The 144,179-nt window shown below is 37.4% G+C and overlaps 1 protein-coding gene across 1 annotated transcript; it reads left to right on the plus strand.

Moving 5' to 3' along the window:
* Positions 1 to 2,696: 2,696 nt before the first annotated feature.
* Positions 2,697 to 93,937, plus strand: khdrbs2 (KH domain containing, RNA binding, signal transduction associated 2). Its single transcript, XM_060871441.1, has 9 exons — positions 2,697 to 3,015; positions 26,796 to 26,923; positions 46,316 to 46,432; positions 52,031 to 52,177; positions 61,464 to 61,591; positions 69,100 to 69,298; positions 89,716 to 89,798; positions 90,940 to 90,998; positions 92,957 to 93,937. Exons 1-9 carry the CDS (start codon positions 2,925 to 2,927, stop codon positions 93,052 to 93,054), a joined length of 1,050 nt encoding a protein of 349 aa, XP_060727424.1. The 5' UTR covers positions 2,697 to 2,924; the 3' UTR covers positions 93,055 to 93,937.
* The last annotated feature ends 50,242 nt before the right edge of the window (positions 93,938 to 144,179 follow it).

Here is a 144,179-nt window from a genome sequence, read left to right on the forward strand (position 1 = left end):
GCATTTTTATTTATTTTTCCTATTTTCTATTTGAATCCTTTTTTTATTACATCTTGGATTTTAGATCACATCAAGTACAGTATGATGTAAATGTGATATTCTACACAGCTTCTTATTTCTCACCTCACATTTTTTCTTTTATTGATTCATTCATAAATTCTAATCTTGTTTGTAAATCTGTTTTTCCCCTAAGATGCTCTTTTCAACTGGAATTGTAAAGAACATAACCTTATTAAGTTACATAGACTTCCTAGTTGCTATTTTACTCATGAAAGAGATGAAAATTCTGTGGTTTAGCTTTTGAATTAAAGCGCATGGCAAATGGATTAATATGATTCATGGGAGGTTAAAACCAAAACGTCTATGGTTTTCAGAGCTGTTAAGGGAAGTATGTATAATGAAGTAAATTAATCTAAGCTGGACGGAGTGGAATCAATAGTGGATGACTAACCACTATAGTATAAGGATCATACATTTAAAAGAGCTTTCAGGGCAAAAAAACAAAGCTGTTTTTTGTGGCTTTTTTTGCACAAAAGCTAGATTTTATTAGGAGAGTTTACTTTTGGTTTAGTACATGTTCTTGATATTTATTATTTGTGCTGACAAAAAACTGGAAAAAGTTTTACAAGCAACCTGGTAGAGGATGAGCCAGCAAAGTTAGGATAGAGTGAGTCGATACAATCATCAGGGACTCCAGAATTACAGGATTGTGCTCATATTTTCTTACATTTTTAATATCATATATATATATATATATATATATATATATATATATATATATATATATATATATATATATATATATATATATATAAATGAAATGAAGGGACATAAATGAAGGGAAAATGCTAAGAAATCTCAAAGGGTAATGCTAGTTAAAAAAAGCAACAATAATATACCATGTCACCATATACTTTAGAGTGGTGTTAAAGTACAGCTGTGTTTTGGTGTGATGGTGCATTATAAAGTGTGACCCTGGGTGTACAGATGTTTGCCATCAACACTGTAATCAATTCAGTCATTAATTAGGTAAGCTTGCTTTTTCTATCTCGCTTGTATCTCTCTTTACCCCCTCCTCATATTTGAGTGTATGCGTGTTAGTGCATGTTTTCCCTCTATAGACCGACTGTCACACATGCCTAATCAATCTTGGGAAACGGAGGCAACACAACAAAGCAACTGATTAGTATTCATGGACGCAACAAATCGAGCTGACCTTGTACCCTGCTATGAATATGGAACACTTGTCTTCCTTAAGACAGATCACTTGTTCAATTGCTTACCTTTGTTTTTTTTCGCTCCACACAATTTCACTGCTCTAACAGTTAAATCATTCTAAGTGTCGTTTAGCTATTATTTTAAGCACGCTGTTTAATAGATGTTGTGCCTTCCTCAATTAAGCAATGCAACCATAATCAGGAACAACTGATAGTCATCTCAGGTCCACTCATTAATTAACTTTACAATCAATCATCTTCATTTACCACTCCATTCAAACACAATGAATGATCTTGAGCTTATCTTGGGATCACTGAACTCATAACGTATGGGACACCCTGGATAGGACCATGCATACACACCTTTACACAAGCATTCACAATTAAGGGCAGTGTAGCATGGTGTTAAGAGATAGGAGGAAATCTGGACAAAATGCAGGTGGATCCAGAGAGAACACAAAACTCCATATAGAGAGTATGCTGAGCTCTGGGTCAAACGGTAGACCCTGGAGCTGTGCGGTGGTTACAGTACCTGTGCAGTCCAGAAATCATGTAGCCTACAGTACACTATTAGGAAAAAAAAAGAGGAGTAAACTGTATATATTTCTGACAATTCTAAAGGTGGTACTATATTTTACCTTACAATGTTGATGCAGTGTAAAATCTACAGTGTAAAATTTTGGTTGTGAGATGGTTTAGTCTTGAAAAAATATGGTCTTGGTCTTGAATGAGAGTTTGTAAATATAATGCTGTCTTTTCTTTTCATTAACAAGAAATATTTCTTTTGTACAATGCACAAATGAATTCAAATGGATGGTTTTAGTCTTAATATTGACCCTGTCTCATTCTTTCATTTGACCTCTTTAAGACTTGTCTTGGCTAGTCCTGGTTTTGGACCTGACAATAGCGGCCATGATTACAGCCCTACTTTTTAGAGTAAAGCTTTAAATGTCCACTACAATGACTTGATACGCAATAAAGATACACACTAAGGGTACAAAAGGTGTAATAAGAGATAAGAGACGGTACAGTTTAGTACCCTTTTTTTCTGAGAACATAGTTACTGACTACAAGGATGCGATGCAAGAGTAACTTATAGACATGATGGCGTGAACATTAACATTTTTACATCCAGCAGTTACACATGTTGGGTTAAACTTTCTGACACATTTAGGCACTGTGTTCATCCCTAGACAATTTTCAGGTCTTTTTGTTTCCTAGGGTCCTTTTTTAGGGCCCATGTCTAACTCCAAATATCTTGAAGAGGTTATTGAATGAACTACAAGCTCATGTAGAGAAGATGAGAGACACCCAAATAGCTCCTTATGTGTTATTAAGTGCACTACGTAGGGATGGAGGCAGGGATGGATTTCAGACCATACGTGGTGCACTTGTATAAAGCAAGGACTGTTGCCAGGAGTCACTTGTGTCCTCCGAGGCAGCCAATCAGGCGCGGCGTGGGCGTGGTTACAGCGCAGATTCTCCGGCGGAGGAGGGAGGATCATCCGTGGCGTCTCGCGTTTAAACCGAGCGCGAGGACATGGGTGCGCAGCCGTGATTTATCCCACAACGCGTTTACCGAGCGCGGGCGCACACCGACTGTCACTTGCTGTCACTAATCAGACAGTGATTTTTTAAAGCAAGCTTAAAATAATACATAAAACATTGTCATTTCTCACTTTGCCGTGTTCGGGACCGAGGTGAATCATGGACCAGGACAAGTACCTGCCCGAGCTTCTGGCTGAGAAAGAAAGCTTGGATCCGTCGTTCGTGCACGCGATGCGCCTTCTGGCTGAAGGTAACGGATTTTACTTATCCTCCGTTCACTGTGCATTAGGAGAGCAGGCATGCACCACTTGGAACTGATCATGCGTTTTATCCCCAAATTGTTATTGATTATATCATCATGTCATAAGTCATCCTCCGGTGCGTCGTGAGCTCGTGCCCGGGTGCAGGTGCCATCCCCGCCATTTGAAGTCAGGGATCCTTGTCCTCAGGTGTGTAAGCACTAAAAGCTCTCGAGTAGAATTAGATGATTTTATATCTGACCAGGGGTTGTGTCCCAGCTTGACCTTTTTTCCCCATCTCACTGTTCAACCTGTCATTAAAATAGATGCCAGTGTTCTCCAGAGTGTCTCCCTGACTGTCCGAGAGACTCATCTGATGCCTTTCAGATCCAATTCAAGGGCTCATCAGATGCCAATTTCATCCCTCAGCAGATAAGGCGAGATCACAGAGTCAACAAATTTAGAGGAAATTGAATTTTTTTTTTTTTTTACATTTTCCTTTTCACAGCTCAGCTGATGCCTTTGTTTATTGTACGCACCTGACATCCCCAGGTAGTATTAACTCTTTTAGGCTCCTCCTGTACTTCTGTGTAGCTGCGTAGGTGGAGGTGCGAATGCAAGTCTGGGGATTTCTTCTGAAAGGGAGAGACGTTACAGTATTACCCAGCATTACACATATAATCATTTCATTTGAATGTGAATTGTGTAACAGGAGAAAATAGATCTGTTTTGTACCCTGTATATTAATCATTTAGGCTGAATCATATCTAACTGAGATGCAGTCAGGAAAACGTGCACAGTGTATTACTTTATTATTCTTTGTGCAAGAAACACTGATATAACTACCGCTTTGTTCAGAGGCTTTTCTCATTATTGATATTTTTCTGGAACTCTCAATTAAGCATTGTTATTCAATTAACTTCGGGTCTGTGGCTTTGGTAATTAGTGATGATAAATGATATTTTTGTTTTCCATTAACACAAAGATTCATTCCTATTGCAGATTATGTCTGGCTATAAAAGGCTGCTAATGCAATATTTGCACTGAAAATAAAGAGAACGGCTTGAAACAGATAATAATATGATTACTGTGTTGGTTTAAATAAGGTTGTGATAGGATTTAAACATTTAAACGTCACATCACAACATGCTGATCACAAAATTCTGACCTATACGTTATACTATATTGTTTGTAAAGATAACACATTATTACACACAACTGACACATATAACTTTTTTTGTGTTTTTTGTGCATACAGTTTTATATAGGATTATTGATGGCGTTTAATTTTTCGCTGAATCGCAGTTTCGTATTACATTGCATCTGATAATACATCCATAAATAAAAGACCACATTACTGTTACAGCCACAAAGTTGATTATTTTCCAGTAAAAGCACCTCAGAGTGTTTTATTCCTTTGTGTCATGATGCATTGTGCAAATGATTATTGCTAATTAATTATTCATTAAACGTTTCAAAAGATTTTATCCATCTCTAGCTCAGGTTAATTTAATTCAGTTTTATCTGTATAGCACTTTTAACAATGGACATTGTCTCAAAGCAGCTTTACAGAACATAAGAACTATAGTACAAAAAGTTCAAGATTAATATTAGACTAATATTTAAATGTTTTTGAATTTGTCTCTAATGAGCAAGACTGAGGCGATTATGTCAAGGAAAATCTCCCTTAGATGGAAGAGGAAGAAACCTTGAGATGAACCAGACTCGAAAGAGAACCTCATCCTCATTAGGGTGACACTGTAGGGTGTGAATATGAATTGTTATAAACACCGGAGCGTGTTATTATGAATAATGTCCTTTCTTCAGTCATATACATTTGCCGATGAATGCTTATTTTGTGAAACATCCACAAAATAAGTTTGTTTCCGTTATCCCTTATGTTATACTGTAGAAGCTGTAAACAGTTCGTCCCTCAATCCGTCGACTCATTTTCCTGCTCTCTATCAAAGCCTATAAGACATGTATGTAGCTTGTCATATAACTGAGAAACCACAAAGAAACACTTTTCTGTGTTGAAAATGTAAAGGAGCTAGATTACCTTTTTATTTATCACAAATTGAGCGCTTACAAAAGATGCCGGCATGAGATCCTGATATGATATACCAAATAAAAGCATCTGCCATTACATTACAAGTCCCATAACAAATCACAAAAAGCGAATAAATAAAGTACAAACTGATCATCAGAGCAACTGCTATGCACGATTTAACACCACCTTCTGAACGAATAATCAGAATGGAGCATTAAACAGAGTTGTAGTAGTATAAATCGTATTACATGCAATATGAAAGTCTTTTCCGACAGCTGTTTAGTGCTGTTTACTGTTAGTGCTTCTGTTCTAAACTTTGATAAAGGTAATGCTTGAAAAACTTTATCCCGATTTAGAACCTGTTCCTTATGAATAATTTTGATTTCCAGGTTGAGGATATGTGTGTGTTAGGGAGCACTTCATTCACTTCACAAGGCTAAAAGGGGAATCTCAGAAAGCCTGTCTCACCCGGAGGGAGGTACAGCCTCCGTGTCATGACACACATGACAGCAGGGGATTTTTGCTTCTCTCCGGCAGGCAAGGATGATAAATGTGTTTGCTAGTGCGGTGCGGCTGAAGTTAAGAGATGTTAATGTGCTGAAAGACATGCAACATTGGCCTTGTTTCACACAGCTATTTGATCTCTGTGACACTGAATATGGAAGATCCTTGATCCATTTTTTAAATTCTCAACGTATTTATAATCAGTGATGAAATTAGATGCCCTAATTTTATTCTGTAAATACTGCTATGCTACAGGCAAGTGCCAAAAGAACTGATTTATCTCTCCATGTGTAACCTCCTGTATACCACGGGGCTGTTGAATTCCTGAATTTTTTTATCAGAAGGTGTTGCTTAATTTTTTATAACTGTAGCTGCAAGGCAAATCACACTTTTATATTAATGCACTTGTGCTAATGTTTTATTGTTTCTACTGTAACAGCTAAATCACAGAGATACCTATGTTGGATGATAATAATAATAATAATAATAATAATAATAATAATAATAATAATAATAATAAGTAAAAAAGTAAAAATTAATTAAAACTAGATAGTAAATTAAAAATATATATATTGTTTATGTACTAAAAAGATGGATCATTGTTAACATTGTGAAAAGAGATGATTGTTGGACATGTTTAGAAGGAGTCATTGCTAGGACAGTGGCTGGTCAACCTTTTGACCATTTGAAGATCTTCATGACTTTAGAATTCAGGTCCTTTCTCTCAAAGGTTGATGTGGTAAAATGTGTTATTCTCTAATGAGGCCAATTTTAAAAGCTTTCAGAATTCCAAAATTTGGTGTAAAAACTAAAAATTGAAAAGCAATACACCATGCCCCCTGTGCCGCATGGTGGTGGCAGCATCATGATTTAGAGCTGCATTTCTTCAGCCATGACTGGGGTTTTTATGAAGGTGAATCCTGAAGATCTATAAATACCAGTCAACTTTAGTGCACAACCTTTAGATGATTGCTAGTAAGCTGAAGATTAAAAAGGAATTTCACCTTTCAGCATAACAACGACCGAAAAGCATACATCTGATTCAACAAAGGAATGCCTTGACAGTTTGATAGCTCTAGAATGTGTTTGCAAGAAAGAGTGGGAAAATATCGACAGGTCAAGATGTGCCATGCTGATAGACACTTTTAAGATTAGCTGGTGTAATAAAATCAAAAGGAGCTTTAACAAAGATTTAGTTAAGGTTTTTTGTTCTTCCTTATTTTTTATACATTGTAATTTCACATTGAGGGTGGAAAATGTTCTGACATGATTTATCTTGGTTTCATTATTTTTACATCACAAAAAGCTTCTGTATTAACAGGGGTGTGTAGAGCACCATGCCACTGAATTGTTTTATTCCATACTTAATTTGCAAGTCATTGTATTTAAGGATTAATTGAGCATCTTTTCCAGCAAATAGCTAGCAATTAATTTGCATGCTATTAACTGTAATTGGTGGCAAACATGGAAATCAAGAGTCCTTGAGCAGAAATAGTGCAGAACGCATATTGACTATTTCTTCATTTCAATCCGTGAGGCTGTAACAAACATAATATTAAGAACTTGTGTGTATTACTGTATAAAAGTCAGCCAAGGATGGTTTCTTTGCATGTTTATTTATAAGGTAAGGGGGATAGCTGAACTGTAGGTATTCAGGGTGCTGTGTGGGTTAACCCTCATTTAAAGTCCAGAATAATAAAGCAGCACTATGCACCGCTGTCCTTATTTTGCAAAATCATTTTGCCTGAATAGTGGAATTGAAACACAGACAGGACTGTTGTTTGTATTCACATCAGATTTGATTCTCTGAGGTACATTTGTGTGAGAAATATCTATCAGCTATGTTTTTTTTCCCCTTGAGAAGCAGCTTGTCTATAAAGTACTGCATTAAGAGTGAGTTTCCATCTGTGGAAGAGTCTGAAGATTGATCTCCACAACTGTTCATTTTCAGCTCAGAGATGAAAGGAAATGCACAGGAAGATGAGGTGTCACCTCAAGGATGAGCCTGGACTAGTATTCATGCATAATATTATTATCCTGAGCATGTCAGCACTAGTGGGGATTTTGTATATTGATACTGCTTATTTGTTTCTTGCATTTAGTTAAGTGGAAATATTTGTACCCACAGGGGAGAATGAATAGGAAATATGTATATTATGTTAAATGTTATCTATCACTGGTACAAATCACTGTCAGAACACACACACACACACACACACACACACACACACACACACACACACACAAACACAATCCACTTTATGTGGAACACCTGTACATTTACACAGTTATCTAATCATTCAGTCATGTGGCAGAAGCACAAAGCATACAATCATGCAGATACAGGTCAAGAGCTTCAGATCATGTTCATCAAACATCAGGATGGAAAAGTATGATCTCTGTGACTTTAACTGTGGCATGGTTGTTGGGGCCAGATGGGCTAGTTTGAGTATTTTATAAACTGCTGATCGTGTGAGATTTTCACACACAACAGTCTCTAGAGTTTACAAAATATGGTGCAAAATCTTCAATGAAAATCCTGTGAACAGAGGATCTGCAGACTGAAACAAGTTTAGATATCAGAGGAGAATGACCAGTCTGGTTTTCTGCCAGGAAGTCTACAGGGTGTCCCAAATGTCTCCTTACCCATTGGGGAAATTAACACTTTTTTAGCAAAATGTCCTCCAAAGTATTTCCAACCCATATTGCCTTTGCCAAAAGAAGCCCATCATGTAACAGGAAAAGAAAAAGCACAAAGATCACTTAAAGGAATGCATTCAAAGTGAAATTACATGAAGAACATGAAGATGTGTTCATAAACACAAGCTCATCATCAGTGGGCGAGATGATGCTCTATGTATTTACAATGAATTGGCAATCATGTAGAGGGTGATTTTTAAATAAAATTAGATTTTGTAAAGAAAATTAGGTTTAAATTTTAAACTGGTAATTTCCCTTGTGTATTGAGACTTTTTGGACATCCTGTAAGGTAAATCATATAATTACTCTTTACAACCAATGGAAATTCATCAAACATTTCAGCAGATTCTAAAACACTCAAACCAGCCCATCTGGTACCAGTAACCATGCCACGTTTAAAGTCACAGCAATCACACTTTTTTTTCATTCTGACATTAACTGAAGCATTGAAGAGAACATTTTGGACAAAATCCTTTATCAGCTTTATAAGTAGAGTGCCTGAAGAAATGTCTGATGATTTAATAGCTGTAATCAAACCATTTATTATTTAGAGTCGTGAAGTTCCAAGAGAAGAGTTTAGATGATCTCCTCTTTTTTACACTTCCTCATTTTCACTTGTTAGTAATGTTATGTCTATCGCTGTTGAAATGTCTTGTACTGGACAGAAGATTTACTTCTCCTTGATGGTATGAAGTTGCTTGACTAAGTGAACGGCCAGTCTCTTCTCACTAGAGGAACCTAGTGTACAGCTGATTACATCGTTTACATGAATCATAAACAGATTATGCTGTGATGCCCAAGGAGTTATGAGTAACACATATGATTAGTTAGATCCTGTGATGTTAGTATTTGCAAGTGGAACAACTTGAATGGTTGCATGCAAACATTCCACAGATTCTGTTAGCGTGATCTTTTACTCCCAACAAGCAGTATAATATCAATTTCTGATTTATTTTAGGGATGCAAACATTAGTGAGAAGACAGTACTGGGCACAGATACCTTTAATTTTAGTTTGTTCTTTCTGTATGTGTATTGTTTTGTCATTTTACATACAGTACATTTTAATTTTTTTCTATTAAAAAATCGTAGGGGTTCAAACCTTTGCACTCAACTTTACAGTTGTGTTTTTTACACTGATATTAAAATTAAAATAGTGAGATTAGTATTTCTGCTTCATTTATAAAGAGTTCTTAGTTCATATTTTCTTCAATTACTTCTTACCATCTTACATGCAAAAGATTAGAACATTTAGGCCTTTTTTTCTTAAAATGCAATGTCATTAATATCTGTAAAATGTTTCAATTATCATGATATAAACAGTTAGACATGGCAAATGATTTGCTTTCTCGTCCCTTCGTGAAATAAGACGCCAGATTAATTCTCTCAAATCTGCCAGTTTATGTATAAAATCTTGTCAGCTGAAGCTGCTAGAATCTGTCAGGAAGCCCCTGAAGTGACAATCTGGACAGATACATATTGATTAACACAGACACCATTTGGACATGGTTGAAAGTGGTGCTAAAATGGAACATTCTTTACCTTCGTTGTTAAAAGATGCCCTCGAGTAAACAGCTGTTCAGCTGGAGCTAACGTTTATGCAGTGCCTTGTGCCTTACTGGTTTATTTGAATGTCATCTTGAGACACTGGCTCTTAGCCAGCCAACTTTTATTTATCCAAGCATATTACTCAGCCATGTTTTATTTAATACCTCAGAAATTCCCTCTGAGATTGGCAGCTCTGTTAGCAGGGCATGTACCGTGACCAGAACCTTAACCCTCACTGAAGTGACTCCAGCCCGTTCTCACAGCTCACCTAGATCTGTCTTCTTGTTTTAGGCTTAAAAGCTGAATGCTTTTGTTCCTGATACAGCTGTGCTCAGAGAGTCAGCACTAGATTTCTTTAGAAACCTCAAGTGCTGTGAGTGGATCCTACCTGACGGTTAGAAAGTCTGAACAGGACAAAACAATAGCTAATGACCTAATGAACAGCAGTAATGACTAATAACCCCACCCTTGTTCTTACAGTGTTGTAAGTTAAATAACTAGTAGATAAGCAGCTTTACATGTCCCATGATTGATTTTCTGTGTAAAGCAGGTTATTATTAAAGCTAAAGATCAATTTATCAGAACCTAATTATATCTGTATGAAATCCAAGGCAACGGGCTTTGCTCATTTAAAACATATGTAATTGCTTTAGTGATCAACTTATGAGTTTAGCTGATTGAGACAGGAGAAGATCTGTTAATTATTGAACCTCTAATTTGGGGCAAAAATATACTATGTATGTTACAGTCTATTTATTCCTTGATCTTCATAAGGAAATGGTGGCCACAACCTCACCTTATCTTTATATTGGATTGGTTTTTGAATTCACAGGTCAATGTTTACCTAGATAAATTCAGGAAAAAAGCAAAAGCAACTGCTTCCAGAAACAAATATACATCTTTGTACACCTTCAGTGAATTGACTTTTTGATTTGATAAAAAAAAAAAAAAAAAAAAAAATTATTTAGCTTTCAGGTGTCTCCTGCAGCACTGTAGATGATTACTCCTCTGACGAAGATGAATCAAGGTCAAACAGCACAGTTTTAATTCATTTCAATCATTAACACTATAATAAACACAAAATGAAGTTTTTGTTAAAGTAAGAGCATGCCCATGTGTTTAGGATGCTTAAAATTAATGCTTACTTTCCTTTAAATCCCCAAGAAGTAAAGCAATATAATGTGGCACTTTTATAAAATCTTGCAGTATATTTCAACCAAGTATATGTTTTGGTTCAAAAAATTGAAAAGTCACATTGCCCACACCAGACAACCAAGTCTGTGTCAATTTATCTGCGTAGTGGAACAAGGCAGGGTTTTTCATGCTGCTTGCATTCACCCCAGATTTGATTCTCTAAGGTACATTTACTGTGAAAAAATTGTGCTGCTATGTTGTTCCATTGAAAAGCATCTTGTCTGTCAAGAAGAAACTGCTTCGTTATGAGATCAGGTTGTCTGACCAGCAATTTGAGGATACACAAGATCACATCACGATTATTGTGTAATACAATAAAATAAGAGTGGATTAATAATAATTACCATCATTCATTGACCTTCACAAGGAAAATAATTTTTGACAGTTGCACTCATTTAAGACTGTTGTGTATTAGCCGTTTGGTGTATTTTTGTGTGCTGTTATGTGAGAATATTGCATTAAGTTCCAGTGTATACAAGCTATATATAGGGGAATGACAATTTAAACCCACTTCATTTGACTTTGTAAATTGTTTGACATTATCCATATTTTGCTTGTAGCCTCATTATGATTATATTTGTAAGATTCCTGCTGATGATATGATGAACATCTATGCATACACTCGTGTCAGATCTTTTCAAACTGTTCATGTGATAGAACAACCAAGAAAAATGTGTGTTTAGGAACATGCTGTTTTAAAGAGATAAAAAAACTGTTGCATAAGTGTGCACTCACATAAACACTTTATTAAAATACTTTTTGCTTACAATAATGATGATTTGTGGTACGAACAATGTTTTGGAAATTCTTTTGTACCACTTGTACCAATTGGAAGTGGTTAAGATGTTGCTGCCACTGTTGGACCCTTGAGCAAGGCCCTTAACCCTCAGTTGTATAAATGTGAATTGCTCTGGAAAAGGGTGTCTGGAAAATGGCACAAATGTAAATGTACATGCTTTGTATATGGACCAGGCTTCAGATGCTGGATAAATGTAAGAAGATCAAGAAAATCTTCAGAAACGGCTGATCTTTCAGAATCAGAATCACTTAATTGTTGACAGCTGTATAATAATAATTCTTGATCAAGAGTTGATTAATTGATTCCCAGCATATGGACTATAATAAAAGGTTACTGTAAAGCCCACCCCTTCCCCCTGTTGAATTTTGTTGGATTTTGTTGGATGCTGTAATCCCATTAAAACTGGAAAATAAGTTGACATTGAGCTTGAACAGTAAAACCTACAATATTATAACAGGGCTGTATAGACTTTTGATATCTACTGGATGTGGTAGCCTAGTTAAGGCGTTGGACTACTAATCAGAAGGTCATGAGTTTGACTCCCAGGTCCACCAAGCTGCCACTGCTGGGCCCCTGGACAAAGCCCTTAATATTCAATTGCGTAGTTGTATAAATTGAAATAAAAAAAATGTAAGTCACGGTGGATAAGGGTGTCTGCTAAATGCTAGAAATGTAGATGTACTGTATTGGTGCTGAAGACCAGCAAGACTCTTCTTGCTTGAGATTGGGTGTGGGTGTTTCTTTTTTCACCCTAATTCTGGCTACAGAATATTTTTTTAAATAAGTTCAAGTAAGACTACCTGCAGGTTGCCATATACGCTTCTGCATTAAAATTTGTCCCATATGCAGTGACCTCAGGTGTGTTTTTTTATACATGCTGTTCATTGCCGCAAGCAAATCTAACTCCAATTAAGCATTTTCTTTAGACTTACACCACATCTAGGTTCTGTTGTAAATCCCAGCACACCTGCACCAGGTAATCATTTCTTGATTATGTGACTCTGGAATGATGGAAGTTGGAGTAGTTTTATTCTGGCTAGATTAGCTGAGGACTGGAGGGCACATATAAATTGCTCACCTCTATTTGTTAGCTAGCTGTCACATTATAATGGCACTATTATGGTACAGTAATATGCTTGGGGGTATAGAATGAGTGAGGGAAAGCTGTGTGATTGAAATAGCACGCATTTACCATGAGGGAGAAACCTTTCTATATTAACTGGGAGAGAAAAGCTGATTACCATCACCGGCGTTTTTATCACCATAGCCATGATGCTTTATTCACATTGATGAATACAAACCCAGAATACAAACTAACCACATCACTGTTTACTCTGTAAAGCTGGTTTTAGGCTATGTGATTTCAGCTGTCTTTCCCCCCCTTGTTTTTCTCCTCAAATTGGTCGACTGCCAATTCCCATCCACCAGTCCACCCTCCCCTAACATATGACAGCTACCAACTGAGGAGGGTGAAGGCTTTCACCAAGACACATGAATCACAACTGCATCAACAACTACATCATTCCAACTGTTGCTATTACTGCATCAGTGTATAGCACATTAGGAGGAGTGAGCTACCTGCCCTCGTCCACTGACATGAGCTCATAGATGGTCATAATTGACTAGTGTCACTGTGATTGACATTTTCCTCCATTCTTTCTACCCAAAAAGAAAGCCCAATTTTGCTTCCCTATTTATAAGCAAGTATAGCACTTGTTAAATAAATTGAGAATTTTTTTTTTCTGATTCGGTGGCTTAAACCCTAAAAAGCCCCCACAAACCCACACATTTCTATAACAAAGGTGTAACAATGTGTAATTTGTACAATATGAGAATCTATTTTTACACACAATTTTCAAAATAGATTAAAAAGATGTTATGATTTGTAAACAATATGGCCATTTCATTCCATAGTCAATTAATTTTATACACTTACACAGCTGTATTATAATCAATAATAATTAATAATGGATTCACACGAAACCTTAAAGGCTGTGTGCAGAGTTTGAGGTGTGATCAGTCATGGGTTTGGGGTGTTGGGCTCTACCATCAGCCAATCAGATTTCAGCAGGTGTTTTAGAGGGTTTGGAACAGTTTGTTTATCTCTTGTGTCTTTATTGTTCTATGTAACCTGGCAAGGACTGGCCACTAGGGGGCACTACTTATGAAAGGCCCTTGGACCTTACAGATTGCTAATCGTGGCTATATTTGTCTTTGTCTTTGTATTTATCCCTGCTTTCTGTGTGTTGAGATTTTCAAACAGTGCTGAAATTATTTTAAGTCAATTTTCTTAAATTTCAGTCTTCTTTTAAGTTTGCATTGTTTTGCAGAAGGCCAGTGTTAGCAGGAGATTTTTTTAGGTAAATTTGAGAATATAACAAACTGTGTACAGTAATACCTCGAGATATGAGTTTAATTTGTTCCGTGACTTTGCTCGTATCTCAAATTGCTCGTATCTCAAAGCAATTTTCCCCATTTAAATTAATTGAAATCCCATTAATCCGTTCCAGCTCGCAAAACTTCCACTCCAGTTGTTTTGTTTATGTGTTTTGAATATGAAAAATGTACAGTACCTGTATTTATAAATGACAAATATTGTACAAAAACATACAGTAATAAAAGAGAATGTTAAAAAAATAAACTGGTTTTACTTTACGGAAGATGCGCACGGAGGTTGAGGGAGGAGTAAACAGGCGGAGGAGTTAGGAGGAATTACACTTTCACTTTCGTTCACTTACTCGCTACTTTACACTCTTAATGCTACTTTACACTTAAATGGAACTTAACTAAACTTCACTAAAATTAAGGAACTTAACTGAAATTCTCTTAACTGAACATAATTGCTACAATTTCTGTTTTCTTTACATTAATTTTGCTTAATTTTCTTCATCGCTTTTCTCTTCACTTGTTTTTGCCTTTTTTTTGTCACTCTTTCCTCACTAACATCTGCCGGTCGTTTTAATAAAAACCTGTCCGGTTGGAATATCAGATGCGGTGTAGTCGCACAAGTTCAAATTATTTAACGGATCCAACGCTCAAAACGGATCCGAAAATTACGGATCCGCAGATGGTCGGCACCTCACGCAGCGACTTTGCGACTCTCCATAGAAATGAATGACTTCCGGTTTGTCGTGTGCAGTGGAAAGGAGGCGGGAAACTGAGGCGGGGGAAACAGAGCACACGTGGTTTTTGGGGATCTTTGTTTCGGCGGGGGCGGCTCGGATCAAAAATTTGCTCAAAGCAAAGCACTCATATCTCGAGGTATCACTGTATTTGCATAATTATCTACTGTATAAACAGCAGGATTTCAAGACTGTGAAGCATAAAGGTGACAAGATATATCATTAGAAAATATGACAAATGGAAATCAAGTATGAAATAATAGACTAAAGTCAACATTTGGATATATCCTGACATTTCCCTGTCACAGACTTCAGCAGGCTTCACCAAACATTTATTTTGTAATGACAAGAACCAACCAAGAACAGTATCTACAAATTTAGGATTCTTGTGAGATCCTGAAGGGCTGGAATCCAAGTTTATTATTCAATTTATTTTAAATGTATTTTTATTATTAACTGACAGTAATAATGTACAGATATTGAAATTATAATGGGATGTTTCCGAGATTTTGCAGAAATGGGTTAGAACTGTCATTTTATACTTCTTCACATTAGAATTGGCTCTTTAGAGGCTCTATATTTGAATCTGAAAATCAGTGATAATGAGACAACTACAATTTTTCATACTTTTCCCTATTTTATTTAAGTTCATCTCAATTGAAGCTAAACCGAGCTTGTCCCAAAGATTCCAGCCATCTGTGAATTGCAGCATCTTTTAGTATGGTCTCAGTGCCGGGTTGAAATGCTGGCACAGATATCAATATGTTCAGTTAAACTAATCTGTTCCACAAGAGCGCATTATGATGAGGTGAGCAGGAGGCTCAGATGGCATCTCCCATTTTGTTTAAATCACTAAAGTAATTCCTCTTTATCACTAAACCTTAAAAGGACTTGATACATTGAATAAAGAAATGTTATTACTTAAATAAAATATAGAACTTCTTAGCCTTAAACAAGTGACTTTTACCCTGAATTCATAGAATAGGTTTCAGTACGGAAGCATGCCTTTTAGCGCTTCTATACTATCCCCTTGTGGTAAAAAAAGATTAAATCTGAGGTTCAGTCCCTGGCCTTCTGATTCTGTTTGATGAAAAACGCCTCTGATACAGAGACAAGCATCTGCCTAAAGCTTTTTTCTTTTAAGGACATATTGATTTTTATGTATTATGAAAGCGAAGCGTGTTCTGTAGCATTCTCCTAGCTGCTCGGTGGAGCTGGGCCAGATTACCTGATTTCATTTGTGAGTACACTCCGAGACGAGCCATATGGTCCAGTTTGCCATGTCACAAATGAGAACTAATAAATGATTGAGAGACGATGTGTCATCAGATGCTCTGAGTCTTAGTGCATGTACAACAACAAAGTCAAGAATATTTCAAGTAATAAAACACAATGGTTGAGCAGTTATAAGAAATGAATCAGTGACTGAGAGGTGTGGCCACCATATCCTACACAGGGTCAGAGGGAACCTAGAGTCTATCCCAGGGGACTCAGGGCACAAGGCAGGGTTAGGGTGCTAAACCATCACAACCCTTCAGACAGTACAGAAAATGTAGAGTTGGCAATTAGGCTACCACACATCTTTGGACTTGTTGAGGAAACCAAAGTGTCTGGAGGAAACTCCTGAAGTATGTGGAGAACATGCAAATTCATGAACACACGGCAGAAGACACAAAGTGGGAATCGAACTCCAAACCTAGGAAGAAAAACACATTCCTTTCATCTGTTCATAGTTACGGAAAATGTTGTGCAATGTCCAGGAAATGAGTTCACGTTTCAGCAACCCATCTATCTCCCCTTCTCTCCCTCTCTCTCTCTCTCCCTCTCTCTCTCTCTCTCTCTCTCTCTCACTTTCTCCCTCTTTCTTTCTCTATCTCACTCTGACATTATAACAGCTCCACACAGTTGTTTCCTCCCCAGCCCATCTCTCTCTCTCTCTCTCTCTCTCTCTCTCTCTCTCTCTCTCTCTCTCTCTCTCTCTCTCTCTCTCTTTCTCTCTTTCTTTATTCCTCTTTCTCTAACTCTCTCACTGACATTATAACAGCTCTACAGAGTTGTTTCCTCCCCAGCCCATCTCTCTCTCTCTCTCTCTCTCTCTCTCTCTCTCTCTCTGTCTCTCTCTCTCTCTCTTTCTCTCTTTCTTTATTCCTCTTTCTCTAACTCTCTCACTGACATTATAACAGCTCTACAGAGTTGTTTCCTCCCCAGCCCATCTCTCTCTCTCTGTCTCTCTCTCTCTCTCTCTCTCTCTCTCTCTCTCTCTCTCTCTCTCTCTCTCTCTCTCTCTCTCTCTCTCTCTCTCTCTCTCTCTCTCTCTCTCTCTCACTTGAAGTTAACAAGGCAAAATTATTACAATTTGTAATGTTTACTGATAAACTTCCCCTCTGACTGTTACAAAGTGCTTACACAGGAAACATCTTACAAAAAATGCTAAATAAACATCTCCGTACACAAGTTTGCGATTAGCCTTGCAGCCAGTTTTAATCTGTGCTGCTATATAAGATTCATCAATATATTATGACGATTATGAGATTAGAAATTTGACAGCGTCGTGGTGTAATGTGCTTTATCCTTGTCATTTATTGTCCAATATGCATTCTGATACTTTAATTTGCATCAATGGCTACACAAACATCTGTTTTGTATGTTGTATAATGAAACAGAAATTATACCATCTCTGTATCCAGCTCTCCAACAAGTGACAAACACTTATGGAAGGAGAGCTGAAATTTAGTGTGATTATAGGATCGATGCTTGCTGAAAGCTCTCTATTGCAAAACTCATCAAGCATTTTTTCCTGTTTGAAAACAATCATGCACAGGATGATAGGTTAATGACAGTTATTATGCCATTTTCAGGATTGTTCTGTTACTGAATAAATTGATAGTTTCACTGAAGCTCGGTCTCTAAACCACAAGGTAGGTCTCTTTTTCTCTTTTTTGTTTTCGGCATCCCATTTATCATCTGTGAGACAGAAATTTTGTCCATATTTGCTATATGGTATTTTTCTTTACTCAATTTTTTGGAAGAAATAAAGTCTCTACTATTGAGGTAAATTCATGACTTATAGATTTTTTGAGAAAATTCTTATAGGTTTTTATGCCATTTTGTTAAAAATTTCAGCTATCTTTAGAATTATTGGCACCCTTCAGTGCAATTACAGTTGTGTTTAATTATTGTTATGTGTGCTTTTGTTTCTTCTTTGTCAGTTCCCATTTTACTGGCAGAGGAACATAAAATCAGATAGGATTTTTATTTTTTATTTTCAAATGACCTAACATAGTTATTTTTATTAGTCCTTTACTCTTCCTCTCCTTATGTAGATGGATGTGGGTTCAGAGGCAAGAAAAGACAAGAGGAGGGTCACTTTAATGCAGCACACACACACACACACACACACACACACACACACACACACACACACACACACACACACACACACACACACACAGTCAGGACTCTGCCCCAACTTTGGCCATGTGCCTTTTTGTTTATGTTCTTTGTTCACGTGTCTGCCCCGCCCTTGTCTTTTCCCTCATGTGTCATGATTATTATTAGTATTTAGTTGAGCCACGTTGCCTTGTGCAGCGCGGAATCCTCTGTTGTAGTCATCTGGTTTGTCTTTGTCCTGTTTAGTGTTTTTTAGTTAATAAATCCTGTTTTTTGTTAAGCTGTCCTGCATTTGGGTCCGTTTTTATTCTCCGCGTCCGTGACACACACACACACACACACAGACACACACACAGTGTCATTTTTAATTTAAATAGATAATTATAAATACACTATGCCAACATCTAATCAGCATGCTAACCGTAACCATAGTGACCAAAAGGAAGCTATTAGGTACTTTTAGTAAAAAACAGAAATCATATTACATATTCCTATCATCAATAAGACTTTCCTTCCAACTAAAGGTATAAAGATCCCAAACATAAAATTATAAACATTAATTTATTAAAGCTAATTAATACAACACTAGATTTTTAATATTACTTTAATGTTATTATTAACCTAGTGAGGACCAGCCAAATGTGTGTTTGTAAAATTTGAGAATCTCCTTAATAGATAAATTGATATCACTGTTGTTTTAATAACAAACATATAAACAATAAACTTTTTGCCACATTTACAGCACAGCAGAAAGGGAAGTTAGGGTCAGAGCACAGGATCAGGCCATGATACAGTACCTCTGGAGCAGACGGCGAGGCAGGTGGGGGGAGGCAGGTGGGGAGAGCGACGTCCACAGTTGAGCAGAAGGGCCGAGCAATGTCCACAGCCTAGCGTCACTAAGCTTAGTGAGTCTGTGCTGAGTGTTGTAGCTGGGATCAAGGAGGGTGATGTCACCTCGGGGAAGCCCTGCCGGAACTCCAGTAATTCCTCCGTGACACTCTTGACCTTTTTGTCCAGCTCCTGGGTCACCTCATACTGATGGAGTCTGGTCTGCAGAACTTGTTGTAAGACCTGCCCCATCGTAGGTCCGGGAGCTTCCTCTGTGTCCAGTGCCTGCATTCTCCATACCTCCCTCTTGCCGCTGAGCCTGGCTCTCCATTGTGTTGCACAGCCAGAGGGTGAGTGCCACAGCGGCACTCCTGATTGGCTCTCTGCTTTTCGGTGGGAATTCTGCCTCCCCACTTTGGTGCTGAATCCTTTTTAGTGCTTTGTCAGCGGCGCTGTCCATGGTGCTGAAGCGCAGCCTTTTCCTTCTGGGTTTTGTAGCCTTTCAGGGGCGAGGAGCGGTATTTTGGCTGCGTTGGGTGGCTGTGCATTCACCGCCATCACAATATACAGTATATATATATATATATATATATATATATATATATATATATATATATATATATATGTATATATATAGACTTGAATGCCCATGCATCACAAACAGCCCTGTATTGGGAATAAAATTCCCCAGGCAAAGTTTCAATTAAGGAACTTTATTACGATAGAGAGAGCTATTACTTTTTAGGAGAACAAAGAGCTCTAATGAAAAATGAGAATGTGATCCCTGGCCATTTTTGAGTTATATAGAAAAATCCACACATTACCACTAGCTTCTGAATTCTAGTTACATTTGAACACTAGCATATTTTCCTAACCACAAGCAGAAATTCAGATCTCTTGACTTAATTAGCATCACTCTGTGCTGTAACTTCGTTATGGCCTGCCGAAAGCCACAGGAACCCGCTGAGCTGACATCTGTCCACCAACAGCCTGAAAGCTCCACTGCTTTTCCTCTGTGTCTCCAGAGAAGCCTGGAGGAGTTGTACTGGCTGTGGTGGCAGAGATTTTAATTGCAGCAAGAACACTGAGATGTCCTTCTTATTTGGAGGTCAAACTGTAACGTTCGTCGAGTTTTGTTTTTTTCCTAGAAAGGAAACCAGTAATAATCAGTTCTGTGCAGTTATTGTCTACAAAATTCCAGCATAGCATGAATACATACATCTAAACACTAAAAACCTGTCCTTCAAAAAACATATTATGAAGGTCTTAGTCTACTTAAGAAGAAAGCAGGTAATCAGCTCACATTTCAGGATACCACCAGAGGTGGAGTTTTCTGCTGTGTACAATTCTATAAGTCCAACATTATACTAATCCCTCTGGGATCCAGTTAGGTTGATTTAGGAATGTGCATCATGCCGATACGCAGCGATAAGAAGACATAGAACGAAAAATGAGATAAAATGAGGAAGCTTTAAATGGCCAAGATGTACCACCTTTAATATGCTGTAAATGAGCTTATCACTTTCTCTACCAGTTATCTAAACTAATATTAGCTCCTCTATCCTCTATAGTTCTTCCTGTGGAGTTTATTAGTTTGCTGCATTTGTATACTGTGTAAATAACCTGGAAAATGCTATTTAGGTTTTTTGTATATTCTTTGGTTTTAAATGTACATTATTCTAAAAACCTCTAAGAACCAAAATATATGGTGTTTGTCCTATAAAGCAGTTTTTTAAAAAACACAAGTTATTTACAGGTTATTGAAATCCACCATAAATATTGATTAAAAAAAAACATGAACGCTTGCAGTTTGATTAAACCTTTTTTTTGCATTAAGTGAATTCTATTTTCCATTATCCAGCTATCGTTCTTCGTTTAGATATTTTAAAGCATATCACCCTGAAATATAAACCTAAATGTTGTGTAAAAAGTTCTTAAAGGTGTTCTATGTCTTGCTTTTATGGTGCACTATGGGCACTTTGTAATGATGCATCAGGGAGAAATGTAGTCTCACTGGGGGCTAGTGAGAAACTCTAGTGACTTTTTTAGTGGGAATAAGTTGGAGAGCTGTTCAAACAGATTTTTTTCAAGTCAGAGATCCTTCCAGGTTCCCATTTGATCATGACTGCAGAATCAATCCCTTTTTAAAGAGTTGCAATTGGGTTAAAAAAAAAAAGATGGTTGAACAGATAAGTACATTGTAATACTGTAAAAGTCTATAGACACTTCGGTATTGAGAAAGTTGACGTTTTCGTGTCTATTGTGGGAACATTCAATTAAATTTAGTAGTTGTAATAAATTACACGTCGCCTCTGAGAGATAACAGCAGTGTAGCTTTGTTGGCCGACTATTCGTCCAGGGTAATATTCTTTACTGCCCTTGACAACATACTTTATGACCTGCCTAAGTGCCTGAGTGGAGAGTAGATAATGGAATTGTGTTTAGAGAATCTCTATTTCTCCCCTGTTTAACACAAGAGAAATGCCACAAAGCCTTTCCATGTCATGAGAGAGGAACACACCTGGCAGGCCTGATTCTGCAAAGGTCTCTTGATAATTATAGCATGAAAGTAAAAGCCAGAAAGACACAAATCTTTTGATGGTTATAGCAATTTTCATACATTTGCAGTGTCAGCGACGTGGGGGTAAAACAGACCCAAATGCAGGATAGCGTAAAATAAACAGGATTTAATAACTTAACATGAAAAAAAAACATGAAACATGGACACAGACTAGAGACAAGACAACATCACGACAACAACAGACGACAGAGGATTCCGCACTGCTCAAGGCAACGCGGCTCAACTAAACACTAACAACAATTAACACATGAGGAACAGGTGTGCAGGGGCGGGGAGGACGAGACAAGGGCGGGGCAGACACGTGAACACAGAACATCAACAAAAGCACGTGGCCAGAGTCCGGGCTGAGTCCTGACATGCAGCCTTGAACAGTGATGAAATGTATTTTTGTACATTTAAAAGATAGAATTCATTTACCTCCATTTAAATAGAATGAAATGAAGTTATCCTCATTGCTGTTTTTGTTCATTTTGCTCCATAGAAATACTGGATGTGCCTCATCATAAAATATCAGTGTAAGTCAATGACTAAGAGTAACACTGAATTATAATCAAACTATTTCTATATTTCAGTTAGTACAAACAAACAGCATTAAGGTTAGATCTATAGTATATTTTGAACAATGGTTTGAAGTAAATCACAATGGGAATCACTGTTGTTGGACAACATTTCAAACCAATTCAGTTTTATTTGTATAGTGCTTTTGACCATATATATTGTCTCAAAGCAACTTTACAGAACATAAGAAATATAGTACAAATATTATACAAATATTCAAGATCAATATTAGACTTTTATTCAAATGTGTTTGTATTTATCCCAAATGAGCAAGCCTTAGGCGACTGAGGTGACTGTGGCAAGGAAAACTCCCTTAGATATCAGAGGAAGAAACCTTGAGAGGAACCAGACTTAAGAGAGAACCTCCTCCTCATTTGGGTGACATTGGAGGGTGTGATTATAAATGGTTATAAACACTGGAGTGTGTTATTATGAATAATGTTCTTAAGTCATATACAGTCTGACAATTGCAGAGATAGAGATGAACCATGGTTTATTTGACGAGAACATAACAAGATATGGTACTAACCAAAATAAAAGCATTTGAAAACTACATAAAAGACTAAAACAAAAAACAAGGTTACTCAGTACATAGGAACAAAACATACAGTAAATGCGACAGCACACAACATCCAACATAGCGCATGTTTTGAACAATGACTTGTCAAAGAGTCGACACACAAGGAGGGGTATAAATAACAAGCCTCATTATAGAGCAAACCTTTATATTGTCAAATATATGTTACAGCTCAGTGAAATTCTTTCTTCACATATCCGACTTTGGAGGTTGGGGACAGAGCACAGGGTCAGCTATGATAAAGCACCCCTGGAGCAGTGAGGGTTAAGGGCCTTGCTCAAGGGCCCAAAAGTCACAACTTCACAGTGCTGGTGCTTGAACCTCAATTCACAACCCAGAGCCTTAACCACTTGAGCCACCACTGCCCCACATTGGGGACAGTACGAAACAGGTGAACTCATACAAGACATAATCATTCATTCATTCATCTTCTACCGCTTATCCGAACTACCTCGGGTCACGGGGAGCATGTGCCATCAAGGCAGGATACACCCTGGACGGAGTGCCAACCCATCGCAGGGCACACACACACACACTCATTCACGCAATCACACACTAGGGAGATGCCAATCAACCTACCATGCATGTCTTTGGACCGGGGGAGGAAACCGGAGTACCCGGAGGAAACCCCCGAGGCACGGGGAGAACATGCAAACTCCACACACACAAGGTGGAGGCGGGAATCGAACCCCGACCCTGGAGGTGTGAGGCGAACGTGCTAACCACTAAGCCACCGTAGCCACAAACTCTGACTAATCAGAATTGAAATTCAGCAGTGCTGTGGTATAACAGGTGTGTTTTTTCGTGGTCTGGAGCTACCGCCTAGCTGCAGACGTCCATGAATCAAATGGTCACCTCGCTGCATTGTCAGCTCAGAGTTGCCAAGTGTCTCTCATTTTCAGCTCAGTTTAACGTCTTTTGTGCCTTTCATAGAGGGAGAATGAAAGGAGGAGTGAGTGAAGTGTGTTCTAATCCGGACTACCTCTTCACGCCGCGTGACAGAATAAAAGAGCCCCTGTCACATTTGGAAGAGCCATTCAGTCGACCTGAACATAAATTGTCACCATGTGTACGAATGGAGCATGTCGATGACTCCGCTGTGGCTTCATCCTGCCGTTGTTGGAATTTACTGGTGTTAGAAAAAGCTTGTAATTAAAGTATTGTGATTCCACATATAGCATTAGAAAAACTACACAGGGACACACAATGTGTATTAATCCAACAAAATAATACACAATATTGTAACAGCTTGTATTTTGCTATTTAACTGTAAAGTACATGGCAGGGCTTAAATATATTAATAACTCTACATTGAAGCTTTGCTGGCTTCATATCATGTTTCCTCTGAATTCCTAACATTTTCAAATCAATGCAGTCCTTCCTTTCATATAGTATGAGACATCACTAAAGCTTTTTTCCCTCTGTCCTTTTGTCTTGTACTTGGTTTGGACAACATATGCTTAATATTTTCTGTTTGTTAACTGTCTCTTCCAAAGGCACTTTGGGGGGAAAAGATGAAGTAAGGCAACTTTCACACTGGCAGTTTAGTCTGAAACAGTGCAGGGTTTGAGGGAAGAATTGGTAATGAAAGATGTCATGCAAACCAGGAAGCACACCATGGTATCTGTAGGAGGGAGTCTTGAGTTTGGTTGCATTGGAACTGTGCTACAATTTGACTGTGAATGCAACACTGATTCGGGTCTGCACTCAGGATGTAAAGTAACCTGTGTGTGTTTGATTTATTCGATGATGACATCATTAGTATTGAAACACGTGTACCATGATTAGCAAAGGAACGTTGTGACAAAAAAGAGGTGAGGGGCCTTACTGCACATAATAGCACATAATATTTAAAATAATATTTAAAAAATTTGGAAAGATTTGGAGGGGGCACGGTGGCTTAGTGGTTAGCACGTTCGCCTCACACCTCCAGGGTTGGGGGTTCGATTCCCGCCTCCACCTTGTGTGTGTGGAGTTTGCATGTTCTCCCCGTGCCTCGGGGGTTTCCTCCGGGTACTCTGGTTTCCTCCCCCGGTCCAAAGACATGCATGGTAGGTTGATTTGGCATATCTGGAAAAATTGTCCGTAGTGTGTGATTGCGTGAGTGAATGAGAGTGTGTGTGTGTGTGTGTGTGCCCTTCGATGGGTTGGCACTCCGTCCAGGCCAGGGTGTATCCTGCCTTGATGCCCAATGACGCCTGAGATAGGCACAGGCTCCCCGTGACCCGAGGTAGTTCGGATAAGCAGTAGAAAATGAGTGTGTGAGTGAGTGAGTGGAAAGATTTGGATAGCAGCAAAAACACACGTGTCCGAAAACCACCCAAGTAATACACTCTGTAATATTTATTACACCTGTGACCGTATCGCGCATGCGACCTTCTCAATCATTGCTGACGACGTTTTACAGATGTGTCTGGATTAAATAGATAAACTCCAAATTCTGCCGGGTGTCTAACACCGTTTAATCACCTGCCACTGTCCGAACTAGAAAGAAATAAGCTCCAGCCTTGAATTTTCATACCATAGTGTGCATTTTATTCAGAGAACTGGTGGTGCTGTAGTGCTCTACAAAAAAAAGCAAAATAATCCATTTGTTAACAACAAATAATCTGGCCAGATGTGAAGGCCAAAAATGAAATAGTGTATTGATGTATTTTTATCTTTAGAAGACACAGGGGCTTAGCTCAGCTATCTGATTTATAACAGTCGCCCCTCTACTATTTGATTCACCACCAAAGCTATTTTTGATTACATTAAATGATACAGTACAAGGCTATTTGAGATCCTGTGCTTATACCTACATGATAAGATCTGTAATAAATGCAAAGTGCTATAAACATATAAATAGTTCAGCTTGTTTTCTTGCTGTTATTAGCTTTAGCTTGGTTAAGGTCATTCCCTGAATAACCCACCACTAATAAATATGCTCTGTCTACAGAAACAGACGGCAGGATTAAAGGTGCCCCATAGAGACTGTGGTTTATAGTAACTACACATGTGGACAAAAAGCTGCCTTAAAGCTGCAGGCAGCCTGGATATTGTGCGGATAATGCCTCACAGAGGTGAGCGTGTCTTTTCTGAGGACTGGGGGGAAAAAAAAACTAGGTGGAGTCAACACCAGCAGGAGGCTTTTTCTACATACAGCCCAGTGTATGGAGAAGTGAGAATGGATGAATATAATTTTGGTGCAGATTGAAGAAGCTGAGCATGTTGCTGCAGAGGTGAGAAATAATGAGCTCCTCCTGCTGAGCTCTTGTATTTCTCTCTCACGGTCTCTCTCTCTCTCTCTCTCTCTCTCTCTCTCTCTCTCTCTCTCTCTCTCTCTCTCTCTCTCTCTCTCTCTCTCTCTCACTGTTCCCAGGCCAAGGTCTCAGCTGTATTGTTCTACAAGAGTAGTGCAGGTTCATAATTCTTAATTCTGTCGAGCATTAATTTACCTGTGATGGCTGGGGGAATCCCTCGAGGAAGCCTTGTGACAGCTTCATTCGTGGCCTCCTTAATGCTGCGTGTCTGCTCTATCTCTGGCTCAATCCTCAAAAGTGCCATAAAATTCCTCAACCAAGACGTATTACAGTGTTGTGCGGCAAGTTTTTTTTTTTCAGTTCGGGCCTCACTTGCTAACAAGTGTTTAGTGGACTTAATGAGCCGAGTGACACATACAACAGTGTTCACATTCGGACATTGCTAAAATTGGGTGATCCACACGCTTAATAAAGCACACTATATCTCTCTGGTGTCCGGTTTAGTTTTCTGCTCAGCAAAATGTACACTGCAGGAAAAAAACGAGTGAGAGAGAAAGAGAGAAAGAAAATCCCTGAAAAAGCATCTCAGCAGCATTGTTTTGTTTTGCACGTCTCACTGTGCTAGAAGGCAAGTAAAGAGAAAAGCTCTTTGACCCGTACTCTGAATACATCTCAAGGCTCATTGTTTATTCTGTTCCAGAAATCGAAAAGTACGAAGGGGACGAGCTCAGGAAAGACGGCGAGGTGAAGAAATACCTGGATGTCATCAGCAACAAAAACATCAAGCTGTCAGAGAGAGTGCTTATTCCTGTGCAGCAGTACCCGAAGGTAACAATTACATCCCATGGTGCTCTGTTTTGGGATAATTACATGAGTAATGACTAATGATGTGACACCTAAATGAATTGTATGCTTATAAAGATGCTGTCACCTTGAAAGTAAGATTTCTCTTACATTCTGGGTCGAACTTTTCTTTCCTAATTGCAGGTTCTTAATTGCTACGTAATCTCTATATCGTACCTGCTGTCTTTATAATTGCAACATATTTCAAAGAAACACACCTTTTAAGATGCTTCATCTCAGTCCTCTGATGAAAGATAGCTCCGTTCCTGTTTCCCCCAGTGTGCATCCTGTTATTACTAGAAAATTATGTTTTTCATTAAACCCTTTTTGCCAGCTAGCTCCCTTTACACTTGCTCAGATATAGCAGCTTCTCCGAACCCTTGTAGATGTACATTAAATAATTTGTGCCGGGAGCTAAAGAGGCAGGAAATCATTTTATCTACCAACACTATCAATTTTGTGTCCTGTTACTGTTTGTGCGTGCGCGGAGAAACTGGCAGAAACCCCTCGTCAACACCCTCCACCCCCATGTGGCTCTGTTTCTAGTTCTATAACATCTCTGGCTCTTTTATACCCATGTAGCAGCTGAGCTCTTGAAATCCGTTATCAAATATAACAGTTTGGGTGCTGGAGGGATTCTGTTTTATAAACTCATCAATAGACAGAATATTAGAGGAAGATGTGCGAAATAAATTCCGCCTTATTTGAATCATCTGCAATTGTGTTACAGCATTAAGTATTACATGACTGACACTCATAGAAAATATAGCTTTGTGTAAATATGTTCCTTTGGCAGTATTCCAGTCAACACTCCAGCTGAGCCATTAAAGTCCCTGAGAAGGCCATAATCTGTGTTTTTATGTTTGGAGAAGGCATCAAGGCAGGTTTTATGTACAATGTGTAAAGCAGAGATATGGGGTGCTTCTGAATTGCTGTGATGAGTGGTGGTTGTGTATACCACATGGATGGCAGAGTGATACAGATAACCGTGCAGACGCAGATCCCGAAACCTTACAAAGGTCAGATTTATAGCTTTCAATATTTATACATGAGCAGAAATGCTGTGTTAAGATCTATATCGCCTTTATGTTTTAGAAATAAGCTACAATCTTAAGAAAACTGAAAAAAAAAGGTAAACATTACATTCCGTGAAGAAAAAAACATAACTTCTATAAAGTTAGCTCATCACATCCTGACATTGAAGTACATGGTAATTTAAATAAAAATGTTGAACTAAAACCATTTACATAAACATTTTGATAAGCAACTAATGTGACCGAATCGTCATTAGTAAGCTTGTAATGCTTAACCGTAGATTATTATAAAAGGACATTTAGAAATGGTTATGTTTTGGTTATTAGTGAGGCTTCGTGTTACGTCTTCGTGATTAGTACCGCATGTAGAATAAAAATAAAAAGAATTTCATGCAGAGAAAGTAAACATATATTTTGTAACATATAGTCTGTAGTTTTTAGTTTTTAGAGGGCTAATGAAATGTAAAATCTGTGCAAATCCCTTTTCTGATCATGTTTTTGGTCCTAGTCTCTGGCCTGCTGTGATGCCTTCAGCTAAACTATTTACATAATTTATTTGAATGGATTAACTGGAGAATCTGCTACAGAAGTGGTGGCGGTTCATGTTTAGAAAACTGGAGTAATCTTATCTACAATTCTTTCCACTTTTAGCACTTAAAAAATTGTTTGATCCATTGAAATACTTTGCTGCATCTGTGATCTACCAGTTTAGAAAGCTCTACTACAGAGTATTATAGCAAATAAAACAAAAAACACATCCATCTTACATTGTCAGTGCAAAGTTAGTTTTGGCCAGTCTGATATATCTTTCACTGATATAGAGCATGAATACACACACATTATTAAGAACACTCCTAAAGATATAAAAGATAATCACTGTTGTGAGGTGTGTGTAGCTTTTGCCCACTCTTATAGGGAGTGCAGATGACTAAATAAATGACATATAGCAGCCTACACAGTTCTTATATCATGTTTATCCTCAGCTCTTCTACATCTATTCCAGTAACTATATTCATAGTCAGGTCTGGACCAAGGTCTGTTTTAGATCCTAATATTTATAGTGCACTTCCAGATAAAAGCCATGAACACTTATGACATAAAGGATGCGTGCAATTCATCTGCCTGTTAAACACATGCTCACCTTCTGGCCTGATTGTTCCATCTAACTGCAAAATAAAACACAGTTGTTTATTCAGAAACTCAGGGTCTTTGGTTAGAATTGTAGATTCCCAGAAACACACACACATTCTCACACAAAATACACACACACACACACACACACACACACACACACACACACACACACACATGCATTGACACTCAAAACTAAACTCACACAGACATATTCACACACAAACACATTCTCACACAAAAACACACACACAAACACACACACAGACCTATGAGTGCACATTCACACACTTTCTCACACAGGTTTACACACAAATATGTTTCTAAACAAACATAAACTTAATTATGTAGAGTAGGTATGATGAGTGTATGTATATTTATATTAAACCAAATATATTGGCACTGATGATATCCATAACAATAGTATAAATTTTTGGCAAGTGAGACATGTGTGTTAGAACAGTGCATGATAATGTGTCTCAAGTCAAGTCAAGTCAATTCAAGAAGCTTTTATTGTCTTTTCAACCATATATAGCTGATGCAGTACACAGTGAAATGAGTCAAAATTTCTCCAGGACCATGGTGCTACATAAAACAATATAGAGCTACACAGAACAACACAGACCTAAGGACATAAGTTAGTCCTAGCCACATAAAGTGCATTGTGTTTAACCCAGTACAAACAGTGCAAGACAAAATACAGTGCAAACGAACGATACAAAACACTACAGCAACAAATACACAAAATTAGCACCAACCAATGTGCATACTGTATATTATACAGTACAGTAAATAAATTAAACTAGAGAAATTGTAAACAGAGAGGGTTCAAGTAAACAAACATACAGTATATTCATACTTATGCTATAGCAGCAGTTTGATGGAGTCTGAACAGAACTCCAGCATTGTGTGTGTGCTGCTCAGGTAAGAGCTCAATGTTAGATTTAATTCAGGGCTTTACAAATAAATGCTCATGTCATGTTGGAATAACCTGGAACTGATGTGTGCATTTGAATTAAATAAATTCAATGAGCTTTTTTTTTTAGTGTATTTTTGTATTAGACCTTCATGTTTTCCTGAAGTGGCAGAAATACACAAAGGGTACACTTTCAGTCTGACCTCATCAGTCAATATCTCAATATCTATTAAAGTAAATAAAAAGTCTTGTTCTTCCTGGGATCTTCAGGAAATTTGGATTAAGGAGCTTCCTGTTGAACATGTGACTTGTTGAACGCTGCAGATAGACGTGAACGGATGTAAAAAGAATCCGATTTCTTCGGTTTGGTTTTGCGGAGGCTTGAGAGTTTCATTTCAGTGACTGGATCCTGCACACAGCAGCAGATGTCAAAATGAAGAGTGAGGGATCAGACAGGACACACAACAGTCACAATCAAATGTCTGTCACTACACTGAAAAATGGGCTGTGTCTGTTTTTTCTTTTTTTAGCTAGAGGTCTAAAGTAGGTCATTTTGTTACTGGTTAAAAAGTCACGTTCAGGGAAGCTAACTTTTTAGAACTTTATTTCAGCACAATATCTCTAGCAACAAATATTGAGCAGAAGAAAGTAACTGTCCTGTACTCCAAGCATGACCAATTACTGCGCACTATTGTGCTTCTCAGGCTCGAGTTCGTTTGTTTCATATCTTTTCGGCTAAATTTGAAAGTGCCATTCTATCTGTAGCATTGTGCTCATTTGTGCCTACTTACTGCCACTGTTTTAAATTTGTGTGAAAATATTTGCTGTAGAAATTATTTTATTGGTAAATATGTAATAGTTTGTGTGTTGTGTTGTGCCATGGCCAAAAGTGACATCTTTCTATTAATAAACAATTTATAATTTTTTCAATTTCTAAAAAGAAAAGAAAAAGAAAATCTACATAATCTATTCTAATATATTTGTCTTCGTGTAAACATTTTGTTCTAGTGAATTCTAGTGACTTTTTTGAGTGTGCTTTACCTACCTAACCCATGAAAAGCATTAGCAAAACTGGTCCGCTTGTGGCAAAGAGCAGAAGAGAACACCACAGAGAGTGTAATGGAAGGAGTGCCCAGTTGGAGCAGCTCACAGTCTCATAGAACATAATTAATCTTTTTTTGGAGGCTTGTTTCCTGTCTGTGTTGGTGCTAAATGAGACGCTCTCTCAGGAAGAGCATCTGTTCTGTGTCTGGGCTGCAGTTACTCTAAGTTTATTTGATGTTTTTATTAAAGTCGGTTGATTAAAATTGTCACTTTTGCATGAAACAGTTAAGCATGCTTACATTCCTCTTTACATTCTTAAAATTCTGTTTGTGATCAGAACATGGTTGATTTTTTAACAACAAATTGTTAGTTTTGCAAACCTGTTTTTTTTCTATTAAACATCAGCTTTGAATTGAATTAAGGGGGCAGGGAAGTCTTTATTATCGCCACATATACATTACAGCACCGGGTAATACTTTTCTTTGCATATCGGAGTGGGGACGGAGTTCAGGGGCAGCTATGATAGAGTGCCCTTGGAGCAGGGAGGGTTAAAGGCCCTACTCAAGAGGGCCCTTAACCTTAACCCAGAGCCTTAACCATTTGAGCCACCACTGCCCCAAAGTTAACATATGTTTAAATGAATAAATTGACATATGTATTAATTTTTTTTAAAAGCAGACAGTTGGCTGGAAATGTATTCACTGTTAAATATCCATGAAAAGGTAATCAATATTTGCTTTCATGAGCTTTATGTCAAAATGACATATGAGTGAGTGTAATTACAGTGGCTGTGGCATCAGGTTTTGTGCTAATGAACATAAACCATGGCAGTCAAAACCTCAGGCTTCTGGATGCGAGCAGGATGGGGGCGTTAAAAAGCGTTCTCTTTGTGTAGACATGTTTAGCATGCTTTTCCTGAATTCATATCAGCATGTTTTCTGTCTACATTATTCAGCATCATTTTTCAAATGACAGTGTTTTGTGTTTTTTTATGATATGGGGTTTTATCATTTTTGACACAACTATATATATATATATATATATGTGTGTGTGTGTGTGTGTGTGTGTGTGTGTGTGTGTGTGTGTGTGTGTAAACAAGTCTAGTATTATTTGTAAGTGCTTATCTATAAAGTATAGTTCTGCCAATGCTTTATTTCACATGGGAAATAAATAAATGTTATGTCTAGCAAAACAGTAATAGCATTGTGAAATTGTGAGAGCACATTGCTGTTTTTGCTTTGTGTTATCTGCATGCTAATGAACAGTCCAGTGTATGAGTTTATGATATGTCATAACTGTGCTGGTGAGGCACAGCCAATGCTCCAGGAGAAATATGGTCCCTGCTGACACAAAAGGAAGAAAGAGATGTGGAAGAATTGTGTGTGTGTGTGTGTGTGTGTGTGTGTGTGTGTGTGTATGTGCGTGGCACCTGCAAGCAGAAATCCAAGCCATGAGAGTGTTTCACACAACGAAGGAAAGCAGGGTGATGGGGGAGTGCCTGCTTTGCTATATAGTAATATGAAGATACAGTCGCCATGGTAACCACTGTATTAAGATTTAGACAAGGGATTTGGGCAATCTATCAAAGCACTGTTTTTTTGCACATTTGAGTGTTTCTGCAAAATTGTTTTATGACCCACCCGTGGTCTTTCCCCCGCTAGACGATGGATGATGTACTGATCATAGATTTTAGAAAGAGGATACTTGGGGGTGTGGGGAGAATTCGAGATCTACAAATTCAGCTGGGGATTTGAACCAACTGACTAGCCAATTTAAATATGACAAAGAATTGGAATTGGAAATGAGTTCATTTTAGATGTCAGGTTGTCTGACTTTGGAATACAGTCTTCACACTGTGCCAATGTACAGCATGCTGATGATCCAGAGCAGTGCAGGGGTTTGGCAAGGAGAGAAGAAAAAGCATACAATCGCTCACATTGGCCCTCGGGGATGGAGTGTAAAACTGACAACAGGTGTCCGGAGGAGAGAGAAACATGCATCATCAGCACCTGGATCAAGGCGCTTGCTGCACTGCAGAAATTTAAAGGTTCTTTCTGGCTTGTCAGAGGCTGCTAGCTCAACACACATCAAATCTCAATTCTCAGAGATCCTCCTCCTTATGAAGGGATCTAGAACCTCAAGGGAGAGATTTAGAGCCACAAGGGGGGGATTTAAGTTTGAACAAACTGCACATGCACAACTGCGTACTGCACAAAGTCCACATGAATCTCAATCATAACATAGATTTGAACATGACTCATAGCTTAGGAGAAGACACAAGTGGGAGGTATTCATTATAGAACATAATAAAAAGTCAGATACTCAGCTGTGGTGCATTGTTTGACAGACTATGTGATGGCAGTTCTGCCATGCCTTTTTTCCTCCTGTGTAAGTGATAATGGCTGCTAAAGAGTTTGATATACAGTGTATTAGAAATAATAGAATGCTCAGAGGAAAATCTATCTATCTATCTATCTATCTATCTATCTATCTATCTATCTATCTATCTATCTATCTATCTATCTATCCCATTTCATCTTAGGGTATCTTACACTCTGTATACTCCATCCATCCATCCATCCATCCATCCATCCATCCATCCTTCCATCCATCCATCCATCTGTCCATCTACCTGTGTTTCCATCCATCCATATATTTCTGCTTGTTTGTGTGCCTCTTTACCTGTCTATGTGCCTGTTTTTCTGAGTTTGTCTGTCAATTTTTCAGTCTGTATATGTATAATTCTTTTGATTATCTATCTATCTATCTATCTATCTATCTATCTATCTATCTATCTATCTATCTATCTATCTATCTATCTATCTCATTTCATCTTAGGGTATCTCACACTCTGTATACTCCATCCATCCATCCTTCCATCCATCCATCCATCCATCCATCCGTCCATCTACCTGTGTTTCCATCCATCCATATATTTCTGTTTGTTTGTGTGCCTCTTTACCTGTCTATGTGCCTGTTTTTCTGAGTTTGTCTGTCAATTTTTCAGTCTGTATATGTATAATTCTTTTGATTATCTATCTATCTATCTATCTATCTATCTATCTATCTATCTATCTATCTATCTATCTATCTATCTATCTATCTATCTATCTATCTATCTATCTATCTATCGTTCATCATTCTGCCTGTCTGTCTGTATAAGTATTAATCCCTCTGTATGTCTGTGTTTATCATTCTGTCTGTCTGTCTGTCTTTATTCTTGTCTGTCTGTCTTCCCCATCTTCGGTATATCACACTCTGCCATAAATGGATTATGCAATTTTACTTATCTTTAAAGTAGACTGGAAAACTGGGGGGTGTCCATTTTAATCAATTCCCAACAAGAGATGAGCTGAATTTCACAGATTACCCAAAAACATCACAATAACTGTTATTGTGCTAATTAAGTCTCCTCTAACCTTTTAAACATGTCTCAGAGATTACAACACAAATGCATTTTTAGCTGGTATATCAAAGGAATTTTCTTCTATAGCACTTTTTTCTGGAGAAACACAATTAGTCAAAAACACAATAGCGCCCGCACTTGTTGTCTGTACAGAGCCTGGTCTTATCAGTTTTCTGTTATTGTGACCTTAACGCAGAGGTTTTGCTAAGCCCTATGTACCAGAATAATCCTCTTGTGGCCCTCTGTAGAAATCCCAGCATCACAATAGAGGGCCAAGCTGGTAAAGGTGTTTAACATAGATAAGGCTGCGAGCGGAGCCCAACAACATGCCAAAAAACAAGACACAGCTTTTAAGCAGTTGTAAGCCCTTTATGATTTAGAGTGCAGCTAAGGGAAGAGCCGGCTACACTCTTCACAACAACTGTATATAAAAACAGTAAGACAAGCTCAGATAATGTCTCCTAGTAACAAATGCACTATATATGCTCTTGAAATATACTGTATAATGTCACTATCATTTGCGTTTAATTAGTAAGGCTGTATGAATTCTGTTGTCTCATACAGTACCACCCTGAGAACGTCTGCTCTCGGAAGCTACTGTAAGCAGGGACAGTCTTGGTTAGTACTTGGATGGGAGACCGCCTGGGAATACCAGGTGCTGTAAGCTTGACTAATTTCCCCATTGTGAGATGAATAAAGGAATATCTTATCTTAAGCTTCATGATTACAGTAATAGTCAGTTTACAATGAAACCATCACTTCGCCTCAATAATGTAATTAATAATTTTACCAAAGTCTGATTGCATGCTAGGCTTATAGTAATTAAACTGAACCTTTAGCCTGGTAGAGTTACAGTATAGGTTAAGGATGCTGATGAAAGATTCCTCTTCAGCAATGCCTTTATCTGATAATGATTGCAGTGGACCCAGAGTCTATCTCAGGAGGCAGGAAAACACCCTGGATGGGACTCCAGTCTATTACTGGGCTCTATTCACATGCACATTCACATCTGGGGCAAAACACTGAGACCAGTACACCAATTGGCTTTTTTTTGGTGGTGGTAGGAAAATGTAAAAACATGGATGAAACCCATGTGGACACAGGGGCAACATGCACATAAATTCCACACAGATAATAATCTGAGTTTGGGACTGAAGCTGTAAACGGCAGTTCCACCTGCTGCGACATCATGCTGCCTGCTAGTAAAACCAAAGTAAATCAAAATATATCACAGCATGAACATCATAAATTTCATGGCTTTAAAACTACTGCCTTAAAATTGAAAAAGAACTTTGGTTTTTAACCACCATGCATGAATAACCATTACTGTAAATTATTCATGATGACTGTTAGAGAATCCCATCCAGCTGCTAGAATATACTGTAGGCAACCAGACATTTTCAGGCATCTAAATGTGTAATTAGTAACCATCGGCTAAGAAAAACTACAACACTGGCTAACACTGTAAAACAGCACAATGTTGCAGTGGGGCTGACCGTACCTTCCTAATTAGCCCCAATTACCTCTAACCCTAATTATCTTACATTTTTCCCCATTGACAGAAAAATTAATGACCTGATTCGGCTCCTCCTACAGCCACTGCAGAAAACAAATTAGGACCTATTTTCTGGAGATAGTTGCTCACAATCTGAACAGAGACGTGGTGATTGGCTGTACTGTACATAAAATGTGTTTCATAACGCTACAGTGATGTGTTTTCCTCTAAAATGTTCCCACTAATGAGAAATCAAAACATTACTGGCAGATTTCACCATCACTGGCTAATTAGAGACATAAGTTCTTTGCATTCTTTTGAGTGATAGGGTTGGCTCTATCAGTGGGAATTTTGCAGTTTTAAAATGAAAATATTAGATTTTCAGATGTTGCCAATATTAAATTAAACTATCTTGATAAATATATTAATAAAATAAAGATATATGCTACATGATATATGCCATGCCTATGAGTTTTCTAGAAATTTATGAAATTCTGAAATTTCTGGAAATCTTCGGTCTCCAGTGAAACCCTAGGACAGAAACATTCTTTATAATACCTATTCAAAACTGCCAAAATTGGATGAATCCTGCAAACACAAACCAGATTACTTTATACAACTCTCACATTGTGGAAAGTTTACGAGAAGAGTAAAGTGCAAAAATACAGCAATTTGTTTCAGCTGACTAGACTGCAGTCGCTATAATGCACCCATGATGGTGATATTAGTTCTGGATGGCTTTGTGATCCGACAAAAAAAAACAAAAAACATGAAAAATACAGGCATTTCTTTTCCAGCCCTGTGTGAATAAAGGTCTTTTAAGGTGATGGCCTCCTGATGGGAAGATGGTTTTAATGCGCTGTTTGTTTACCCAACATCTGTGCTGCTGGCCTCAGCATTCCAATGCTCAGTGTGGGTCATGAAATGCTGAGGATTTTTCAACATAAAGATACATCTCTCAAAATACATCTCACTAAATATCTTCTTAAAAAAAACTTTAGTAATTTTCTAACGCCTGTTACTATTGTACTGTTACTACTGTAATATTTTCCATGTGCTTTATTGACTTAGCTCTGACCTTGAGGAAACTAAAGGTAGTTATTATAAAGAATGAATGTGTCTCTGTATATGTATATTCTTTCTAGTAAATGTTAAAGAATAAATAACACAGCTCTGCTGTAATTTTCTTTAACTTGAGTGTCATATTGTCTGGGCAGGCTACAGTGATTTGGAGACATTTCAGTTTATTCATTATGCATGAGGGCATTTTCAACAGAGCTGCACTAATGAGATGAATTTGTCATCAGTGTTCACTTTTGACCGTAATTCAAGCGCGTAGAAACAGCAATTCATAATCCGGTTTCGCAAGTAATCATCTTCCTCAAAGCTCTTAAGGTCCCTTTGAAGTTCACTCTGAAATATGGAGAGTGTTGTTTGAGTGCTCCTTCTTTTTGTCCCTCGCTCACTTTATCTCCATCCTTGGTTTCTTTCTAGTCATCTGAATACCTCTCTTTTTCAGCTTTGCCTTCCCTCACTTTATTCTTTGTTCTTTTTATTTTTTCATATGCCAAGACTGTCTTTCTAATTTTATCCTTCTGTCTGTAGAAAGTCTGTATTAAACATTACTAGCACAAACCACAAGGCCTCTGCAGTCAGTCATAAACGTCATATTTACCCAAACTTTTTCTATTAACAAAGAAAGAAAGTATCGGAATGGAGGAAATTCTGTGAATGGAGGTGATGCCTTACTTTCTGGTTACTGTCTGGTTATCCAGTAATTTCTCATGTCCCTACAACATACAAGTATTTTACTTCCAATCATGGGATTGTCTAGATTAGTGTTCAAGGATGGCTCTCATGTCTTACTCTGCACCACTCGTGGGCTCCATGGGTTTCTCTGAATTACCCCTAAGTTGAATGAGTGTGCCACGTAATGGACTGGCATGCCATCCCAGGTGTATTCCTGCCTTCTGCTTGGAATAGGCTCTGGTTCTACCATGACCCTGATGAAGATAAAGTATTTACTGAAGAATGAATGAGTGTATGTCTTTCAATCCACTTTTACTAGACATTATGCAAACGACCAGTTTGTAGTCTATAGATCTATATCCCTAGACAGAACTGCACAAATAAAACGATCTAAATCTTACGATCATACACTTTAGTGTTGATACAATGATAAACTAATACTAAATATGGCCTCTTAGTAAACAATTTGACCCTTTTAGTTGCCAGGTCAGTGTATTTTTGCTTTCTGTCTCTTTTCTGTCCATGTATGCATCTGTCTCCTTCATGTTGTTCTTTTTAATTTTATCTCTCTGTCCCTTACACTCCCATTAAAAGAATAAAACTCTATAGATTTCTCACTCCACTATGTCTATAGGAATCTCTCAATTTTTCTCCTTCTTTTACTTTGCACCTTTTTTCTTTCCTCTGTCTTGTCTCTTTGAGTTTGTTAGCCTTTTCTCAGTTTTGCAAGGACTATCTTTTGTGCTGTATCTTGTCACTGTCTAACCTCCTCGCTGCTAATTCCTGTGTCCACACACTCACTCAAGCTGAGTCATGTCTTCTCTCATCTCAGAGCCTTAACAGTCTCAGTCCTTGACTAAAACCCTGCTGTGGGAAGTCCATCCCAGCAGTACAGCAGCTTCATTTGGCATTGCTCGCCTCAGTCTGGCTGAGGAACTTATCTGATGCCATGCATCACGGCACTGGGGTTTGCCCTCCAGCTCAAACAAAGGCAAAATGCCTAGCCGCTGTTTTGGATAATACCCCACTATATTTTATGCCAAGTGTTATTGGCAAGTACATACTGAGCTAGAAATGGAGTGTTTTGATGGTTTGACTTTGGATTTTTTTTAAAACCAGGTCAAAAAACATCACCCAGCTGTTTTTATTTCAGATTTCCTCAGTAAAAGCTCACAATTACAAACTGCTAACTTTTTTAAAAAAAAATCTGTATGAAAGGAATTTCACTTTCTCACAGTCATATATATTCATCGTTGTGAAGGCAAAACCGGGTGGTATGGCTGCTAAAGGCAGTCAGAGCAAATAAAAATTCTCTCCGTCAACTCTCAGATAACTGGTGTGACAACACTTTATTTTTCCAGTCATATTGTGTGATAGAAATAGAATGATAAGAAATTTAGCGTGATAGGAGCATAATGATAGGAAATTTGATGACCCTGCTAGCTTCTATTATTTATGATTATTCTTGTAAGCCACAATAGAATATATACAAAGAGACAAGCAATTTTGTTGTTCCATAGAGAAAATCACAATTTCTGTCAATTGTGCTATTTAGCCTTTTGCAACCTTAAAGCTTTTTTAAAATAGCCCATAACTGGCAACAATCTTTCAGTTTTTATAACATCATTTGCTCACAATGTCTGTATTTAGTAAGATGAATAATAGTAATAGAGTTGAGTTTTTCAGCATAGAATATGTTAGTATAAACAATACGCAGTTAACTTTAATATACAGTATGTACATTGTTCTTATCCTATAAAAGATAGCTCATAAATAGGATAAATAATGCTTCAGGCATTATTTCATGGCTTAAAATGCTGTCTGATGTATATACGTTGCCGTAAATGACACTATGTTGACGTCTTTTTAAGCGTTTGTTTATGAGTATAATGGTATTTCATGTAATGAATTGTTAAGTATTGGATAATGCTGATTGTTTAATGTTTGTTACGAGGCTATTCCAGCTGTAATTGATCAGATTGGATCAAATCTAATCTGTGCCCGAGGTTTGGGGCAATATCAGTTCAGCATACAAATACTCAGTAGATACGAGTAATGTATTCAGAACAAGTTTGAAGGAGTTTTGATATTTAAGAATTAATATGCCAGTATTTCTCTAAAGGGTCTCTAATTTGCTTTCCCTCCCAAAAACTGTACTCTCACCATCCATCTGTACACTGGTTTACATTCTTCCTCTATCCAGTAAGCATTTACATTACATTTATATTCAACTGAGCAGTTGAGGGTTAAAGGGTCTTGCTCAAGGGCCCAGCTGTGCAGCTTGGTGGTGCAGGGATTTAAATTCATGACTTTCAGATCAAAACTACAATGTCTTATCCACTGAGCAACCACTACATCATCAGTGAGCTTGTTCCTGTTGTAGCCTCAGATGATCGTTATCCAGTTAACGCGACTGGAAGCCAGTGTGGTGTTCTGCTGTATAATAAATGTATTATATATGTATAATAAACCAGTTATACATTTTGGTTATTTGAATTATTATAGCTTTCCTGTCAGTTTGAACACATTGGTCCTCTGACCTCTCTCATCAACACGATGTTTCCATCTACAGAGCTACAGCTTAACGGATGTTTTTTGTTGTTGACCATTCTGTGTAATCTCAGCAACTGTCGAGGAACAACATGCAGGAAAATCCTAGATCAGGAGTTTCTGTAATATTCAAACCAGCCCTAGTGTTAGGGCTGCACCAAAAACCATGCACATAAATCAGTGTGATCACATTTTCTCCCCATCCTGATGTTTGTTGTAAACATTATTTAGGATAGATGGATGGATGGATGGATGGATGGATGGATGGATAGATAGATAGATAGATAGATAGATAGATAGATAGATAGATAGATAGATAGATAGATTTATTGTCATTGCATAGTACAGGTACATTGCATCAACCTGCATTATTCTGTGCATTGGACTACTGGTATAAGTGTTTCTAATGCAGTATATTTGCCTCCATCCTATCCAAACAGAGCAGGAGAAATAGAATAAGGAGGTTTTCTATGCTATTTCTCATGCTTAAATAACTTTCAGATTTTACAGTGAACATATCAACCCAAAAAAAAGGTCATTTATTTAGCTATTTTGGCTGCCAAGCTTGGTAATTAAGTTTACAATACATGCAGCAGACAGAGTAAGCTGAGGGTAATGAACTATACGTTTCCTATTTAAGGCTTATCCTTGATGCCAATCCAACTGAGTCTCTGTGTAGGCTTGAGTGTCATACTTAATTAACCACAAAGAAATATCCCTATTAGACAAAGGACCATCTTGTTCTGGTATCTGAAATTTGGATGGCATAGGAATTTAATCTGACATAAATAAAGGATTTTGTGGTGAAAAGATTCAGAGAACTGTTTAACCATTAAAGAGACAGCGAGAGAGAGAGAGAGAGAGAGAGAGAGAGAGAGAGAGAGAGAGAGAGAGCCCAGTAAAGCCCAGACCAGGTGAAGGTTCCTGTCACAGAGCCTCATATAGGAAAACTCATTTGTTCAGGGCTCAGTCAAGCACTGCATGATAAATTCTCTTTGCTTAACAATAACAATAAATCAACACTGTTGGCTCTTTTCTAGCCCTTTAATTACTCTCTGATATCATCAGCACATATTGATGCTTGATTGGTTTGAAGTAATCGTCCTCACACTGGAGATATCGCGTTCATCATTTCACTTGTGCCACTCTTATGTCAGTCTGTCTGTACCCATCATTCATCGTCCTGCCAGCATACCGCTGCTGGGGCGGCTTGCGTCTTTTCAAACCTCATTTACCACTGAACCATGGTCTCTAATAAAGCCCAAATTGCTCATTGCAGAGCCAGAGAGGGGCTCCAGACATTCATTAGCTTAATGAAAACAGGCCACTTGGCTGCCACCGCCCAGTGAGCTTCTTCGGCCATCTGCTCGAGGGCTTCTTGCCAGCTGTGGAGTATTTCTGTCACATCCACCACACAGGAAGAGATGCAGGCGTTTCTAACACTCAGAAACAAATGAGCCTGTTGATGCTGCATGATAGGTTGCAGAAAAATCCTTCTGCTTACACTTAATCTGCATATTGCATGTATACTCATGGAGCGGTAATTGCCAGGAATGTAACACCTACAACATTATTTGCTTGTTAATATTGTTTTTCTTTTCAGTAGATATCACCTAAAAGCTGTTTCATCTACAGTTTGAGTGTCATATTGTCTTGCCAAGCTACAGTGATTTAGAAGCATTCCAGCTTATTTATAAGGCATCCAACCGAGCTGCACTAATGAGACGAATCTGTCTTGAATGTTCATTTTTTCGCAATAATTCAGTCATGTAGAAAATTCATAATCCAGTTTCCGAACTAATCATCTTCCTTAAAGCTCTTTAGGTTTATTCTAAATATAAACAAACGCTGTCAGCGTACTTCATCTTTAGATCCCTCCTCCCTAAGTGCCATGAATCTCCTAAATAACGCCACACTAATTTTAACCTTGAAGTAGATTTGGGAGGCTCCAGGCAGATGTGATGAGAGTTTGTCCACTTGATGCAGGTGATTTCCAGACATGTGCTGAGCAGATGATGCGTACACGTGTAAGGGGTAACTATTTCACTCGGATCACTGTGTGCCAGCTGACTATTGAGAACATTTGAAGGGCAAGCTCCATTCTGTTGGCAAAATCTTTGAGCAGCAGAGCAGAAAATAAATAAACGGAGTGCTATGGAGTAATAGATTAATAAGATGTACACACACACACACACACACACACACAGAAAAAAATCCTGGTGAAGAAACAAAAATTCTTCACATGAGCTGGACCATTTTGTTTTGCATTAGTTGTTTAGCATCAATTTTGAACAAATTTAATTTTTTTTATTTGGTTTCTTTTTGAAGGTTGTTCATGTAAAGCACTGTCCGAATCGCATAGCAATATAAATGCTTCACAACAGCCTACAAATATGGCCACCACAGATTTTCACTCCCAGCAACCACCTGCTCACAGACGTTATCTTTCAAATAGTTTTCACCTGTGTTTAATTATATAGATTTATTTCAGCATTGTTTATAAGCTCCATTGTTTTAGTTTCCACTTTGCAAAGTATACGTTCAATTACGCTCGTGACATTACCAAGCCCGCCTATTGCTCCTGCGTATATGCTTCCTCTGTTCTCGACTGTGATTTTGCTGAGTCTATTTGGATCCTGTTCATACTGTAGTCTGTTTGACCTGTGCAGTGTTTTGACTTTCTTTGCCTGATGTCTGCTGGATTGTTCACTAAATCTAGTTTCTCTTCTGTTCTTATTTTCATACGTCAATTTTAAATATTCTTAATTTTGTGCCTTTTTAAAACAAATTCCTGTGTTTGCATACTACCATAAAGTGTCAGGGATGACAAATAATAAGTGAATTAGCCAGCTGACATTAGATAAAGCTCTATGTGCTTACCAAAAAACCTAAATGAATAAGCTAAAAAGTGGCTAGACATTTAAGAGCATCAATACAGATTAAAGGGCTCAAAGAGTGAATGATTATATTTTTCAAACATTACAAACATTTGCTCAACACACAATTAGAAATTCATATGACGCCTTTCTCTTTCCTCCGCCTTTCATATTTGACCTTGATGGTGCGTTATGGGGGGCACGGTGGCTTAGTGCTTAGCACGTTCGCCTCACACCTCCAGGGTTGGGGGTTCGATTCCCGCCTCCGCCTTGTGTGTGTGGAGTTTGCATGTTCTCCCCGTGCCTCGGGGGTTTCCTCCGGGTACTCCGGTTTCCTCCCCCGGTCCAAAGACATGCATGGTAGGTTGATTGGCATCTCTGGAAAATTGTCCGTAGTGAGTGAATGAGTGTGTGTGTGTGTGTGTGTGTGTGTGTGTGTGAGTCCTGCAACGGGTTAGCACTCCATCCAGGGTGTATCCTGCCTTGATGCCCGATGACGCCTGAGATAGGCAGAAGGCTCCCCGTGACCCGAGTAGTTCGGATAAGCGGTAGAAAATGAATGAGAATGAATGAATGGTGCGTTATTGTTAACAGGAAAGTGACATGACTGCTTTGTGTAAAACTTTTTACTCGTTTTTTCCAGTGTCAACAAAAATATATCTGTCATTCCTGTACACTAATGAAACTGCCTTGTAGAAATTATTCTACCGTCATTCAGATTGTGCCTCGACCAATGTGTGTAGTGCAGCAGGTAGTGGGATTTGGAACATTAAATTTAAACATAGCTACAAAAAAAGTGGCATTTTTTTCTGGTTTCTATGGTTTTTGTGCAAACTTGTGTGCTAGGTGATAATAAAACACCAAGAGCCTGGACACAAATTAGCATGTCCCAGGAACCTCAGGTACTGATTTGTCCCCCTATAAGAACATGCATCTTAGAAAAACCTGCAACTGTTAAACATATAACAAATGAACAACAATGTGTAAAATAATGAGATATGGGATTCCATGGCACAATAAAGCGAAGTGTTGGCACAATTATCAAGTAACAATTTTACATCTCATTAGTTTCCTCACTGGGGTGGAAACAAAATCATGTAATTTTAAGGTTAAGGTTTAGTTTGTATTATTTCACAGAGAGCAAAAGCAAAAGACATGATCTGGTGTAATTGCTAGCTAATAAGTAATAATCCCTCCATTTTGCTTTTACAGCCCTACAATTTTTATTTTTTATTTTTATTGGCTCACAATTTCAAGGCTTTCACAAGGACTTTATTTTTTAACATTCTGTCTAATCACTGCTTTAAAGTCTATATTTGACATAAAACGTGTCATACTATATGTCTTTTTTAATGCTAGTAAGATTGCATTGTGATTGCTTTATAGATGTTTTAAAAAATGAAAAAAAGAGTGGAAAAATTTAGTAAATTGTCTCGCCGACTTTTCACCCACTGTGAGTGTGAAATGTTAGTTGTTGCCCCAGGCCAATTTTTTGATAGCTCATCATCTACACTGTGTGACTAGAATCCCCATTGGAGATAAATTCTTTGGCCCTTATTCATCAAAGCAGCATAGAAATGAACAGAGATTTGAGTGCCAAGAATGACATACAAATTACGCTGCATCTGATTTTAGAAATTATCATATAACATCACATGAGCAGTGATTTGAGATTTACTGGAGTTGTTCCTGTTATAAATAAATAAACAGAAAAATGAGGCAACACAGTTGGTTTGGGAATAAGCACTGAATTAGATCCTTGTCTACATATCATATACATACATCAACCACAATTTAGCCTCATATACATCTCATTTACATAGAACATGTCTTGATTTATTCTAGTGCTGAGATAGTGAGCCAATAAAAAAATAACATTCAGGAAATAGAGTCATCCAAGATACAAGGGAAAAAAAAATAAACCCAGTGGTGGGGGAGGAAAAGTTCTGTGAAATGCTTGTTGAAATGCTGTGAAGTAGAAATGCCTGTATCTAATGTTGCTGAAAATAAAGATGCTATTTTTGCTTTGATAATTTTTTTTATCAGATGTGACATTTGCATTACATCACTGAAATAAAAAAAATTGAAATACTTGATGAAATACTTGAAAGAAATAAATCAAACACCTTCAGACTATCAAAATGAACAAAATGCTCTTGTATAATAATAACAATCAATTTTAATCATCCATACATCTATTTTCAGTAACGCTTATGCTACACAGGGTTGTAGAGAACCTGGAGCTTATCCCTGGGGCACAAGGTGGGGACAGGATGCCAGCCAATGCAGGGCACAATCACACAGTTACACAGTATAAACAATGTGCCTACAGCCTACAATGTGTTTAGACTGGGGGAAGAAACCAGAATACCCCGACGAAACCCTTGAAGCACAGAGCAAACATGCCCCTAGGGGGAGGAATCTGGATTGCCCAGAGGAAACTCCTGAAGCATGGGGAAAATATGCAAACTTTGTACACAAGATGGGCTTGAGAAGGCAAACATAACCACTAAACAAACCATCGTGCGGCCCCTTTTTAATTTTATAATTTTATTTTATTGTTACATTAATTGCATACTTTAATTTGAGGATATTTTTTTCTAATTATTTTCAAGCAAATCAATAATTTTTAGGTTGTCCATGTATGAATGTTGCACTCAGATTTGCAGAACCACGGACATGAGATAAAGCGGTTACTGAAATTGAGCGAAATCTATGCTTGACAGAGCAGCTTTTGAATGTATGCAAAGTTCATGAATAATTATGCCTCCCACAAGCACCGACCTCAGGGGCACTCTACAGATCTTTACTGGCATCTGCAAATGTAGTAATATCAAGTGTGAGCAACAAAAAGGTTCTTTGCTGACCCTGAACTTTGATTAGTCAGGTAAGAGATTATGCTCTCTACAGATAGAGACTCACACTCCAACATACAGCTTGCACAGAATCACAAACCTTCTTGTTATTGCTGCAAAAATATTAAATGATGGGCATGATAGAAATTGAGTTCTTTTTTTTTAACCAATTTCTCTTCAGCTAATATGTTTGGGGGTGTGACTGACTTTGTCTGTGATGGAAAAAAAACCTATAGATGTTTTTTTATTGACTTTGAAGTAAGAGAACTGTCAAGAAGCGTGAGAGACCGACAGTATTGCTTTTTCTCTTCTCCATTACAGTTTAATTTTGTTGGGAAACTGCTGGGGCCCCGGGGCAATTCCATGAAGAGATTACAAGAGGAAACTGGAGCGAAGATGTCCATCCTTGGCAAGGGCTCAATGAGAGATAAAGACAAGGTAGGGTAAAAGTATCCTGCTTTTGCTTTCCATCTCTGGAACGCATATGACATACAATATTCACTTTGAACTATTCCTAAACACATTAATATGCAAAAACAGTTTTCAGAAACGTGCGCTACTAAGTCAGAAAACTAATAGAATTAAACATATTAAAATACATTTATTTCATCCAATTTCAGAGTATAGTTTATGTGTCATCTCTCATAATGCTGCATCGAAAGGAAAAGTCTGTACACAGCAATTCTACTTTACCAGAGCTATTTATTTTTTAGACTCTCAGTCCCCTGAAAGCTTGTCAGTGTAAGTCTAAGCACAGCCTCAGCAGCTACTGGCACTCAGGGAGAGGAGGAAATGAAAAAAAAAATGCTTAGAAATGCATAGAAACACTTTTATTTTTAGAATTAGATATGCATTTTATCAGACAAAATCAGAGCCTGACCCATACAAGACCATCTATTTTCTACACTTTTTATTGTACTGAGTTCTGGGGAACCTGGAGCCTATCTAGGAGACTTGGTACACAAGACAGGGTACACACACACACTCACAAATGCACACACTCAATTTAGGGATGCTAGTCAGTCTACAATGCATGTCTTTGGACTGGGGGTGAAATCTGGTGTACCCGGATGACACCCCTAAGATGAGGAGAACATGCAAAGTTCCTCATTCTTCCTGCTTCCAACAAATCAACTTTTCGAACTGACTGTTCACTTGCTGCCTAATATATTTCACCCCTCGACAGGTGCCACTGTTACACGATAATCAACGTTATTCACTTTATCTGTCAGCGGCTCTAATGTTATTACTGATTAGTGTATTTCATAAAGGGTGCCTGTAATAGCTATTTTGATGTGCCATCACTTTTTCCAGGCTGCAAAGGCTGAAATGGTGGTAAAGGTGCAGAATTGAGTCATTGCATATCATGTTTACACATGTCCATACCAGCGCCCTGTGAATATTTAAGCAGGAATACATTTGCATTTGAAATTAGCTTGGAGAGTTTGAATAGCACAATTGGCTCTTGTTCTAGACCTGCTGAATTTCATTTGCTTTCTGAAGAACACAGTAATGGGGAAAATACCAAAAGACGGTGAATGATTTATCAGTTATCTCTAGATTTATACCTCAACCACATAATCAGCAAATTCAGTTAGCCAGGATTTAAGGCAGAAATGAAATATATGATATCAATATTACAATGAAATATCCTGTACTGTTATCTATATTGCATCGCAGCTATTGTTTGTGCTTTGTGCTGTTGGACTGGAATGCATGATAAACTGCAAAATGTTTGTATATTGAGATTTCCAAAGTAAGATGATTAAAGTAAATTAGTAAGTAGAAGTAGGTTAGTTTGGATGTGTCAGGACTCAGCCCGGACTTTTGGTCATGTGCTTCTGTTTATGTTCCGTGTCACGTGTCTGCCCCGCCCTTGTTTACTCCGCCCCGTCTTTACACACCTGTTTCCTATGTGTTAATTGTCATGTCTATGGAACCGTGCCACGTTGCCGATGGCAGCGAAGAATCATCGTCAGTGGTTCCTCGTCCTTTGTCCTGTCTAGTTTCGTCTGTGTTCCTGTTTTGGTGTGTATTTAATTTATTAAAACCCCATTTATTTGAAGCTATCCTGTATCTGGGTATGTCTTCCTCCTCCCGGCTGTGACAGAATGATTCTGCGCGATCTCGGACCCAGCAGTATAGCTTCCAGCCTGGACTGGCTTATTGGGAGCATACCCCCTTTTTTCTCCCCTACACTGTTTTTCCAGTCTGCCTGTTTTCCCCCGGACTTTTTCATTTTTACAGTAACATCGCGCCGCATTTTTTCCAATGAGGGATGCCACTCCGCTTCCCGTTTTTTCTGCGGAGGACATCGACCGGCCCGGTTTTGTCCTTTTTTTTGGTGACCTGCGTCGCTTCACTTTCTGGTTTTCTGTGGAGGACGTCGCCTCACTTCTGTTCCGCGCGGGGTGTTGCAGGCCCATGGCGAAGGATCTTTCCCGCCCTCCTTCCCATTCTGGTCTTCGAGATGTGGTCTGTCCGCGGTGTGTCAGGGGTTGTGCTTGGCCCTTCTGCTCGGCTGTGGACGTCGCTCGGCCCTATTGCTCGGCTGTGGACGTCGCTCAGCCCTCTCTGACTGCACCGCCATGTGCCTTGCTCCCCCATCTGCCTCGCCGTGTTTCTTGCTCCCCCATCTGCCTCGCCGTGTTCCTTGCTCCCCCATCTGCCTCGCCGTGTGCCTTGCTCCCCATCGCCTCGCCGTGTTCCTTGCTCCCCCATCTGCCTTGCCGTGTTTCTTGCTCCCCCATCTGCCTCGCCGTGTTCCTTGCTCCCCCATCTGCCTTGCCGTGTTCCTTGCTCCCCCATCTGCCTCGCCGTGTGCCTTGCTCCCCCATCTGTCTCGCCGTGTGCCTCGCCCCCCCAGTAGTACTGTCAGGACTCAGTCCAGACTTTTGGCCATGTGCTTCTGTTTATGTTCCGTGTCACGTGCCTGTACCGCCCTTGTTTACTCCTCCCTGTTTCTGTACACCTGTTCCCCATGTGTTAACTGTCATGTCTATGTAACCGTGCCGTTTTTTTTTGTTTTGTTCTTCATTTACTGATTTGTTTACTGATCACTTTCAATAAAGCCATTATATGAAACAACTGAGCTTCACAATTAAATTAAAAAGTAATTAAATGTGTGTGCCATTGAAATAAACAAGTGTCTTAAACATGACAGTTTAATTTGTGTGTGAAATTGCAGGTCCCATATGATTGCAAAATGCAAGGCACAACATTATCATACTGTATGTGCCTATATGATATTTTTGTCATTTTGCCTACCACTCAGCAAAGGCATTTGATGGCCTCTCAGTGATGGCCTGTAATTAAGTGGGCTGCTTGTTTGGCACAGCTTCATTTATTGTTTTTCTCTTGTCTCTCAGGCTCTATGGCTTTGTGTTGAAGTGGCGAAATATTTTATTATATACTCTGCTAGGTGTACCCCAGTCTGATTAGGATTTGGTTATTATTATTATTATTATTATTATTATTATTATTACACCTTTTTTTAGCATTTGTGTTATTTACATTCTTTACTTGCAGAGCTGCTGTAGAAATGACATTTGTCATGTTTCTTAGAACAATATAAAAAAAGCATGATTGTGGTTTATTTAGCATCTTATTTTAGGTTACGATATATCCATTTACTTTTAATATAGATCAAATACTCCCAGACTGGGGTTTTAATAAACTTTATCCAGCTGAAATATAGCTTTTTGCAGCATCACTGCTATCTTCTATCTGTCAGTGAGTGTGATGCAGACCTACAGGATCCAGAGCTCGCTCATTATCATCTGAGATGCATTTTTTGCAATGGAAACAGATTTTCCGGCAAAATAAAATGCATAATTTATATGCAGAGTCTGAACTGTGCGATTTTCCTTCCTGTATCACTCTCTTTGAGAAGCAGCACAAGGACAGAGCTTTAGTATTTTTCCTAATTTCAATCAAGCGTACCTGATCCACACTGTGAAACATTATTAACTGTACAAAAGCCAATCGTTATTTTCATACACCTTCAGGAAACCTTAGTGAAAGGAGTATTTGACAGATCTACTTACACCAACAGACAGAAACTAGGTTACAAAAAGGTAGCTGTCAGAACCCCATGTACCCCATTTTCACTAAGAATAAACATAAAAAAGGAAAGACTTGTCATTATGTCATATTTCTAGAGGGTTCTGTTGCACTTAGACTCACTTCAGTACCTTTGAAACAAACCCTGAAAGACAGACTCAGCTTTTAAAACAATGAGCCACAGTGCATTTGCTCTCGGCTTGAAATAAAAGGAAATTTAAAGCTTTCAGACTTGATACATTGAAATGTAATCTCACTGAAGGTTCTATATCTTTAACAAGACAGGAAATAAAACAAACACTCAATTTGGGTTTTGTTACTACTTCTTGTTCACACTACTGCAAAATTGTACCACAAACACACACAAGATGATTTCTGACCTTCATTAAAAGTGATTGGGTCAGTGACAATGCACTGATATTGCAGCAGCTATTAGTTAATGATAATCAGAAATGAAGAGTCTGCATGACTGATCGAGTGTCTACGAATGCCTCCTTGAACAGAGCTCTTCAGACTTGGAGAACAAGCTACAGGCAAAAGTAATCAACTGGAGGTGGTAATGTAGGCTGCAGTAATTACAAGTTTTCTGAAGAATAGTTACAGATGACCTTCAGCAATCAAATGGAATCAGGAAACTGAATGCCTCTCAGATAAATCCCCATTTTTTTCCACATCTTATAGAGGAAAATTAATCTGAGGGGTGGCTACATCAATTTCTGCAAACAGCTCCCCTGTTTGCAGAAATTGATGTAGCCACCCCTCAGATTAATATATATATATATATATATATATATATATATATATATATATATATATATATATATATATATATATATATATGTGTACACACGTATATATATATATATATATATATATATATATATATATATATTCTACCTTCAATTGAAATGTTCAATTATTTGAAAAATGTTTTCATTGTAATAAAATCCCTGTCTCTATGTATTGCCACCCCTAAATATTCTTATGAACACGATATAACTGTAAGTACAAAATGTTCAAATTTTTATTTTACTTTGTTTAAAATTTGAGGAAACATAGAGGCCAAAATGCATTAGTCATTCATCATCCTGTACAGAGTATCAGGTCAGGTCTCCATACATTGGGCTTCTTTTTAGCCCCAGACAAAGAAAGACTTGTTCACATGGCAAGCACATCACATATCACACACTACATTGGGAACAAGATTTGTGAGACAACTGTGTGTATTAACAAAGAGATAGCAATCACGTACTGTAGAAGATGTTTTGTCAGTAAAGTTACATTTTGCTAAAAAGTGTTAATTCCCATGTATGAAGACATTTGGGATGTCATGGCGTATGAAATATTAGAGAATATAAATGTGAAATTTGACAAATGTGTTGATCTTCATAATGCAGACAATGACTGTAAAAATCTGTGGTGTCAACCTCCGGCTTCCACATGGCAATAATATTTGGAATCTTTACTCAATTATTTGATATTTGATGAAAAAGAATCTGCAAAAATATGGTTGCATTTTAAATTGATGCATTATTCCAGATCATCCAATCGTTACACCCCAAATTAAAATAGCTACAAGTGATATGTTCCAGGTCTAATTATTTTTGCTTGCCCATGATATTTTCTAATGAATTTCAGAGATGAATTTCATAACAAAAGGCACTCATGAAGGTTGGAAATGCATCGTGTTAATGAATGTGGTCATTCTTTGTCCTGTAGGCTTTATATCTGACTGCTCACTTGAGTTAGCACAAAAATAAAAACCTCCATTTTTGCATCCTCTGTAATGATGCTCACTTCTAGTTCAAACCAAATACCCCATGAACCTTTCTGGCTGGCTTAATAAAAAATATTAAACAGAATATTTATTTGTATTTGTATTGGGAAAAATTCACCTGTTTAAATCCAAATAACATATTCGGTTCCAGCCCTAATAGAGACCAGACAGAACTAAACCCACTGTATGTCTTGCAGGAAGAAGAGCTGAGGAAAAGTGGGGAGGCAAAATACGCCCATTTGAACAACGATCTTCATGTTTTAATTGAAGTCTTCGCACCACCTGGAGAGGCGTATTCCCGCATGAGCCATGCCTTGGAGGAAATTAAAAAATTCCTGGTTCCTGTAAGTTGATTCAGGTTGCTTCATTTCCTTAACTCCTGAAGGGTACAGTAACTGCACTGTACACGGATACCATTTTTTTCTCTGATTAACTATTATTCTTCCTTTATGCTTATTAAAACTAAAATGGCTTTGGAAGCTTTAAAATCCAGCTAGCAGGGGAACTACAAAAAACTCTGATGATGATAGACTTTCCGTGAATACGGTATATTGTTGTGCAATATTACATTATTCTTGTGTTTCAATACTGTCACGTTATGTAAAGTATGCAATTTTTTGCTAACACTGATGACAAATAATAACTGTTCCTATTACACTGAGCCTGCATATTTGCTTTGTAATATGTTTCCATAGACCGCAGGAGTTAGGCATGAATTCAAAAGCTTCTCTCAGCATTTTTCAATCTACAGCTCCAGGTAGGAACAGTATGAAACCCGACGTTAATAAGCTCAGCTGTATAGGAGGGGAAAAAACCTGCAGTTTTTTTTTCAAGCCTAAAGCATTTGCCAACCAATAATTAATGTCCCTGCTGTAATGTCCTGTATGTGTGGAGTCCTACACTGTTGGACTGTGGCTGTGTGTGATGATGGCCTCAGGTGAGAGGTGTTTGAAGGGACTCATGCTACTTAACCCATCATGCCCAAAGCCACACCCTCAGCCTTTGGAGCATGGATCACCCTCATCAAAAGTACTGTTTTAGCCACAAGGCTTTGTCTGTTAATCTCATTTAGGCCCCACTGTGGACTGGGCCTACATTTCAAAGATAAGGTAAAAAAGACTTGACAGGTCAAAGACACTAAAGACCATTTTCAAGGTTTGTCTTTGTCATAATATTCCAGGAATCTACCTTCAGCCCCAGTAATATTGTCACCTTTAGTAAATACCAATTTCCCAATTTATCAAAAAAAAAATCTGTTAATTATTTTAATCACACACTGAAATGAGCACGCGATCCTGTAACTGAAATAATTTCAGGTGATCAGGTGAACTATTGGCACCCCTACAGACTAAAAAATGTTTCCATTTATATTTTACTTTAATGTCCACTTGAGAGGGTAGGAATTATTAAAGCAATCATTCATGACTTCCTGTTTCACTGGGGTATAAATGTGAGGTGACACAGAGGCCAACTTCCCTTAGTCATTTATCCACATGGGGAAGATTAGAGAGCACACAAATGAAATAAGATAAAATTATGTCAACTTTCGATATGACAAAGCCTCTGAAAGCACACACAAAAAAAGCCCACAACCATTCTTATGGCAGTAATTAGCTTTAAAATAACCAGAACTGTCATGAATCTTCCTTGAAGTAAGAGTTTCAACAAAAAAAATGGACACCAAGTCGCCACATTTTCAATTAGTTGCCAGCTTCAATTTAACAAACTAGCATGCAGCTGGGACATGGCTAAGACACAACGATCCAAAACAAATCCAAACAAAGGCTCAGTGTCCATAGATGCAAACTTCTGCAATGGTCATACCAGTCTTCTGACCTAAACCTCATTTCACAAAAACCTGTGGAATAAACAGAAGATATGAGGACCTGCATGGGATAATGGAGGATCTGGATAGGTTGTTTATTAAGAAGTGGTTTCTCAACTCAACAGGGGTTATAGACAAAGATTCTAATTACTTGCACAATAATTAATTTAGTTTTCTTAATGATTTTTCTTTTAATTATTTACTTCTAGTACTTCTACTAGGGTGGCAATAATGTGTGATCTATGCTCAGAAATAATGTGATTCAGTGCCAGATTGCGCTTAGTCTTGTGCTAAATTAGCAAATGCAAGCAACTGCTAAGCATCAATAACTGAACACCTTTAGATTTTTAGTTGCAGTTTTCAAGATAAATGAGGATGAATCTGTGTGCTCTGAGGCAGGGCACAAGTGTGTGAGGTTTATTAGAGCCAAATCAATAACAAGGGGCAATACACAGACAGACTTGGTTAAACCTATGTGATCCATAATCATAAACAATGCAAATAAGTACGATTCAAAACGCAAACTCTGACAACAAGAAGACAAATGAGAAATAAGGGTTCAGTATTAACTGCAGATGCACAATAAAACCTCGGAAGGAACAGACGCACATGTACAGACATTAGCCAGATGATAATGAGAATGAGGTGCACATAATAACAGACCAATAACATGATGAGGGCAGACACAAGACCAATACAAGCACATGGCACTGTTGTTGTGGGAGTTAAGATGCCACGCAGAACTACAGAGTTTTTCAAATGTTATTAACTGGTCAATTGAATCAACTGACTGGAACATATTCATTTAAAATATTACAGGCACTACATTCTAGCAAGCTTAATAAAAGCTATAACAATAATGCAGCCCATTAGATACTGGATAGTTTATTGTATTTGACAGGAAGCACTGGAAACGTCTTAAGGTATAAAATACCCAATAACAACATAGTTTAGCTTGAGTTATTATACAATAACATGGAAATTGGTGAGACAATGGTAAAGCTCCAGGGTCCTGGGTTACACTTTAAGCTCGGCTTATTGCGTGTGTGGAGATCCACATTTCTTACTAAGCTCATGCTGGTTTCTGCCCTCTGTCCAAAAATTTAATTATATAGATTTATTATGCTGAATTTCCCCGAGCTGCAAAGGTGTGTGTGTCTGCATGGTATCCTATGATGGAAATTCCAACACTAAGTACTCCTGGGATTTTAAATGCTCCCAGATCCATCGCAACCCTGAGCAGACTAAAGTAAAGTTGTTTGTGAAGATGAATGAATAATGTAAATATTAAAGGTACCTCAATGTTAGAATAGCCTGTAGTGTAACTCTAGACTGCTTCATGGCATCTGGCGTATTAGCAGTTTTTGGTTTCTAATGAATGCACACGAGTACTGTGTAGAGAAGTTTAGTCAGTATCACCACAGGCAACAGTTGTTTACTACCCATAAGGCATAGGAACTGCACTGTACTGCCATCTGCTGCATTTCTATCAGGTGAGAGTCGTATACTACTGAAGCACTATTGACTGCGGGGCATTCATTAAGATGTGTGGTGATGTCAGGTGAGAAATAGACCATGAACGTAGTAATAGCAATATTCCCCTATAGCATCGTTAGCAGTGATGGTAGACTTGTTTGTTGGCAATGTACAGTCAAATGCTCATTTGTTCAGCATCATATAATCCAGGGTATTTTACACACATGAGATTAAATACATGACAAATAAGTATATTGCAACAAGAAAGTTAGACCTTAGCTGTGACGTTTATTCAAACGTAGTAAAATGCTTTTTCACTGTCTGTGACATAAGAAGTGCAACAAAAACAATATGTGTATTGTATTAATTGTTTTTAGAAGAGACATTTATGTATTTAACGAAGAAGTCTCAGGTGTCTGTGCTTTGCAAAGGTCAGAGGTAAAGCTGTATGTTTTCAAACACTCAGTATTATGACTAACTTCATTTCTTTGCCTTATTCTCTGCAAGACAGAGAAACCAGATTCATGAGCATTCAACAACAATGTACAATATATAAATGTTAACAAATATAAGAGTAGGGCTAAAATAATAATGTGGTATAAGACGAATACTCTGGGATGTGCTGTTATAGGACAAAAACACCACTGATACATGTTGGGCTGCATCATACAGTACCACTGCATTTGATTATGGTCCCATAACAACATTTAAATATTAGTTGACATTTTCTAGATAATTTCTATGTGACATCTAGTATTAAAATTAAATTCTCAGTCACTGAATTAGAGGAAATATTCTTTAGTTTTCAACATGGAGTTTTCCCCTCAAGAAACACTAGATTCAATGCAATATTTTTTTGCCAGAAAAACATAAGAATGTGTAGTGAATGTGTATATTTCTGCTATGAGGTGTGGGCTGGAATGATTCTGGGAATAGCTTTTCTTGGCTTCAGAATATTGATATGAGTGGTGCTTCTTCGTTTGCCTGGTTGGATGGAGAGCAGGGCTGAGAGCTGGGATTCATGCCACTAGTTGGCAAATTTCAGGCGGGCGTGCAAGTCTCTTCACAGGAGTGGATGTTCTGAGAATGTCAATGGCTTTTGAGTAGCTTGTTTAAGGAGCCAGCATGATACGGCAGACAGTGTCTTTTTGCTCAAAGCTATTCTTTCTGTTATTCTGGCTGGTGCTTTATGGTAGCAGGTTCTAGACACGAGTCAGTGGGTCTCAATCCAGCCCTCACAGAAGGTGCACAATTTTGCTCTATCCAACGTACAGTACAATACAGGGACAGAGAACAAAGAAATATACAGTACTACACATACAAAATATGACCAAAAGTTTGTATTTTTTGAACAGCTCATTTGACATTAAGCTTTCTCTTCACTCAATCCAATGGTCCCAAACCTGTTCTAGCAATGTGTCTGTGCACAAAGTATGGTCCATGAAGACAAGGTTTATCAAGGTTGGGCTAAAGGACCTTGAGTGTCTTGCACAGAGTCCTGATATGAACCACACTAAACACTTGAACCCCAGGCCTCCTCACCCAACATCAGTGCTGACCTCACTAAAGCTCTTCTGACTGAAAAAGCAAATCCCCACAGCCATGATACATAATCTAGTGGAAAGCATTCTCAGAAGATAGGATGTTATTATAACAGCAAACAGAGACTAAATCTGGAATCAGACATTTAACAAGCACATATAGGTGTAATGGTCAGGTGTACTTACAGACATTTGGCCGTATAATATACTTTTAACTTTGTTTTTTGACCTTCCGGTCAGTGGGCCAATGCCTTAAGCACTTAGCTACCACATCACTACCACATCTCTCACCACCGTACACATCTTAATTTAATATTGTGTTTTTTGGGGGTTTTTTTTACTTTCTTTTGTACAGTAAACTATCCATCCATCTATTTATGTTAAATAAATAAATTTTCATCTGGCATCTGGCACACAAGTCTCTTTGCAAGAGTTGTTACTATAGAAACAATCAAATATTATGAAAGAACACATTATATAAATCTATCATTTGAACTGTCGCCAGACCTACTGTCAGAGCTGTGCTGTTTTAGAAAATTAATCAACGCCTTCAGCTTTTAGAATTCAACAGCACTGTGGTCTAAGAAGCGATAAAGTATTCTTCACATCATACTGATCCACTCCCTGATCTCTACCATGTGTGTTCCTTAATTCTACTAAGTGCTAATCAATCAAATTAAGCCACTGACTCTTCTTTACAGATCCTCCAACATTGTTGGTCTATATTTAATTTAGTGCCAGGCCTCCTTCATCAGCGCCATGATATGACTGCAGATCACATTTATAAGGTACACAGCAATGAGGAATTAACAGGCATTGTAAATTATGCAATTTCAATAGCCAGTAGCCATGGCACTTTGGAAATACGAGCATTGCAAATTCAGGTAAAAGCATTGAAAATGACTTTAAAAGTGGTGAAACTGTAAATACTATTTAGTGCCTTTGCTGTAGACACTTCAGTATGGGGTGTCACGGTAACATTCCTGATGGTAACATGATTCTCTGGTGGTTTGAAGCGTGTAGAACAACAGGGTCTGGGATGAAGACGAGCCCATCTTGGAACCCATCTTCCCGCATCAGTGTATACTCCTGAAAACATGTAAAGAGTGGCCATTCTCAGAAGCCTGAGGTGTTCTGCCCTGTGCCATGCTTTTCATTTTCAATGACAAACACTCAGTGCTTATGAGTCTACAATGCCATGGCTACTGGCTATTGAAATTGGATCATATATGCTGCCTGTTAACAAGGAGCAGGGCTTACTCGCCCACCACGTTGCTGTGTATTGGCTGTTCAAAAAACATGCGTTTCTTCAGCCGCAGTCTATATATACATATGTACAAATGCTAAGCATATTCTTCTAAAGAGCAGCAAGCAAATGCTGCATACAGTACGTAAGTCAAATATCTCGGTTTGCTCACGGTTTGCTTTTGGCAGGAAATTATTCATCATAGGTGCTTGGTTTATGATAAATGCCTTGTCTCTAATGAGTTTACATGCCTTTAATCAGTAAGTAGCCGCACCGCTCTGACCCGGGGTTCCTACAGCTTCTCTGTTTTGTGCTGACTCTCAAGGCCTAAGCTGACATCTTTCACATCCACTTTACGTCAGAACATAATTAGCATTGTTGGCCATAAGAACAGCCATGTTTGCCTTTATGAACAACCTGTCAATAGAGCTATTCATATTAAAGACATTTTCATTCTTTGTGTGAATGCAGGTGTTATAGTCTAAATACAGTATATTTTATTATGCATTATACATAGAATATATGGTTTATGTCTGAAATAACAAATCCTCAACCACGGAGGCATTTAAACATCACTGTAGCTTAGAGCAACACGGATTACAAGTTTACAAGAACACTTAAAACTTTCTGTGCTGCTTTTGCTGCTTGAAAATATGGCATATGAAAATAAGACAATGGTATGTTGGATATTTTGTAATATTTGATTGCATATTGCTATGCATGTTTGTTTTTGATTTAGTTATTTACCTTTTTTTTTACCATTGTGATGTTTTTATTATTGTGTTCATGTTCATTGTTGTGTTTTCAATTGTCTTTTGCTGCTTTCTTGGCCAGGTCACTTTTGTAAAGCAGATTCATTCTTTTCAGTGAGTTTTCACTCTGGTTAATTAAAGGTTACTAACTAATATATACATCCAAAAATTTTCACGACAAATTCTAAGCATCTCAGAAACCTTTTTTAATACATTAATCAAATTCTTGTTCATATAACAGCCAGGCGAATCAAATTAAGTCATGATTACACTGTGCATTTACAATACAAAGAAAAGAAGCGATTAAAAAGAAAATGGTGTTTTGAGGACAGCCTCTCAATCCTGAGCAGTAGGCTCTTGTTTGATTGTTAACTGGATCACGATGAAAAGTCCACTCTTGTCTCTGTGCCATTTCTAATATTTTCCTGTGCCCAGCTGTTACGGCAAACAGGAAGGGGAATAAGTGGCTGGTGGAAATGAGGATCCATTTATCTGCCTGTGGCACTGACAAGATAATAAAATAAGAGCTATCCATGCTGTAATCGGCCTTGTGATTCAGGGCCCTGTCATGTTCAATCAGATGGGTGAGGGGGGACTTTATAAATGCAGGAACTGCTGGTATGCTTTCACAACACAATACGCTGATAGCTGGTGTGAAACCAAGTTAATAAGCCAGACTTTCTTTCTTTTCTTCCTGTATTATTGCCCTTTGCATTATAAATGAAAGATTATTTATTTTTTGTCATAGCAAACATTGAGTTATGAAATCTCATCTCATTTTCATTAATATTTTCTAAGAATCATTTGCTACTTGATGCTACTAAAAATGACCATTGCCTTGCTCATAGCAGCAAAAAAAAAAATAAAAAAATCATGTAATACTTTTACTTTATTCCCATACTCTTGTTACTTGTAATGCAAATATGCTCTACTTGTGGCCATAAATAGCATGACAGCACTATAAACTTAATGTTTGAGATCATGCATGATTAATTCCTATTTGTTCATATAGAGCATGTTTGATTTAGTTTAGCCCTATGTGTTAATTAATACACTAATACACAAACATGTACTTGTCGTAGTTAAGGTTAGATGTTCATTAGCTGTGATTAGTACATGCCTCGACTCATCATTAGTTCATTGTTGTTAGTAAGTATTAATTCTGGTATTAGTGTATGATTATATAAGTTTAAAGTATACCAAAAAAACAACTTTAAAAAATCTTTTACATACATCTTACGATATATAATAAAAATAATAATAAAGATAATAAAATATACAAATAAATAAACCGTAAATCTAATCTAAATATTTAAAAAATAAAATATCATAACAAAAGGGTTTCGAGTTGTAAAAGGAAATTTATTTATTTACTTTTTTTTTTCCAAAATTCAAATCCAATCTTTGTCATTTTGTTACAGGATCCAGTTTCATGTTTTCTGATATCTGATGCACATCTATTTATCTCTCTATGATTTTTTTCCCCACAGATATCTGCTTGTTAGCTACAGTATACCATATCAGATGAGTGACATCTCTAGTAGTAAAGTTTCTATTTTTCCAAGCTGTTTTTCCAATATCCACTCCTAAGGACATGACAGAACTTGTTTAGTATTGTAATGTGACACTTACATTCAACTACACAGAGATGAATATTCTGGAATTAGACATAAACTTGTGTAAGAGTTAGATTTTGGGAGTTTATTTTTCCTACTGGCGTTTAAGGTTGCTCTAAAGCGGTGTAATATTTTGGTGTTCATACACTGGGTGTTGAGGAGCCTTATTGAACTCCCCCTGGTGTTGTTTGGGCAACATCTTTCCTGGACACGGATAATTAAAGTGCTGTTTTACTTTATTAAACATTTTTTTATGCTGTGAGGAATTTTAAGAGAAGACTGCATTTACATTTTGTTTGGAAGCAGTAGCTCACTGGTTAAGTTGTTGGATTCCTGCCCAGAAGGTTGTGAGTTTGAATCCTAGGTCCACCAAACTGCTTCTCCTGGGGCCCTGAGCAAGGCCCTTAACCCTCAATTGGCCAGTTTTATAAATACAAGTCACTCTGGATGAGGGTGTCTACCAAATGCTGTAAATGTATTTGTGAGTTTTTTGTAATTATTTTCACCTGAAGCCATTTTAGTGTTTTAGAGTTTTTAAGACTATGAAAGGGTTATTATTTAGATAAACTAGGATTACATTTTTCTCTATATGTTAGTAGAATTTTAACTCCACAGGAGAATAGTTTTAACTCCTGAAAAGACTTAATTTAACTTTGTGCTAGAGTATATTTGATGGTTACACATGTACACTCTATTGTGCACTCTAAGGCCAGAATTTGCTGTGCACAACACAGCTACAAAATCATGTATTGTGACATTTTTCATAAAAACCGTGTCATAAAAATTAAAATGAACAAAAAGAATGAATAGCATTAATATATATTATTATTGATATAATATTGCTTTGTACAGTATGTTTATGTCAGTTCTAAAGACCTTATGTTGGTGCAATCTCCAACCGTTAATGAAGAGTTACTGAAAATACAGTAATAGTGCAATTATACAGCAATATGCAATAGCACACTCATCATAACCAAGACATGATTAATGACCTTATGTTTCTTGAGGTTTGAATTAGATCTGCAAGGCTGATAGAGTAATAAAGGATTAAGACTATCATGATTTCACCTACAGTATATTTGTAGGCTCACGTGGTGTTTAGTAGGTGAAATGATGAGGATTATTAACTCGGTGCAATGTTTAACACTTGACATGCCGCTTTCTATTCTCGCAGGATTACAATGATGAGATCAGACAAGAGCAGCTGCGTGAGCTGTCCTATCTAAACGGCTCTGATGACCCAAGCAGAGGAAGAAGTGTCAGAGGACGTGGCATACGGCTCACCTCCACAACTGCTACACGGTATGGACCAGGAGATCCTTTAAATCATGATCGCTACGCCTCGGATGCATCGCCTTTAGCTTCCTGTAGATTGAATCCATCATTTTTCAGAGCTGAATGAATCTCATTTTGGTTGAGTAGCTAAATAAAAACAAACACATAGACTGACACTCATCTTATCCATCCCCAAGGAGAAGCTTTGGAAAATACTGAAATGTAAAACCAGTGAAGTAAAGCCAGCTTTCAGACTCAGACATCTGTTGTGCTTGCTTATGATGTGCCCTGAGCACCTCTGGCTCAAAGGGACGCGATGAGGTTATCAGATGAATCTTTAATTGCGCTTCATCAAACACATCTTAATCTTATTATAATACATTATTCATGCTTCTCAGATCTCAAATATGTCCTGTACTTTAATTTATATTTTATATCTTCTACACTTGCCCTGGCTTGTAATAGTTTCAGAAGAAGCAGGATTCCCTTGACAGAGTGACAGCTTGCACTACCTCTGCTGGTAATGGATCCAAAATGCAGCTCTGTTGTTGGTAGACAGGTTTATCTTCCCTGTAGTATTCGCCAACCATTAGGCTGCTGTGTAGCCTGCTAATCTTTCATACTTACTTCTTATATGCTATATCGTAATTAGATTTATGTCTGGAAAATTTGTGAAAAAATTGTAAGTGCTAATTTGTTGGTTAGTGAAATTAGTACTGTAGTTGTCTGGTTGCTATCACAGTTACAAGGCGTTTTAACCCTTAGGACTAAGGCCTTTTTTGGATCCGTGAGATGTTTCGAGATGCCTTGACATTTGTGCTAATCTCAGTTAGTTTATCGCACATTAAAGTCTCATTACAATAAATTCAGCACAAATCGTGCTACAATAATATGTGCATGTTTGTGTTGTTTTTATGAAAATCTTTGAATGTGATTAGTAAAAAAAAAAAAAAAAAAAAAGACTGAATATAACTTCACAAAAGTAGTCTCTTATTTTGTGAAAACCATCTTCCATCATCCGGACACATACAACAATCATTGATTTAACTTTTGTGAAATGCAGGCTGTATGCAAATAAGTGTTAATGATCATGAGATAACGAGCAGGTTTTACTGTTACCTCCTAAAAACAAAAGAGAAATAACTTCTTTTTGTCCATATAAGTGAGAAATCCACTGTCGAATTCATGAAGACAAAAAACACTGAACTCATAGCTTAGGAATGTAAAGCAGCTAAACAAATCCAATTGTGCCGAATTATGCTAGAGACTCAACTCAACAAGTTAGAGAACTATGAAATGATGAGCGTAATGCTTCTGATGGAGGTATTAGAATGAAAGATCTGTTTGAGCAGAGTGTAGAGATAAGGAGCTTAGAGAGCTAAAGAACTAAAGCACTGCTGCATCGCTCTTTTTAAACAGCGATGAAGCCAGGTCTAAATCCCACTGTAACGCTCTCACCAGGTAATCAAACAGCAATGTAAGAAACCGTTGCATTAAGGATGCCATTCAAGATCATCCAGCCATCTTTTTCTGCACCATTTATCCATTATTCTACTCAGGGCAGGATGCTCAGGGAGCTTAGAGCCTATCCTAGGGGAATTGTCAAACTATCCCAGGGCACAATCACGCACACACTATGGACTATTTTGAAACACAAATCAGCATACAATGCACGTCTTTGGACTGGGCGAGGAAAACAGCATTTGCAAAGGAAACCTTCACAGCACAGCGAGAACATGTACAGTAAACTTCACACACACAGTGCAGAAGCTCAAAAACCCATCACCCTGGAGGTGTGAGGCAAATGTGCTAACTACTAAACCACCGTGAACCCCCAATTCATAATCTTGTTATTTACGAGACTTGCATATTAATATTCTACTTATGAAATAATGTTATGCCTTTTCTTCTACTGTCAGTGCAACTCATGAGTCTAAAGAGTGGTAGACCTTCAGATATAAATGTACTGTATATGTACTTCACATTTACATTTCATCACAGTGCAGCGACACTAATACCAGGATTTGAACTTTCTGAACAGAGTCATCACAGAGTCCAGATTTTTCCCCCCTATAATTTACATTTTTGAATCCTGTGAATACTATTATGTTATAAACAAACACTACATGTTTTACTTATTTATTATCCATAATAGCAGACACATAGCAGGTATATACGAAAAAAGTATATTATTACCAACAGTGATTCTGGTTTCCTTTGCAGTAAGAAGATTTCCCAGGCATTGCTACAGTACATAATACAAAAAATAAACCGAACTGCCTGTTTATTAGATAGATCTATCTACAACCTGATAAAATGACTCAGTGCAAATAAATAAAACACAAATTTTAAAAGAGTCCAGTTCAGGGTCTGAGGCATAAATATATAGCATAGCAGAATTGTTTTCTGCTGAATTGAGTCCTCAGACATGAGTGTGCTACAAGCTGCTGTTATAGTGCATAACCAGAGCAAATAAAGGTGGAAAGGAAGCAGACAGATTGAATTTAAAAACTCTTATACGCATCCACGATCAAAAGAAAGTTCAGAATGGCACAGCTACTCAGCTAGACTCAACTGTGTCTGAAGGTCAGTCCGTTTTGTAAAGAGTAAATACAACTTTTAAAAACTTTTCAAAACAGATTTTGCTATACGATGCTGTACTTGCAGGGAAAACCCTTTCTTCAGCTTTTATAAAATGAGTAAAAAGAGAGAAGTTCAGTCCCAGATCATAATATTCTGGTAAAAATGAAATGACCTGGATTCTTGTCTATAAGGGTCACTGTTAAAATCTGTATTAGTGATTAAGTCAGTATTTTAAAAGTACTTTTTTGAATTGTTACAACTTGGAACTGAAATAGGACTTAATTGGTATTACACACATCAATTATTTATTTTTTTAATTTACAGGGTGTACAATGTTATTTTAGCAAAATAGCTTTTTTTGCATTTAAGAATGCTTTTGTCAAAAGTAGTACATTTTCAAATTATTTTCATGGCTCTAAAGGTTTTCAGGGTGGCACGGTGGCTTAGTGGTTAGCACGTTCGCCTCACACCTCCAGGGTTGGGGGTTCGATTCCCACCTCCACCTTGTGTGTGTGGAGTTTGCATGTTCTCCCTGTGCCTTGGGGGTTTCCTCCGGGTACTCCGGTTTCCTCCCCTGGTCCAAAGACATGCATGGTAGGTTGATTGGCATCTCTGGAAAATTGTCCATAGTGTGTGATTGTGTGAGTGAATGAGTGTGTGTGCCCTGCGATGGGTTGGCACTCCGTCCAGGGTGTATCCTGCCTTGATGCCCAATGACGCCTGAGATAGGCACAGGCTCCCCGTGACCCGGGGTAGTTCGGATAAGCGGTAGAAAATGAATGAATGAATGAATGATAAAGGTTTTCATGGTTCTGGCCATGTGTATTTTTTTTAATTGCAATAATTTACAGGATTTGTACGTGAGTTACATTTTGCTAAAAAGTATTAATTTCCCCTATGCATAGAAACCTTTAATGCACATTGTATATATGTAGCCTATATATTAAAATAGGGACAATTTAATAAAGTTTGTATTCATTATAATATTGTGTGATTGTAGAAACTATTGCTGTGAACCCCCAAATATTAGGTTGCAGAATGAAGATGATCAGATGAATGGATTTGACTGACCTGTGTACAATAAATCTCAGTATGCACTAAATATACTCGTTCCTAGAAGATCGTGGTGTTTAGTTAGAGAACATGCCTAAACAAACAGCATTAATTAAGTGTAATGTTTAAGCTGCATCATGAAAAGTTGCTGTCCAAATCTTGGCTTCCAGCAGGACATCCAGCTTAAGCTCACTGCCAGAGCGGCTCAAAACTAAGAACCTGTATGTGTTTGAGTGCCCTAGTCAAAGCCCTAAATCCAAATGAGGATGTGTGGCAAGACTGGAAAATTAGATCTGCATTCAGAGTACATCATTATATTAACAGGGCTGTATTGCCTTGATGCCCAATGACGCCTGAGATAGGCACAGGCTTCCCGTGACCCGAGGTAGTTCGGATAAGCGGTAGAAGATGAATGAATGAATGAATGTATTGCATATTGTGTGTGTTGTGTGTTAAACAACTTGCCAACCCCCCACCAAAAAAAAAAAGAATTGCAAATGAAATGTATATTATTTTTCTTAGTCATAAGAAAAGCTATACAGCTAACTCTGTTGCTCAGCATAGCGAGAACTGTCAATAATAGTTTAGAATAGAATACAATGTTTTATTGTCATTGTACAGCTACACAACAAAATGTAGCTCTCTCATTTAAAGCTGCACACATTCACACACACACACAATGTAAACAAGATACAATAAGTAAGCGTGAATAGATAAATGAAGATGTATACAGATATACAATAGCAACCGTGTACAAAATGTGCAAAGTGAGCAGATATGTACATTAAGTATATTAAAATTAGGGATGAGCGAGTAGAGCATTATCTGTATCTGTATCTGTATCTGTTAACCATATGAATTATCTGTATCTGTATCTGTACTCGGAGTGGGTGGGACATAACCCGGAAGTAGGCGGGACTTGTCTTGAAATGGGCGGGGATTTAACAGGTATGTTATTTTAAGCATGCAATTGATATGGGTTGATCAGAAATTGTTATATTTATTGCTGATTAGAAAAATATTTACAGGACAGCATCAGGATTGAGCTTCAGATCAATGGTTTTGATCACGATAGCAAACGAACTATATTACAGAACAAGTTTTGCAACAATGAAAACAAAACAATGCAGTGCAATTATGAAGTAAAATGTAATGAACAACATAACTTTCTTTTTTAACTTTTTTATGATCAGTATGATTTTTTTTATTTTCTTTTTTATTTTTTTGGTTCTTTTTTATTTTTATATTTCCACACCAGGTGTGTGTGTGTGAGTGTGTTTGTGTGTAGCTTAATAATTAATTTGTAATATTTATAACACTAGCTTACAACCTTTATGTTTTTATGAAAAACAGCAAAAACGTGTCAGACACTCAGTGTCTGGTTACTGGTTAGAGACAGCTGAAGGTTTAAAAAAGAAAAGAAATCTCCGACAGGCAGAGACACAATGTGAGTCGCATTCTACCAAGCAAGCACCACGTCTGAACGAACCCACGTTTACCAGATCTCTACTGGTTAGTGAGTACGTATTATTAACGTTACAACCCGAAGTAAAAAGCTGAAGCTGTATGTGTGTAGGGGAGGGGCACTGTGACTAGCCTATCACAGAACGCTGACACAATCAGCTACCCAATGATGATTTTCATTCAATCCGAGCACAGATATTGACTCGTATTACTCATACAGTATAATACTCGTACTCGGCAGAAGTGCTTTATCCGTACCGGATACTCGTTTCAGCCGAGTATCCGGCTCATCTCTATCATTCATTCATTCATTCATCTTCTACCGCTTATCCGAACTACCTCGGGTCACGGGGAGCCTGTGCCTATCTCAGGCGTCATTGGGTGATGATGCCTGAGATTGGGCATTGGGCATTAAGGTAGGATACACCCTGGACAGAGTGCCAACCCATCGCAGGGCACACACACTCTCTCATTCACTCACGCAATCACACACTAGGGACAATTTTCCAGAGATGCCAATCAACCTACCATGCATGTCTTTGGACCGGGGGAGGAAACCGGAGCACCCGGAGGAAACCCCCGAGGCACGGGGAGAACATGCAAACTCCACACACACAAGGTGGAGGCGGGAATCGAACCCCGACCCTGGAGGTGTGAGGCGAACGTGCTAACCACTAAGCCACCGTGCCCCCCGGCTCATCTCTAATTAAAATAAATAAAAGAGAACAATTAATGAAGATATAACTATAGGCAGAAGACAGTTTGTTGCATATCTACAGTAGTAGTTGTATGTTGTGAGTGTAGTGATATTGTCTCCATCAGCTGGAGTTCAGTTCTATAATGGTTCTTAGGTGGAAACTAATAAAGAGTCTGGTGGTTTGTGTAATACATACTATTCACAATTAACTAAATAATCTAAATTTATAATCATAAGATGTTAGTCTAAAATGAAAATGGAGGTTAAATGGGAATAGTTTGTTTGTACACTGAATTTCTGAGCATTACAAAGTCATAAACTCTTAATTAGAATAAAATTCTTTTTTTTTTCACTCATTGTTATCTGATTTTGTTGATTCAGCGGTTTCTCTGACATTGATTTTCACCCAGTGTGTTTCCTCAGTCAAAGCAGATCCAAATTCAACTAAAACGGATGTAAACAGACTTCTAAAAACTGATTTAACTCTTTTCATCTTTGTGACTTTGATGTGAATTTTTCTTAAAATGTGTGGAAGAGCAGATTTATTTTTCGCCTCACACAGGCTGCAGTATTATATGAGCTGATTATGTTGCAGAATGTATACAGTGTGAAAGCTGAATGACCTTGGACTGTTACTGATAAATAAAATGGGATTTTCTATCCAGCTGAAATATCACAAAAATATTTTTTTACGCTTGGCTAAGCTACAGTAGGTCTCTTTTCTAAAGATGAGCTAGAGTGATGGAAATGGATTTTTACGGATAAACGATCACGTGATTCAACGCTGTACTATATGTAAATGTATCCAAAGATAGATTGTTTGGATAGATGTAGAAACAAAAATTATACGATTTGATTCAGCAACATCAAATGCATCATGGCCAGAAAATGAATGAATATCAAACAATCATTTTCTTTAACAAGTGAAAAAATATATACGTACACTGAGTATTGTAGTCTTTTATTTCTAATCATCTTAAGTCATTTGTAGGCTTTTAGTTGATGGACTCGTTCAGATTTCCTTTGCTGACAAATTGAGATTTAAATGGAAACCCAGCTCTTGTAGGTGATACCTATGCTGTACATAGGTTAAAATGTACCAAACTACTCAGTAGTTATTCAGTAGTTATAACAGTGAAGGAGGCAAGTGTGGTTCAGGTCCCATGATTTTAGGGCATCCCACAACACTGCACTACATTTCGGTTGAGCGTGGGCTGCGATAGTTCTGACTGAATATAAGTTCTCTATGAAAAGCTCATGAAAGTTTCATCCTTGAAAAGTAGCTGATGCACCAGAAAAGGCCAGAGATGTCTGATTTAGTGGCTTCCTTCACTGCAGCACTGACGCATCTATTTGACAAACTACTTAGTGAGCGTCACAGAGTACTTTCCCATTTAATGTTTGACTGTTCCACTATCTGTGACCTCTAGAAATATTCCTGCTGAAAATGTTTCATTGCATCATGACGGAAAAAATATTTCCCTTATATCATTTGGGACACTTTCTCAGGACCGGCATTATTTCTGCTGTAGTTTTAGCAGTAAATAGTAATGTAGTGCCTCAGGGAATTTAATTCATATTCAATCAGGAAGCCTGGTAAAGCAGTAAAAAAAAACCCAATACGTTCAGTAGCCTTGATATTAATGCAACACTGATCTTATTTTTTATGGACACACCAGTATAGTCATGTGCGTTACTACAGGATGCAAATATTCTCATGACCTTGTTTTCTCCACAGGGGTCGAGGAGGAGCAGTGCCACCTCCTCCACCAGGCAGAGGAGCCGTAGTACCCAGGGGAACTGTGGGAACACGTGCGTCTCTGCCCACTACCATGCTAACTAGAGGAGTGTCAACACCACGGGCCAGAGGAACAGCAGGGAATCCTGGATACAGAGCACCTCTGCTGCAGGCCACACACAAAAGCTATGATGACTATGTGAGTAAGACCAAATTTTTTAAAGGGTGTACTTCTCCACCACTATCAGATGGACATTTATTACATTTATCGTCATCATCACCACAAAGTTAATTTTCCAATAACAGTACACATAAATGTTTTTTTTTGTTTGTTTGTTTTGCACCAATGAAATTTACCATTACAATTTTTATTCATTTGAAAAAATCATGAATTTGATCAATTTAGACATACATTTAATGCTGTGTTTTGCCCTGTTCTCACTTAGCAGCTACTGTATAAACAGTCATTCCCTCACTGGGTTAAATTTTTAACTTAAAATACAGCTTGTCTAGATCTCTAGTTACAGCTTTACCTCAGGGCTTTCCTCACATACAGTACTGTACGTATGCTTGTCCAGCTGTTTATTTTCTCATACACGGCCCTGTGTAAGTTAAAAGCTAATATAATAAAAAGAATCTTTTGCCTGAGCTGCTGAAATTTTAATCAACACCTATTGACCACCCAGATTTGTGCACACATTCTTGTCCCCGAGACTATTCTTACTGATTATATAGAAATAAATGTTTCAGTAATTACACTAGCCTGTTCAACCCTGGGCCTTTTTTTTTTATCTTTTTGCTTGAAAACGAAATGATCAATTTAAAATGAGTATATTTCAAAAACTACAAGGTGTATTTGAATATTTCTGGTTTTTAGAATAAGTATATAGATAACCAGGTCAGAGTAAGAACGATGGAACAAAAAAGAAATTGTTGGTTAATAACCTCATTTTTATACCGTTGGCATCTGCAGAATCTGGTTGTGTTTGTCGTGTATTGGCCGATTGCTTGTGTCACTTTTGTTGAGTGCGCGATGTTTTCGCATTTTTTTCTGTCTGTTCATTTAGCTGCTTGGTGTTGGAATCATGTTTTTTTTTAGGTAGAAATGCGGAGATTCTTCTCGTTCTTCTGCTATGCTGCATGTGTAGATTCATTTAGGCTTTGTATGCTTAAAAAGGATTTAGAATTTCTGTCTGGCTCGGCCCCCGGACATGGGGGCACTGTTGCTAGTGTTAACATTATGCTACTTATTTAGGATGTAACCGAATGTGAATATATTATTTGATATGAACTGACAAAGGCATTCCACACAGATGCATATGTAGATATGTACAGGGGATATTTACAGCGATGCATTTACAGCATTCATTCCTTCATACTGTGTAACTGCCTGGTTAGACTATTAGTTTATTAACTAATATCTGTTTATTATTTAAACAGATACACAACATACCGTTTGCTGTAATCTAACAAAATCCAGGATACTTGGTTGTATAATTTTTATCACATGGTTCATTTTCCATACAGTTACTGTCTTTCAAACAAAGTAAAGTTATGCAATTAATCTTCAGTGACATTCCCAAATGACCCGGATTTCTAATTATTTCCTCTAAAAACTGGTTAATTGAAGTGACATAGCATGGTGTTTGGACTTCTAATCTTCACAGCCATATTGAATGTTCGAGCTAAAATATGATAAGAATTTTCACAGGAGCTAAAGTCGTGATAACTCAGATCCTCACAGGTAAATGGAAAAAGTTACCGAAGTGGCCTTTCTATTTACTAAAGTCTGAGCGAATCTTTGGTGCCAGAGCACGTTCAGACACTCTGAAAGCAGCAAGAAGCAGGCCATTTCACCTCTCACCTCACACGGGTGCCATAGTTCATTCATACGCTAAAAACACATAACTGCACAGAAGCATAAAGTACGCATTTAGAAGATTGCAGTTATTACTGTTATCTACAAAGCAATAAGTCATGTCATGTGGTGTGAATAAAGTTCAATATTGAGTAAATAGTGCTAGTGCAGAATGCATACATTCTAAAGAAAGGAAAGTAGAACTCTAATAATCGCACGTTTCGTCCTACTTTTGTATCCTGAGATGAAATGTACACTTTGCAGCTCTCTGCTCTCATGGGTGCATGGCGTTAATTTGAAAAATTTCTGCCAAGAAAAGAGCAAACTTCAGCTTAATGAAAAAAAGCAATAAATCATGGCATTGATCTCCGCAAAGCTTTAGCCTCATGCAAAGCGTTGTGTGTGCTGTGCAGCGCAGATTGGGCTGTCTGTGGGAAATTGTACGAGCAAAGGCTCATTACCACAATGAATTGAGTTCTGCTGGAGCTCCTCTGTACTGCTGGATAGGCCAAAAGTGTGGACATTTTTCTGCCAGTAATTGGCACTGGGGAAGGCAGGTACCAGTCCTTGCAGATATCAGTGCATTAAGGAATGAGAGGTTCACCCAGAACATATTTATACAACACTACTCCCCCTCCTTCAGATCTTTCTGCTCATCCCTCTTCGCTTTGCTCCATTTTCTCCAGGCAAAGCACCTTCTACAATGTACTAATATGTTTCTTCATGAAATTTAGAGACATCGTTAATATTTCATAGAAATTTCTTAATGCAGTACAATTCAGTGGCTGCACCATACAGTACGGACTCCAAATGATACTGGCTTCATTTTAAAATGCATTAAATGAGATTTAATGAGATAAACAATATTAATTGACTAGTGTGTTTAGCATCATTGTACTCACATTACAGCAGAGGAAAATACAATTTGTCCCACAAAACACTTTGGGTATTTGGTGATAAAAAATACTTTATTTCAGGAGGTTTAAAAAACAAAAAATATTGTATTCATCTGCCAGTTTATCATATAAAGTGAAATGAATAATTTGTGCTGTGTTTTGTGTTGTGTAGAAGTGCCGGTGTAAGGAGTTTGTTCACACTTTAAATAGTACACTTATATATTAATCAGTAATCATGTTTTTAGATTTTTACTTTAACTTTAAATAAAACAAAAAACTTTTTTTGACCTTACTGCTTTACAAAAAAAAAAAAATTAAATCATTTAAGCGTCAAAGAAACACTTTCCTCGGAGGGCGGAAACGTACCCTAATTGAACCTATTGCAATTTACTGAACAGACTTCTTGTTTAAGAGCGCATGTTTCACAAGTTGGCAATTTTGACAAACTTGAACAGATTCTTCTGGAACATATTCATACAAAACCTTATTAGTATCCCTATCCCTGTTACAATCTGCATAACTTTATTACTAACCCTAACCGAGTTATGTTTATGTGCTCTCAGTCCCCAATAACTCCATGTATGGCCTGACAGAAATGGGGTGTCTTCAGGATAAAAAATGCAGACCCAAATGCAGGGAAAGCTAAAATCAATCATGATTTATTACAAAAAACATTACAGAAACCCAGATAACACTGGAGGAAAGAAAAAAAAAAATGAAACTCAAAGCTCAAAGAACAAGCCAGAGACCACGAAGACAATGCAATGATGAGGATTCCACGTTGCTCAAGGCAACGCGGCCGGAATAAAAAGGGAAAACAATTAGAAACATAAGGAACAGGTGTGCAGCGGTAGGAAGGAATAAACACTAGGGGTGGGCAGATATGTGAACACTAACGTAAACAAAAACACGTTGCACAAGACGCAACTGCCAGAACTCCCCCTATGTTCGAACAGGTAAAAAGTCCGGCCATGATCCTGACATGGCCTGTTTCCATGGGGTACAAAATATAAGGTTGCACACCTTCAAAAATAATGTGGTCTTCCGTTACCTTGTTGAAAAACACGAGCTTGTCAAGGCCATCACATGTCCCAGAGTTTGGTTCCTCCTAAGCTCATGTGTTATTGATTTTCTGTTGATGCCTCTTGCATCTGAAGAAAAGAAGTACGTGAAGCAATTAAAATTGAATTATTTGGAGGAAGTATGGGGTTTAGCCTGAAGCAAAAAAAAAAGGAAGATTAAACTGTGAAAGCATGTGCTTGAGGCAATAAAATTGGCTGTGGCTCTTATTGTTCAGACCACTTCTGCTGCCTTACTTTCTGAAAATCCCTAGTGATTCGACACCCGGGCTTTAATGTTAGCAAACATTTTAGACTAATGCTATTTTTATGAGAATCTGAATTTGACAACAGTTTCAGTGCATTGCAGCTTCTGTTCTTTATTGCTGCAGTGAGTAAAAAGCTTTTTGCAGGGAAAACAAAAGAGATATGTTCTGCAACTGTTCCCTATTAGTCTATGAGGTACCGCAAATGAGTAGCACATAAATACAGACTGGTGGCTAAAATACTGTTTGTCTGAAAGCAAATTCATGAAAAGGAAAATACATGAGACAGGAATGTTGTTTTGGAAAAAAAAATCCAAATAAATGATCACTAATATTTGATGATTCATCATTTAATATTGTTTCTGTATATAAGTTATCATAATTTTTTATGTTGAGTAATTTTGCAAAGAGAATTGCTTGATATTTTCTTTTCATTTAATAAAATAAGTAATAACGGTACAATGATATATAATATATAATGATATATAAATTATGACACCCCATGAAATATTCAGTTCTTTATAAAGAAATGTCAACATTTCTGACACACTGTCAATTTCTGATCTTGTAATTGTAATTGCATGTAATTGCATATAAACAACAAAAAAGATCACTTATTAAACAAAAGAAATAAACATAAGTACAGTATTTCAACTGAGGAAAAAGTTAGGGCACCCTAAGTCCTAATAGCTAGTGTTTTCCCCTACGGTTGAAATAACTTCAATGAGACGTTTCTTGTGGCCATCTACCAGTTTCTGACATCCACTAGAAGAAAGTTTCCCCCAATCCTTAATGCAGAATTCTTTCAGCTGTGTGATGTTTGAGGGGTTTCTTGCATGCACCTTCCGTTTTAAATCACCACACAGGATCTCAGTAGGATTTAGATCTGGGCTTTGACTCTGGGCTTTTGCCATTCCAGAATTATCTGTTTTTTTTTACATTTCAGCCAGTCCTTGGTGGATTTACTGATATGTTTTAGGTCATTGTCATGCTTCAGGGTCCTGTTTTGCTTCAGCTTCAATTTTTTTTGACAGATGGTCTCACATGTTCCTCAAGCACCTTCTGATGGAATCCACCTTCCATGATGGATTCTATGATGATATGCTGGTCAGGTCCTGCTGCAGCAAAGCATCCCTAAACCATAACACGTCCACCTCAATGTTTCATAGTTGGTTTGAGGTTCTTTGCTGAAATCCTGTATATGGTTTACACCAAACATGACCTCTGTATTTTTCCTCCAAATAATTCAATTTTAGACTCATCTGTTTAAAGCACATTATTCCAGTAGTCTTGGCCTTTGTCTCTGTGTTCTTTCACAAACTTCAGTCTTGCCTTCATGTTTTTCTTAGACAGTATAAGGTTTCCTCCTTGCACACCACTCATGATAATTAAAGTTGTTCAGTCTCTTCCTGATTGTAGATTCATGCACTTTGACATCAACTGTATCAGGTGATGCTGTAGGTCCTGTGATGATATTTTAGGGTTTTTGGAGACTCATTTAAGCATCTTTCAGCTAGTTCTTGTGGTGAATTTGCTTGGATGACCTGATCTGTTGTTTTAGATGTTCTCAACTTGTAAAAAAATTACCGGACAGTGGAATGACTGATTACAAATTCTTTGAGATCTTTTTTCTTTATTGTTTTTCATCTCTTACTAGACTCATAAGCACCAACAATCTTTTTTCTGAAGGCCTCAGAGAGCTCTTCGGATCTCACCATGGTGATACCTCTCACTTCAACAATTAAGAGCAAACCAAACAAAATGTCTGAGGTTTAAATAAGACAAGCCTTCTTTAAAATGCTCTGTAACAATGTTCTAATAATGTGCACCTCATGTGATACACCTGTAGGTAATTTTATCCATTTTAAGTACCAATAAATGTGGGGTGTTCTTACTTTTCTTTTAAATTACATTTTATAGATCATTTAAAAAATAATTTTCTTCTGTTTTATTTGTTTAGTTAGTTTAAAATGTCAATTAAGGGACCAGACTTGTATAAATTGGACATGCAGGCCAAACTGTGAATAAAGGTAAAAGGCTTTAACTAGACAAATTACTGTACCCTGAAATTGGAACCTGAAGCTATTTTTTTTTTTTTTTTTTTGCAGTATTTTTCCTTTTTTATTTACTTTCCTTCAAGAACTCTGTGAATAAATCTGGCAAAGACATTGGGGAGATTTTTTGGCCCAGACAAAATTCACTTAAAAGACTATGTGCATTGCTCTGTATTTAAATTAGCAAAAGGTACATTCATCATCACAGACTCCTTTGCAGCCTTTAATCCACCTGCTATTAAAGGCTTTTATATGCAAACTGTTGTTGACTGTATAAGTTTGAAAAGTAAACAATATTCAATCTGCTTTCAGAGCATTTGATTTATATAACCATAATTTCTATGGATGTCAGAGCTAAAGAGCAAACAACTACTGTATATAACTCTACTGCCTGACCTCCACAATTGTTTCCTTCTGACAAGGTCCTAGTTCAGGGTAGCAAGGTGGGCTGTGTGAAGACCCCATTACATGAAATCCTGCAATCAAAACTACTCAAAGCTTTTGTCACATAGGAGGAAGACTTTACCAGTGAAAGGAGTACATTTTATACTGAGAAATCATTTGGAAAATACTGCCTATACCAGAACTGACAGCTGAGTCCTCAATGTAGATTCAGGATTCTGAAATCTCTCACTCACTCACTCATTTTCTACCACTTATCCGTACTACCTCGGGTCACGGGGAGCCTGTGCCTATCTCAGGCGTCATTGGGCATCAAGGCAGGATATACCCTGGACTGAGTGCCAACCCATCGCAGGGCGCACACACACACTCTCATTCACTCATGCAATCACACACTACGGACAATTTTCCAGAGATGCCAATCAACCTACCATGCATGTCTTTGGACCGGGGGAGGAAACCGGAGGCACGGGGAGAACATGCAAACTCCACACACACAAGGTGGAGGCGGGAATTCTGAAATCTGTTCAGTTTTATTAAAATAACAATTTGGTAAATCTTAGTTCTAAAGGCTTCTCAAGTCTCAGACTTTGTCATAAAATGCCCTGAAGTAATGATGTGGTCTCTGATTAAGAAGGTAGTGCTGATGTCAGAAGCTCAGAGCAGCACCACAAACTGATTGCTTTCTTGCTCCCTAAAAGCAAGGCTTTTTTTTGTCAGAACTGATTATGAAAAACAGTGGAAAATTGTGGAAAAATGCTTGCATATGTCTAAGTGGTTGCCAGCAAAGTAGAGACGGCATCTTCTACAATACATACATTCAACAATTTGTGCATGATCGTCACCTTTTAAGAGACCTAGGTCTTAATAAATCATATCTGACATTTAGATATAGAATTTCTTCTAGGATTTTTCTCTCAGTACAGTGAGACTTGCCTTTTGTGCAAATACAACTCTCTGAACTCATAAGAGATAACAAAACCCAACTTTTTCAAATCTGATTGTGTGGGATGATTACCTAAAGCAGCACTGGATTACCAGTGTTTAACAACCATATGTCTTTCTATTTTGTCTTTTCTATATTCTGAAGCATTTGTTTTATACAAGACCGCAGCTGCTGTTGTAGTTAGAGCACTAATGTAGTTTTTCTCAGCGTTTCGTTTGAGCAGATGCACAATCGTAAAAAAGAACTTCATGTCCAAAGTCTTTATGCAGCTTATGCAAACTCTCTGGCACATCCAAGCACTTTCATCCAAACACTCAAATTCATCAGCTAAATTTATTAATTTATTGGAAGAGAACCAAAATGTAGTAGATGGGACTTATTATTTTGAGTTTTTTTTTTGCTCGAATCTCTTTAAGTCAGCCCATTTGAACATATTTGAATTCAGGAACTCACATTATTTCACTTATAAAGTTGTATACAGTAGATACAAATTTTGATAGGATACAGACTCAAAAGGAAACCCTGCCTTTTCTTAGTGACTTTGGAAAATGGGTTTAAAAAACATTAATCACCCACATTTGTTAAGTATAAAATTAACCAGCGTTATATGTGTTGAAATAAGTTTCATTATGAGCACAGTAGTGTTTGTGATTACAGCACTGTTTCCTAGGTACAAATCTACAGTGACAGTGAAGTGTAAAATTTAGGCATAAACTGTTTTTGGTAAGTACAATCCTTTGTGGTTCTATGTGCGACTATTTACGGTAGCAGAATGTGAGTCACAGGTGCGAAAGCGCTAATGCTAACAAAGAATTCGTGTTTTTACAGGTGCTGATGACACTTGTGTTATGACATGAGAATGAGGCACACTATTTTAAACCTGGATATGAGATACTAGTGTTGTTACACATGACTATGGCTGATTTGACTACAACCACTATAAAAGATTAAGACACTAGAGTTAACTCAGCAGACATGTGGGTCATATTGTTATGCTGAGGTTTTGTTATGATCATGTGCATTACTTTATCGTCAGGGGGTGAAAGTGACCACTTCTTTTACACTTGATGCTTCTGAAAGGATATGTGATAATCTAGTGGTTAAGATTAAAGTGTTGGACTACTGATTGGAAGATTGCAAGTTTAAATCCCAGGTCCACCAAGCTGCCACTACTGGTCCCCTGAGCAAGCAGTGTCCAGTGTAAAATAAATAAAAAAACACTGTGGTTATAAGAGATCATAAAATGCACTTTAAGTATGTGATTTAACTACATTGTAGCTTGATACTTTTGGATGTTGTTATTATCTCTCTTGTCCAGAGAGCTTCATACAGTATATGGCATCCTGAATATGACATACAGTAAATGACACACTGTGACTGTGACTGAGTGTGAAAACTGCATGCTCATTATTTTGCACAGGATTTTTATGCTTATACTGTATGTCCTGCTGAGCCGTCTTACAAAAAAGCAAGTTGGTGGTCAGACCTCAGGGTCAGTCTGTTTCATGCCCAAGGACAGTGATGTAGTACACCTCTGACTGCAGACTCACTTTTACGTACTCCTGAAATTCTGATTCACATCCTTCTGGTCTTATTGAAGCCTGTTTAGCTCAAGCCTCAGTTAAGTTTCAACTGAACAGAGGAAAAGGGATTTTATATAACTAGCTTAATTAAAATACAGATGCTATGACATGCTAGTTTCATTTCATTATTAATCCGTTTTTACTGTACTGTATGTTAATGAAGTATTGAATGTATTTGAGAAACGTGGCACAGTTAGCTTTGTTTCATTCCTGGTGGTGGCCTGAGACTCAGATTTTATTTGCGTGCTGTAACTTAGTCATTTACTGTGACATCTTCATGCATTTTACTGAGCTCAGGTTTATGGCTAAAGGCCTGCTCTGTAGAAGATTTTATAGTTTATAAGTACAGTAGGGCAGAAACAGCTCATTTTCAAACAGACTAGATTATGTCTCAGGGGCCTTGAAGTATTGATGTGCTCTGTGTAGTTGTCAGTCTCTGATGGAATGCATGCTGTGACAAAGGCCATCTTTGTTGCTTGAAGGCTCAACTGATTTGCAAGCTTTAGAGCATTACAGCAAACCATAGAGTCATGGTTGCTCAGGGAGAATGACAATTTAAATTACTCACACATGCATTCTAATAAAGCAGGCAGACGATTTAAGTCTGTGTCTTTAGGGTGGCACATGTCTGACTAAGTTTGAGCTTATGGTACTCACTCTGAAGATCGAATCAACATAAATAGACAATTTCTTCATTGTGGACTGAAAGGATTTGAATTGTGGTAATCCTATGTAGACCAGCAAGATTCAGAAGTCAGTACTTCTTTCCTGTCTGTCAGAATGAGAGTGTAGATTTTAAAGATGGAAATGCAATAGTTCAGAAGTTAGCGGGTTATATGACAGAAAGAAGAAATTCTTCATCCATTTTCAGCATGAAGAAGTGTTTAGAGCTCATTAATCTGTTCTGTCAGTGTGTCATGATTCTTAATGACCATCATTCCTAATAATTTAATGTTTCGTTTTAATCATTTAGTAACTTTCCACATGGAAGAAAGTATGGCTTCAGTGTGCAGGCTCATCCTCTTAAGGAAACTGAGGGTTAAAGACATTGATAAAAGACCCAGTGGCCACTGGTTACAACCTCACTGCCATAATCCCGTGTCACACCTGACATTTTACTCAGAACCTTCTGAAACCAAACCACAGATCTTTAACCGTTTCAAGATCCGAGATTTTTCTTTAGCTTAAAACCCTGAAACTGACCCTGAATTTTTTTGGAGTGGTAGCACATTACTGTACCTGTACAGTACCTTGGTTCAGAAGGTTGTGAGTGAAACCTCAGGTCTGGCAGGGGTTTATGGCAGTGATGCTGTAAGCAAAGACACATACTGTATCATTAACCACTCAACTACCAAAACCTAAAAGCATTGCAAGACAGTGATAGTGATTCAGTCTTCAAAAGAACTGGGCCTTTGGTTTCAGGCTCTCTGCCATAAATCCCTGCTTATGTGAATGAATTCTTTTTTTAATTTAATTTAATTTTAGGAACTTTTTACAGACTTACAGAAATAATGTACTTAAAACCTTCTGAAACCAAGGAACAGCTTTGCACTCCCAGTGGTGGTGATAGCCACCACTATAAACCGGGTTAGTATCTTGGTTTCAGAATGTGTTAGGTTCAGATCTCAGGTACTGTAAGGCAATAAGGCAGTAACCAGAGACAAATTTTTAAGGTTTGAAATTGGTTAAGGATATATGCTTCTGACTTAGTGGTTAGCACGTTCGCCTCACACCTCCAGGGTTGGGGGTTCGATTCCCGCCTCTGCCTTGTGTGTGTGGAGTTTGCATGTTCTACCTGTCCCTCGGGGGTTTCCTTCAGGTACTCCGGTTTCCTCTCCCGGTCCAAAGATATGCATGGTAGGTTGATTGGCATCTCTGGAAAATTGTCCGTAGTGTGTGATTGTGTGAGTGAATGAGAGTGTGTGTGTGCCCTGCGATGGGTTGGCACTCCGTCCAGGGTGTATCCTGCCTTGATGCCCAATGACGCCTGAGATAGGCACAGGTTCCCCGTGTCCCGAGGTAGTTCGGATAAGCGGTAGAAAATGAGTGAGTGAGTGAGTGAGTACATCCTCACTGCTAAAGAACCCCATCCAGATTTTTAACCACTAAGCTAGCATGACACCAATGCAAAACTGTGATTCAAACTAAAATCTCCTGGGCTGTGCAGCCAAAACACCACATTGACAATATATATCTATAAATCTGCATAACAACCAAGCTTTTGATCATTCTGACCAACTAACTCGACATTTATTTCTTCTCAGATGGACTAGTGGTTATATTAACCATGAAACAAGGGGCTTTAAGAGGTTTCTTACTTTCGTGCATTGATATCAGCAGGAAAGAGTCAACAGAGACACTTAACCAGTCTGAAAGAGGCTCTCAAACACAGACAGATTCAAATGGAGAGAAGACTTGATTACAGGTTTGGAAGGAAATATTAGAAAATAGATTTTCTTGCACTATTACAAAGGCAGGTTCTTCCCACACCAGTTGGTTTTTTTTTTAAGCTCACCCACAGCGCTGAGTTCACATTTCTGAGGTAAACTAATTATGGAAATGGAATTCTCCATGCAGAACTCCCTCCTTTAATAAAACAGATGTACGACATACACCTCAAGATGATTGTTTAATAATTTCATACTCTCTGGGACAGGGTACTGAATATCAAAAAGCCGAAGGCATCGTTTCTTACTTCAAGCCGTTAATGTTGAAGCAGGTGCAGTACAACAAAAAGTTAGCTCTGGTAATTGTCTGTGACCATATTTCACAATCATTAAACTCAATGGCAGACTGAGCTCTTAGACTGAGAAGCACCAATAAACAGGATTTCCTTTTGTTACTGCACATTGCACTTATAAATGATGTTTTGGTTTTTCAAATTAATTGCTCAGCAATGTTGTTGTGTAACAGGATTCTGTAATTAAGTGTTGCAGATTGCTTTACAAATTTCCCTATAGACTCTTATAACACACATCAGTGAATCAAAGGAGGAGAAATAATAAAAAAAACTTCCATAATGCTGCCTACTACAGAAGTTTGGTTTATAATATACACCTGCAGTATCTATTGCTCATTATTAGCTTGTGTGGCTGGTGTCAGTGGATTTCATAATTTTTGGGGATGGCTATGAATACAACACAACAGCACCACCAACGGTCGTAAGGTAAACACACAGAGGGGTGTGATGTATTGAGGTTGGGGTTGATTTCTATCTAGCACAGACTATAGATTCATGCAGAAAGGAATTTCCTGCTAAATTGATTTCCATTTGAAAGTAATTCATAATATGTAATCACCTTGTGATATAATGTACTGCTCAACACTAATAGATTCTTTGTCAAGGTATCAATACCTATCTACCAATACCTGTGTCTCCAATCTAATATCACGATAAGCCATCACTCCATTTTAGTATTTTTATTCTTATAAATCTCCCTATAAGCACACTTCTGCAACTGAAATCTTCTGTAAAGCTGTGTGTTTGTTTTACCAGTCTCAGAGCTCGTACTTTTTAGGTTCATGAATATTCATTTGTTTATTCTTCGACACATGAAGCGAGAGGCATCCTTGAGGATTTCCAATGAGCTAACATCATTTAACTTTTTAATTAAAGTGGCCAATCTTTTTCAATTATGAGGGAAAAAAAACAAATTAAATCTTGGCTGCTGGTCACTAACACCATCTTGATTCAATTATATAATATTATTGTTTGCCTGAGGCACAGATTGTTCTATTTCCTCTGTGTCACTTTACATCTCTTACACCTGTAGGATTGTTGCTAGTGTTTATAGACAGCAGTGGGTACATGTTCACATGCTTCCACAGAGAATTAGCCAACTGACAATTTCACATCTCATTAATATTTTCTGAATGTTACTGTTTTCTTAGACTTAGCTCTAGATGTCATGCCCATGAACTGTTGGCCGAATGTCTGATGCATATGGCACACGAAATTGGACCTCAGGATTTTACCAGTCATCAGTGGATTGGTTGGATTCTACAGGATGTCCGTTGGATATTGTGTGTATTGTGTTTTTTTTAACAGTCTTCCTTGACACAAAGTCCTTGTGATGTTCAGTTCCCCTTATGGAAGAATGAAATCGTTGTGTTTACAGCTGTTACAATGAGCGCATATGAAGATCAGCAAAACACTGGATTTTCCTAATTATAGTATATTCACAGTATAGACTCACTAATTAGCATCACTTTCTTAAATGAACGATATGTGGTTGCACCCCGGTCTGTTTTTTACAGCTGTGATTGGTTGCTTTACAACTTTTTGGCATAATGTACATAATATAAACATAATATAAATATCTCACTATTTCTGCAATAGGGTTAGTTGTAAGAATGTTAATGCAAACATGTTAATAGAATAGAATGTCCAGCTTCTGTTACTGTAAATACTTTCATATTATTACATTACATTACAGCCTAACCTTCTAACATGCTTAAATCTTCTTCTGATATAATTTTCTCGGCTTGCCACCTCGTGCAAACTTAATACGGTCAATTCTACTGATACCAGTCCTTCATTCAGTAAGCGCTTCATACCGGTCAGGGTCACAGTGAATCCAGAGCTAGTTGCAGCAATACTAGGAATGAAGCGGGAATCATGGATATCACTGAGCACACAGACATTCACAGCATTTTGGAAGATGCTCTTATCCAGAGCGACTCACATTTTAGCTCTTTTTTTTTATACAACTGAGATACTGAGGGATAAGATCCTTGCTCAGGGGCCTAACAGTGGCAGCTTGGTGGACCTGGGACTCACAACCTTCTGGTCAGTAGTAAAATACCGTAACCACATCACACATGCTGTAACATACTGTATATACAAACTATTTACTTGATGTGTTTTCAAATCTCAAACCTTTGAGGTTAATCTCAAAATGGATATAGTAATTAATATACATTTTCCTATGCTTTTGAGTTAAAAAAAAAAGATTAATTAGCAGTTTCAGCCAGACATTGTGCTCTTAGATACAAACACCATGGATGTGTGATGAAGAGAAGCTTCTAGCGTGTTTTTTCATGAAGGTTTAAATAACATACAATTTATCCTGACCCTTTTGCTCGCCTTTGCTCCACAGATTCATGATTAGCCATTTAATTAATAGAGGAACACTTCACTGCACTCAAAACAGTAATTATCAGCTATTTATTTGGGAAACAATTACTAAAAAAGGCTATTTTATTTTTTGCCAGCACATGAGATCTAGTTTTATTATTGGTATGTACATAGTAGAAGAGAAATAGATCTTTGCTATATTTAACTCTTTTTTCTAGTACACCAGCTTCACATTATACAAACAAAATGGAAATCACCTCATAGGGCAATTGGCAAGAAACCAGGGGTGTCGTATGGATAAAATACAGACCCAAGTGCAGGGATAACGTAAAAGGGTGTTTATTTAGGGAAAAAAATAACAAAGGGCTATAAACACTAGAAAACCAGAAACACAAAACAGGGGAACGCAGAACCAGGAACACAGGAACACAAACACAAGGACACAAGACAACAGGTATAAATAGGGGTGACAATCACTAAGTCGAAATGGATAAGGAACAGATAAGGAAAGGGTGGGGTGGAGATACTCACTCACTCACTTTCTACCGCTTATCCGAACTACCTCGGGTCACGGGAAGCCTGTGCCTATCTCAGGCGTCATCGGGCATCAAGGCAGGATACACCCTGGACGGAGTGCCAACCCATCGCAGGGCACACACACACTCTCATTCACTCACGCAATCACACACTACGGACAATTTTTCCAGAGATGCCAATCAACCTACCATGCATGTCTTTGGGCCGGGGGAGGAAACCGGAGTACCCGGAGGAAACCCCCGAGGCACGGGGAGAACATGCAAACTCCACACACACAAGGCGGAGGTGGGAATCGAACCCCCAACCCTGGAGGTGTGAGGCGAACGTGCTAACCACTAAGCCACCGTGCCCCCCCCAGGGCGGAGATACAAAAACCAAAAACAAAGGCACATGGCACAGATAAACAAAGCCTGCCAGAATGTCCCCCTGGTGTTCAGGCAGTGAATAGTCCCAGCCATATCTGACAGAATTTTCAACCAGTATAAACAAATTAATTACTTTTATCACCGCAAGTCTGATATAAATTAAGTCAGGACACTGTTACTTGTCAGTGTGAGATGTTTTTCCCTCTATTGGGATAACCTTACACAGAATATTTGGTTGAAGATAATGCCTTTCATTTTTAGCACTTGGGCATCTCAGAGATCAGAATTTGGTTTGATATCATTTACTTTGAAAATACAAACATATTTTATTTTTTCAGACTTTATTTTATTAACATTTTGCCCCTAGTAGGGCAGGAAAAAACTAAAATATATATATATAAAAAAGAAGTGAATATATAATAAAGGCAAATGTAGCCTATAAAGATCCTTGATCTAATATCAAACCAGTAAAAATAACAAAAGAGTGTCCTATTTTTTCCCCCATCCTTAACGAAACATTGAGCAGGAACTCCATATAAAAATCTGTCACTGTCATAGGAGGTGCTGGTTGTCAGTTGATAATGGAGCAGAGTATTGAAGGCCTTCGTCTGTCTGCTGCCCTAATTACACCGGCATGGCTCTCCACCCATGTGTTAACAACACTTGATTTATTTCTTGTTCGCTAGCTCAATAGGAACCGAGTTAATTGGTTTTTCAAATGAACGTTGAAATGGAAGGATCAGGCGTCATTAACTGCAGACCATTTTTGCAATGCAGGGCGCCTTGTAAGTCGGTGTTAAGGTCAAACAAGTGAAAGGCACGGGGTTATTTGGAAACAACTTGTTTGTTTAGTTGGTGATTTATATCATGGCATACTACACATTATGCACAACGGTTACATTAGGATAAAGATAGGAAAGGTTTTTGTTTGTATTTTGAAGAAATGTCTCAGAGGATGTCCTTCAACTCAGAATAATTTATCTGTGTTTGCAATCATTGATGAAACTTTCTTGACTGATATTATTTTAAGGCTTTAGCGTGACCCCAAAAAGCAGCTAAATATCTTGGAGGATTCAGTATTCAGTATTATTGTCTTGAGAGGTTTGAGCTTTGTCCCAGTCATGAGATTTTCTGACAGAAGTGTTTACACATGGATTTTCTATCATGTTTGTTTTGCCCAGGATAATGAAAGGGCATTATATACTCAGCTCCTTTAGAGGGTTGAAACAATGCTGTCTCAGAGGTTTACAGTATGGATTTAGCTAGAAATACCCTTTCATACTGGATTTATTGTGCTTGAAATATAGATGTAGATTACCATGTTTTGTCTGTAAAATTCTGACCAATGACAACGTCAAAAGGCTAGAGTTCCCTGTTTTGCCAGGGACTATTTTTAAGGGCAAATCCTATTAACGTGAGTGACATTTTCATGAATGTGATTTAGACCCAGTTCTGTTTCACTGCTTAGATGTTAAGATTTTCGGAGAAAGAAGCTGTGTTAACAAAATGGTCCATTAAGAAGAAAGGGCAGGTCTCTGACCCGTTCATTAAGAGAGAAGACTAATAGAGCAAGGTTTCAGCTTCAGATCCCTTAAACAACTTAATCCTCAACATAATCCTTAGCTTTAATTTGGCCTAATCCATGTTCACACTCATAAAACCACTGCTGAGGCAGAAGCAGAATTTCAATGCTGTTAAGGCAGAAGACAAGACCTGAATTTCTCTATTTTTCTCTCTATGGTTTTCTACTGGATTAATCCAAAAATATATTTAAAAAACCTACTTTAGAATCCAGTTTATGCAGGCAAGATTTAATGTCAGCATTAGCATTAGTCTAGAGTAATAACTACAGATAAAAACGTGAACCACTCAATACTTGGATTCCTAATCCATCTTTAATCTAAAAAAATGTAAAAAGGAAAAGGAAAATGTGACAAGACCAAGAGCACCAAAAATAAACGCAGAAGCGATAGCAAAGGATTAAACTTTAAGACCTTCTCAGCAGCTCGACTGGGAGCCACATGTCTTTCTCCTCAGCCTGCCTTTATTATTCATTACACTCACTAACTTCACATTAGTACTTATGTAATTACAAATGTTGGGGTAGAGGACAGGCCTAAATGTGAGTGCAGATGAGAAAATGTAGAGTCTATTCAGAAGAAAATACATCCATTTCTGTGTAACTTTAGGACTTTTTTTTTTTAAAGAATTATAGTTAGAGTCTAATCTACAGAATTTACAAAGGTATAAGCGTGCTTTCAATCTCTAATAAGTCACACAGTATGCTAGGGAGTATGTTCTGTCAAAACTTCGCCTATTTTTATGGAAATATTAAAGATTTTCTGTGACACAACAAAAAACATTCAGTCTACAGTCAGATATCGTTAAACCCCTGACAACGCCACAGCCAGGAGTCCACGTGAGCAGAACTTTCAGTGTCCAAGTAATGAGCAGCAGTTTAAAAATTTACAGTCGCCTTCTGGTAAAAAGCCTTCTGTTGTGTCGTCTATTAAAACAAACCATTACAAGTTCATTGTACTATAGTTCATAGCACTATAAATGACAGGTTTATTCAATTTACATTATAAATGTGGCCAGTAAGTTGGCAATAATCAGTCAACGTACACAGAATCGTACATCACAGCAGCACATTTGACAAATATTGCAAGTCCATAGCATTGTATACTGTATATGCTTGGAATACTGCATCTCACACTTAAAACAATCAGTATGACAGCCCGTGCTAAATAAAAAATGAAGTAGCACATCAAACACATACAGTATTATCCATCTCTCTATCCATACATCCATCCATCCATCCATCCATCCATCCATCTTCTGTAGCATTTATCCACATGGAATCTGGAGTCTATCACAGGGCCTCAGGGCACAAGGCTGGGACACCCTGGACAGGGTGGTAACTCATGACAGGGCACGATCGCGCACACACAATCATCCCTCAGACAATTTAGAGTAGTCAGTCAGCTACAATGCATGGTTCAAAACAGGGTTCCTGATGGAAACCACTGAAGCACAAGGAGAGCATGCACTCACATTGTGGAAGGAGAATCATCCCCCTAACCCCAATGCAAGGCAAACGTGCTAAGTACTAATCCATCATCCCCATCATACAGTATATACTTAGAACTACAAGTATGTACTGTACTTTACCTAAACTCAAGTAGATGTGCTTCCTGCTGCTGCTTCCAAAAACCCAACTGACAGTCTACAGCATTACTGGAGAACACTGATTGCTACATGCACAAGCAGCCCACAGCATATAGACACAATATATCCAAGATACAGCTGAGTGCAAAAGTTTACACACCCACAGGACAAGAAGATATTTCATTTATAGCAGCAAGATACTGTAGGTAGTTTACTCAGTTTCACAGCCGTAACTTCCTTAGCTCATGTAATAAAAAAAAGACACACGTTCAGGCACATGCCTTCAGAAGGTCCCTCTTTTTTATGCAATCTTTAAATTCACTTATATTCCTCACTCTCATAACACTCATACACTGTTCCTATTAATTGTACTGTGATTACTGAATAATTCAGAGAATTATAATAAATTACCTGAATAAATACTGTAATTTTTAAAAATGAAGAGTTTAAAGGATAAATAGCATGAAAGAGTCAGTATACAGTATATTATATATAAGTAAGAAACGATTGGAGAAGATGATGTGATTAGGAGATATTTTGTATAATCCCATAGCTGTGATTTAAGCAGGATTCGTTTCATTTACACTTTGTAAAAGCACAAAACACTTGAGACAGTGCTGCTGATTTAAAAAATGTTGCTTCTATCATTTTTTATTCCTTTTCCTTGCTGAAATGGATTACTCCCTGAATTTTCCTTGAGACAACACCGCTAATAATCTGTGAAGGGCATTTGGAAAGGCTTGATTAGGCACACAAGGGTAAGATTATTTATTCTTCTAGCAGACACCTTTATCTAGATCTGTGTACACTTGAAGCAGCATACAGTACACAAGCAAACTGTATTATACAGTACATACATCTAAAATACAAATGTTTGCACACCCTTTGGACAAAAAGACAAAAAAGTTCATTTTTAGCAGCAGAATGTTTAGTTTATTATGTTTTACAGATATTTCTTCCTTATCTCATGTAACATATGAGCCTTACCCTATGTTCACAAAAGCAAACAACTAATCGCTTATGTCACAGGAATGCAGAATTCCCTGCATGTGCATTCAGCAGAATTGTTTAGATTTGGTTTACATTTATAGCATTTTGGCAGATGCCCTTATCCATAGGAACTTGGATTTTTATTACATTTATATAACAGACCAATTAAGAGTTAAGGGCCGTTCTCAGGGGCCCATCAGTGGCAGATGGTGGGTATGGGATTCACAACCAATCCCATTAAATGGGAACTAACAGGCAGTTTTGTGTTGCACACACACAAAAAACTTAATGTTTAGATGATGTTTAGATGATGATGACGATGATGATGATGATGATGATGATGATGATGATGAAGGTTGTGGGTTCAAATCCCAGCACTGCTGTGGCCTTGAGCAAGTATGGATAAGAGTCTGCCAAATACCGTAAATGTTATAATAATAACTACATTTTCCCAGTTGTCCCAGCCCTGAGAAAGGTCATGTTAAAGTCTCTAGTTTGTGAATCAAACACACATTGCTATGTGTTGTCTTGTTGCAGGATTTACCACAAATTATTTTCAAAAATAATTGCAATTCTGTTCCCTTGTTTTTCCTTTCTATGTTGTGTACAAATTCCTTTTTTTCACACCTAGAAGAATGCACACTTTCACGATTCACTGTATCTGCTTAGCAATGGATAGATTTTTAAGTGCTTTACTCAAAGAAACCTATATCATTTTGTGTTTGTATTTTGTCTTGCAAGGTCATCATAAATTCCCCCTCAGTGTCAAATAAGATCATTATATTGACATTGGCCCAAAGCAGCTTTACAGAAATATATCAGTTCAGAATACAAACGTTAAATGTGCAATCCAGAGGGGATGAGGGCAAAGAAAAAGTTCTTTGAGAGGAAATGGGGAAGAAAGCTTGAGAGAACAGCAAAGAGTGCGATAAATAAAAATAAATTTGTGTCTTCTATTCATTCTATTATGTTTATGTAGATTAGTGGTTGGTGGATAAATAGCTAATTGGAAAAGAAAATTGTGCTTGCTTTTTATTAGTAATACACATTAAATAATTCTGTGTCACGTCTTCATGTAAATATGTGAGATTGGCATCTTATTAAATGATTAGCGATTAATTGTGATGGCTGTCAGCGATACTGTTTGAATTTTGAGCTCCAGGTGAAATCCTGACGTCCTTCCCTCAAACATGGCAAGTGAAACAATTATCCCTGCGAACGATCAATATTTTCTGTTGGACATGATTCAGCCATGTTGCTTTCCTCACAGCGGGAGTGTATATAAGAAAAATCCTTTCTCGGTGTAATTAAAAATTGATTTTTCACTGCTAAACAATTAGTGTGCTGTTTTCTGAGTTCTGATGAGTGTAGATCTTCTCCTACTGACAATCACCTGAAGTGTTTCTGTGCTTTCAGGGTTATGATGATGGATATGATGGGGAATATGACGAACAGGGTTATGAGGCCTATGATGATGGTTACAGCAATCAGTCCAAAAGGTAAATATATTCTCTTCTATTATCTAGGATGTTTGGTCAGTTATGATTTACATTGTTGTACTTTTGTATTCTGCAAAAGCGAGGCCGAATTCAATATTCAGTATTCAATAATCCAACACTTACTTAGGGAAAGTTTAAGGCTTAAAGTTTTCAGAGTTGGTTTCTCAGTTACAGTACTTCAGGTTATTGGGCACCACATTCTGTTAACTACATGCTGTTTGCATCTCTAAGGTTCACTTATTTTCAATAGCATCTAGACCAACACATTTGAACATAAGTAATAAAAACCTAATAAACCTAATACAAAATCAGGGGATAGAAAATATGGACTAAAGAAGTCGATGAAATTCTAAGACGGAAAAGACTATCATGATAATATGCACTATAGGACTATAGGACCCAAGCATGTGGACACCTGGCCATCACATCTATATGTGGGCCCCAAACTGTTGCCATAAAATGCCAAAATTGTATAGAATGTCTTTGTATGCTGTAGCATTACAATTTCCCTTCATCTAGTGAAGAAAATCAGCAACAACATAAAGCCTTCTCAAAAAGGAACATTAAATCTGGTGCATTGCTGTATATTGCAGAAAGCATTGAAATAAACATTTAAAAACAGTTTGCTGCCAATATATTGCTGCATGAATAGTCTTAGTTGTATTGATCACATTAGTATGTCGCTATTGTTCAACAGTTTGTAAACAGCACTTACAGTATAGAGATATTACAATAATACCGAATTGGGGTTATGAAACTGAAATTGAATGTGTGGCATGTAGGCTTTTTATTACGTCTTTTATTTGCAATGCTTTCTGTAGTTTCACATGGTTATATCAAACTGTCAGATATAGCCACTGGACTTAATACTGCAGACATCAGACAAGATCATTTGACTTCAAGGTCAAAATTGTAAATGACAGACATGCCTCACTGAAACTCCCTCCCACATGCCTGTTTCCCACACAGCTTTTGGAATAGCGTTTAATTCATCGAGTTATGTCTGAGGTCTCACTGCTCACTGTACCACAACTCTGACTATGACTCCTGGTACTTTTATGGTTGGAAAATAGATAGCTATATGTCAGTCTTAAACATTGATTTTCCATTTTTTTGAAACATTGCTTCATTTTTATTGCAGCGGTTCAGAATATTACGAATACGGCCATGGAACCAATGACGATACCTACAACAATTACGGTAAAGGTCGCTCTCTATTGTTAGACTCAAAGCCAAATGGTTATGAAAAATAGCTCTGTACTTACTTGCTTGTATAGTTTCCTTGTAAAGAGCGATGTTTTAGAGTTTAAAGGTTTCGCAACACCACCACCACTCGTGCACACTCAAATTCAGCTCTTTATACGGTGACATTTACTGGAAAAGGTCATCCTGTTTCTCCTGAAGGTGCAGAAGACCTACAATGTTCTCTATTTGTAAACTCAGAAAGAAATTATTGCTGCTTTTTCATGGCTTTAAGGAATCATAAGCTTACTAGTCTCCCAATAAGAGGCCCAGAAAAGGACAAAGCCTTTATGACGGAAGCACAGTAGTCCGTCTCATCTTGTTTATTTTGGAACGTTGATATAAACCCTGAATGAATAAACACCCAGATGGTCATTGTCATGACACCCACAGGCCATTTGCAGAGCATCCCTACAGCTTACAAGTTTAAAACCCAGCTCAGTGGAACATACTGCCCAGTGTGTTATCATCTCAGCAGAAGGAAGTTTATTTGAGCCTGCCAGAGAACTAGACACTTTCTGATCGTGTCTCCAGAGTGGTGCACCGCAGTGTTCTGTTGACATTGCAGGCTTAAACTTAAGCTTATACACTCTGGCTTACACTCATATGCCGCCCTTGGTGAGGACATGCAGCACCCCCTTCTCATTTCTAACTGTAATGGTATTCCACTCGTTGCAATGAGATAAAGAAAAACACCTAGTGTTTTTCCAAATACCCCGAGTGCTGTGCTCGGCGGTAGCCATCTTACCTTGGCAGCTTGCTGCAGGGGAGGCTTTAAGATGCACACAGTGTAGAGGAGCAGAGCCAGAGCCAGGCTGGAGACCTCAATGCAGCCCGCTGAGAGACGAGCCATGGCCTTTTATACGCTGCTTTGCCTTTTGAGCGCCTGCCCTCACCGGATTATGTCCCAAATCAGGGATCGTGCTGCTCTTGGCAGGGGTTCCATCGCTCTCCACCGGAGCCATTTTCACATTGTGTCTTGTCCGTTCCAATTATTCATTATGCAGCGTGCCAAATTGTGCACTGGAGTGCTTTGGCATGGCTGATGCTGAAACAATGCCTCATAATCATTCAGTGACATGAAACCAAAATCTCAGTGCTGCACTTGTAATGTGATTTAAATGAGAACAATGTGAAGCAGTCACAGCTTTACACATGAAAGTAGCCTTGAGGACAGAAACGAAAACATTTCACGCACTGTAAAGCTGTGGCGTACCATTACTCACTGTATATAATATAAACATTTCTATTTTCTGAACATGTGCACATAATGCTTATTTTCTATTCAATCTCGCCACGGCACTGTAGTGAAGACATCACGTTAGCTGTATCGAGTGTCAGGATTCCCCATCCTGAAGGTGGTCTGATTGTTTTGGGGATGGCCCACTGAGCATGTTCATAGCACATTGATTCCCAGCATGAGCTGTATTTGTATGACAGCTGGAACAGCCAACAATTCCTGCTTCCTCTTCCGAGCTACTGCTAACTGATAAATAGGGCAGTGTGACATTGTATACCACTCAAACCAGTCGAAATTGAACAGCAGCAAATCTAGACAGAGCTCATTGAGACACCTATCGGTGTTTGCTGTTTATCTGGTTACTCTAATGATCTGCATCATTGCACATCTTGAATAACATCCTTACACTCATATTGCTGTATTGTGACTGTGGGAAATCAGCAAAGATTCACTTAAAGCATCAGTGTGTTGAAGCAGGGAAACAGCTGATGCAGGAATTAGACCTGGGTTGTACAATTGTACCAGATAGAGAAGGATGACATGATGTCAGTTTATATGACTGGATGGATGGATGGATGGATGGATGGATAGATGGATGGATAGGTTGAATGAATAATCTGTTATTATCATAAGACAGATTTCAGATTCTTATGTTGTCTTGTCCCTTCACCCGTAGCTGAAGAGGAGTGGACTCAGCCACGGCCGAGCCTCAAAGCTCCAACTGCAAGACTTTCACGAGGGGGCTACAGAGATCACCCCTATGGTAGATTCTAAAGGTGCTTCACATCAGTGATCTCCCCTACCAGGCATCTTTATGTAATAATCTAAAAAACAAAAAAAAAATTAATTATAAAATAAAAAAATGTATTAGCTCAAAATCTAACCCTAACCAAGAAGCGAGAGACTGCATACAGCATATGGTTTTGATAATTTATTCATACATCTAAGAAACACAAACAGATCTTACATTAAACAACAAAAAATAGACTTCCATTTGAATGCTGCTTCCCTTTAGTTGTCTATTGTTTGCTCCCCTGAACCTAAAGCATGGAGTTACGTGGCTAACCTAAAATGAGGCTTCCTTGTTCTTGGCTACCATTTCACCAAGGCAACCGTTGAGTGTTAGACCCTTCCCCCTTCCCCTCCCCCCATATTGTACATAACATCTTTCTTAATACGTCTTGATTTGATGACGGTAAATACTGAGTTTGTATATTTTGATTTTGATATCGGTACTGGGATTGAAAGCAATCAGCTATGTATGTAGCTACCTACAAGTGATCTGCTGTGTGTTTAGCCTGTATTTGTACATAAATATGTAATAAAAAGGACATAAATCACCTTGTGTAATCTTCTCTAAATAGGTGGCCATAATTGTTACTTTTTTTCTTGCCATAATTTGTTAATAGAGCATCATTTTCTTCTTTTTTGGTAAAATTAGATAAGCACATACATGTTTTTAAGTAATAAATGCCTGTTTTAGTTCAGGAAATTGCTAATATGTTCTTTGTTTATTTTATACTTAAAGAACAGCAGCAAAAAAGTAACTTTAGACAAGTTGTGAAGACATTTTGTGTAACAATAGATAAGCATTAATACAATTACAACTTTGTTAAATAATTTTAACTCTAGTTCTAAATTGTTCATTGAATATTGACTCGTCATTTAAATGTTTAAGATGTTAATGGAAACCAACTGTTTAGATCAATAAACTGACTTTTTTTAAACATATCCTTTAAGCTTGAACTTATTAAACCAAAACTCTGACTTGTTTGCACTAGCGTGACTGTGAATGATTGGGAGATTGAGGAGGTAAGAACAGTAAGATTGTCTAAATGCCTTCAGTCATTGGTGTTAGTCAGTATAACCGCAGTATGTGAATATGGCAGATATTCACAATGTTTCATCACTCATTCGAGTGAATGGGATACATTTAAACTGCTATGTCTCTTTAACCTTTATTCTTATTCCATTGAACATCAGAAAGCTGCATTTGTGTTGTAATACCAATGCTTTTAAATATCAGCTATTGAAAGTCACTACCTTTTAGAGTCCTGAACTTCCTTCTGTGACTGTTAGAGCTGAATGCCGACGCGTATTAAGAGACTGAAAGGATGACTAAACATTAAGCAGGTAACCCTAATAATAATAACTCTAATGTTGCGAATGCCAGTCATAAATTAAGTTATTACTTACACTTAAAAAAGTAAACCTACCCTGTCTAACCCCAAATAAAGCCGCTAATTACAGTTAACTAGTGCCTTCAAAAAATGACTCGCTAACACATAAGACAAAAGTTAACATTGCATCCATTAAAAGAACTAAAACTGATGTTAATACCTGAGCAGTTAAACTACGCTTTTAACCAGAACACGATGAATAAAAAGGAGATGGTTGCTTCAAATCAGACTCTCTGTGACAGCTTTTGTCCCGACCTACAAATTGGTTTACTTTTTTGATAGTGGCACAGGCTTTGTCATCCTGTTTTTAGCCCTTACATCCATCTTGCATGTCATTGGAAATTTGTTTTGACTCTTTATTCATTGTCTGACATATTTGTATTATACCATTATCAACACAACGTTTTTTGAAAAATAATATTTCTTTTTCAACAGGTCTCTTTCCATGAGCTGAGATACAGAAATCAACAGAAGAGGTGAGCAAAGACTTCTTTTATACTGTACAGACATATCAACTTGTACAAAATAGAGTCCTGTTTGTTTGTCATGCGAATGACTACTCGTTTAAATGAAAGGACAGAGATGTACCCAAGTGGGTTAAATATGTTTCTTTTTACTTAATGAACTATGATATCCAGTATTTCCAGTATTTCTATCAGTCAGTTGGAATTTATTGTTTCCATGTTGGAGCATGATTTTTTTCTGGTAAAAGTATTTGAGAGTTCTGGTAGGCTGTAAACAATTCCTGAGGTGGCGTGTCTGTTCAGTTACTGAGTGCTCCACAACAATGAGACAGACAAAGCTCAAATTTTATATGTGGATAGACAACATATTGCTTTGAAAGACGACATGCAGCTTTTGTTGATATTGTCACTATTATCTTCATACAAAACCTACTTTTTTTTTTTTTTGCAATAAATAGACTTTAGACACTGACATCTATACAACTGAGGGGACTGAACAAACAGGCCACATCTGCTATTTGATAAAGTTTTGAGACAGAAACGGTCACCATTGCACAATATTAATATTTAATATAATTGTACATGGATTTTAATTTGAAATGAGGTTGTGGAAAATGTAGCAGTTGGAAACATGAATCCTCAGTTTCAGGAACAGCAACTGGGTCAATGCTCTATAGATATAGTGCTTCTAAAATACACTTAAGGTATATTGGGATGTTTTTTGTTCTATGAGGTGGTTTGTTTTGAAATATGCATATATTATGAGAGGTTTTAAACTACGGCACAGATGTCTATCATATGTCCAAATCAAGCATTTTGGATGTTAAAACATAAAAGCCTAATTTGCCGTTTCAAAAGGTTTAATAATATGCTGCTTTTGATGCAGCATTTAGTCTGATAGACCAGAACTCTACAGATTTTTTCCCCTTGGTGAACCTCGTTTGGGCAGGTGAGAACACAGCAATCACCAAAACAACTCTCTGAGCTGTCTGAGCGAGTTGGTCTCAGTCTGGTTCCAATCCAGACCTAGCGCCGTTTGATTACTGTGAGAAAGCGATTCAACCCTGAATCAACCCAACTGCAGGAAGCGAACCCAATATGTCTTGTATTTTGTGATGCGGGCAGCATTTTTTTTCTAGATGCGAGCTGCTAAAATGAGCCACGAGGCACAAACTGAGCCAGATGACCTAGCTGTGTTCTGAATATTTGGATCTATGGAGAAAAAGAGAAAACATAGTATGAATGTGACAAACATGTTTTAAAATATTTATTTATATAATTATCTAACCATTTATTTAGCTCAGATGCACAACTGTTCTCAACTGTGATTCATCGAGCAAAGGAATTTTTTCCCCCGAGAAGAAGTTTTCATGTTTTTTGATTTGTTTAAGCATGAAACCAAGTTACAAACAAACCTGTTATAGGTTTTCCTCTGATTTGGACTCCGAGAACAGTCTAATAGGTGTGTAAACACCTTTAAAATCCCAAATCCAATCACTAGTAACAGTGTTTATCTCAAAACTGGTTTATACTGTATCAAACCTTTGTACAATATAAAGCAATCCTTTTTCTTTTTTAAATTGTTCTTCAGCCTAATATTCAATTCAATTTATTTGTAAAGAACTTTTATCGTTGGACATTGTCACGAAGCAGAAAAAGTGTAATACAGGATAGAAATTATACATTTTATATTTACTACATAGAAACAGATAGAAATCAAACCTGCCTTTATATTTCATAATAATCTCCACAGTTTGTACATTACTAAAGACTAAAATGCAAGGACTTCTGGGTTTCTTAATAGTTAGAAAGCATTCTTTTTCTAATATTCAGTAGATACTGTATATTTCGATAATATTGCGTTAAATAAAAGTGCTTTTGTCTTAAAATAAGTTTTTAAGTGCTTTAAAATATCAGCTGTATCTGATCTGCTAAATGTTGAAAGAAGCTATGAAGTGAAAAGGAATTTTTAGAAGTGGTTTAGGGATTGTTAAGGCCTGTGTTCGAAATTAATGCCATGCGTGATATAACAGGATTTACTTTAGCACTCATAAATAACTGACAGAAGCTTGCATAAAAGATTATTACTTCTGTGTGTGAAAAAAGGTGTCTGTGCAGCAGGATTAAAGTAAATTGGATGTTTAGCTTTTTAAAACAGCTTTTGTGATTCTTGAATTTATTATTTAATCACCAAAACAGATTGTTGAAATAAAGTATGTGTTATTTCAAAGAAACTGAAAAATCCGAATTATACTGTTCTAACATTTGGCCGGCAAATTTGAATTGTTTTGAGGATGAAATGTCAGATTAAGATAAAATAGCATGTTCACAACCTCAAAAAGCAGTTTGTTTATGTAACCTATGAATATTTTATCTATAAATTGCCTAATACAGTGGGATTTAGGAAGCCTATTTTGTATCCTGGCTTGAGATTGTGAGTGAGGTATAATTTCGAGAAAGGGGAAAATAGAGAATTATAAAATTGGAAATGATTTCTTTTACACAAATCAACATAATCACTGCCTAAATGTTTAGTGCATTTAGATACTACTGAGCACGTGAGGCCAATGCTAAGCACACACATGCACGTCATAGCTCATCATACTAAAACCGTATTCACTGCAGTCACACCGTATCTGTATTCATATACTATAATGTGTCTTCTGTTTATTTTTCCTTTTCCTACCTGTACATTGAAATTCTATTTCTTGTACTGTAATTCCGATTTTAGCCTATTGGTTTAATTCTACTTTTATGAAACGTGTAAAAAAAAAAAAGCATTTCACTGCATCTTATACTGTGTATGATTTTGTACATGACCAATCAGATTTGAATTTGAATGAACTACAAAACATAAATCTGTGACAAATGTAGAAATACATGAGCTTAACCCAAGATTCATTCATTCATTCATTCATCTTCGACCGCTTATCCGAACTACCTCGGGTCACGGGGAGCCTGTGCCTATCTCAGGCGTCATTGGGCATCAAGGCAGGATACACCCTGGACGGAGTGCCAACCCATCGCAGGGCACACACACTCTCATTCACTCACGCAATCACACACTAGGGACAATTTTCCAGAGATGCCAATCAACCTACCATGCATGTCTTTGGACCGGGGGGAGGAAACCGGAGTACCCGGAGGAAACCCCTGAGGCACGGGGAGAACATGCAAACTCCACACACACAAGGTGGAGGCGGGAATCGAACCCCGACCCTGGAGGTGTGAGGCGAACGTGCTAACCACTAAGCCACCGTGCCCCCCTTAACCCAAGATGATGAGAGAAATCATTTGGCCTGTGAACATTAACTAGTCTGTGCACAAAATAAATAGATTTTGAGCACATGAGAAACTGAGTGATGAAAATCTTTTAATGCTTTGCTCTTACAGCACAATTAATAAGGCATTAAACTGCATAGCAGACTCATTGCATGGGGTTCGCTCGAAGGTGAAGCGTTATTTGCGATGTTGTGGGCTTGCGGGATGGGGCGTACACGTTAATTACACACATGACTGGAAGTCTCGAGGGACTAGTTATGATCTCGAGTGGAAAGGTGGCCTTGAGAAAGACGGCTTTGAGCATTTTGTAATTAACACTTCCTTTAATTATTCTGCAGGAGTTCGGCTTCCCAACTGAGACACATCCCCTATAACAAGACAATGAGAAATGTTAAGACGTGCTTGCACTTGAGAAGTGTCTTCATTGGCTTTTATAGAAGAAAATACAAAAGGACAAACGTAGGAAGAAGCTGCTTCTCGCTGGTTTAGTAGAATGTAGGCTTACATCCGTACAGCAGCTTTTTTTTTTTTTCACTTCTCTTCAGGATTTGCCAGAGAGAAGCACATTAAGCGTTACTGTAGGTTATGTGCAGGGTATTAAAGTTTGCAAGATAAGATTCCTCAGGGGTAGGAAATAAGTTAGCATCACATACAGAATTTATGATTTAAAGATGAGCCAGTAAAAAAGAGATGAGATGAATCCGTAGGGCATTTTTCTCTGTTGGAGTAGGCGGTAGTGATAGAGCCAAGGCTTATTTTATGATACCTTTTGCTTATTAAAAGGCTTGGAGAACAAGTCAGTACATGTATGAACACCTGCATGGCCTTCATCAATATGCATGTACTTATTAGATTAGCTGTGTGATGACATGATTGGGAAGCCTTTTGTATCCCACTTGGTATTAAATTTATAAGTATGCATGTACTGTATAACAAAAGGAAATTACATTTTTAACACGATTACCTATGTGCAAATTTCAGAGAAATAATTTAAAATAAGAATAAATAAACTCTAGCTCACTATAGCTATGATTTGTGCTTTACCTTAAATCAATTAAAAATGTCTTTTTTAAAAATATATATATTTTTTCATTATTTTGAATCTGTGTAACAGCTCATGCTATAAACTGCCCAGTTAAAGTTAATGAAAAGTTATGAAAAACACTCACTCAGATGAGTCAGCTGTCCAGAGTCAACCTTGTGAAATTGTTTTCTGAAGATCATGGGAAGAAGAAAATTAGTATCTCCTGGGGGTCCAGCAGCTACTAAAGAGTTAACTCTCAGTACAAATCCCAAGCCAAGATAAAATGGGAGGCTTACTTCAGGAAGGGCGCCCGGCGTAAAACCTGCACCAAATCTAATATGCGGACCACGTGTTTCGCTGTGGCGACCCCGAACAGGGAGCAGCCGAAAGAACAGCAACATAGGAAGAAGAAAATTCAGTTCTTATATCTTTTTTGTCTGTATTTTTTGTTATATTGTGTTGTCGTCTGGGGAAGTCACTTTGAAATCTTTGAAACCTACGTATTACACAAATTACAGATGAAAATTAAATTATCACTTTAAAAATGCTTATTAAATCTTACAATTAGAATATACATAATTTCCTCATGCCATTATAGTTGAAGTCTTTCTTATATTCAGTATTGAAAGATCACAATAGCACCGCAATCATTAAATCACCTAGATGGCATGATTTGAGCTGTAAGATGTTTTGCCATCATCATTAATGCTATGTCAGGGTATAATGTACGAATCAAAGGTCAGATCACATTTCAGTATCACCAGACTGATTAAACCTTTGGAGAGTCGTGTATATGTAGAATAGTTCTTTCTCTTTTCTGACATTTTGTAAGTTTATTGTGCAATTTAAATCTTGTGCTGCTCTAAAGGTCCTTATCATTGCTCTTGTGTTGTGGCTGCTGTGACACCAAATTTAATTTGGGGATTAATCAAGTATTCTTTACTCTAAACTATATTCTATGTTTCAGATATCTTGACTTCAAAGGTTCTCTGTAATTCATTCTGGTATATGATTATTGTGCTTTACATATTCAAATAGGAGCTGGTTCATGCTTAATAGTGTCTTGTGAACAATTGACAAATAAACAGCTGTCAATTGTGCTAATTCGGCGTTAGCATTCTCACATATAACTGCTTTCACACTAGCTGATTTTAACTCCAGCTCTCCAGTTGCGCGTGTTCTTCATGCTCGGGTGTTTTTTTGTGATCTCATCTGTGAAGTGCTGTGGCTGGAACACCGTTTTTTGCTGATGAAAAACAAAGCAAAGGCTCACACAAGAAACTTAGTGTAACCATAACAACAACAGTACTGCAGTTCTGCCTTCTCATTGTACCAGCTCATCAATCTAAGTTAGTGTTTAACAACATCGATAAGCATTTGTCCGACCATCAGGAGTGAGTTTGAATTGCAACAAGGTCACCGCCATCCATAGCCAGGAGGTGAAGAGAGCAATAATGGCCATCCTGTCTTAGCAGTTACTTTCTCCCCTGTCAATCAGAGCAGCATTAGCAAACAGTGGGTTTCTGTGGGGCACTAATGGACGTGAATGAGGACAGATCGCTCTTTAATATTACTTTTTTTTTTGGAATTTACCAGCAATAAGGCATGTTAGTAAGATAATTAACTAATAAGAGCTTTCAGAAACCATACTATATTGCAATAATTACAAAACAATGAGCTAAAAATGAAGGAAAGTCAATAAAATATAATACATGACAAATGCACCCTGGGAGTCTGTAAAATATATTACAATTTTGAAACACAAACGACATAAGCTTTTGGGCATTTCTCTTTTTTCATAATTTTGATTGATTCACAGAAAATATAGAAACATTTTCCAGAAGCGTTCAATTATTATAAGATATTCTGCTGTGTTGTCTTTCACTAAAATACTAAAATGTTTGCGTATCTGATATATTTAGTTGTGTACATTTTGGGTTTTCAGCACACTGTGTTTCTCTGCACATGTCTCAGAGATAAAAAATTATGAAAAAGGATTTCTTAACATTTAGCCTAATGCTTATGAAGAGAACACTTTGACACTTGTCACGCCTTTTTTGAACCATTGTTGCGTCCGTCAGTTTTACGGTTGTGTCATCATCAGCGATCATTCGAAGACTACGGCAGGAAGGAATTAGGGTTGGGTCTGTGGTGAACTCCGAATTTGTGCTGAGCCATTTGTTCACTCAACTACAAACTGTTGTATAAAATACATTATCTACATTTACATTATTTACTGTCCAGTGTCACCCAAATGAGGATGGGTTCCCTTCTAAGTCTGGTTCCTCTCAAGGGTTCTTCCTCATATCATCTCAGGAATTTTTCCTTTCTACCATTGAACTGAATTGAATTGAATTGAATTGAATGAAATATTCTGTTCCATGAGGCATGTTGGCCAGTCTGCATGTTTGATTTCCATAGCAGTACATGCGATGGAGGAATAAGTGCTTAATGTACAGGCACCTTATTATTTCCTCTCAGGTGAAAAGACTAGCACTAGTCTTCTGTGTCAGTTTCTGATCTGGACGCAATGCATTACAGGCATGAGCATGACTTTATTCTCTCCCACTCTGACACACATCCCATTTTTTCTCCCATATTCAACCAGACTGAAAAAGAATGAAGCATTTCCTTAGTAAATTATACAAGTTTTCTGGGTGAAACTTCTTCATGAGTGTAAACATGCGTCCAATCCAGCATGCAATCATATTCGTTGCTCTGGCACAGGAATAAATGCATTAATAATGACAAGAACAGATTAGTTCTTGATGTGCTCATTTGAAGAGAAACTCTAATGCACAAACACAAAATCCAATTTGCTGTCACATAACAGTGGCATTTCTGTCATGTTAAGGGAAAACAGCAACAACAAAAAAGAGATGTTGTTTATGATGACAGAGTCGGCCGTCATTTGGAAAATAGAGAGTGCAATTTGAATAAAAGCATTTTGCACAATTCCAGGAAAAGTCCTCAAACCTTACTACAGCATAAGGCATGCAGGTAGAAGGAAGTTCAATTTAATTCAAATTTATTTGTATATCTCTTATAACAATGGACATTGTCTCAAAGCAGCTTTCCAGATTAATAGACTTATATTTAAATGTGTTTGTATTTATCCCCAATGAACAAGCCTGAGGTGACTGAGGCGATTTTGGCAAGAAAAACTCCCTTAGACGGAAGATGAAGAAACCTTGAGAGGAACCAGACCCTAAAGAGAACCTAATCCTCATTTTGGTGACACTGTCGGGTGTCACATATCTGATAACAAACTTCAGAACTCTATTTATTAATGAGTTTCAATAATTCAGTACATTTCCAGCACCTGAAAACATGGAAAACAGGATTATAACTGCACAAGCATGTGAGAGGAATAAATATCAGGCTTGAATCTAAGATCAACAAAAACATTTAGATAACATATATTAGTCTAACAATATATAATGCTGTGAAAGTCTTTTTTTTTCTTCTCTAATGTCACACGTTCAAATCGATTTAGCGAGCGAAAGCACTAACCTTAGGCACCTGCGTTTTCAAACGAAACCGATTTCTCATCATATGGTCTCATTATCATCTGCACCTTTTTACACACTGATGAGTGCTCAGTGGCACAGCTCTGCCAATGCTGCATGTTGATTTGAAAATTGCATTCAGATGATTTTAAACACAGCAGGCTAACAAACACACAATTAAACGCTAAGGGTTTAAAACACTTAAGTTTCAAGAGTATGAAACTGACCCTCTTTTTTGCTCATGTTCATATGTTTATGGCTGTGAAGTGTGAATAATGTGCAGGGTGTTGTACGTGTAGCCATTTGAAATGAGGTCTTATTTTAAACAAGTACTCTCAGATAATAAGCTTGTAGTATGAAGTGGAAACACATGCAGTTCAGACCTATAAAGGATGGAGAGCATTCAGGTTCAGGGCTAATTTTTGCTTTAGATTGTAGTTTTTTTTTAAGAATGATGATTAAATGCTATCATCTATAAAAGCTTGTATACATGGTAGAGGAGATTAGATCACAGTGCAAATGGTCGATTCGGATCAGAAGGTTTTGAATAATTTTCTATGACAGCAGCTCTGACAGTTTTTAATTATTTTTTTTTCTGTTTCTATAGTAGCCTTTGACATTTAAATGGTTGTCATTGTGCTAAATCACAGTAAGCACTCTCATGTATGGCTGCTTTCGCACTAGATGGTGTCCAGCTGTTCGTATTCTCCATGCTTGGGAACACCTTTCATCAATACTGATGGAAAATAACATTTCTCACACAAGACATAAACTCTAACCAGAGCAAAACCATTACAGATTTTGTCTTCTCATTGTACCAGCTCATCAACCCACGTGTTGTATTTTTGTCTCTGCTATTATATTATGACTCTGCTCTGTCAATCAGAGCGAATCGAAATGTACTGTATGTGGAAGAGGGCAGATTGCTCTTTAATGTTTCTTTAGACATTTTCTAGCATTTTCTACCAAAAGCAAGTACTTTAATTTGTTTTATTACTATTCTGTCAACATATACATGAACTTGTATCACAGATGCTCTACATAAAAACATGAACCTTTGATATCAACATTTTCTCCATTCGGGTTTTCTAACATGGGAAAAGCTACATTTTTTTTTTTTTTTAATAACTTCGAGAGAGAATAAATTTCTTTGTGAAGGAATGACTGCTGATACCTGTTCAAATGTAAGATATAGTCTAACAGAAACTGTAACACTGTATAATAAGTCATTATTTCAAAAAATCTAAATGTTAGTGTTGAAAATAATGAGAAATAATGAAACTGTAACTCTGCTGATGTTGCATCAAATCATTGATTATTTTTCATACCCTGATCGTGCTTAATCCCTTACTCATATGATAATAAGGAATACTCATAGAAAATAGAAACAGACCACTGGCTGTTATTGCATTATTAATAAAATCAAATAAAATTATAAAACTAATTGTTTAAACAATTAATTAATTCATTAATACTAGATTAATACTTTTTTTTTATTTATCATTTTCTATTTGTTCTAAAGGAATACTACGGAAGCGTATTGCATTCACTTGAGTAAAAAAAATCTACTCTGTTTTTCTGAATTAATGACTTAATTATCTCAAAATTCTGAGAATTTTTCAGGAAAAAATTTTTTTTGCCCTGTTTTTCTGAATTAACGACTTAATGTGGATTGCATGGAAGTAAACATGTCCCGCCTTTCAAGTTTAATCCGGTTTTATTTTACTTTGGGTTTGAGACATTGGGAGATACTACTGTCTTTAAGTAATATAAATGGTGTTGTTATTAGTGCGTCAACTTTGCGCAGACACCTCATTGCGCCTGTTCAGACGAAAAGAACATTCTGATCTGCTTGACGTTGCTGTGTTTCTCTAGGATCAGTTGAACCGATATGGTACAGTATACTTCACGGTAGCCGTATCACCATTCGTGAAAACCCGTCGATTGCACCATTGATGCAGATCCCATATGGTTTGAGTTTATCATATGAATCAACATACCATAAAAAGTTTGGGCCTGGATTATGATAAAAACGGCGCCTCAGTTGCACTTCATGGGGATCCAGTATTTTCAACAATTGCCTGATTGTCTCTTGTGTCACCACATACAGTAGCCAACCTGAATGCATTTCAGATGCATCATCTTATATCCGTGAAGCATACCATATCGGTTCAACTGATTAAACTTGAAAGGCGGGACATGTTTACTTCCATGCAATCCACATTAAGTCGTTAATTCAGAAAAACAGAGCAAAAAAACTTTTTATTCATGAAAAATTATCTCATAATTTTGAGATAATTAAGTTGTTAATTCAGAAAAACATAGCAAAAATATTTTTTTTCCTGAAAAATTATCTCATAATTTTGAGATAATTAAGTCGTTAATTCAGAAAAACAGAGCAAAAAAATTTTTTTCCTGAAAAATTATCTCATAATTTTGAGATAATTAAGTCATTAATTCAGAAAAACAGATTTTTTTTTACTCAAGTGAATGCAATACGCTTCCGTAGAATACAGACCTTTTCATGTACTTTTTCATGTACTATGTGATACATTGTTTACACCAGATTTGTTGTGTTTGTCATGAAGTGGTATGAAAAATGAACCTTAATCAGCGCTGCAGGCTATTTAAATCAAAAAACTACTTAATTACACGTCATTTAGACAAGCTATTACACCATGCAAGAAAGACATGTCTAATGTCTAAGCAGCAATGTGTGCAATTATATCAAAAACAAACATCGACTTAGGCAGCGCTTCCAGATACCGAACACCTGATCATAAGCACCTTCTGTCCGATGCTTGCAGTCTTAAACAGATGAGGAATACTCCTTCAGAAATATCACGCATCAGAAGAAACATTTAACATGAACATTACCAAATGCTGCCTACAGTATGTGTTAACAAGCGAGAGCGTCAGCAGTACAGACAGTAACATGTAATGAACCTCCATATTCACTTCACTTCATCATCATACCTTGCTGCTTCATTTAGCTTCCCCTCAGGCTGCAATTCATATCAGATAGCAAACAGCTGCATCAGCCTCTGTTTCTCGCCTCTCCTGCTGCTCCGAGTCACTTATCTCTTTCTGGGACTGCATGTTTAAATGCCCTGTTTGTCTAACATATGAGGCATCTGTGTTGCAGATTCACTGCAGTGTGTATAAAGGACTGAGGGCTGATAAAACCACAGCAGAGAAGTAATCTCACCTGCTAGATGTGATAATCAGCTCCACTCATCAACAGCCTGCTGCTACCTCAAGGCCTGGTGAGTACGTATCTGAAGGAGAAACACTTTTCTCAGTATAGATAGAACACGCTTTGGATTTTTACGCAATATGTCTGACGTTTGAGGATGAAAAATAAATACTTTTATTGTGAAGGTCAATTAAACAACAAAGTAAACTTGCAGGAACATTCACCTCCCTGGATAGATACTTGGAAACAAGATTTGGCTGCAATTCCAGCTGCAAGTCTCCCTGGATTGGTTTCTATCAGCTTTGTAACATCTGGATACTGGCATTTTGTCTATTCAAGTCCTCAGTCAGACTGAGCTCTGGGCCGTTCTAACACCTCTTGCTTTTGAACACTCTGGTGTAGCTTCAGAAGTTTTCTTAAGCTCATTGTCCTGATGGAAAGCAAACGTCTGACCTGATTTCTACTCTCCTGTAGTTTGCGACATCTTATCCTCTACAATTACCTTGTGTTTGGTTCCATTTGTTTTGACCTTAACCTGGACAGAGTATTTTGTTACACTGAAGCTGACTTTGTATTTGTCTCAGAGTTACATAATTACTCATATTCAATGAATGCAGACTTAATATGAGTAATAATCATTGTAGTGTTTGGGACATTTTAACCATATTGGAACTACAGAGCAACTAAAAAAAAAAACATTGTCCAAAACTGGCCTTTACACATTTAGATTTATGGCCAAATACTGAATATACTGTCCTAGATACACTCAGGATATTATATTATATTATATTATATTATATTATATTATATTATATTATATTATATTATATTATATTATATTATATTATATCATATTATATTATATTATGGGAGGTGTTCCGGGCATGTCCAACCGGGAGGAGGCCTAGGACACGCTGGAGGGACTATGTCTCTCGGCTGGCCTGGGAACGCCTCGGTATTCCCCCGGAGGAGCTGGAGGAAGTGTCTAGGGAGAGGGAAGTCTGGGTGTCCCTGCTCAGACTGCTGTCCCCGCGACCCGGCCCCGGATAAGCGGTAGAAGATGGATTGATGGATTCCATTATATTATATTATATTATATTATATTATATTATATTATATTATATTATATTATATTATATTATATTATATTATATTATCTTTAAAAAGATTTTTAAATATATTATATTATATTATATTATATTTAAAAAAGATTTTTTTTGTTTTTGTTTTTGTTTTTTTTTAAAAAAAAGCTTTATTAAGAAAGCTTGAAACAATTCCAATACCTTGAGCAAAAATCAGAAACAGACAATTGTCAGGTCATTTACAAAAATATAAACTAGTCAAGGTAAAAGTACAAAGCAGAAAAGGAAGCAAAAAACAAAATACAAAGGCTTAGTATTAACTAGTAACAAAGACACAATAATGTGTATATTTAACAACGAGGTGGTGGTGAGAAAGTCGTTAAAGATTGTGGCTGTGATTATGTACAGCTGCATGAATTTTGTGGCTAGTTTGTAGGCCATATTGTGTTCTTGGAAATGTAGTGTAACAGTGATTCTGGTGTTGGTATGAAATAAGACGGCGTTTTGATCGGTCAGATTGCTGACCGCAAGCCAAATCACTGGTTTATATGTAAGTGCTATTGAAGAACTGTGTTAAAGGAACACAAACAGATTTAATAATGTGTTTAAATGTTCGTATGGTTAAGTTTTCTATCTCCAGTCTCCAGCGCCAGCGGTTTGTAACAGTCACAAATCAGGTAAAGCTGTAAAGTCTTGAGGATTGTGGGTTTTTCTCTCTGACCTGACAAGCTGCATTGTGTTGTCTTATAAACATCAAGAGAGAGATTATAATTTAATAGCAGTAAGTGATAACAGGAAATAACACATTTTGCTAATGTTCCCTAATATTAGACATGACAATAAAAATATACAAATGATAACATGTTCTTTAATAATAAATAAAAATTGGAATCACTGGCTAAATTGCTGTTTTCAAAGATGAACATTCTGTTAGTGGAAAGTAATTGACGTTTGTGTGGCAACAGTAACTGGAATCAGTGGTCATTTATAATTTGTAGTCATTTTTGATTTGTACTCATTTTTTTCCAGCATCCCGTGAAAATGTTTTATTCCTACCACGTTGTATTACTGAGTCAGTTTTAGGAGAATTAGTGACATGATAGATGAGCAGACAGGAGAACCAATGATGCATGATGCAAAATGCTCCCAAGATTTCAAAGATTTATTTTTTGGATATTGTTTTATATCAGTTTACAGAATCTTTAAGCAGTAATAACCCTGCTTAAAATGGATTGACTACTACTACAATGTTTTATTTCATCACTTCGATATATGAAAACCTTAGTAGATTTATTCTGTTCTGTTTGAACCAGTTTTTGACACATCCTCCTTCTAAGAAAATGAACCCAAATAAATTTTAAAATTAACTTGGTGTGTGTTTACTTATATACAAATCGAGATATAACCCTGAGTCTCAGCTTTACTGCTGCGTTTTCTGTTAATTTCACTGCCAAGGTCTATCAAGCATGAGTTAAGACATGATTCATCCTTCTCTCTTTGTTGTTTCAAAAGTGAAACTCGTCTTCCTCAAGGCTTTTTGGCATTTTTTATCAGCTGTGTTGAGCTCAGAGCTGCAAGCCCTGTTTGCACAGCATCTGTTTATTTGGCGTTGTGAAGTCATATCATTAGTATTGCAGGTGTGGAATGGATTCTGCTGTCACTCATGCTGCATTTGCCAAAAGCTTCTCTCAGAGCACAAGAGCCAGGTGGCACATGTTCTGGGTGCTTAGTGTATGCGTGTGAATGGAGGCAGGAGTGGTAGTGAAGGAAACCCTACTGTTTACTCTTCCTGATGGAATACAGACCAGCAGTGACTCAGCTCTCAGCCTCCCAGCACAACAGCTTTCATCACATTCAGCTTACTTTATGGCGTCTTGTAATGGACTCATACCACTTTTCTACCAAAGCCATTTTTCAATGGTTTGACAGTTATGTAGTCAGACCCGTAACATTTTTTTAACCTATTATACTTGATTTTTTTCTTTTGACAATTAAGGATTTTTTTATACAACTGAGCAATTGTGGGTCGAGACCATTGCTAAGGGGCCCAGCAGTGGTACAGTATCTTGGTGAACCTGGGATTCAAACTCACAACCTTCTGTCTGGTAGACCAACACCTTAGCCACTAGGCTACCAAGAAACCCCCCACCCCAAACAAAAAAAAAAATAAATCAAAACACAGCAGGTGCTGTGAAAGAAAAATAATCATGAACAGGGTGTTGTAATGGGGCATGATGTCATTATATGGATACACTGTGCAGTATTACAGGTAATAACTATATACTTCTCTAATAAATACTAAGTACTTAAAATGATGAAAAGAAATTCTTTCCAACAAGCTGACTAGTCCTTAAAACTAAAGAAGCAGGTTTAAAGTTGATGAACTGGATCTGATTTTGCCAAGCACATTTTAACTATATATTGGATAAGTCAACACACCTCTGTTAAACTGGGAAGGTATAAAATGTAAAAGCATTATACTTTGTAAAAACATTGTTTGATTGTAGTAAAGCACCCCATCTTTTCGGATAAGGGTCTAACAAATTAGCACATCATGATTAGGCAATTTTATTCTCTCTATGTTCTTCCATAATAAGATTTTCAAGGATACAGCACTGGGCTTTGACTAGGTCGTTCGAAAATAATACCATTGCTTTAATTTAGATTTGTTGCTTTGTGTTATTTTCACACTGACAATGAAATGTTTCTTCATCTTCTGCAGTGTAACAGATGCCTGCAGGTTTTGAGCCACAGCAGATTGCCATTTGGAGCTAAAGCTTGTCTTAAAGCTCCTCTCCTTGCTAAAGAGAAGAGGCACCAGAACATGATGCTACCATCACCATGCATCAATGTAGGTATGATGTTATATGAGTGTTAAGCAGTCTTGTTTGCCCCACACATACATTTAGAGTTATGCACAAAAAAGTTGTACGTTGCGCTCCTCAGACCTTAAAATGTCTTGCCACATGATTTGGGCCGAACAAACATTTTGAAAACCTTTTGTACCCCTGTCCTGATTGATAGCTTTTGCCACGTCAGACTCACAGTGTTTGTATGCAAATGCGGGGCATCTATATGTCTATATATATCTAAGTCACATAAAGTTAAATTATACAATCACATAAAAAACAGGAATCAATTGAAACAAGCAAACATAGGACGTATTTTTGTTTTTTGTTTGTTGCAATATTTTTGAGAATCCTGTTTTTTACAGTCATTATCCAAAACAGCAGCCATTAACATGACTCAAACAGGCCAGAACCAAACAGGAGCAAAACGGTATAATCAGAGGTAATCAGGGTCAAAGATCGGAAAACAGGCCAAGTCCAAATAAAAACGGAAATTCACAGGATATCCAACATGGCTTAATAATGGTACAGATCACAGTACCGGATCGTATGCCTGGCAAACTGAGAGTATACTAAAAACAAAGTGCTTAAACGAGTGAGTAACAAACACATTAAATAAGAAACAGGTGCAAATATTTATGTCTGGTGACTGTTAGCATGGGAGTGCTGGTGGTTTATGTGAGGTGGAGCCCACGGTAGCCATATTTATTGTCCGTGGACGTTCTGTGAGCCATGACGTTACGCACTGTGAGAGCTTTCAACATTGAGATCCTGTACTTGCTGTGTAAGCTCTGTGCAAATGGCTTCAGCAATCATATAGATCTAAAATGATGTCCTGAAAATCCTAGAGAAACAGGTGATCTTTATTCGGGGTTATTCAGAATCACTTCTTTGATTCAGAATCAGAATCACGTCACTGAATCAGAATCACTTCACTGGTGTATTATAAATCCTTTTGAAACAGGTTGCTTCATTCTGAGCACAGGCACATTCCCATTATAAAAAGGATGGGAATCATCTTGCATTTATTTGTCAACATGAAAAAAGCCTGCTCTTTTAACAGGGGCATGTAGACATTTTTTTGTCCACTGTAGAGGATCAGCTGGGAGGTTTTTGGTCACAGTCATGCTCAATACTCCACTATATGTGTATTGGTAATTCCTTTATACATGACTCCTATTCATGATTGGTTCCACTGCGAGTCTAAAAGGCGAAACTAAATGAAATGGATTATAGTGTTCATTCTTTTAAAATGCTCATTCAGTCATTTGGAGGAGCCAGAGCTGTTTGATAATCCAGCAAACCCAGGCGCGAGTATGTCATGATTGAAGAGTCAATTAATTCAACCTGACTGAGAATTCATATGTTTGACAGTGATACAATGACACCATCTGCTTGCACTGAAGCACTGCTTCTCTCAACCTTATTGACACAATGGGAACACAGCACACTTGGCAGAATCAGCACAGGGATTTGTTCTGGAAACTAAAGATAATTGCAGTACAGCACACACAGAGTGAGGCTCCTTAAACTGTCCCATCTCTAGCCGGATGCGTGTGAATGCTATGCTTCGTTTGGGAACAAGTTCTGCATTTGAGGAAGGAGATAAAATGTTTTTGTTATTATATTGTAATAAGAAAGCTCATTGAATTCAGCTCAGATGGGTAGTTCATGTTTTTATTTCTCTTGTTCCATACAAGTCTGAATTTGATAAATATTTCTCTCTTTCACTGATTTAGCCTTTGGTTCAGGGTTGGGGTTTGCAAACGGAAAAAAAAGATACAAAAAAAGAAAAAAATAAAAACCTCACAGGTTGGGCAGAATATCTATGAATTTTTGCCAGCTGCTGTGAAAAGACTGAGAGAAAAAGTAGCCAAGCATTATCACAGCAATTTTGTTTCTGTGCTAGAGACCAGAAAGAAAGTCCCAGTTATAGCCAATTAGCAACACCTGTAACCCTCAGCTGCTCATCTTTACGCCTCTGTGATCTGTTTGATATGTAGATATGTTTAGAATGATTGAGTCTTTTTTAGATGAGTCACTGAGGTCAACGAATCTGCATCCATTTCTGCCTTGCACAGAGCCATTCCTTTCATGTGTAGATTTAGGTGAAATGTTTAATGTTCATGACCATTTGAGACGTTCATTGATTTTGTAAGATGTGTTTACTATCTCGAGCTTACTTTTGTGCTCCATGAGCCAGCAAATCTTTTCAGTCATATCCAGGATTCATTCATGTGTCATTTACTAAATCAGTATTTGAGTCAGTAATTTTTTTCAGTCATGACCAAGATTCATCATTTGTCATTAAGTCAATCAGTATTTGAGTTAGTAAATTGTTTTAGTCATATCATTTATCATGAACCAGCGAGTGGTTGAGTCAGTAAATCATTTTGCTTCTGGACAAAATTGGCTCATTTGTCATTTAGCGAATCAGTGTCTGAGTCAGTGAATCTTTTCTGGTCATGACTGAATTTTACTTATTTTTCTCTTAGCAAATGAATTTCAGTTCAATTCAATTTTATTTGTATTTCGCTATTAACAGTGGACATCGTCACAAAGCATGTAGGAATACAAAGGAATATAATTTTTTTTTTTAATTATTACAAAGTTGAACATTGTAATTTATATTTATCCCTAATAAGAAAGACGGAGGCTATTGTGGTGAGTAAAAAAAAACTGAGCTTATATGAGGAAGAAACCTTGAGCAGGACCTTAAGGTTTTTCAGTCAGCGAATCATGACCACGTTTTACTTGTAAATTAAAAACTCATTGTTTGATTCATTGAATTATTTTGGTCATGACTGCAATTTACTCATTCACGTATTGCTCAAATTAGTGTTTGATCAGTGAATCTTTTCAGTCATGTTTCAGATTTGCTTATCTGTCTAGACAATAGTGACGATCGCTTAAGTACAAGTTTATAGTAGCTACATCCACTTTTACTTAAAGCTCTTTCCTTTGACTCATGTATCAAGTTTGTTTGCCTTTTCACCGTCGCCAGTAAGCATTAGGTAATGTAATATAAAATGATATGATTACATGATAAGCATAAGCAGTGAAAGAGTGGAAACCAACCATAGTAGCTTGTAGTTTAGAAGGTTAATGACCATCTGAACCTGAAAGCTTTCACATCAGCTGCCACATTAAAAGAGCACAGTGATTGAAAGTCCACAGAGCACCAAGATGATTTGATCCTAATGAAGAGCTTGTTTTATGTACTGGTAAACCATCAACTGGCAGCTTGGTGAGAGTGATTACTGTGTGTTATTAGGCTCCTGTGGAGGCAGTCAGAGGAGAGCAACGTCCTATCTGTCCTTTCCAACAGACCAGAGCAGATGATCAGCCTCGAGGCCTCTTACTGGACACAGCTGTCCAAAGACTCTCATAAGGTCAGTGAAGCCATGATATCATACACTGTTCATCACCTGCATTTTGTAGTATTTTATGTTTTTTGTTGCATGAATATACTTTATTATTGCTGTCTCCAACAACAATTCTCAACATTGCTAAGTGTTTTTGCAGTCCTGGTTCAGCAGCTTGTGCTACTGATCAGAAGGTCATGAGTTCAAGCTCCAGCACTGCCAAGCTGCTACTGTTGGGCCTTGGAGTGAGACCCTTGGCCTTCTCTGCTCATGCGGTGCTGCATCTCTGACCCCAGCTTCTTAACAAGCTAGGATCTGTGAAGAAACGAATTTCACTCCACTGTATACATGACAACAAAGGCTTACTTCTAAGTCCTCCAAATGACCTATGCATTAAGTTTGATGCTGGAATAAACTGGTGTGTATTAATGCAACCCTTTCATTTTTAAGTGACAGATTCAGCCGAAACCTTCTTGTTTATTTAACTGGATATTAAAGCTGATCTAAAAGATTTGTAGTACTCAGTGGGTTGGGGAATATAACAATATAATCAATCAATATCGTAATTAATTGAGTAACTATACAGTTTTCTGACATTGTGAAGTCATTGTGACAGTGTGTGTGTTGATCTTTAACATGTTACACAATTTTGTACTTGATTTTTTTTTTTCTTTCAACTTTTTTTTACTAATGAATATTTTTTGTAAGAATATAAAAATAAAGTACATCATTATATGCAACACTACTGTATTGTGGCCAGTTTGTGATTATTATATCATATATCATAGAAATGGCTTTTTCTCATATCGTATCTTTTGTATAAAGTTTTCTACAGTCTACATTGTCACAAAGCAGCTTGACAGAAAGATATCAGTTCAGATGAATTCTAAATTTTATTTTTAAATTGATCTTAATTTGTGTGGTACTCAGATTGCAGAGGAAGAAAGCATTTTGGAAAGAGGCCCATCATCAACATCATCATCATTATCATCGTCATCATCGTTATCATCAGCTGTGTGAAATACGTTGGTCAGAATGATCAACTAGTTGAAAAGTCATGAAATAACAGTTTACAGTTATTGATGTCTACTGAGCCAGTAAATTAGTAAATAGAATATTACTAACATTTTAGTCAACATGCTGATGATTTCCTAATAATTCTTCATTTTCATTAAAATGAAAGCGAGATGCAGTATAATGCCCTTCAAGAGTAAAGCGTAGACTTGAAGTGCACATGTCTGAGTGCTCGGTGCAGAGCAGAACTGAAGCACTCTCTCTAACGTGCAGCCTGCACTCATTTCCTTGCTTCACATTCAGAAATCTTCAAGCACCAAGTGCTCATTTTTAATGATCTTGCTTCCTAATACTGTTTTTACACTCTGTATTAAAGATGTTCTTTAAACTCCATTAGATGTTTTATCAGGTTACTTTGTATTGTAGGAAAAAGGCTGTAGTTCCTTCTCTTGATCTTTTCCCAGAGCACAGTTTGCATTCTGCTTTGCTTTGATTGCCATCATTTATCATGAAGCACATCCAGATTGCTGTCGTTTCTTGTCGTCGGTTCATTAGTGTGACAGCGTACACTAGGCTTACATCGCACAGTATCACATAGAATCTGATGCTTGTATCGGTAGCAGTTCATCCTGACTACACATTGAGCCAACTGAGTACAGGTCATTCCTCACATTTCTTCAAGCGTGCTTAGCCGTAGCACCGAGAGCAAATAGGGTCGTAATAGTTTATGGCTCTGTTTACTGTAATTTATTTAACAAAAACAAAAAAGGGAAATGTATTCTGCCTTAAAAGCACACTTTGTTCTGTTGTGCACTGTATGTTGTTAGATATATCATAGCAAAATGTCTCCAATAAAGTTCATTACTTTTTTAAAAACAAATTCATGTGCTGTAAACAACATTCCAGTTAATGCACATAATCCATCACTGTCTTTTTTGTGTGTTTTTAAAAGGTTAGTGTTAATTATTTATTGAAAGGGTTTATCTTTGTTAGTTATTAAATGATTGTATAGTACATGTACACTTTCCTAAGAAACGCGGTGTACACCAGTTTAATTATGGAGTGTCTGAAAAAAACAACACTGCTGTTCCACAAAATACAGTGTAAATTAGCCTCAAAGGCACAACAGTGGTCCTTGTGGTCCTGTTATATTCCTTAATGATGTTCTTCTATGTAGAAAATACTTTAAATGTTTGTGTTGTAAAAATATTCAGGTTAGTACACTGTGAGACTGCACGGCTACTTCGGGGTTGTTCATCGACTTGAAACAGAAAGAGAGTTTGTTTTGTTGGTTTATTTGTTTTGTTTATTTCTGATAAAATGTCCCCTTTTTCGATATAGTAAATGACTGAATTTTAGATTAAAAAGTTAATAATAAGGGTTTTGCCCCCCACACCCCACACTTTTTCTTCTATGTACAATTGATTTTTCTTCTTTGCCCTGCACCACTAACCATGTTGACATGCAGTCTAATAATCAAAGAATAATCTGACTATTTGCTCTGAATTTAAACATTCACAATACTGCAACTAAATAAATTCCAGCTCAGCTTAATTATTAATTGACTGAATGAGGCAGATAATCATTTTTAATGTTTTTAATGGTGCGGTGTTGGGGTGGGGTTGTCATGGCTCGGTTAAGACTAGGTTATTGATCAGAAGGTTGTGGGTTCAAACCCCAGCACTTCCAAGCTGCCACTGTTGGCCCCTGAGCAAGGCTCTTAATCCTGTCTGCTCCAGGGTCACTGTATTATAGCTGCCCTTGAACTCTGACCACTGGGAGATGGGATATTTGAAGAAAAGCATTTCACTGTGTTGTAATGTACAGTACCTGTGAGAATTAAAGGCTTCTTGTTCGAAAGTTGACTCAAGTTATTCTTCCTTTCATTCAGTGAAGATACAATAAAAAAGATGAAATAGCTTTAATTAAACCTATATTTCTTATGCAGTTATTCCCAGATGATGGCTCATACTATTGGTAACCTTAGCTGTATTTTTTGTTTCATTTATTTGCAACAACCTGAGCGTCCTTGCTTTTGAATGCTTACCAATTATGAAACGCTGAGCAACTTTACTTCCGTCGCACACGTCTTCTCACTGTCTGTTTCTTAATCACACAAGGTTTTTGCAGGATGGAACCTCTGTAAAGCTCATTAAAAAACAGCCAGAGTGACTAAAAATTAACATGCTGACGGGACTTGCTCCTCATTGTTCTGGTAACAAAGACAAAAAACTTTGTATCAGATTACACATACTGTAACATGCATAGTAATGGAGATAGTCTACAGACGGACCAGATTGCAGTCACAATCAATTCAGTGTCTCTTTCAGACTGCAGGAGCTCTGTTAACATTTTCCAAACCCTTATGTCTCTGATACTCCGGGATCATAAGCACACACTACCATGTCAGTGCTAAGCTGAAAATGTTACACCAGCCTATAACCCACTCTTGTGTTGGTCTTCATTCATTGATGGATGGGGGAGAGGGAGCTGAGAAAATGTTCATTGCAACATAAAAACAACCAGTAAATAGTTAACTAGAAGGTACACATATGTGGGAAGGTTACCTGATCATTTGTTCTTCGGTGTATATTTCACTGACATACAGTAATATCTCTTTATACTTGTATTTCTGTGTTCCAGGTAAATATTTGATTTATGTAGAAGTTTCAGATAATGTTACATGGACGTCGAATCCTCCACTAAACAAATCGTTTCTCCATCATCAAGCATGTGGCGTGATTTCAGTTGCCACTGGGCAACATCTCAGTGCAGTGGTGGCTGAGTAGTGAAGGGCTCTGGGTTGTTGATCAGAAAGTCAGGGTTCAAGCCCAAGCATCGCAAACAGCTACTCTCAGGTCCTTAAGCTAGGTCATTAACCCTCTGGACTGGGGTGTTGTGTGTCGTATCCTGCACACTGACAGCAAAGTCCTAAAAATCTGATATATATAATTTCACTGTATCTGTGACAAATAAATAAAGACTTCTCCATTTAAAATAATCAATTCCTTTACATCATGTTGTGCATTAAAATGCAAATGACATGGTCTGGACTTTATTAGCATTAAATATGTACTTAATAAAAGATTGCTACTTGAAGATAGTGTGGATGTTTAAATCAGCAGGATGGACAAGCATGTCAGATGTGATCATAGCACTATCATTGCCAGTTTGTAATTATTATAGTGTGCACTAGAGCCTGCTGGTTTCTAATAAACAGCATGTAAAGCAGAGCCAAATGCCAGCATGTTCCTTCATTAGACACTGGGGCGTAGCGTTGGCACCCTGGCCAGATGTCACAGATGCTCCTTCCTTCACTGCACCGCGGCCTCGCTGCATGCTCGTTTCTGCCCCTCGTCTGCTCACTACATCTACAGAACTGAAGCATTACTGCATGGCTCCAAAGAGAAATGATATGCCATCTGTGATGATGGATGATCACCTATCACACGCATTTTGTTCTTACAGATACAAGAATAACATTTCAAGACAAGGGAGATGTTAAGTTATTTTAATAGTCACATATATTCGACGTTTCAGAAAGACAATGAAGTGTACTGCTGGAAGAAAGAAAATAGATGAGGCAGAGAGAATAAAATGGTAAAAAAAAAAAAAAAAAAAAGCTTAAGTGTTTATTATTAATATACATATATCATGTGTTTGTTTTTTTGTTGTTTTTTTATTACTGATAAAAAAAAGTTCTGATCAACCTACTATCAGTTCAACAACAATAATAAGCTCAGTGTTTTCACTAAAGTTCAATTTTATTTTTAAATGTGTAACGTGGGCAAAACATTAAATTTAATCTGAAGTCTTGGCATTTGCATCTCATTGCCCACAGGTTTTCTGATCGCTAATAAAAGTTAATGCTAAAATCCTTGTTATTAATATAATGGCCATGTTTATCAAACAGGTCATGTCTCTCTGTTTTACAGTGAATAGACATTTCCTTCTAATCTTCAACATGCTTACGCTATCATACGCAATGCTAAAGTTCTCTAGACATGCTCCAGTGTGTATTCCAGCAAGCCAAACAGAAACAAGTTTAATCATCTGAATGCACGTCACACTATGCCATTTCAACTGATTTCAAATAAACCTCACTTATCTGTTTTTAATAATTAACAGTTCCTGGGCTGCTAAACAAATCAGAGTTGTTCTCAGCGCCTCAGTCTAAAACACATGAATACTAATCCCTTCATATTTCAGCAAGAAGTCGTTTTTCTGTTTGTTTTACTGATTAAAGAAGTGAAGGAGAAGCATTGCCCTATGGAAAACAGATGTAAATATTGATCTTTCAGATGAGAGGGAGTAAACGGTGAACTTGAGAACAGCAAACACTCGCTCTTCCCAAGCTGATGAAGAGAACTGAGTGAACTCTCTTTTGTTTAAACAGCCATCGGTTGTGGATGAGCTCGATTCGTATCTCATCACCTGGAGTTAAAGAGCACAGGAACTCTACAGTGCCATGTTTTGTCTAACACTTTCATTTTTTTTTTTTAGATGATTCTTTTTTTTTCGAGTATATACAAGTCGAGTATATAGTGAGGATGACAGTTCAAACAAGCGTCATTTTTGTTCATCACTAAGATCGTTTGGATGCTCAAGGCTCAAAAACTCCTTTTTTGGGTGTAAATAGAATTGACATTAATTGTATCAGTCCACGTATAATGACACTGTTCTCATTGTACATCTTCAAGTTGTTGTGAACTATTTCCTGTCAATTAATTAAGAAATAAAACATGACACAGTGTGCTGTTATATGAAAATAATCAATGATGTGGTGGTGTTTCTGAACCCCCATCCCTCCCATTTCCTGTATAACTTGCCAATTCCCTCCCACCAGCCAGCTTGCCTCATCACACAATAGCTACCAACCAGGGCAGCGCTATCATATCTCATCTGAGACATGTGAAGCCAGCTACATGCTGCTATCACCAGGCAGTGTAACACACTGCAAGGAGATCTGCCCTCTTCCACATTCATAAGCTCAAAGATACATACAATTGGCTTATGCCATGTTTGGCTGTGGTATTTTGCGGGACATTGAAGTTATTGTTAAAGCATTAATTGTATTTGTACTAGATTCTCTTTTGCTTTTTTGATGTTAATAAAACTAAATTCCAGGGTTGGAAAAAACACACAACCCTGACACCGGAGACTCCTTTCACAAATGTCAACTAAACATCTACTTACAAAATACTTAATTCTAACAATAATTCTAATTGTTTAAGCTATTTAATTCTATTATTATTGTTATGCATGCTATTACAAATGCATGTGCAGTTAAAGACTTTAACGTTGGCATTGCAGACAAATCCAGAAATCGCTAGGCAAGGACAAGGTCAGAGAACAGGCTTGTGTTAGACAATCAGCAAACAGAGTAACATGATTATGCAGAAACATGGTTAGCTACAGTAAGTACAGGAACAAGTCAAAAAACAGAAAAACATAATGGCAAAAACCAGGCTTGGTGCAGTCAGTAGCACGAGACAAACTGAACAATTACTTTGCAACATTCTGAAAGTCATATTTTTAAAGTGTGTGTACAGTATATGTTGTGTTTGTGACAGAAGTTTGGTGATTGGAGTGGAGTTGTGTTCTGGGGCGTGTAGCCCGGGGCGGCCATGTTTAAAGGCTGTGGTTTGTGGATTGCGTAGAATGTAATACATCCCTGAAACAAGTTCTTGTGAAATTCTGTTACTATGGAAGCAATAACTTAGTACAGCATTTATAACTGTTGTAAAAAAATACAAACACCCTCCGACCAATCAGAAGCAAGAATTCATCAGTCCTGTGGTATATACTGTAGCATGGATTATATAAGTACTGAACATAAGTAAATAATATTACCTTTTGTAAATAGCACAATACTATACAGATTTTTCCCAAAATAAAAAAAGGATAAAAATCAGTACCAAAGCAAATAAAAAACTATAAAATGTAGGAATAGATTTAGTACTAGGAGTTGACATTTACATGGACTGGTATGTACATACAATTTAGATGGCATCCTCACATCTGAGATCTGAGATGATTCACATCCTCCACACAGAATATACAAAGATGTTGCAGCTGATTATAAAGGCAAAGGCTGGGCACACAAGGTATTAGAGAACATTTGTATTACATTCAGAGAGTGCAAATTAAACTTTGGTAATAAAAAAGAGCCTGTAAAACCTAACACAATAAATGCCTAGTGGCTATAAGTTACACTTTTTTTTTCTTTTTTTTTTGAAAGATACGCACACATTTATATGAAACTTAACAAATGGCCTGCATCATGCATTTTGCTACACTTGATATTAATTTGTTAAAAAATGTAACGAGGAACTTCTTGTGTGGATGTTCTTCTTGTGAACAATTTAATTAGTAACTTAATTTAACTGAGCACTGATTGCCCTTGTGAGAAAATGTATTAAAGTATTAAAAACAGCATATTTTCCTCATTTATGATAACGCTAAAACCTGTTTGATAGCAAAATCAATTTTATATAAATGCATTACTGGCTCATTCCTCCAGCAGACAAAATCCTTTCTCACGGCTGACCTTGAGCTTTCCACCTCATCTAACACACAGATTCTCAGTTTAGTCCACTGGGAGCTCTGCTAGTCCACATATTTGCTCTGTTCCAGCTCCCTTTACACCTTACACACTGTACCTAGTCAAAGTCATAGTCATTCTTTCATGCGAAACATGTTAATGGAAAAGTTTGGTTTTTTTGGTACCACAATGCTACAAAGGTGAAACCAATAGGAGACAATACATAGAACAAATAAACTCCACCTCTATAATAATGAGGATATATTTTACGTAATTAAATTAAATAAAAAAAAAACCAATTAAATATTTGTACTGTTGGTGTATCACATTACTTTGAATAAAAACAGAAAGTTGTTGCACAAAATTATATGAACTTTTGAAATAAAGAACTGCCAGTTCTTCACATGATCCATACTTGTTTCTGAACGGATATTTCACACTTAAAGCATAGAAAGTAAAAAGAAAAGCAGTAATATCTAGTTATTATTGTCAAAAGCTAAAGCATAATACTTCAGTCTCATAGAAAACTCATCTCTATATGCAATTAAATTTGGGCCTAATGAGGGTGTGGCCCAATGAGGTAGATTCGCCTCTGACAATACCACCATATGACTATAGCCTTTCGTTTCTTGTGAGAGCTCATCCCCACATAAAAGCAAATACCTCTCACTGCATCCCATAGGACACCTCTATTTCTCAATCAGATGTCCTATGAACTTCTGGCAATCTTAAACAAAGCTTCGACAGCCGTATCTGTGAATGCATCAATTTAGAACATGTTGTGATGCTCAAAATTCAAGTAATGAATATGAATCCTTAATTTTCTATTTCCATAAGCTACACTGTATTCTGTAATGAATCTCACTGAATTCCCCAATTAATGTACACCTCGGCATTATCTGTTATCTTTCAGGATTTAGTCAAATAAAATTTAGAAGCAATCATTCTACACTATCATTCTATAGCATATTTCTACAGCATAGTTGCACAGAATATGTTGACAGTATATTTTTATAGTATAGTTCGTTCTACAGCATGGTTGTACAGTATAGTTTAAAGTGTAATTCTATAGTACATTTACATTTATGGCAATTGACAGACGCCTTTATCCAGAGCGATGTACAGTATAAAAGAGCTTTTAAGTCTCTATCAATGAATCCATCGATTCTGGTTCACTAGGTCACAGACTAACTAAACGTCAGCCTAAAACTGTTAGAAGGAAATAAAGCACAGTTTTTTTGTTAAATGCCGGAATAAATTCATTACAACCCACATGAAATAAGCATTAGGTTAAGTATTTCAGGAAGGGGACATCGTTTGAAGACTGCCAGTGACTCACCATAGTATAGTTCTACAGTATACTAGACTGTACTACTTTTCTATCTAACTACATTAGTTAGATAGAAAAGTAGTACAGTATAATTTAAGTATAGATCTATAGTATTGCTCTACAGCAGTGTTACTCATTGCGCGGCTCGTGAGCCTCCTGCGGCTCGCCAAGCTTTAATATGCGGCTCGCATGGCAGTAAATAATACGATGATATGATCATGTGGTTAAAATTTATTTTTCATTTAAATAACATTAAAAACAATCAGGAAGCATAGAAAAACGAATGTGCTCTATTACAAATAATAATATATATTTATATATATTATTTGACTCGTCACTGGCTCACTGCGTTCTGCGCAATAGCCAGTTTTTGGCGGCCTGCCAGAAGCTAGTTTGTGTTTCATGCTAGTTAAAAATGAATCGATTTCTTATCAAACAATCCCGCGCACAAAACGAACAGCAACAAAGCAATGTGACAGTGACAAAAGAGGTAACTGATGGGGAGCATGCATCATCCGCAACTCGAGTAATTATTGTATTGCAATATTGTACATTGTATTTAAGCAGATAAGCTATTTAAGACTGAATAACTTGGCATACTTTGCGGTGAAAGTGGCTCTCCTATTGACTTTGTCCTATCAGTGTGGCTCACATGAAAAAAATAGACCACTGCTCTATAGTATAGCTCTATAGTCAAGTTCTACAGTATAGCTCTATAATATCTATCTAAAGTATAGTTCTACAGTACAGATCTATAGTATTGCTTTACAGCAGGGGCCAAATTTGGCCCGCGGTGTAATTACATTTGGCCCGTGAGATCATATGAAATGTGCATTACAGCTGGCTAGCCGCATGCTCCGCTAATACTACAAATCCCAGAATGCCTTGCCACTGTATTAACACGTAGTCACGAACAGCATGAGCCCCTCATTCTCTGTTGACAGTCGTTAACAACCATGCTACAGTCACATCGGGCAAGTTAACTCCACCCTCCACAAAAATGGCCAAACGAAAGATGGACAATAGGAGCTTTCAAGACAGGTGGAAGGCAGATTACCTGTTCACAAATATAAAGGACAGACCTGTTTGTCTTGTGTGCGGAGCTAACGTGTCTATAACGAGAGAATATAACATAAGAAGGCACTAGTTGAAAAGTTGGATTTTCATTGAATGAAATTATTATTTTTGGTTGTTTTGTTGTTGGTTTTGAAAAAGATCCACTTCAAAAAGGAACTTAAAATGATACAGTGAGAGGCATCATTTATTTTATTTATTTAAATAAGAAACGAACACCACTGGGGGGCACGGTGGCTTAGTGGTTAGCACGTTCGCATCACACCTCCAGGGTCGGGGTTCGATTCCCGCCTCCACCTTGCGTGTGTGGAGTTTGCATGTTCTCCCCGTGTCTCGGGGGTTTCCTCCGGGTACTCCGGTTTCCTCCCCCGGTCCAAAGACATGCATGGTAGGTTGATTGGCATCTCTGGAAAATTGTCCCTAGTGTGTGATTGCGTGAGTGAATGAGAGTGTGTGTGCCCTGTGATGGGTTGGCACTCCGTCCAGGGTGTATCCTGCCTTGATGCCCAATGACGCCTGAGATAGGCACAGGCTCCCCGTGACCCGAGGTAGTTCAGATAAGCGGTAGAAAATGAATGAATGAATGAACACCACTGAGGTGTCTTTTATTTCAAATTTAATTTCTTATGTGTTTGTAATATCAAGCTCTGGTTGTTCCAAATCCTGTGTTCAAGCAAAACTAAAGTTTGTTTCCATATGAAAAAGGTTGAACATTACATATCAGTTGCAGTTAATTTTTCAATAAATATTCAGTTTGGCCCGTGACTTTATCTCAGTTTTATATTTTGGCCCACTGTAAATTTGAGTTTGACACCCCTGCTCTACAGTATAGCTCTATAGATAAGTTCTACAGTATAGTTCTATAATATTGCCCTACAGTATTGTTCCATAGTATAGATCTACAGTATCGCTCTACAGATTAGCTCTATGGTCAAATCTACAGTATTGTTCTATAGCCAAGTTCTACAGTATTGTTCTATAGCCAAGTTCTACAGTATAGTTCTATAATATCGCCCTACAGTATAGTTCTACAGTATAAATCTATGGTATCGCTCTACAGTATAACTCTATAGTCAAGTTCTACAGTATAGTTATGAAGAATTGTTCTATAGTATCACTCTACAGTGTAGTTTTATAGTCAAGTTCTACATTATTATCTCAAATTCAACATTTGTAAAAAAAATTTTACTTATTTTTAGGTTTAAGTCGTCTGTTTTTTTATTTTCTAATATACTTTCCTTTATCAAGTTATATTGCAAATTAGTGTAAGTAGGATTCTATTAAGCATTTTGGTCTGAAATAATAAATCACATTTTTATTACCCTATGTATTTTATATTCTTTTTATTACCTACAATTTCATTAAAAAATTAGTTAATCTATTGGTATTTAGCGTCTTTATACCAAAAAGGCATCATACCAAAAAAAAATACACCAAGTTCTTTATTATTTGTAGGTTATTAGCTAGAACATCAGATATTTCAGGATTCTTTAGTTAGAATTGGTTGGTAGTTACCATATTTCCGCTCAAAACAATCATCATGCTTATTTGTATGTATACTGCATACTTACTCAAAATTCTCTGGCTTAACACATTGCTTTGAATATATTTTTCTCTAAAGCAAACTAGTGCAGGCTACGGCTGTTTTTCACACCTTTATCCGCTACTATGGAAATTAATTTGCATCCGATCAGATCCCTTGTGGGTAAATATTCAAACCTTTATCTAACATCAGCCCAGCTTCACGTAAGTTTTAATGGAACTGCCCTTTTGCCAAAGTTTTCAGTGAGATAGAATGTAGATATGAAATGATTAGATGAAATGATGAGAAAAAGATTATTAAAATACAGCACATGACACTGCATGCAGTAAAAACACAATGAATAACCATGAAATTTACCTTCTTACCTAACCCAGAGTCCATCGAATTATGTCGACTGACTGTAAATTCCTTTTTTTATTCTTTAAATATATTTAAACATATTGTGTACATTAACACGTTTTTAAAAAAGTGGTGTTTGTTTTCACTCCAATTTCTGGTTTGTTCATTGTTGTACATCAGTTTTTATACTGCAATCATACTCATTAATTTTGCAGTTTGGAAACCATTTGTAGATGTAGGTCTGTGTATAAACCTAAACATTTATATCAAACTCCAAAGCAAGCTCATCATTGTAAGTTCAACAAACACAGTTAAGGTCACTGATATTTAAAATGTCTTCCATCAAGTCATTACTGGAGAATTTTAGTCGGAACTCCAGGATAAGCACAGATTTCTAACAGGCGATGCATCAAACCAACAAGAACACGGAGCCATACAAAAGAAATGCCTTAAAACACTAAGACCCATGAACTGAATCTGCAGCAGAACTAGTAAGTGGAGCAGAGGGACTCATTACAAAGAACTCCCACCGACAAGCAGATCAGTGTGTGAAATAATGTGTACCAGGTATCCGTTTGTCCTTCACCACTCCTTGGATTTGCACAAGCTACTGTTTCAGTGTCAAAGCTGGCCGACTCATTTTTGCTCTATTTCAGACCTGCCACAGCTGAGTGAAAGCTTTAGCATAGCTGGAGTTGAGCCTAATGGCTAAGGACTGCTGTGTCAAGACTTAGGAAGCACATCAATTCCTGAGAGATGAGAGGACCACATAAAGATTTTTAGCAGATCTTCATGGTGTGAGATTCCCTCAGAATCCTGTTATGGCCCGTCACAGAGGTGCCAATGCTACGAAAAAGAAAATCCAGGCAACAGAATAAACAGAATTTTACTAGAAATCCACTAGTGTATATCAGCAGATGGGACAGCGCCCTGCTAACAACACAAATTATAAAACATGTATTTGTTTATACTACCAGAAACAAAGGAGTCCATCACGTCTTGTGTTCGTTCCCCTTCAGCAAACAGAGACTGGAGCATTTGCTAGCAGGACAAAGACTCTTGGCTGGATAAACAATACTCCATAAGTCATAGTTTTTAGAAACTTTTTTTTTTTAGAAGTTTACTTTCCCCATGCTTCTCCAAATAAAGGCTTACCCTCTCAGGATATATAAAATACAACAATTAAACATTGCTTGTTTAGACAACTATCAGAGGTACATTAATTTTCAAATTGACTAAAAAAAATATTAATAAAAAAGAAATGAGACAGACATGTCTGAAGAATATTTCCATGGGCATGGTTTCCTTCAAGAACCTCTGCCACATTGAAGGTTAGCTTAAAGTCACAGGGCTGTGTTTTATGCTTCAACTATTTATCATTCAGATTACAACAGCTGGGTGCAACAGTACACCGGCTCTATTCAATAAAACCCCATGTGACCTCTGTCTAATGTCCAAAGAGGTGGGGGAATGGTAGGAATCCACACCCATGAAAATTTTTCTTAAAATGTGGAGTTTTTCTTAAAATCTCCTCTCACATTCTCACACTGTTCATAGACCAATCAAAGAGGTAAAGAAAAACAATGCTGCGGTTTAGATGCCAGAAGTGGATCATTTATATCATCTAAAAACATTTCGATTGACTCAAATCTTTATATTTGATGTGCTGGATGCTAATGTACAATAAATTGTGATTAATGACATATTTTTAGGGTTAGGGTTAGGGTTAGTAACCAAAAAAATACACAGTTAATGTTACAATAAACAGGCATTTGTGATCAGGTCTGGTCATCTTACAACACACAGCATTAAAATTATGAGGCATGGCACATCAGCTTTGGACATTAATGAATGATTAATGATCTGACGGTGACTGGCAGATGGATGACACCTAAGCAATTTGCTGCATTTTTACACTGCGGGTTTCAAGGATCAGACTCAACGGGAACATTAGTCTGATTTAAGCTTACTGTCCAAGAACACTGTCCAAATGTCATCATATTTCATTATTCATAATGCTTATAATTTATTTAACTAGTTTTATCTCAGGTCAAAAATAGCTTCTGAAGGCAAAAGAAAATGCTTAGTCATATCCAAAAGAACAACAAACCCAAAGGTGTAATAAGTGTTTCAGTGCTTTCTTGGTTATTCAGTTTGCTGAAGACTTTTTCCCACTGTGGCTAGAACAAAGATATACTAGGAACAACTCAATGTCTGTACAAGCACTAATAAATTTGCCAATTACATTAAATTATGACTAAACTTCACTCTGCACTTCAAGTTATCTTTTAATTATCCTGAAAACATCTATTCTTATCTTAATTTTAAAAAATGGGTTGCATATATCCCATTTTAGATGACTAATAGCCTAAAACTTTAGTAGTTGGGATTTCTGTATGTTTATTAATTTACATTTAATCAGCTGGAACTTATACAATACATGAGGGAAGATGCAATGCAGGCTTTGCAGATGAGGGTTAATGGAGTTTGCCTGAAGTCACCCTGCTAGCTGTCTGTTAGTTCTAGCACTTACTGTACAACAACCACTGACAAACTGGTGTGTCATCTTGAGAAAAAAAAACTGTTTATGAATGAATTCTGCTGGGAGTAAAATATCCAGAAACAGAAATAAATGTTTGTGTTTTGAACGCTGTAAGTAATTTTACCTCAGGTGATGAGAGAGACTGATATAGGTGACGATGATAATCTAAGTGAAATCTCATTTGCATTGTACACTTCACTAAAATGACCAGTAGCATTATAAATGTTATAAGAGTAATAATATATTGTTCTTTTATATATAGAGGAGGATCTTTCAGTGAAGTCAAAATGTACTCTTTTAGCTCTTTTTACCAGAGGCCAAATAACAGAATTAGCACCTGTTTTAGGGTGTCAGTGTTCAGCATTGAATTTCTTTGTCATTTCACACTGCACAGTGGATAATGGATTATATCAAATTACACATTGAGATTTAAGAACTCTAAGTATTTTTTTTTACCTTAATATCAGCCAGATGCCCCTTTTCCTGGCAGATTTGTCTGCATTTGTATGCAGTGTTCCTGACAGTCTGGGGAAAAAATGTACTTGCAAATCTTTCAAGCACAGAAAGCAGTGTGCTTATCTACACTGACATTTAAGAAGGAATGAAATAGTTTTCGCTTGAGTTCATAAGTGGTGGTAATATTGGGAAACACACTCAGGTGAATTCAAGTCAAACCTCCACTCTATATTGATAAATCATTAAAAAAGACCCATCAAACAGGGAATTGTTAAGAAACACTATTCCATAAGAAGGCACTGGTATTGGCAGTCCCATGGTTCAGCACAGATAGCATTGGATTATTACTTCCTCAGCTGTGCTGCTTTTGTTGGTGTGCGTGAATTCCCAGAGGGCGAGTGCTGTAAGCTGCTGAAGTCGATTACGCGCTCGTGTTGACCTCACCTTATCAATGTGGCAAGCCCTGCAGCACTGTTGGCCTGCCTTTGTCTCCTGAGAAAACACTGCACCTCAATTTTCAGTGTGGAATGAAAAGAAAATGTATGGGAACGCAATGAGAGACACTTTGACATTTGCCAGTGTTTTCTCTCTCCATTTGTTCATGGATTTTAGCAGCTCTCAGTGGTGTGTGTTCCTTCAGCTATTTTCAGGTTCATCAGAACATTGACAGTCTCTGAATGTGTGACCCAGTGACATCTGGACCTCTGATGAATCAGTTGGTTTGTCTGAAGAATGACATCTGCTGATCCTTTGGATCTCACATCAGCTCTTAAGCTTGTTATAGTTCTGAAAGGCTTTCAAGCAAACAGTGAAAAAAGTAAAACTCTAACCTGACAGACACAATCATAAAAAGAAATAATACTCCCATGCATAGCTGTCGTGATTTGTCCTTGATCACAAGGCATAGGTTAAAAAGGTTAAAAGCCAAACAAATAAGAAAAAGTGCTGTCTGTCACCTTGAATCTTTAATCTCCATGTTTTGTGGGATGAAAGGAGAGATTCTTTCATCTTTACAGTTTCTTTATAGAGTCAGCAATGAATTTCTGCCGTGAGAAATAAAAGGTTAAACAGACGTCGTATGCTGCTACTTCAGCTTCCCATACTAATAATTATAAGGGTGAAATGTTCTCCTCTGTGCCTTTGTTCCTATAATAGACTTGCCCAAAAAAAAGTGTAGCAAATTTCTTAAGCTACAGACTCACTTTAAAAAGATTTTTTTTATATGCTATAGAAATACATGAGATATTATTTTTTTTAGGTATTTTCTCATGGTTAAAGTAAAAATGATGCATTTTCCTCTCAGGGTGTATTAGATTGTAAAATTACAGGACAGAACAAAGAAATAGCACCAAATTTGTAGAAAAAATTCTGCCATATTTTTGTTCATGTCCTGTTCCTAACATTCCTGAGACCTTCAACAACATACATTTTAATATTTATAATTAACAAGTGACCTTCATAATGTTTATTTTGTTATGAAATTCTGGAGCCAGCTTCTCTTGAGCCAGATTCTCATTCCTCATTCCCGTCTACTGTGAACACATCAGAAATGAAAATACTGTAGTGGATGATAAACAATGGTTTTTAATAAAAACTCTTTTTTTCACTCCGAGTTCATGCCAAGATGTGTTCTAAAACCCATCTGCACTGCACTGTTGTTTCATTTTTACACCAAGCAGAGGGGAATATGACAAGATTTAAGTGTACAACATCATCCAATAAAATGTCTTTACAGGTTCCCATGGTAACAAGTAAGGAACATATACAACATGTCTTTAAAGAAATTGGAAGATGAAAATAAGTCAGAGAAGTCCACACATCACAGTTCAATATGTGATCTTTTTCATCATAGAGAAGAAAAGACTCACAGGCCTTCGTGGCAGATTTAAGCTTCAGTCTTGCAAACTTATGTTAGTATATTAAATCAAAGTACATCTGAAAGCTGTAGAGGATCATCTATATTTTATGGTAAAAGATATTTTATGGAAGAAGAAAAGCAAGACAATGCTGGTTTAATCATATAATAATAATAATAATAATAATAATAATAATAATAATAATAATAATAATAATAATAATAATAATGGTAGCCGTAGCAATAATAGTAAATTAGAAGATAATAGTGATATAACAAGATTATTACTAATTTGCTACTACTACTGCTATTGTTATTATTATCATTAATTAATGCTTGAAATCTATAATTATATATCTATAATTATTATTGTTACAATCATTTTTAGTATTATTGATGGTAATAATACTGGTGCTAGTGGTGCTAGAAATTGTAGTAGTGCTGGTGGCAGATTTGGATCTAGGATGAAAATTTCTGAAATATTTGATCATTCGGGGAAGGCAGAATTCTAGAAAACAAAACAAAAACAAAGACAAACAGATAAAAAAAAGACTACAAAGACTACAAAGATGGCTAAGAACAAGACAATGAATAAAACAATAAAAAAAAAGAAGTCAGTGTTGAAGAAGCAAAAGATAAAGAACATGATGAAATCAAAGACATGAAGACATTCAAGAACACAATAACGACTGACAAAGGAAGCGAAGAAGATGATGTCTAAGAGCTCAATAGTGAAGACTGAAAAAAAGCAAAAAAGAAATGGAGATAAGGAAGAAACTGGCTCAAATTTAAACCAAACAATATACTGATAAATCAAAATGTTGATGCATACTTTATTGATTTTTTTTGAAAATGAAGCTATTTCTAGAAAGTTTTTAAGTTGCCTGTGCCAAGTCAAACTGACATTAAGAAGAATAAAGGTAGAGCAAGTTATGTTCATTAACACTCAGTTCTAATGAGGACTGTGTATGAGTTGTCTCTGACGCAAAGCAGAAAATATCTCACAGCTGCTTTGTGGTTTCTCAAGTATGTATTATATTTTTAGACTGTTGATTTACACTTATCCACTCTCCAAACAATTCCACTGATGTCTGTCTTAGTAGGATTTTAGCTTGTCTTCTTTTAATTCCAGCTTTCTATACAGCCAGCCATTACATTTTAAATCGAAAAGAACGTTATATCCAAAAATCAAACAAAAAAAGCAGCAAAAAAATTCATTTTACCACAAAATTCATAGTGTATGTTTCATAGTGTATGGTTTCCAAACAGCATTAAGAAAACAATGATGCTGAAGTCTTACGTGACCGCTGCATAATAATTAGCAGCTCCTCCATTTTTCCAACTAGAGACCACAGTCCCAACCACTAAGCACTGCCTAATTAAAGCTTTCTTTTCCAAATCAAATTCCAATCATCCGATTGTTACATGGTACGATATCAAATGTCTTTTTTCCAATTTTGAATTTTCAATCCACAGTTTTTCAGATTGATGCAGATTTCTATACTACAGTATACTTGCTATACTTATAGAGTGCATAGTATACTATATAGATCTAGGATGAAAATCAAATAAGAGATGAGCACTAGAACAGAGAAAGAACATTATTTATTGAGTCAGATTTGTTTTAGTGAAACCAAACTGTGAGAGCAACGTCTCGCTAATCAAATTACCACACACCTACAGAGGATGCAATATATTCATCATCACTAAGCATGTTTTCAGCCAGGCCTGTCAAATTCCTCCACAGAGACAGCCAAACAAGCCATTTATTAATTCACACATTGCACACAGTACAGCTTATCACCAGAAACCCTGTGGGAAACAAGAGACCATTTTGTTTGCTTTGTTAAAGGCAGAAATTCGACATGGACAAATAGAGACTTAAAAGTCATGATGGTTGCAATCTCACGATGAGATTGATATCTTTATTTCTTCCACCAAAAGCCCCTCAGACATCAGAGGTTTATCTTGATGTATTCGGGAGACAACCCTCAGTGCACGAGTCTTCTCTTCTTTATTAATCTGTCAATGTCACAGGGCTGTGAGCCTGATTTACTCCTAACTGGTTCTCCGAGCATCTCCCTGGAGCTTATCTCAGCACAGGCTTCTTGGCTGTATTTAAAGTTGGAGAAGTATGTGACTTAGTTTACTCTTCTGAGTTGAGATGTATTAGTGTTTAAACATGGCATGTATAAAATGTGTCCAAATATGGTCTAAATATTGTGTACAAAATGTCACAAAGTAATACACATCCCCCACTTTACTCTTACTGTCTGAACAACACACCTTCAGACATAACAAATGTTGTGTGGGGATATTTATTATTCATGTAGATGCAGGCTATTTGGTAGTACCTCAAGTAGTAAAGACTACAGCAGTGAGCAGAGCTTTATCTTACAAAACCCCAGTTATGGAACAGTCTTCCAATTAGAGAACTCACACACAGTCTCAGTGTTTAGGTCCAAGCTGAAAACACATTAGTCTAGCTATTTTATGCATAGTTTATCTTAGTTAAAGGAGCAGATCTGGAGGGTTTGAACACCGTCTTTGAACTGCCATTCAAACATCAGCAGGGAGGGATTAGTGTTTGTAATAAACTCAGAAATTACTCTGACCTACAGTAATAGTTCCTCAGGAGCTCTTGGCTGCACAATTCCACTCGACTATAAACCGTTGTACAAAGATTATTTACTTTTACATTATTTACTGTCCAGTGTCACCCACATGAGGATGGGTTCCCTTCTGAGTCTGGATACTCTCTCTCAAGGTTTCTTCCTCATATCATCTCAGGGAGTATTTCCTTGCCACCATTGCCTCAGGCTTGATCATTAGGGATAGATGTTAGAGATTAATAGTAATTAATTTACAATTTTTATTCTGTTTCTATGCTTATGTAAAGCTAATAAAGTAAATTGAATTGAATTTAATGTATGAAGTATTTACTGTCTGTTACTCTTGACTTGTATGGTCAGTGTAGCAATAAAAAATGTATATGTGGGTATATACAAAACAATTTCTAACGAGAATGCATACTAACCTGCTAATACATTGCTAAGAAGGTAAAGCTCATTTCAATACACTCTCAGCAAACCCTGAGGTGATGACTGAGGAGACCTACAGTAGAGATGGAACTGTGATGCTGTGGGCAACCAGACTTCAGGCAAACCTTGACTGGTAATGTCCAAGTTATTCAGCCTCAAAGATGGGCATGTTACAGCCTACCAGAAAAAGACACAGCGTAGATGATGAAAACTGTAGCAACACAATTTTAACATCCTAGTTTTGAAACAGATCTTAGATGTTTAACAACACATATGTAATCCATCATTCAACTAACTCTAGTTAAACTTCAAGTGCTTCAAAACATAAACTGAAACATGAGTGAAATGCTTTTGATGGTAATTATCTTGGTCTATCATTCATCACCAATGCGGTCTTACAGTAATTTTTCTTAAGATGAAACACAATACTCTTCTTTTTTCCTCTCACTCAGAGTATTCTTTTTAAACATTGAACTCACTGTAAATGGTTTGGTAAATGCGACATTGAGTCTATTGTAAATGATTATGAACAACAACAGAAACAAAAGAATAAAATAAAATGAAATCCACAACACTGTGTGCTGATAGCACACAATATAAAAATTGCAATTTCTTTTTTTTTGCACTATAACATCAGTTCTCTTTGCAAAAACAGACAATCCTCACTTACTCAATCACTCTTCACATCTTTTCTCCACATTTTCCACTAATTTTCATCTAAAAAATTAATGTAACTATCAAAATTAGCTGTGCAACATCCAAAATAACCAGCTGTTGTGTTCATTTTACTGTAAATTGGAGTTTGGGGATCAGGTGTTCTTCACTGGGGAGGTTCAGGTGGAGGGAAGTGTCCGCTTGGCATTAGTGTGTGCACTCAGTCAATCTTCTGTGAGCTATTTATATTAATCATGGTTGTAATGAATCCAAATCCTACCACAAGACCACAATGCTGTAAGGTGGACATACACCCTGTATGAGACGCCAGTCCATCACAAGGCACTTTGCACACATACATATTTTCCCCTTGTGGATATTTAAAGTTGTCAGTTTCCATCTTGAAGGTTTTTGAGAACTACCTGTTGCATCGCTACCTGTTGCACCACTGTACTGCCCTTATATATACTGCTGTTACATATACATGTGAAGGCAGACAACTATATGCACAATGTCTTAAAAAGCTTGTATATATGTGGTTTAGAAGTACCAAGCAGGCCTTAGGCACTCAGCAACATGATTGTCAACACCATTATGCCAACATCCTCCATGGACTCAGCAGAAACCACAATTCACTCTCTTAACAAAGGGTTTTCACACACACCCACACCACCCCCTGCCACATTAATGTATGTTGGCTTGGCTTATAATATGTGTGACCGAAGAACAGCGAAATAGAATGACATAAGTGTTGCTGTAAAGTTGGACATCGCCAGTGGCAGGATGTCTACAGCAGATAGAGACATGACAGACTATGATGTGCCTCAAGACATGTTTAAGTTGGCTCATAAGTATGAGATAAAAGTGTTTCAATAAAGTGTGCTTTCCCACTGGGAATGACCTAGACAATACAAAGCAGAGACACTCTCTGCTTGGTTGATGCTGATTTTGTCTGCATTTAAATTCCAATTAAAATTCATTACATGTTGAGTAGTGACTCTTCCAGGAATAGGAGACATGGGGAGAAAATAGAGTCCAGACTGTGGAGCCAATGAGACAAATGTCTTCCAATCCTTCAGTGTGGGGGAAAAAAAGAGACTCATTCCATCACTACATTTTGTGTCTACAATGGCTCATGCTCAGAAATAGCACCATGTGCTTATTAAGGTCAGGGTTATTTTAAGAACACAGTAATGACTGAAGAACAAAGCACAAAGATAAAGATACATTGCTGTATATTTTGGTTCAATCTGACACTTAAATACTTTTCTTCAAGCTGGATATTGTTTTAAAAATGTCTAAGCTTCGTTCTGAATTCTTCTCTCCAATTTTCTGTCTGTCGGCTGCTTTAATCGGTTTTGACATTGAAAGTGCTGCAGGTGAAGCTCGGCACAAGGAGTTAGGAAGTGAAGTAAATCAAACGTGCCACGGAGGGCGAGTGGAGCAAAGGTTAATGAAGCAAACCCCAACATACTAATGAAGAGTTTACATACTGCCTCAGGATAGCCGTGTCCAATCTTAGCACCTACAGGGCTTTCAGACAGTATGCCCTTGCTAATTCTGTCCCACTCGACACCCTAATGCTAATCAGTAATGATGAGGATAATTATAGCAATGAAAGAAGAAGGAGTAAGATATAACTGATTACGTCTTTGTTAAAGACAAGCGTTCTTCACGGAAAGTACACATGACCAAACTGCATATATCTACATATATAAACCATCCAAGACTTTACAAAGAAGGCTGAAAGTGTGGTTAGACTTTAAAATGGAGAATAAACAGTCTTGGAAAATAAACAGTCTTTAAATGCAGCCATATTTATAAATCTACATCTTCTAACACCTGATTTTTTTCATTATTCAGGCTCATTATTCAAATATGTATAATAATATTTTGCCTATAAAATTGATAAAGGTGTAATAAATATAATAACTTTAGTGGGTTTTAATTTCCATTTCTATCCCCATCGTGATGGAACCTAGACCACCACACAATAATATGGAAAGTCTGTTCTTTGCCATGGAAAGCCTGCTGTCAGGAGAAGGCAGCGGCGGTGCAGCACCATGGCCAGTGACACTGACAACAGCTCCCCAGACTTCAGCACTGCTGGAACAGAGTGCAAGGTGGGGTGGAAAAACTCCTGCGAAAATAAGCCTCGGGCCAATCGGGGACACTGCTGTGTCATTCACCCTCCAAGAGGAGAGCACTATGGTGAGCCAGGCTCAGCAGCTACAGAGAAGGGACTGTCCCACAGATGGAACTAACACAATGTCTCCCTCTGTTACTTTTCGCACAGATTCCTTTGGCTGAACGATACCTCGACTGCCTGCTGAGCCTGTGCCATGGTCCTGAGAGGACACCTTCACCACACCGCTTGCCTAACTGCAAAGACCTCTCAGCTGTGGACTCACCAAAGGTTGCCTGTAGCTCACTTAAGATTGCTGCATTTCATCTTACTACATCTTTTGTACCCCCACATTAAATAAATCTAGAGACTATTTTAACTCTATTCCTGACTCTGTGCTGTTTTTGCGTGTCCCTGCTACGAATGTGACCTATAACATCTATAACCAAAAACCATGGTGGTCCTGGCTATGCCTCACTGAGCCTTGCTCTGAGAACCACTGGTCTAAGCAGTAGTGAATAACCCCTGGCTTAAGAGCGCAACTAAAAAAAATCCTGACAGTCTCAGAGACAAAAAATACCCAAAGGTAATTTCAACCATTTCGTTGGGCTGTCCACAGATGCAAGATACACCCCTGCATAGCAGCAGCATAGATCTAGCTTCCCCTTTCTAACTCTAGTCCCAGCCTTTGCTTACTAAAGAATGCAGCCTTAAAATACTAAATCCTTTGTCTGGATGGTGATCAGTAAAATACATCTTGAAAAGTTTACCCACATCACTATCACATTTATATGTTTTATTGAACATCCAAACTAGATTCTTCTTGGAAAACTTTCCACTAAAGTTTTGAGCATGGCTGATGGGATTTGTATCTATTCAGTGGCAAGAGCATTAGTGAGATCGGATGTGAGAATTGATGTTTTCACTGATGTTATGATTATAAACAATGCATTCAAGAATTTTAGAAAGATGAGAGAATTGGTACCGGTCTGTAGTTACCGATGTCTGATGGACCCAGAGCAAGTTTTTTGAGGTTAGTAATAACCCTTGCCTTCTTGAAGTTAATTGGTACATTACCAGATGCTGTGGATCAATTGATGATTGTGCTGAAGGGCTAGAGCATATTGGAAGGAATTGGATCCAGTGGGTAGGTGGTAGGATCGCAAGACTGCATGACTTGTAGAATATCTTCTGCTACTACGGTTGAGAAATATGACAATGAATGAGTAGGGGAATCCTAGTTGTGTTATGTAGGTATAGGCATAGTCCGTGCAGTGCCTTGAACATCTCATTTTAAAAGGAGACAAAGTCTTCAGCAGTAAGAGAGGTTGAAGCAGGTGGGGTGAGTAGTGAGCCAGAGGGTTGAGTACTTAGGTGATATTGAGCAAGGAGACACAATCAGCTCTCTGAAGTGTTAAAAAGTGTTCAGTGGGGTTGAGGTTGGGGCTATGTGCAGGACTCTCATGTTCTTCCACTCGCTTGATTTGAGCACAGAGGCATTAACATACTGACATCTTAGTTCCAGTTAAGGTAAATTATAATGCTACAGCATGCAAAGACATTTCATAAAATTGGGCTTCTAACTTTGTCACAGGTGTCCACACACCATTGGCTGCATAGTTTACATCCTCAGATATCACTCTGTAGTCTAGTCTCTTTTTTAGATCATATACATTAACAAACCCTGACTAACAGACTAACTGGCTGACAGTTATAGCAGTAAAGCACAGGTTCTTATACTCCTTAGACTCCCTTAGATCAGATTTATTTTACAAAAGATTGACAAGGTGTTTCATTTAACATGAACAATAATATTTTGGCTATTTATTAGTCTGATTTTTTTAACCCCTAGTTGTGTATGATTATTTTTGCATTTTAGATAGCCAGGTTAATGAGTTAATAAAATTGCCTCTATATCCTAAACAGATCTTATTAAGCACAAAGACTGTCATTAAGTGCTTGTGATGTGATTATTATGTTTTCAACTGGGTCAGCTGACTGGAGCAATAAGCTAAATCACTAAAAATGTAACCGATCTGCGTGTCATTTCGACCCAACCGACATCCAGCAAATGAATAATGATAAAAATAAAAAAGTGATTGCATATAATCTAAGCCTCATCTGGAGGAAAGATGAATGAAATTACAGGGTGTCCCTAATAAACACTTTTAATACGTGATTGCCATTTCTTTGTGAACAGAGTTGTCTTTCCCACTCACAATGAACTCATGTTAACACATCTGGTGATATGAATGTAACTGCATTTCAAATGCATTCCTTTAAAGGATTTATGAGCTCTATCTTTTCCAGTTGCACCATGACCTTCTGTTGTGAATATTCTGAATATGTACATATGTGAAAAGTGTTTTATTTCCTTTTAGTATGAAGACTTCTGGGACATAACAAGACATGAACAAGATAAATAAGTAATTAAACAAATCAGTTCATTTTTACTTCTGAACTGTGAATCTTAAAGTCGATTTGCAATTGAGTTACTTCCCCTGGAAAACAATAGGCCTCTGCAACAATTAAGTCTGTACACCAAAGAAATCCTAAAGTATCCAGCAATAAGTTAGACGTGATCTTTGACAACACAAACAGGAACTTCTGAATTTTCCACCCTGTGAGCCTATTTTTATTAAAACTGTCATAAGATTCCGGTTGACATCGTTTATAGGCATAATAACTTGGATCATAGTGGGCTTTGAGTCCACCACTGTAATAGAAAATATTTGTTTGTATTTTATTTTTTAAATAAATCTAAAGAAGCTGAACACTGCTGACCTCTGGCTTCCTTGACCACACTTCAAGAACCACGAAAATAAAAAATTGAATTGAGAACGGGACAAGAGTTTTTAGAGGAGATGTAGAGGAAAAAAAAGACAAAAATGGGGAATGACAGAGAAATATGGGAAAGACAGAAAGAGAAAGGTGCTAATGAATGAGGAAACCTGGAATGGCTCATTTGTTTTCCTCAGCGGTATATCACAGAGGAACAGAGCCACCTGGCAGCCATGTTCTCCTCCCACTGGGACTTCACCCAGTCACACCATGCATATCACACACACTTATTCTGGGGACTGGTGCCATGTTTGACTGGAAAAACTGTGTTAGCCTGCAGAATAAAAGTGCCTGGTTCCTGATGCACTATGTGATTGTGAAGGTGAAGGGGAAGGTGAAGGTGAAGTGTTATTTATCCTTCTGACTAAGACTGAAGTGTGTGTTCAAAACAGACAACTCAGGACAGCCTTTATTAGGTTCGGCAAGGCTACACAAACCTCATATATCTCATTTTGTATTGTACAGAGATATAAATATATGTATGATATAGACCTTAGTGTCACCTGGCCAAAAAAATCTCATTATTTTGTTTACCAGCTTTCAATTTTGAATGGATTCCAAGCAGACTTAGGCGCTGAAGTGAGTCACGGTGTAAAAGAAAGACCGAAAGAAACACCAGAGGCGAGAGCCTATCACTGTGGAGACGTTTATCATCATAAGCTTATCATTTTAAAACTAATTAGTCCGTGATTAGCATATCAGCACTTTAGATAACTATTTAATATCCCACATGAAGCTCTAATCTGTAGACTGCTAAATTATTCATCATGTCGAGGCAATACAGTATCACCCAACGTAGGATTTGATAGAAAACAATAGTAATCTATTTTGCTCATAAAAATGTTTACCTATACTTCTCAAGCTTGAAGAGTGTTATGAAAAATTGAACAGCTGCCACTTTGAATCATAAGAAGCCCAGAAGTCTTTCACATGTAAATGTGCTTCTTTTTTAAAAAAAAAAAAAAACAAAACAAAAAAAAAAATGCTCCAAGGCTTCAGGCCCTGACATTATGGCTCTGTAGTCATATCTTGGCATTGTATTGAATACAGGAAAGCGTGTGCCCCAGAAATCACAGTGCATGTATATCTTTTTAGCTACATATAAGTGCCAGTTCTCTCTATTTCCTCTTCAACACTTCTCATAAGTATGGTCAAGTCTGTACTGCTTATTTTATGTTCCCATTTTATCTATTAGAATGGAAGTAAAAGTTCTGTTGCTGATACGGGTTCTGATTGTATCTTTGGAAATTCCCAGGTTAGCCCTTTATTATTAGTGTTGTTTGACTAACAACACTAATTTTATAAACCAAGAATCTATGAATAATTTGAAACTTAGCAGTGATATAAATGTGATCACAGCTACATCCCAAATTCAGAGAAATATATAACTAGCTTCTTATTCCTAGCGCTGAATATTTGTCATGGTTTCTCTGTGATCTCGACTGGTTTTCATTTTCAACTTTACTAGTTACATAAACCAGCTGTAAAGCAAAACTTTTGGCTTATATTTAGCCAGTATTTCTTTTATATGTAGAAGCATGTGAGCTTCAAGAGATTTCATTCATTTCATTTTGTTGGTACAATGGTCATTGTGTCAAAGCAGCTTTACAAAACATAAATACAGTGCAAAATGTTCAAGATTAATATTAGACTTATATATAAATGTGTTTGTATTTATCCCTAATGAGCAAGCATGAGGCGACTGTGGCAAGGAGAAACTTCCTTATACAGAAGGAAGGTCGAAACCTCCCTCTAGAGGAAGAAACCTTGGGAGGAACCAGACTCAAAAGGGAACTCATCCCCATTTGGGTGACATCGAAGAGTGCATTTGTAAACTGTTAGAAACACCGGAGATTGTTGTTAATATTAATGTCCCTTCGACAGTCACATACAGTCCATCAATTGTGTATTGATGAGAAGGGTGTTGTCCCTTTTAATGTCCAAAATCTTCATTCCCAAATCCTAATGGACAACATCCAGCAAGAAAACAACCACACACTGTTATAATATGCCAAACAGAGAAATAATAGAAAAGAAGCAGAAAACAGAATTGGTGAGAGCAATGGTTCTTTGGGTGGCTATCGGTTCTATCCTCTCTAAAATGGATCAGTGTATAGATGTAGCAGGGTTCTATATAGAAGCTTTAAAGAATTTTTTTCCAGGAAGGAAATCCCAAAAGATGGTACCATGCAAAGAAAGGAAGGCAAAAAGATTACAGCATGCATCCCGATCCTGGTCCCTAAGCAAGCACAAGCATGCATCTTACATCTGAACGGAAAGAACCTGCAATCCAAAGCAACCATGTCCAATCAAACAGGAACTCAAATACATATTTGCCATCTGCTAAATATAGAGGGTTGCAAATAGGTCGTCCTTGATATAAAAAAAGTCATTCTCTCCTTACCTTGAATGTGCATACAACTTCTCATGAACTTACATTTCTACTCGTCTCTCATCAATCAAGCGTGCCAAAACAGTCCTGGTAAAATGGGTAATATGGTGGAAATGTCCCATTTAAAGGCAATGAACTCACTGAAGCAGATGTCATGAAAAATTGAGTGTGTTACTCCTGGCTGTCAGGTGGGAGTTGGGAAGAACGAGTCAGTAGCTCAGAGCTTTCCCATCAGACATTCAGAGGACTCGTTTACAGCAGCGCAGGTTACTGGCACTCGCCTCTTCTGTCAAAACTACACATTTCTGTCCTCAGAGGCGAAAGAGAAAAAAAATTGTACAGCGTTAATAAGTTCCAAATGCACCAACCTCTCGAGTTCATTTGCATTTCAGGGGCAAGTAAGAAACTAGTGATCCGACAGGACACCAAAGTGCTATCAGGGTCCTTAACTCCCACTGGCTTTCTATTGTCAAGGAAATATGCAGGCCGACATAATGGCCTACTTCCTGGGTTCGTGCCTGATGCTCAGGTAGCCCCAGAACATACAAGAGAAACCCGATAGCTACATTCTAAACTTCTTTTTCCATGTATTTAAAGTCCCAATGAAATGGCTTCAGCTTTCATTCATTATGTTGATCTTTTTCATTTTGAAACAAAAAGTCAGAGCCAGATTTCTCACTCTCAGTTTCATCCACTACATCCTACATAGTCAGGATATCCTAGAAGACTATATGCTGTGTGTTTTTGGAGTCAGGCCATATATGTGTGCACCACGGTTGTCTGTCAGCGGGGCTAATGGTGATGGAGAGCTGTAGGGCAACTGACAGAACTGCATTCTCGATCAGTCTGAGGTAGCAACATTCTGGCACTGAACAACTCCAAGTTTGCAAAACACTACTCAGAAAATTGCCTGTCACATAACCACCAAGTCATACAAATCGTCTCTCCTCGAAATGAGTATATGACAACCATTTTTTCCAGCAACAAATGGTTGGAAAAGGGAATAGTATGCAGAAGCATGGCCAAAAGCACCAAGTGGTGAGGTATATATGTTTCACAAAGAATTTTCTTTGACAAAAACAAGACAATTATAAGGTGAATGATAAAAAAAAATGCTATAAGTGATTAACTATAAAATTTATAATTCTCCAAAATTGTTTTAGGTAGTTTTCTTGGTCATATTGGTGGAAAGGACGGATACAAAATCTATATTTTAAGTAACCATTTGTGAAGCCTCTCTCTGAACATGTTAGTCCAATGTGTTTGTTTATAAGGTGTTAAATCGAGATGGAGCAGAAAGCCGGTGCTTATTGTTATATACATCATCCTCCACTCCCCACACATTCACCTTGCTGGTGATGTGTAATTAACTGCATAATAAAATAGAAAAGCATTAAATGTGATAGCTGTAGTAGTGCATAAAATAAGGGAAAGGGTAAAGACAAAGGACTTAGTACCTGAGTGCATCCTTATTATAAATTATGTATTGAATTGCCAAAGTTTTACAGGTTTAAATTCTTTAAAGACTTTTCAGATCTGTACAAAGTGTGTGATGTTTGTACAATTCAAGAAACTAATGAGATGATTTTCTTGAGTACATGACAAAATAAGTCCAAGGCTCATCATAGTGTGCATCTTTGTGTTAATGATCAAGTTTGGGTGGGTTTTTTGGGGTGAGCAAATAAAAACAGCACGGCTAATAAACTGGGGCGACTGTGAAGTGATCGCACTCTGAGATGCACTCTGAGAGTTCTGGTGACCTGCAGGGAGATTTCTCTATTTCTGAATGATTGTCTGCTTTGAGTTGCACATTAAACATAACATATTCCCTGAAGAAACAAAACATGTTGTGTTTTTCTGACATACCCACTAATGTCTCAGTCGTACTGTGCAGTGGATTTGTTGTGAATCTCTGTTTTCGATTCACCCCGAGAAATGCCATCATCCTTCTACCTTCTGTTCAGCAGAGCAAATATCTTGTGTAAACACCAGAGGTTACTCCCCGTCTGTCTGTGTGGGTTTTTTTTTTCTTTGACTGCCAACACCCGTTCTCTTCAGGGCACTACTGAGAATTTGTTAGAAGTAATATTGTAATAGTTTACTTAGTAATTAGGACAGACTTCACAACTGGGGGATGAACATAAACACGTTATGAAAAAAATATGGATTAAATAAGGAGAGGAAGATGATGAGGAACAGGAACAAAAAGGGAAAGGAAAAGAGAAAGAAAGAGAAGAGACAGGAAGGGAAGGGAAGAGAAGAGAAGGTAAGGGGAGGGAAATAAATGAAGGGGAAGTGAAGGGAAGGGAATGAAGGGAAGGGAAGGGAAGGGAAGAGAAGGTAAGGGGAGGGAAATAAATGAAGGCGAAGTGAAGGGAAGGGAATGGAAGAAAAAGAAATGGAAGAAAGAGGAAGGGAAGGGAAGGGAAGGGAAGGGAAGGGAAGGGAAGGGAAGGGAAGGGAAGGAATTTCTTGTGAAATTCTCTTCATCTGTTAGACAAACTGCAATAGTTTTCACGCTTTTATGTCCAAACAGCTGAGTCACTGGCTACTGGTATCATCAAATGATGGGTAAAGACCTACCTCTTTCTGAAACACTTAAACTAGCACTGTTTGTTTTGTGTATATTAAAAAAACCCCTTGAAAAATTATTTTATTTTGACAGTATCCTTAGTCTGTAACCTATTAAACCAGTGTTAATGCATTTATTGACTTCAAAGCATTTTGTACGTCTCTCTGGATAAGGGCGTGTGTCAAATGCCGTAAATCTAAATGGTAATATAAGTGTTCGTCAGTGCTGTTCTAAAGTAAATATTATAAACTAAATATTGTATCAATGAACATAGACAACAACACACTATGAGAGTCATAAAATAAAACCGTGATAAATGTTTGCAGCATCAATGATAGGACTGTCAATAGGTCGATAAGTCACTTCTCACAATTTAAGAAGATGATAAGTGCAAGAGCCCTTAACCCTCAACTGCTCAGTTGATAAATGGACGTCGCTCTGCATAAGGGCGTTTGCCAAATGTAAATGTAGACAAAGTGAATTGAACCTGCCTTTACATCCACAGCCATCAGCATCATCACCTCACCTCACTGCTGTGCTGCTGTGAGCTTTTCCACTTCCATTCTGTCGCTGAGATTTGCACTGCGTCTCTGCTCACCACCTGCTGTTACACTCAGTGAAGCTGG

This window comes from Tachysurus vachellii, chromosome 6, assembly GCF_030014155.1.
Source record: "Tachysurus vachellii isolate PV-2020 chromosome 6, HZAU_Pvac_v1, whole genome shotgun sequence".
Taxonomy (NCBI): Eukaryota; Metazoa; Chordata; class Actinopteri; order Siluriformes; family Bagridae; genus Tachysurus; species Tachysurus vachellii.

Bases quoted from the DNA above. Each gene is read 5' to 3' on its own strand.
- khdrbs2 (XM_060871441.1), top strand. From the start codon at position 2,925: ATGGACCAGGACAAGTACCTGCCCGAGCTTCTGGCTGAGAAAGAAAGC. The intron at 26,924-46,315 runs GTAACAATTACA...TCTCCATTACAG, and splicing joins CTGTGCAGCAGTACCCGAAG to TTTAATTTTGTTGGGAAACT. The intron at 90,999-92,956 runs GTAAAGGTCGCT...CTTCACCCGTAG, and splicing joins CGATACCTACAACAATTACG to CTGAAGAGGAGTGGACTCAG.